General features: G+C 33.4%; 10 protein-coding genes and 2 pseudogenes across 21 annotated transcripts in view; 3 read left to right on the forward strand and 9 right to left on the reverse strand.

The window, feature by feature from the left end:
- Positions 1-41, forward strand: part of LOC132275217 (histidine-containing phosphotransfer protein 1-like) — a 2,161-nt gene extending 2,120 nt beyond the window's left edge. The window contains exon 6 of the mRNA XM_059776643.1: positions 1-41. This exon is cut by the window's left edge and continues 292 nt beyond it. The gene's annotated coding sequence lies outside the window, so the exon portion shown is untranslated.
- A 2,135-nt stretch (positions 42-2,176) lies between these two features.
- Positions 2,177-8,445, reverse strand: LOC132275216 (nucleoside hydrolase 3-like). Of its 3 annotated transcripts, none has more exons than XM_059776640.1 (13): positions 8,211-8,445; positions 7,681-7,894; positions 6,672-6,851; positions 6,364-6,474; positions 5,709-6,044; positions 5,433-5,609; positions 5,031-5,315; positions 4,742-4,864; positions 4,349-4,546; positions 3,762-4,015; positions 3,400-3,604; positions 2,886-3,191; positions 2,177-2,588 (listed from the first exon to the last, which is right to left on the reverse strand). In XM_059776640.1, exons 2-13 carry the CDS (start codon positions 7,855-7,857, stop codon positions 2,292-2,294), a joined length of 2,649 nt encoding a protein of 882 aa, XP_059632623.1. In that variant the 5' UTR covers positions 7,858-7,894; positions 8,211-8,445; the 3' UTR covers positions 2,177-2,291. The 3 variants fall into 3 exon arrangements, with proteins under 3 accessions (XP_059632623.1, XP_059632624.1, XP_059632625.1); XM_059776641.1 differs by having other exon boundaries at positions 8,170-8,445; XM_059776642.1 differs by lacking the exon at positions 8,211-8,445 and adding an exon at positions 8,071-8,172.
- Positions 8,446-14,094: 5,649 nt separating this feature from the next.
- On the reverse strand, positions 14,095-22,961 carry LOC132275218 (LEC14B homolog). 4 transcript variants are annotated; one of them, XM_059776646.1, is made up of 10 exons: positions 22,752-22,961; positions 21,883-22,293; positions 21,624-21,746; positions 20,295-20,372; positions 19,121-19,297; positions 18,299-18,376; positions 17,060-17,235; positions 16,080-16,238; positions 15,426-15,486; positions 14,095-14,484 (listed from the first exon to the last, which is right to left on the reverse strand). In XM_059776646.1, exons 2-10 carry the CDS (start codon positions 22,285-22,287, stop codon positions 14,293-14,295), a joined length of 1,449 nt encoding a protein of 482 aa, XP_059632629.1. In that variant the 5' UTR covers positions 22,288-22,293; positions 22,752-22,961; the 3' UTR covers positions 14,095-14,292. The 4 variants fall into 4 exon arrangements, with proteins under 4 accessions (XP_059632629.1, XP_059632630.1, XP_059632631.1 ...); XM_059776647.1 differs by having other exon boundaries at positions 21,624-21,743; positions 21,883-22,390; XM_059776648.1 differs by having other exon boundaries at positions 16,080-16,235; positions 21,883-22,390.
- A 2,253-nt stretch (positions 22,962-25,214) lies between these two features.
- LOC132273154 (sugar transporter ERD6-like 16) lies at positions 25,215-28,011 on the reverse strand (annotated as a pseudogene).
- Positions 28,012-29,237: 1,226 nt separating this feature from the next.
- On the reverse strand, positions 29,238-33,246 carry LOC132275220 (sugar transporter ERD6-like 16; annotated as a pseudogene).
- A 725-nt stretch (positions 33,247-33,971) lies between these two features.
- LOC132275219 (sugar transporter ERD6-like 16) lies at positions 33,972-37,954 on the reverse strand. Of its 2 annotated transcripts, none has more exons than XM_059776649.1 (18): positions 37,581-37,954; positions 37,305-37,367; positions 37,116-37,205; positions 36,959-37,018; positions 36,788-36,853; positions 36,611-36,676; positions 36,450-36,525; positions 36,280-36,344; positions 36,101-36,193; positions 35,934-36,014; positions 35,753-35,837; positions 35,624-35,670; positions 35,476-35,538; positions 35,310-35,369; positions 35,173-35,226; positions 34,959-35,018; positions 34,540-34,654; positions 33,972-34,448 (listed from the first exon to the last, which is right to left on the reverse strand). In XM_059776649.1, exons 1-18 carry the CDS (start codon positions 37,779-37,781, stop codon positions 34,333-34,335), a joined length of 1,461 nt encoding a protein of 486 aa, XP_059632632.1. In that variant the 5' UTR covers positions 37,782-37,954; the 3' UTR covers positions 33,972-34,332. The 2 variants fall into 2 exon arrangements, with proteins under 2 accessions (XP_059632632.1, XP_059632633.1); XM_059776650.1 differs by having other exon boundaries at positions 37,305-37,478; positions 37,581-37,714.
- Positions 37,955-39,668: 1,714 nt separating this feature from the next.
- Positions 39,669-43,594, reverse strand: LOC132275221 (sugar transporter ERD6-like 16). Of its 2 annotated transcripts, none has more exons than XM_059776651.1 (18): positions 43,305-43,594; positions 42,991-43,053; positions 42,813-42,902; positions 42,655-42,714; positions 42,484-42,549; positions 42,306-42,371; positions 42,145-42,220; positions 41,975-42,039; positions 41,796-41,888; positions 41,629-41,709; positions 41,449-41,533; positions 41,322-41,368; positions 41,174-41,236; positions 41,029-41,088; positions 40,845-40,898; positions 40,701-40,760; positions 40,255-40,369; positions 39,669-40,163 (listed from the first exon to the last, which is right to left on the reverse strand). In XM_059776651.1, the coding sequence occupies exons 1-18, from the start codon at positions 43,503-43,505 to the stop codon at positions 40,048-40,050; spliced, it is 1,461 nt and encodes a 486-aa protein (XP_059632634.1). In that variant the 5' UTR covers positions 43,506-43,594; the 3' UTR covers positions 39,669-40,047. The 2 variants fall into 2 exon arrangements, with proteins under 2 accessions (XP_059632634.1, XP_059632636.1); XM_059776653.1 differs by having other exon boundaries at positions 42,991-43,167; positions 43,305-43,442.
- Positions 43,595-47,763: 4,169 nt separating this feature from the next.
- On the forward strand, positions 47,764-56,246 carry LOC132275223 (serine/arginine-rich SC35-like splicing factor SCL28). The gene is made up of 7 exons (XM_059776654.1): positions 47,764-48,188; positions 48,907-48,984; positions 52,554-52,718; positions 52,882-52,940; positions 53,072-53,111; positions 54,867-55,154; positions 55,903-56,246. The coding sequence occupies exons 1-7, from the start codon at positions 47,779-47,781 to the stop codon at positions 55,910-55,912; spliced, it is 1,050 nt and encodes a 349-aa protein (XP_059632637.1). The 5' UTR covers positions 47,764-47,778; the 3' UTR covers positions 55,913-56,246.
- Positions 56,247-56,603: 357 nt separating this feature from the next.
- On the reverse strand, positions 56,604-60,666 carry LOC132275224 (NADH dehydrogenase [ubiquinone] 1 alpha subcomplex subunit 8-B-like). Of its 2 annotated transcripts, XM_059776656.1 has the most exons (3): positions 60,565-60,666; positions 60,172-60,386; positions 56,604-56,970 (listed from the first exon to the last, which is right to left on the reverse strand). In XM_059776656.1, the coding sequence occupies exons 2-3, from the start codon at positions 60,357-60,359 to the stop codon at positions 56,838-56,840; spliced, it is 321 nt and encodes a 106-aa protein (XP_059632639.1). In that variant the 5' UTR covers positions 60,360-60,386; positions 60,565-60,666; the 3' UTR covers positions 56,604-56,837. The 2 variants fall into 2 exon arrangements, with proteins under 2 accessions (XP_059632639.1, XP_059632638.1); XM_059776655.1 differs by lacking the exon at positions 60,565-60,666 and having other exon boundaries at positions 60,172-60,558.
- Positions 60,667-62,258: 1,592 nt separating this feature from the next.
- On the forward strand, positions 62,259-72,200 carry LOC132275225 (probable 1-deoxy-D-xylulose-5-phosphate synthase, chloroplastic). 4 transcript variants are annotated; one of them, XM_059776660.1, is made up of 11 exons: positions 62,259-62,768; positions 63,437-63,565; positions 63,795-63,959; positions 64,058-64,208; positions 65,091-65,362; positions 65,449-65,722; positions 66,323-66,630; positions 66,765-67,046; positions 67,151-67,435; positions 67,727-67,888; positions 72,059-72,200. In XM_059776660.1, the coding sequence occupies exons 1-10, from the start codon at positions 62,622-62,624 to the stop codon at positions 67,874-67,876; spliced, it is 2,163 nt and encodes a 720-aa protein (XP_059632643.1). In that variant the 5' UTR covers positions 62,259-62,621; the 3' UTR covers positions 67,877-67,888; positions 72,059-72,200. The 4 variants fall into 4 exon arrangements, with proteins under 4 accessions (XP_059632643.1, XP_059632642.1, XP_059632641.1 ...); XM_059776659.1 differs by lacking the exon at positions 72,059-72,200 and adding an exon at positions 69,675-69,899; XM_059776658.1 differs by lacking the exon at positions 72,059-72,200 and having other exon boundaries at positions 67,727-68,155.
- Positions 69,985-70,656, reverse strand: LOC132275226 (heavy metal-associated isoprenylated plant protein 19-like; the record flags this gene model as incomplete). Its single annotated transcript, XM_059776662.1, has 2 exons — positions 69,985-70,375; positions 70,548-70,656. Coding segments are annotated over 2 exons (375 nt in total), but the record flags the coding sequence as incomplete, so codon positions are not given.
- Positions 72,201-87,763: 15,563 nt separating the features above from the next.
- On the reverse strand, positions 87,764-118,659 carry LOC132273155 (uncharacterized). The gene is made up of 6 exons (XM_059774177.1): positions 118,461-118,659; positions 92,114-92,500; positions 91,842-91,953; positions 89,522-89,583; positions 89,199-89,258; positions 87,764-88,303 (listed from the first exon to the last, which is right to left on the reverse strand). Exons 1-6 carry the CDS (start codon positions 118,657-118,659, stop codon positions 88,248-88,250), a joined length of 876 nt encoding a protein of 291 aa, XP_059630160.1. The 3' UTR covers positions 87,764-88,247.
- Positions 118,660-144,179: the final 25,520 nt, after the last annotated feature.

Consider the following 144,179-nt stretch of genomic DNA (forward strand, 5'->3'; position numbering starts at 1 on the left):
CAGCTTTATGATTATCTGAAATTTTAGATTCGGTTGCTCTGTGACATAGAATAACTGAACAGAAAAACAATAGCTGATTAGAAAGTACACAGAAGATATCATAATTTTACTGTTGTTGGAAGGTTAAGATTGGAGACGTTCTCACACTTGTGAGTTCGAGCTTCTAAACCAAGCAATATATGTGGTAAATAATATATCAGCCACGGCTTGGATTTGACATAACTTTGTTAATTGCGAAGAATAAATTTTGTAGGTGCAAACGACATGATTCCATGAGTTGGCAGCCGGAGTTTTCAGTTGGCTCATGGCACATATATACTTAAACATGCATACAAACACGAGTGTGTGTTTGTGTGTGAAAGTTGTTGTGATAATGGAAGTAGTGTTCTTTTTTAATCAAGAGCCAGTGCTTATTAAATCTTTTAGCTCGTTGTAGTGACAGAACAAAGGAAAGCAGCCCATGTGGCCAGAATATTAGGTTGGATGTATGAGGAAGTCTTCGAATAAACAATCTTTTGGACAAACACCTATTTATACATTAAGAATGGAGAACAAATACTGATGATAACGAGACTTTAGATATGATTCCATAAGATCAATTATAATACGATGGGGGTGTTTCCTCGTGTGCTGTTGAAGAACCGAAGACATGCTGAAATTATAGCATTTAATTAAAGCACTTAAAAAAATATAGTCATGGGAACTGAATTGATCTTTTTTAAAATAACATCCAGACTTGTTGTTAAGAACTACTAAAATGATAGAATTAATTCAGGAAAAAAAAAGAAAAAAAAGATAAGTATTATCTTGGCAGCAAAATATTTTAGATCAATACCAAAAATTTAGTCATTAAAAAAATTTACTTGCTAGGGAATATATATATATATCAAACACCACAGAAGGATCGGATATAAGGAGTGCTGGAAGGGGTTGGAGCCACTATACTAAATTCCAAGATTTAACTTCTTTAGTTTTGTAACTCTAACATAGATTGGTTATATAAAAATAATCATATTAAACCATTTTATAAATCAAAGAAATATGTGGTAACTTCAATGGACATTCCATTTAATTGAAACCAGGAAAAATTTTGTTTGGGTGAAGGATTTCTGAATGTGGATTGTATATTAACTTTGGGGACTAACTACCAAAAACATAACCTAGATATGATGGTCCCAGAGTAAGATTAATATTATTTTAAGTAAAAAATAATGGCTTAGCTTGAATTGTTTGCATCATTCACGTGAGCAAATCTACTTAGGCGTCTTAAAAATCATCCCCATCACTGCTAGGCAGTGATTACATTTTAACACTGCTAAAACATCCTTCTGAAAGAAATCACAAAATTGAAGCTCTAGGGTCGTCCGGTCAATGTTTTATAGTGTGTTTAAAACTATGCGGCATGAGCAGAATCTCTAACTAAAACAATCATAATGCCTTGGTGTTCCAAACTTAAAGAAACTAGAAGGCTAGAACAAGAAATCAAAATCCAGTGAGATATCAGGATTTGTACTGGTAGACATGAACTACATAACGATTGAAAGATCTTTTCAGATCAAAATAAGCTGTGAAATATGTCGAGATATATATATATATATATATAAAGAAAACGTATTCGCATGCAGAGGCAAGGCTGATGACAATGGCGACACAACTTGTGCTTTTATTTCCATGATATTACATTTTCAGGCAGTTCCATGTAAATAAACCTGAGGAATAGTACAGGGCTACAGAGCATTAAAATTTACAACCAACTATGCTTGTTATCTACATAATTCCGTAGCAATCACATAAATCTTCAACCTGTAATTTATAATCTGCATAACAAGATAAAGAATTTGAATGGAATTAACACATTTTCTGTCCCTCGAATATAACTTGCATGTTATCTAATGTTTTAGAGAAAATCAAAAGCTCACCAAGAACTTATAGAACCCTCCTTTTAAATACAGTATTGCATTTATTGAATCATTTCCATGGGTCTTGTGACTCTTGTGAGGTTCAAGAATTGAAACTACAAGATTGGATTATACTAAGAACCACAAAGATTCAGGGCAATTTTTGCTATCATCTATAAAAATAAAAAATCAGTGGGAATTTTTTTTCTTTAATTTTCTTTTTGTCACTTTATCGAGCTGAATACATAGTCATGGTTATATCCATTTGAAACGTGGTGTACAAGTAATTTCTATTAAAAGAAATGAGCACTGTGTATCAACAACAACAACAACAACAACAAATCTATTCCTATCCTAGAAAAATCATTCTAGCCATTGTCTTCAAAGGGTGTTTCACTTTGTAATTGGTTTTGTACTCCAAATCCTCTGCTGCTCATCAAAGCTTCTAATGGCAGCAGACTGCTTTTCATCACCAAGTCGATTTGTGAAAACATCATAATATGCCATAGGGTCAAGATTTTCCAATATTTTTACTGATTTCCCTTGTTTGTTGTCAATAATAATTTGTCCATCTTCAGATTCAACCCCTGTTGCAAAAACTTTTACAGGCTTGACTTGAAAGGCCGAATTCAGAATGGAATTGTCACCCGACAATATTACAGCACCAAGGATTTCCCCCAGAAATGTATCCTGCAGTAGAGATAAACACTTAGTGGTAGCAACTAAAACAATGAAGTGCACAATTGGAAAGTACCATGAGCTAAAAGCTTTTATTATTTAGAATTTAATCAATTAAATTAGTTCTAGCAGTCGGGTTGGTGACAGTAATTGGTTTAGAAAATGGGGGAAACAACCGATTAGGGTTATGAAAGTCATCAAAACAGATTGAAACCTGTTTCAGGAATATTTGCAAATTGGATGGATTCGTGTTCATATTGGTCATGACAAAGTTTTAGGCCGACTGTCAAGCTAAATAGGATACCATACCGTATGTTGATATCTATGATGCTTTTGTTGCAAGCGGTGTAGCCTTGATAGCAAACGCCTAGCGAAAACAACTTCAGGTGTCTTCTTTGTCAGGTTCAGCCTTTCCAGAATCTTAAGAAATACACCGACTTTACGCTGTGTGGCAAGTGGAATGAGGGTGATATCTAGTTCTGAGTCGAACACTGCCTTTGCAGCCGAAGGATCAAGAAACATGTTGAATTCTGCATATTCATTTGAAGGAACAGTGAACACATTTCCTTTCTCTGTGTTATCGTAGTTGATATGCCCCCCTACTATAAATACATCCTGCATTGAGATATAAAACAGTTGGAAACATTTTGAACAAGAAATAAAGTGCTAGTCCAGTGCGCGAGGCTCCTGCCATTGTAGGGCAGCCTTGCATTCGCATGGGGAGACTGTTTCATGACATTTTGATCAAGAAATGCATACTGTAAAATATTTCTGCGACTGGTCTGAATTAGAGAGCCGTGAGGGAGTATCTAGAACCACTAACCTGAATTAGAGAGCTTGCATTTTTGTTCGAAAGAATAATCTTTGCTAAATTAGTCAAAGGTCCGTTAGTCAATATGGTAATCTTAGATCCCGGGTTGAGTGATTTTGATACAGAATCCCAGATCTCCAATGCCAATGGCTGCCTAAGTTCAGGGTGATTGGTATCTCGTGGAGCTCCAAATTTTGCAGAGTTCTCTGCTGTATACCTGGAATAAAATTCAGAGTTCAGTACAAAAATGCAGCACATAAAACAAATGTAAGAGTAAAGTTCTATCTAATTCCAATATCAAGGCACCAATTCTATCCAACCGAACATAGCATTAATGCATTTGCAATGTCAAAATCAGTAAAATGTTTGAGTACCTTCGAGGGCTTCGTGGCAAATTACGAGCAAACCCATATAGAGTATCCGAGTCCAGAAGTCCACCACCACCATGTGGGATAGCCTTGGTGTACTTGCAGTCTCCAACAGCAGAGAAAAGAGAATCGGACTGGTTCATAGGAAACACGTCTCCTAGACCAACAGGAATGTCATCACGACCCATCATATGTAGCAAATCATATATCACATCTATTGTTGCTGCATTTGCCCACCCAGTTGGACTCACTAGTATTGCCTGGATGAAAACACAAAGATGATGATGCTCAATTGGAAATATGAAAATTGGCAATAAATTGTAATATTTATTGGAAGCAACATCTAATAATTTCTCAAATTACAAGTAATTAATATTATTTCCTTTCTTTTCCTTGCTGTTTAAAAAAAAAAAAAACCCATCATCATCAAAGAACCTTAGCTCCAAAACAACATGCCTACCACAAAACCTTGTTTCTCCTAGCCAAATGTATGGAACCATGCTGATGGTGTTTGTTTCACACTATAATAATGGTTCCGAGATTTTTTTTTTTTTTTTTTTTTTTGCACTGGGGAGATGGAAGAGCATATTTACCTTGAGGTTGATGAGTTCCACAGGTAATTTAAGGAGATAAAATAGGGCCAGAAAATCTCCTGCACTCATATCCATGTCAAACACCACATCTTTCCCAAGCTTCTTTCCTTCAAAATCTGGTTTGTACAGAATTTCCTTGTAAGAAGTAAATTGTGTTGTGAAATTGAACCTTCCAGTATGCTCAGGGTGGTTTAGAACCTGTAACCATAATATATATATATATATATATATATATATATATATGAAGTACAAAATATTACTTTGGGAAGAAGTTGTCTTCTCTAAATCAATAAATGGTGCACAGAGACATATACACACACGTACGCATAAGATCAAGTAATAGGTGAAGTGTCAATATATAGTTGAAGAATAAAAGGACTTGGAAGAACTCACATCCAAGAAGCTCCTGAAGAATTCTCTGTCCAGTGAGCTGTTACTGTCACGATTGGGTTTTGCTCTCGTAGCAACAAGCACACGAACTGCTTCTGCACCAGTCACTTCCATGGTATAACCGTCCTGATTACGTGCATTGAATTAGTAGATGCAGATAAACTATGAAGTTAAATTCTGAGACAGTGGTAACAATTCAATTTTTCACTCCCTTGACAAATGAATGAAATCATAGAATTAAAAATCAACATTAATTCATATTCTAGATATCATTCTTCAATTTCATAAGTACCTTACATCTCCCTTTCCCATTCTCGGAAATGCAAAATGGATCTCGAAGTCCAGTCTGAACATGACCACTATGAACTCCATCTTTCTGTAAGTTGAACTTGGGAGTTTTAAGGCCATCAAAGAAGGGATTTGAACCATCAGAAATCCCATATGGCTCGTTTGAAGTAACTACAGTAATATTCATGTACTCCATTTCAGCAAATTCATTTTCCCCATTATACTTGTCTGAATTACGCATGATTGAAGTCGCTACACCAGATGTAAATGAGTCCCACATAAAATAACTCTGCAAAAAAAACAAGACACTTATCATCAACAAAATCACCATATTCAAATGTTAGCATAATAGTATAGTCTTCAAAGCAAATACATGGATCACCGCGGTCCATTTCTAAAGTATTACCGTATAGAATTCATCGTCAAACCATGTATCCCGAGCCATTTTCAAGGATTTGAAGCAGTACTGTGCCTCGAACGTTTTCTGACTCTGGTCAAATGCCTCGAAGAACTTCTCATTTATGGGGATTGTGTTTGTTGCATCCAAAGGAACAAGGGTAACCGGAATCCCAGAATGGATTACCTGCAGTATAAATAAACAGAATTAAGACTGTGACTGAGACACTTACTTAGGATACATTTTGAAACAACCATTGATTAGTATGCACACAAACTGAATTACCTGGTAGGCAGCAAAAGGATCTCCGAAGATATTGAACTCTGCATAGGGATTATAAGTGTAGTCTGTGAACAAATTTCCAGGGTCACCACATTGCCGAGGCTGGCAAGATGAGCTAGCATTTTGTGGGCAGCAACCGGTAGGGTTCTGTGACCTCACGCCACCACCCATGACATAAATATGCTCAACATTTTTCTTTAGATGAGGATTTTTCATAAGAAAAATGGCGAAATTCGTATGAGCTCCAATAATGAACACAGTAATTGGACCTGCAGATATCGTGTCAATCATTACTTGCTGAGCACTAGGTTGTCGGAGAGGAGTATATTTCCTGCTACCCTGATTTCATGACCAAATTAATGTGTTATGTTCATCAATACTATGACCAAAAAGGATAACAAAAAAGAGCTCTTAAAATTTTTTTTAAAAAAATTTAGAAATTTAAAATTCCAAATTTAGCAAACCAGAAACAGTCCTGAAAACCATAACTAGATGACTTTAATAAAAAATTTATAACTCTCACTTTCTAACTCAAATTTTCATGTTTCTCGGTCAAGAACATCGTGAAGGACACTATAAATAGTGGCCATTTTAATTTTATGCCAAAGCATTCGACTTGAGATTTACGGTATGGTATTGTTTGCTCATAAATTCATACCTGTGGAAGAAAGCTTCTTCGAAAGCCATAGTTGGTATCAATATCTAAACGTCCTCCAAGGCCTACAGGAATAGCTTGTCTGTATCTGCAATAACCAGCAGTACCAAGCCCCTGAATTTGGGGGAGAAAATAAAGTTAGAAATATGTTTTTTTCTAATTAAAAAAGAAATCAAAATTTTCAGTTTTTGAAATACCAAAATATTATAGTATAGAGGCCTATGTTAAAGTCCATTTTTAACCTATTGCAGAAACAAGAATCGCATTTGAAAAAAAAAAAAAAAAAAAAAAAACAGGGTATTACTCTGCACCTGTTCAATTATTGGAAGATATCCACCAACATCTGGTAGTACAGTCCCATCTTCAAGAATCCCACCCTCACCTCCCACTCCAACCGGAATGTCGTCCCGGTCCATCATGTAAAGAATGTCATAAATTTGATTAATAGCATGCCCAGCATCAGTCCATGCATTAGTGTTAATAGTTATTGCCTGCACCAAGTTAAGGTAATGCATATAAGAGTCTGAAATTATATCATCAGTGTTGTGCATATGATCAAGAGCTATCAGTTACATGTGAATGTCACTAGAGCTTGTTTCAGTAAACTATATCAAAGAAGAAAAAGAATTAGGAAGCATGATCTTCAAATATATATGTAGTATATCTAAAGTACCAAAAACAATTAAAGTTTCAAGTTTTAACAGTAAATCACATTATTTTTTTTGACTAATTTATAATAGGGTGTTTTAAGAATAAATTATTTATCACTTGTACTTAAGAAATATAATGGTCAACATCTAATTTATTTAGTATTCAAATATTAGAATTCCAAGAACAATATATATATATATATATATATATATATATATATATATATATATACACGTAGTATATTATATTATCACTTGTACTTGATAAATTTAATGGTCAACGACTGATTTATTTATAATATTTTGTGATTGAGTCATGAAAGACTAAATAGAATATTAGTTACAGCTTTAACACAGCTATCTGAAACAGAAGAGATTTTACTCAAAATCAAACTGTATCCTTATCCAACAAGAACAAGCAATATACTAATAGATTCAGCAAAGCAGAATAATATGGAAAAAATAATAATAATAAAACTTAAACATGTCAAATTTTAAATTTCATATTATGTACAAATACTGAAATTTTTCAACACAATTCAATTCGACTAATTATATGTGTGTATATATACATATATATCCATATGAAATCTATTGCAAATCCAATAGTAATTACTTTAAAACGAAAAATGGATTTAAAAAAAAAAAAAAAAAAAAAAAAGAATCGAACCTGCAAATCAAACTCTGATCGATTGAGCTTCAAGAGGTAGAGAAGGGCGAAGAAATCGTCAGTATCTACATCTGTATCCAAAAGTATCCGATGTGGTAGAGCCTCCACAGAGTATAAACTAGCTCCGACTATTGCGACTATAGATATAGCAATCCATATATATCTCTGTAACAACATTTCCTCTGTTTGGATCCAAAACTCCTGATTTTCTTCTCTGCATTAACAAATTCAATTCAAAAATCATAAATGAATCGCATTATTCCCGAAAAAATCATGATAAAAAAGCGAAGATTTGAAAATTCAACTAGTTAAATCGATCATATACATATTACATACACGTGTATTATGTATGTATAGGAATTTATCAGAAGGACGGACGTAACAACTAACATGTACTATTGAAACGCAGAGCTTGGAGTCAGAGAACATAAAGGACAACGGGTTTTGTATACAGGACAACGTGTTGTGTATACAAAATGAAAGTTTTACCGTTTAGATATATATATATATATATATATATATATACATACAGAAATGAGCGTATATTAAATGAGAACGTGATGGAGCCGTGAAAAATGCCGAGAGCTGACGGAGGAGTAGACGAAATCACGTCTTCATTACTGGCACTGGATTCTTGGAGAATGGAGAGCCTGGAGAGAGAAAGTGAGTGGAGGGAGAGAGAGGGAGAGAGATTGTAGTATTGATTAATGTAGTTGTATAACTATATAGTATAGTATATATAACCAATAATCGAAATGATGATTATTGAAATGGGAATTTGGTACTTTTGACTAGTTGGGTAGTTTATGACATATATGGTGGTGATTGTGTCACACAAGGTTACCATCTTAGGTCACCCATGAATTAAATAACTATTTTAGTCCACTACAAAGCATCATTAAATATCAAAGTTATAGATTTTTTAGTCTACTTTAAGTAGTTGTTAACAATTTTAGTCTAATTTGACTAGTTGTTAATATGACATGGATTTTTCTTCTTAAATTGATTGTGTAAAGTCATAAATGGTCATCTCTAACAACCTCCTTTTTATTCTTTTTGAAATTGTTAACTTTTGAAAATGAATTGCTCAGGTTTATCATTATAGACGTATATGTAATAAGACAAAAAATAATTATTTGGCATATACATTATGTGGTATGTGAGCCATTCAATAAATATAACATTTTACTTCGAAAAAAAAAAAAAAAAAATTACAGTTCTTATAATAAGTTATAGGGTAAAGTGCAAGAAACCCCCCTATATTTTCAGCAAAAAACACAAAACCCCCCTAAACTAAGTAATACTCCCTAAACTATTCAAAATTTGCAATTTAAGGACAAATTCTAAAATCATAGGCACCGGAGCTTACCGGAAATATTAAATTACCAAATTGGCCTTAAATCAACCGACACCGTTTGGAATGTTTATTGTCGTTTGTTAAGTAGCAATCTTAAAAAACCAATGATATGGCGACAACCCAACACCTTATCAACAAGCTTCACCTACCCTTCACCGTTTTAGCGCCAAACAACTTCCATACAGACTCCAATCTAAGAAGTTGACTCTGAAACTCAATTTGGAAACCATCGCTCATTCCATACAGAATTACACTACTAACTTTAGCACCAAACACCAACACTTGTACCAGACCCACCTATATATAAGCCACACACGCATATATATATATACATACGGTCGACTTTCCATCTGCACCTTCGATCGAGAATTTTTTTCCTAATTTTTCAAATTTGCCAATTTGTTTCCTCAATTGCCTCCAAAATTTCTCTCTTAGGCAATCTTAACCGCCGCCGGCGCAATATTGCCTCCCCTCGGCAATCTTCATCGCCGCTGGGGCGATATTGCCTCCCATCGGCAATCTTCATCGCTGCCGGGGCGATATTGCCTCCCATCGGCAATCTTCATCGCTGCCGGCGCAATATCGCCTCCCTTCGGCAATCTCCATCGCTGCCGGCGCAATATTGCCTCCCTTCTGCAATCTTCATCGCTGTCGGCGCAATATCGCCTCCCCTCACCACCAGTCAACGGAGGGAACTTTTCATAACCCGCCGTCACAATATATATATATATATATATATATATATATATATATATATATAGTTGAACAGAAGCCATGGATCTTGTATACTGTTGATTTGTTAGTTCCAATAAAATAATGTTAAGCCATTTCAATGCATACTTGGTTTTGGAAAACAAAGAGAACCCAAATAAAAGGGATTTTACAAACTTAATTGTGGAGAAGGAGTAGTTCAGATTGAGGTTTGTTTGTTTGTTGCGCGAATGGTACAAGTGCGGTGATTGATTTATCAAATAACTTCAGGCACCAGTGGTGAAGAAGATGAACGTGACCGGCGTGACTTGTCTTGTTGTGGTAATTGAAAGATGGAGTACATGTAGTTGGAGTTGGAGGGTCTCTTTCTTCCATTGGAGTTTTGACGCACTCTATCTGATCATTTTTTTTTTTCTTCAGAAGGTAACTCTATCTGATCATTTTGTGTGTCGCTTCAGTTGGGGTTGCAAGGTGAGACCTCCACAGGGATGGCAATGGCGATTTGTGAATTTGGGGTTTCGTTAATTATCCCATAAGTAATAAGGGTAGTACCGGCATTTTGAAATTATAACCTAATTTACATGATAATCAGATGACGGAACCGTGTCATTTGGGGTTTTTTTGCAAAAATTAAAATAGTTTAGGGAGTTTTCTTTTAAAATAAAAGTTCAAGGGGGTTTTTTGCAAGAGAGAGTAAAGATCAGGGAGGTTTTTTGCACTTTACCCTAAGTTATAATATGGTTGAGAGTTACGATGGAATCGTTGCAGTGAAAATGTAAGAGACAGAGAGGGTGGGGTGAAAAAGGTTGTTTTGGTCCTTTTGAACAATGATACGAGGAAAGCGACATTGTGTTTGTCGGCAATCCTTTGAAATTTCCCATTGGATGCCAATACTCCACATGCAACGCTTATTCATTATTTCTCGTTATTTTATTTGATTTGATGTATGATTCCGATTCCATCTCACCTTTGTGTGGACCACCCCTATTCACTGTGTGCTTTTGACTGCTCGTGTCATACCCACGTGGACAATTCATTCCCACCAAAAAGCATACTGTACTAAATTGGTATTACAGTTTTGTGATTTGCACAGATACTTTATTTAATTTATGGATTCAAATCACTCATTTCCAAATAATGATTAGGAAAAATACAATAAAAATAGAGCTTAGGAAGATTATGTTGGTAAATGAGACAGAGATTGAGACACACTATTTCTTCGCTTCGTGTATTTAAAAAAATGGAATGTCCAACAACTCTGGTCTTTAATGTACTTATATTTTGTGTCCATAAAAAAAAATCTTTTTAAATTATTTGACGGACTCACTAAAATTATTTATTATTTAAATAAATAGTAAATGAGACGGCAATTGAGACACGCTATTTCTTGCTTCATGTATTTAAAGAAATGGAATGTCACCGACTCTTGTTCTTTAATGTACTACTTATATCCAAGTATTTGTGTCCATATAAAGTTGCTAATTTATTGGACTAATAAATAGTTAGAAAATAGTTCTTGCACCGAATAGTTATAGTAAATTATTAGACCTACTTTTTTAATTGGTCAATTATGTAACAAATAATGAATGAAGTCCTCTCTTTAGTTGTATTTGGTATAAATAGTCAATAATTCCCTCTGTCCCAAAATAAGTATCATATTTTTTTTTTGTCTATCCTAAAATAATAGTTCACTCTTCTTTTTCAAACAATATATTTTATATATTTCTATATAGTTTAAATATTCAAATTTGAATATTCAAAACTTAAAAGAACAAATTAGTAATTTGTCAGGCAGACAATGCATGTCTCATGTATCCCCTTAAAAATTAATACTTTCCATAAGCGACACTTAAAATTATTCACAATTCGCTGCAAGTATTCTATATGAGTATCACTTACAAGTATTCGATGTAAGTATCACTATTCTAAATAATTTTAATGAGATTTTAACAAGTCGGTCAATTCATTTAAAAATATTTTTTTAATTTTAAATGTCGGTGAATCACAATTACGATGCCACCTCAAAAAATGCTAATCTATTTGACTGAAATCTAGTGAGTTAGTCGATTAATTTTTTAAAAAAAATTAAAAATTAATTTTAAATGTCGGTGAACTACAATTAAGATGCCACAAAAAAAATTAATTTTAAATGTCGGTGAACTACAATTAAGATGCCACCTCATAGAATTCATTCAAAGTATATAAAACAGTTCTTTGACTAATAATGGCTAACATCGAGTTGCAATTTTGTCATAACTTGAGGACCATTGTAGAATTAATTTCTTTATATCTATGTATGTGTGTATATATGCGTGTGTTTATATCTATGTATGTGTGTATATATGCGTGTGTGGATACAATGCATATGAGTCAAGCATGCAATGTACCCACTCATAAATGGGAAAGCCTTAAATTTGAATATTCAAGTTGTACACAAAGTCTACTACTAGAAAATGGGGAATGAAGCCACAACTTTGTCAAATTGATGAATAGTTGACTCTAACCATTTGCTTATTCACGCAATTGATTTTGGTGAATTCACGTGTTGTTCAATTAGAAGTGACAATTTTAATCTAATAATAACACTCAGAAGATAACTGCATGTTTTGTTGACTTTCAAACTATTCAAATCTGGCTTTTGCTAATAGCCCTTTAAGGAAGAGAATCATATTAGAGAATTAATTTACATTGTAAGAAACTAGTGTTGGGTGTCCACAGCATGTTAAAGATCTTATTCCCCCACCATTGATTTGTTTATAGGCTTTATAAATGGAGATTAGGGCCCACTTCATTTGTGTTTGTGTGTGTGTGTGATGGTGGAGAATGAAGGTTGAAAGAAGATTAAACACATTAGATAAACAGAAAGTTAAAAAAGGAGATAAAGGTAAAGCCAAAGGGATTAGAAGATTTTAGAAAGCAAAATGTTGTGTGTCTGGTTGGGAACCAAAAGGTGCTTTACTTTCTACCACTAACACAAATGCTTAATCTTAGTCAAACCTCAATTTTTTTTCTCCATTATAAGGTGATTTGGACAAGCTAATCCTTGCAACCAAACACTCAGAAAGCAACCCAACACCAACTACCAAACACTCAGAAAGCAACCCAACACCAACTAAATATTAACCGAAATCTTATTATATTGACCAGTCACTATTTCTTGAAATCATCTAAACTTATTTTTATGAAAATTGTAGTCATCATCCATGCTTTATTTTTTTTATATGAATAGGGTCCACCAAATATATATATATAGCAAAATCGTAACTAAATTGAAGACAAAGATGACGGGAAAGCAAACATATCAAGTCCAATCAATTTGATTACACATTCTCCAATTTAGTGCCTAAGACAAGTAAATAATGGGCTAAATGCACCAATCAGAGATTCAGAATATAGTCAAAAGGGTCTAAGCAAACATATTAAAGAAAAATAGAGGTTTGTACTTTCTTATCCTTAAATAATTCAATTTTAAATGCAAATATACATTGCGGGTCCCGATATCACCCACTGTTAAGAGACAAGTTTGATTCATATTTCAATCCACATATGCCCATCGTGCTTGTGGAGGCCCAACCTATCCGTTGCACGAATACAGAGTGTGGTGGTGGTATTGGACATTTAAAAACGTACATACACACATGACCTAGTTACGACGGGTGTCAAAATTCAAAAGAACAGAATTTAATGTAATTTAAAACATATTACGAGTTAATTAAAAAATTAATATAATTCTTTTTTTAAAAAATAATAAACAATCAATGCAAGAGACATTGATGTGAAATGGGAACTCCCGGTTCCTTCATCCGACGACCACCGATGCCACCTGATTGACACTGTCCCGACCACCACCAAAGCACACCGGGATAGTTGCTACAACTGATATTGGGAAGTTTGGGTTTCCTTGGGCCTTTTTAACTTGGGTTGTCTCTATACTTGGGCTATCCCTTTACGGGTTTGTCTGAGCATGGGCTCTGCAGATTTTTGACCGTAATGGGTTTGTACATTTTACCGCTTCAATATAAACTTTACACACTGCAAAATATATATATATTTAAACTTTACACTTACCTAGTTACCTTTCAAAACAAAATAATAATAATTGCACAAAATTTTCTGAATTATATCATTTTTGTGAAAAAGGGTATTTTGGGTATAATAAAGGGTAGTTCCATCAAAGAGCACACCGGTAAATAGCCTATTCGGACTAGTATTTTCATGTGATTGAACTCAATATTTTTGAGCAAGTATTGTTGATGCCAACCACATTGGGGAAAATCTCAACACATGCAAAGAAAGTCAACACTCACAATGGGATGGATAATGGAAGTGAATACTAAGACGAGCCATATGAAACCTCCACGTCCAGAAAATTTTATTGCAGATAATTTACAGCAATATTTTCACTTCGAAAAGGAAAATGGCAATAACTACAAAATATTAAGTACAATTTAGATATCGTCTCTGAAAGATATAAGAAACATGATGTGAGTGCAATATATTAATCAAAATACCAGAAATAATTCGGATGTGAGAAGATGATCCATTCACCAGAATTGTCTTCTCCGCCTTCTAATTCGCTTTGCGGGAATTGGTGTTTCAGCATTACCGGGAAATTCCCATTTCGCGATAACACCATCCCAGGCAGAGCTGACGATCATGGGGTAATAAGGATGCCAACTGCAATCTCTTACAGTATCATCATGGTAGTTGAGTCTTGCAACTTGTTCTCCGGTCACCTACAAAGATCATCAAGGCATCCACTAAACACAATGTAACAAGAAGGGCAAAATGATAACGTAACAGCATCTATCGCCAATCTTTGCATTCACTGAAAACCAAAGGCCAGACAAACCACCAAAATTTTAAATTTTCAAATCTAACTGAAGCCTCAAAAGAAAGAAGAAAAAAAAAACGAACAATAAAAATCTGGCTGAATTGGCATTTGCTTATTTCCATAAACCTTGTTGAAATCATGGTATGTCCATTGACATGTTATAAAAACCGGACTGGACCAGCTAGTTCAACCGGTACACTTTGTCCAGTCTCCGGTACACCAAAATCATTTCTTCTACAAAATCGTGCTCTTTTTACTCTAATTTATTAATTTATTTATTTATTTTTTATTTTTTTTAACTAGGCAGATTAATTAACCACAAGCAGATGGGTTTGCGGCACTACCCTACTTCTACTGTATGATTACAAAACTTATCCACCTCATTTCCTTGATTCCTTTCCCATTACTTAAATTCAGTAATCATAGCTTTCTTCTTCATCCCTCTCTCTTTTCAGGTGTCCTGCTTTTTCTTTTTCTTTTTCTTGATTAAGGATAATTATTACTTGGCATTAGCTCTTAATAAGCTCTTAATATCCTACAACCTATTTCATCACGATTCACCAATAATGTATAGCAATCTCTCTATAATATATATATATGTATGCAATTATATGATTAGGATAAGTGGATCTTTCCTCACTAGATGGAAAGATAAAATGTGTGATACCCACACGGACCACACATCGCTTGTCCCATACATATGAAAAGGATATGCAGAAAGGATATGATTTTTGCAGTTCCCCACCCTAATGTTAGGTATAGCCTATAACAAGATGTCTCAAAGCAACTCCAACAAAAAAGAAAAAAAAATAACTGGGTGCAGTGAAAATCTTGAATACGTACCAGATCATATATATATACAGAAGAATCACTAGATCCAGTGTAGATGTAACTTTGACCAGTGCTGCAAACAAAACAGGATACGAAATTAAATACTTTAATTTGAATTGTTTTTAGCACTTGGTTAATCTTTTTGATAATTCAGTAAAACCACTGAAAAATCAAAAGAATATCTAAGAAATATTATTGAGCAACCAATGTGCAACCAAACTTTGACAACAAGAGAGGGGTGGTTCCATCCAGTTGAACCAGCAGAATAGGCCAACTAGATCAAAACAATTTTCAACTGAAAACTATTAGAAAATAATTTATTTATTGAAAATTAATCAGTTTCAATAACACCTGGTTTGACAAAGTAACTCCAAATTGTCAGGTTTTAAGCTCAACTTTTCGTTCAAGCATACCACACTAATTCATTGTAAAGGTTGTGAACTGAGTCAATTGCTTGACCAGCCTCCGTTATCTAAACTAGGTGCACTAGTCATAAGCTAAAGGTTGATTGAAGCAACACCAATCACTTCAAGAATTTGCAAGCAAAACAACTTTTTAAGTAAAATATAATACACTACTACTAGAAGATAAAAGAAGGCCATTATTTAATGCCGGTCCCACCTACACTACTACTAAAAGTTACTGTATCTTCCATTCATAAATTACCTATGTGCTGGGGAAAAGTAACAGCGTATGAGGGTGCGCAAGACTTCATGGCCTCGATAGGTAGCCAATGATTGATCTTGTGGATGTCTCAAATCTTTTGCATGATATGGGTAATCCATCCATCTGTAGTCCCATTCTTTATTTCTAGGTGTTGGACTGCTGCATCAAAGAAAATCCAATCAGCATAGAAATTTATAAGACAATATTTTGACAGACACACCATATCAAGTTGCTATGTCCAAGTTCAGAATAACTGCAAAAATTGTCTGTCCAAACCCCTTTTTTTTTTTTTTAGGTTTATCAGGGTAGGTAAGATTACAAAAATTTCTTCCCCAACCTGAATGCCAACTGCCAAGGGTTCACATAACTTGCACCAGCGAGTCAAGAAACAAGTTTGGCCCTCTCAGGGACTTGCTTAAGAATAGGAAAGAGGAACCTCATGTAAATATCATCAAATAAGATTTGATCCTATTCATGGAGATTCCATATGCATTCATTTCCTCATTGACACAATCCATGACACTATCGGAGTGAAACAGGGGATCTAAACAAGAATAGAGGCTAGACTATATTAGTACAAACCACACTTCCTTGGCTTTGCCCATTTTTCAGATTACAGCAGGTATGCCACTCGATCCTCCTCCCATTACCGTTTCTGTGGTTCTCCCACCCTTACTTCCAGATACACATATATCCCCTCATTCCAATTTCTCACCAATTTCGGTGGATATTCCCGGCTTAGAAACCTTCAACCATAACCTTACCCTGCCTTTGCCGCAAAGCTTTCTCAATGGTTTTGCACACCCACCCCTCAAAAATCCACGTTCACTGACCAACCACCAGTTCAAACACTAGTCTAGAAATCAATTTTGAAAGGAACAAAAAAAAAAAAAAAAAGAGAGAGAGAGAGAGAGAGAGAGAGAGAATAGTATAATATGAAGGAAAAATAAATATATAAAAGGCAATGGAAGTAGACGTGCCAAGTGACATTAGAGGACATTTTTCGAATATCCCAAAGTTTGATAGCTTGATCTTTTCCATTTGAGATAAAATAACGGCCATCTCCACGACTGTCGATGAATGTAATGCCCTCTAGATGTCCCACCAGGGCACCAGCAGCTTGTCCTTTTGCAGCAAAGCAACGCCTGTCCCACACCTGAAGGATAACAGATTAGAATTAGCAAACAAACCCTCGTCATATAGGCAAATATTGCAAAACTACAGCAATGTTAATGTCAAACCAGACCAAACATTTCCATTTCCTGAATTTCCCTGACAAAATAAACTGTAGGTAAGGTACAGAATAACTTTCAAACCACATGTTAAAGACCCAATGTCAAGACTTCCCCAAAGTCCCAAAAGTTTTCATAGGAAATTTTAACGAGATTCCTTTTCAAAAGAATTTATTAACCATCTTAGGATTTTATTTATTATTATTTTATTTATTGTTGTAAGGACCGTCTTAGGTTGATTACACCAAAAGAATGATCTATGTACCTAGAATTCAGCAGATGCATGACAAATCGTGGAATCAGAATAAATTTTGCACTGCAGATTGATATATCACTCCTAAACTAGAGTTTTGTCCTTCCCAAATGTTAGATATCTGAGAACTATTTGGATGACACAGCACATTTGGACTAAAAGGCTAGCCCAGTGCATGAGTCTCCCACCATTGCGGTCTGGGGAGGGAAAATGTATGCAGCCTTATTGTCCAGTTGTCCACATGCATAGAGGTTGTTTCCCGTTTCGAACCCGTGACCTCCAAGTCACAATGGAACAACATTACCGTTGCGCCAAGGCCCGCCCTCACACACCACATTTGGACTACACTTGTAGTAATACCCAAGAGTTTTTCGTCACTCAAGAATCTAGGAGTCTGTAAACTGGTTGAATGAAACTTTGCCATGGACCACACTTGGATCCTAAGAAACCTGCTCGTCTACACAGCTCATGCTTATGAGGTTGTATTGAGTGACTTACTGACCTGGTGGCGTGAAATAAAATCATTACATGAAAAAAAAAAAAGGCCTGTTTGATTGAGTCCTTTGAAAATGCTTCTCTGGAGACAGTTAAAAGGAACCCAATTTCAGATAACACTCCTTTCAGAATTCAGACTTGAAAACTATATTCAGAAAATTGAACCAAACATGCCCAAAGTCACCTGAATTTCATATCTACATGACCTGAACTCAACCAAGGCGAAGGATTGTATTTACCTTACAAAGGTTATCATCACTCCCCGAATATATGAGATTGCCACTTTCATCAGCAAAGCATACAGTGTTAACATCAGACTGCCATAAAAATCATAAATGAAATTTTAGCATATCCTAACATCTGTGTAACTGTCAAAGGGGAAGCCACCACAAAAGGGAAATGCTAGAATAACAATAAAGTAACCAACATATTAAAATGATTTCCATCAAAGAGACTGAAACATGCACAGTTATGTATCAAATATATTCAGAAATATAGAATGCAGCAGTACATTTCTATAGGTAAGGACCGGAAAGTTTACAGCAGGGTTAAAGAAGAACAAGATAGATCAAAGAGCTTGTATCAACTCACGAGTTGCAACAGAATGTAAAAATAAAAAAATAAAAATAAAAATTGGGGAATTTGGAGTAAAAATTGAATAAGCAAATTATTAATCTGCAGAGCACCGACTTTGGAGTAGGTGAACCCACACCAACCATCCCCCACCCCCCTCTCTCTTCCTTTCTTCTCCAGGAAGCTTGGTGGGAAGGTCGATCTATTTCAAATATTTTAAGAGACGAAGTCATATCAATATGGTTCAATTCTACATAAAAACACGCATTGAGCAATAAAACTTTAACTGAACAAAGTCTGAATCCCAACCATTAACTTTTATCAAGGGAAGGTAAATATAATCCAGATATAGTCAACTTAATTCTAGAGGAAGATATACCAGCTTTCATGAACCAAGATAATTTTCAAAATCCATAAGGCTTCCTATTCATAACTTTGGGCACGAAACACTAATTAGAAATGTATAATAAGAAAACAAAACATAATACCGAGTGTGCTCGAATACGAAGGGTAGGCTTATTTGCTTCAAGATCATAAACATATATTGAATTATCACTACAAGCAGCTACAAGCTCTTGCCCATCAGTTGAAAATTTTACAGAAAAGATCCCAAAAGAGTAGTTGCCATCATCATAATCAGAAAAAACCAGACCGTCGTGAATTTCCTGCGTAATAGGAATTCCAGTGAGAAACAATGTATTATATTGAAATAAATGCAAGATTTATGGGGTGCAGTTGTGAGAAATAAAAGTAGCTTATGATCCCTCTCTCTCTCAAAAAAGATAAGTCCACAGTAAAATGAAAAGGATGGTCCAACATGGGTTTTAGTCATGGTCCAGATGTGAATTTGGTCAGTCCTAGCATCCAATGAGTCTCTCCAGGGAGTCCTTGCATCAAGTAAACCTGCTCAGGAACCTAACTGCCATATCTGAGGGCTCCCAGTGCTCTAAGTGTCCATTCCAATTATGGACCTCTCATATCAAAGTCCAGCACACTCGATAAAACTTTTCCATAATATTAATATTGTGTGTTTGATATTTATTAAGGAAAAGATACTAAAGATGTAAAGTTACGTCACCCTAACTTTATAATGTTCTTCATAGTAGAAAAAAGTGTTTCTGCCATTTAGGGAAAAAAAAGTGCTTGGGCATATGCTACTGTAGAAACTCTACTCTTTAGCTGGTCCGTCCAAAGTGGACTCTAAAAGAGTGCATGACAATTGATCGGCAGAAGGACAAATATAGTACAGTAAGTATCGTCCAATCAACTGGTTTATTTTTTTAACAGATCTCCCAAGTGAGATCTAGTGATCTACCAAATGGTACTATCCTGCAACAAGCACAAATTAAATGTGCACCATGTACACAATCAAAATCTGTGCACACTAGACTCTACCATAACCACTACATCGGATTTATTCATTTTAAATTACAATTTGCCAACATTGTTTTCTTAGTTAAAATCAATAATCATCAGCTACTTCCAAAGATAACAAGAATCAGGCATATGGTCCACTAAGGGAACGTCGGTATAATAAATAACAACAAACCTGGTATAATTAAGCATATAAGAAGCATAAGTTACTCACTTTGGCATGCCATATCTATCGTTTATGTTGTTTCTCCCACAAAAATTAATGTCAACAAAACTTGCAATGCATACCGTAATGTTTGCAAGAGATTCTGTTGCAGCAGATCCAACATCAACAATATAGGCAACAGGTGTCATACTGGCATAAACCTGCAATCGTTACATTTAGAATTTAACAATAACGACCAAACATTAGGTTGAATAATGATCTCAATAGTAAATCATCAAACAATCAAGTAATAGTAAACAAAGTAGACGAAAATCACACGCTAAAGATACAGTGAGAAGAAAAAAGATTAAGAGGAGGTAGGAGAAGAACAATAAGAATATGTATTGTTTGTGTCTCTTCTACATACAGAAGCATCATAAAATTAAGTTAATAACGTTCAAAATATTATTGATCAAACAACCAAGTGACAGTAGTAAACTAAGCAAAAGCACATGCCAAAAATGCAATGAAGACAAAGGAGGAGGAGGAGGAGGAGAAAAGATGACATATTCACTTGTTCGTGTTTGTGAGCCAGAGTGTCTGCATAGAAGCATTAAATAAATATCAACAACCAAGAGTTCATGATGAGAAATGGGCTAAATGATGCATGGGGTTAACTACGAAGTTTTTCATTAATTAGCATGAAGTGAAGATAAAAGAATCATACTAACAGTAACAGAAGTCATGTAAATCAAATGCTTTTCTAATAAATCTAATACAACTATAGATGATTTTTTTTTTTTTTTTTTGGATAAGTACAACTATAGATGAATTTTAAACCTCATTCCTCCCAGCTCCATCTCTCCATCTCCCTCGTCCTCTCCTCTCCCACGTTTCAAAACTATATGAGGGACCACAAGATTTTTTAAATATTGAGCACTTAATTAGAACCAGAATATATAAATGATGATGAAGTATGCTGGATGTTTAAGTGGAGGTGTTCAACTAACTCATACTCAAATCTTAAAATCATTTTTTGGTATCGATATGATAGTCTTTGACTTAATATGATGATCTTTTCTTTAATGTTGTTTGATTGAATTCCTGCTATTTTCATTTCATGTTTAATTTCAAAACCAAATGGCTGAAACAGCACCTTTAGATGCTGCAGCCTTATTTTTTACATAATTTATACAAGCCACATTTTCTCTTTACAATCATATATTGAGTATCAATGAATTACAGGACACAGTTTTCACTACAGGGCACATATAATTTGTTATCAATTGAAGCAGGTTTGAAGTCATAAAACAAGTGTGATCACCAATTTGGATAAAAACAACAGAAGGCAGCTATCAATCCAATTACACACAAACTTCAGACATATTGCAATAGAAATTATGATAATTGATTCAATATTCACATCATGATGGAATACCTATGTGCATGCTTGTTTAACTGCACAAACTTACAAGAAAACGCTGGTCTGGAGAAAGTGATGTATCAGTAATAGTCCATCGCAAGCTTTTGGCTTGAATATCTTTCTGAACTTTCCATCCATTATCCACGTTATATACCTTAATACGACTTTCCTGCTTATGAGACCATGACAAACCACAAAATAAAATTAAAATTGCAAACATTTCAATTAAATCAATTAATCCAAGTGAACAAAAGTTCCATAAACAAAAGATTATCTAAAACTTTTATTTCACTTCAATCAATAGCTACCTGAAATCCTGCTACAAAAAGAGAACCATCAGCAGAAAACTGCGAAACATAAGCACAGCTATTCATCTGATCAACCCTTGAAGGACCATTGACGGGCAAATATCGGCTTAGAAGGTGACAACTATCTGCAGATGAAAATCTGCCCCTCCCCGAATAGTTACCTTCCCGACCGGCCAACATTTTCACTGGGGAAACAAGTGATCTCAACTCGCTGGTTCGCACCCTACTCAAACGTTCATGGGGTACTGAGCTAAGCTTTGTGAGTTGAGCAATTTCGTGATCAAGATAATTTGATGGCTCCTTTGTCTCTTGATTCGAACTTGATCCTTGGGAGGCACTCTCATTATCGAAAGTGTTTGTATTTTTCCCTAACCTAGCCACCGCAGAAACTAATCTTTGCAACATCCCTGACTATATAAACACTTAAATTAACAACCCTAGCAAGCATATGCTAATCAATTGAGTTTTCAAAGCCATTCATCCAGCAAACAGCATGTCTCGACTTCAACTGAACCAGTAATGAATAGAAACGGCGTTAACAATTAGACTCACAAAGTCAAAAGTCACAATCTTGACAAAGAGTTAGGTACAAAATGAGTTGAGATTGCAAAATAGATTACCCCCTAAACAAGCAGAGACATATACACGCGCACACGCAAGTACATCATCAGCACATACACATACACATACACATACACATACACATACACATGTATAGATATACATAATCTAACCGATTACTCATCAAAGTTTAGAAATTATACACAATTGTTAAAATTATCACACCAATGAATTAAAAGAAAAACGCAAAGAACAAAACTTGGAGCGAATTGAAGTAATTCAAGATTGGAGAGTAATCAACATTTCACCTCTGTCGCGAGTGACAATTTTTAAGCCCTTGCAGTGCGACAGAAAAATTGAATTTCCTCGGAGGTAAAAGGAAAAGAAAATTAACGAACTCGTTTTCTCGAGAAAGTAGATGCACGAAAATTTTAGATAGTTTTCTCGGGAAGCTAGTCAGCACCTATATTTTACATGTTTCATCTTCTTCATACTTGCCGAAGACATCAAGCTGAGCGACAAAATTGTTCGTTGATAAATAAATGAAGGGTAGATGGTGTGGATCACGCGCAATTGTTTGTTTTGAATAAAAGAGTTCGTAAATGGAAGGTACGGCGTGCGGATCACGCGCATTTTTTCTTTATTTGTTTTAGTGAATTTGGGAACAGTGAAATTGGAGGTTGACAAATTTTGACACAAACCCCTAATTCCCGAATTGATTCATTCATTTATTTAATCGTAGTATTACGATTGAGGGGTTAACTCGTGTATCATAATCATAGGTATGACATGTGTAATCTGTTACTTATTTAAATCCAATTAATAGGAATAGTAGAGTCACGATTATAACATGTGTAATCTATTATATGTTTAGACTCAATTAATATAGATTTTTGAGTCATTTCAACATAAATCTTGAATGTCTTGTGATTTTTACTCAGAGGTGTTTGATATTTTTCGAAAGTGTGTCTACTAGTATGGTGTGTGTGAGGGTTCTTGGCAATTAAAAAATAATTGGAGGTATTTTTTTTTCTTTCCCGAAAATTCAAGTAAATGCATATAAATAGGGTAAAGTGCAAAAAAAAATTCATGAACTATTGCCATATTGCAAATAATCCCCATAAATTAAAGATTGGCCCCCTAAACTATTAATTTGTTGCAATAAAGGACAAACCTATCACAAAATATTATTTTACCCTTTCTTATGAAAATTTTTTTATTATATTTTCTCTTATTCAAAAATTAATTATACCATTTACCTTAATTTTATAATTAGTATCAATTTATCATAAAAATGAAAAATAATAAATAGATTAGTAGCTACCATTTTCTAAAATGATTAACTTATTATAATAAAACTTATTATACTCACCTTAAGAAAAATTAGTGTAAAAAATACCTTCTTTATCAAACAATATTCATGAAAATTTAATAAATTATGTAAATAAAAAATATCTTCTTTTTTATGCAATATTAATAAATTACATAAATAAAAAATATCTTCTTTTTTATGCAATATATTCATGAAAAAAAAATAAGAAATTACTTAAATTAATTCAAATTTTCTACTTAAGATTTTTATTTAAATAATTAATTTCAAAACTAAAGGGAAAACTATGCAAATTTAATGGAGAATATTTCATCAAAGTAGTATGAATTTTTTTCATAATTTAGAAATCTTGCAGAAGTTAGCAATGAAATATGTTTTATTAATCTCAAAATATTGGTCATAACAACTGAACTGATGCTTTTTGGTCATATCCCAAGCAAGAACATAGGCATGGTGTCAATAGATATGTGACACACCACTCCATTTCTTGTATTTCCTAAAGAGAAATCAGTTTCAGTTGGTTACATAACTAACAAGATTGGTTCAAGCTCACATGATTGCATCAGAAAATCTGGTTCAGATATTTTCTATGGAAAATTCTCTTGGAAAATCGGATGGAAAATCAAAGCCTTAAACATGTTCCACGATAAATCTTCTTGTAAATGGCCTTGGATCTTCTTTGCTAATTGAATAGTGGATACATTATGTAAAATCAAATCATAAATTTTAATTGTCTTTCAAGATATAATCCGGGTCTACGTCATAGCTCTCTTCGTTTCTACCAGTTGATGGATGCCTGAATTTCTTCCAATGTTTTTCCCTTGGTTTCAGGTACTATGTTTGCCACGAATACTACACAGAGCAAGCAAAAGCCAGAGTACACTGAAAATGTACCTGAGAAAAATAAAAAATAAAAAATAAAAAATAAAAAATAAAAAGCCCAAATCATGTGGAATCAGTTGTGAAACAATCCAAAGTTTCCAAACCTATCATTTCAATTGTATGTAATGAGGTTCAAAATTGTCCTAACCACTACAACTCCAGCTCATAAGAAAGTTGAAGGTGTAGGAAACTGCCCAAGCACCCAACCAGCATACCAGCTACCAGCACCACCAAACTCCCTGCTGCTCCCTTCACATGTAAAGGGAAGATCTGCCAAGGGAATAAATTTATTGAAATTCAGTAACTTTCTCACCTCTTTGTTTGGTTTCCAAGAAAATAAAGAGAAAGAAAGAGAAAAGTTCAATGCTATTGTCAGTTTTACAAGCATTAACATATGCTATATTTGACTTAGATGGAAGATGCAAAATTCTATCCAAGATTCAGATTTTGGCTGTGGTCGAAAGCTGGGAATGGAATGCGGTGTTTGTTTAGCATGTTTCTTAATCAAGCCATGGAAAATGTTGGATACATAGTCAAATGGTACAAAGAAGTACTTGGAAATGAGGAATTTATAGGTTATTCAAATACCTCAGACATTATCACCCAACGAACTGATCCCATTCCAATAGAGAATGATGCTATATAAATCTGGTCCAACTCAAAAAAAAAAAAAATATATTATATATATATCAATTAGATACACAAAAAGATTTATGAAAAATCTGGATCATATAAATATTTTCACAAGGTGAATTGTAAAGGAATTACCATTACTCCAGAAATAGCCAACAATGGGACCCATCCAAGCAATAGATTTTGATCCTGATTCACCAAAAAAAAACATGGAACAAGATCAAATTTTAATGAAATAGGAACAGAACTTTAACATTATTGTGGACACAATTGTACTTTTTGGTGACGTACCTTGAGAAAGAAAGAAATTCCAGTAAGGAAGCAGCCCAAAAATGTCCCAGTTGCAGACACCTTCAATTGCAAAACCATTTTAATTAGCCTTCAAAAGCTTATCTCTTGCTGATTGATTTTATACTAATAGAAAGTGAAATTGCTAATAACAACTACTAATCACTCACCATAAGAAGAGGTCTTCTTCCAGATTTGTCCATTAATATTACTCCAATTAAAGTTACTGGACCCTACATACAATGAATATGATGAGTTTAGGCATAATATTTGACCAATTGATCTTTAGAAGTCAGTGAAAAAATTTGAGAATACCTGAATTAAAGCATAAGCTATTGTTCCAATTTCGCCAGAAGATAGTCCTACCATTTAAATATTACAGTATTTATTAGTGCTACTGTTCGACATCAAAGGGTTGCAGTATAAAGCATTTTGAGTTTTGGAATTACCAGCTGCTACAAAGGTTTCGCTTACATAGAAACCTATTCCATTAATCCCACCAAATTGTTGGAACACCATTAGTCCAACGCCAATCTAAACACAATCAACATGTTGGAAACTGTCGGAGCTGAGCAACCACTTGGAAACAATGATCATAATTTTTTTTAGCATGTAGAGAAAGTTCCTTACAATCACTGATCGTATGTATCTGCTGTCGAACAAATCCAGTATTCTAGCTTTAGGAAGACTTTGAAGAGTCTCAATATAAGCCTGTCAAGAAACAAAAATAGTAAGTTCCACACTTGAGCTGCAAGGAATGTTCAAATAGATGATTTGTTTAGAGAAGTGGTATACTTGGATTTCAGCAGATTCACGCAAAACATCTGCATCTTTGCCACGAAGTCTGCTTAGTGCAATCTCAGATTCTTTTGACTAGGCCTACCTTTGCCTGCAATTTTCAATTTTAGTTTCATTTCTCACCAGTTTTCTCATTCAAAACCATAATTGTGAAAGGTTAATTTTTCCTTCACTCACCCGCCATCTGGGAGACTCTGGAATAAAGAACAGCCCCACAAGCAAGACAATGCACGGAACAAGTCCTTCAATTCAAAGCAATTAGTCAGTTTCTACAAGTCCTTTTTTGGGTGTTAAATGTCACCAAGAATTATAAACTGCAATATTACAATTTACCAGTCAAAGCTAGTGTTCACCACGTTATCATTGTTCCAATCAAGAATGCGACCAATGAGTCACTAACAATCATGAGCTGCAGATCAGAAAGGAGATGTCAATGATCAAATCCTTTGAATCTAAATTACATTAAAATCAAGCAATATGACTCTCCTACCTGATTTATTGTTGTGAGTCCTCCCCGGAGATTCTTTGTTGCTATTTCAGCTATAAATATTGGGATCTGTTCATACAATTAAATCATTATTTTGTTAGATCATTGATAGTGCCAGAAAACATAAATTTCAAGCCTTGTTAAGTTGTTTATAAACAGTTCAGTTGTTAAATATTTACCACACAAGAGAACATGCCAATGCCATAGCCTGTGAAAAATCTTCCCATGTCAAGTGAGAATGTTCCCTATATAAGAATCATGTTACAAAGAAAAATAACCTGGTGATTAAAATTTTAAATTTTTACCAAGTTTTAAAGGAAAAAAAAATGTGCATGGTAGTATATACCATGGAGAATTAGACTGCAAGCCATCCTATGATGCAGGAACCAGCCGACATTCTCATTGCCTGCTTCCATCAACACACCAAGGAAAGTTCAACTATCCGAAATCAGCTGAGCTTAGCTATGAATTTACAAGAATTTTACGCATTACACAGTACCCCTTTTCGACCAAGGAAGTCTGCAATTCGCCCACTTGTTATAGCACCAATCATCGCGCCAATTGTTAGTATGGAACCAAACATGGAGTACTGCAAAGTGATAGAAAATTAGTTCCAATTTGTATGATATAGTGTTGCTCCTAATGGAGGAAAAGAAATTGAAAAAACAGACAAACCTCAGCTAGTGACAAATTCAGGTCTTCCCTTATAGCAGATTGGGTGGGTGCTGAGAAGCCCACCTGCAAAAAAATTAACTTAAGCTAAAGATTTTTTTTTCTTTCTTTTTGCCTTTGTTTTTGTTTTTGCTTTTGTGTTTTGTGTATGGTGCTCCTGACCAAGAAGAAGGAAAAAGAAAAAGAAAAAAAAGAAGAAGAAACCTGTTAATTAAAATTGTTTCTTGAACCAAAAATTTGTTTATACTAAAAATAAAAAAAAAATGGCATCTTGATCCATACTTACACAGGTTCCAAATTCAAAAGAGCCACAGACTGCAACAAATGTACTAAACAAAACCATGCCAATTGAGCCACTTTCATCTCTCTCATTGGCCTCAACATCTTCATACTCTGCAATTTTCTTATGCTCTATGAATGGCTTTTCCAAATCTTCAAGCTTACTCTCACCATTTTCAATGTCTTTACATTGATCCATCCTCATATTTATCTATATAAACTCTAAGTAGTACAGAAGAGAAAGAAAGAGGGATGGACTAAAAAGTGTTCAAAGTTGATATGAACATGAAAATACTGAGTTTGTCTTGAATTATATGTATACATGTGACAATGCTAGATATTTAAATGCCTTTGTCTCATATTAATGATTGGGTTAATAAGATATTCTAGAAAGCTGAGAACTATAAAATTTGATATTGGAATACATGTGAAATGAAGCTGTATCTGACGTGTGAACTTATCAGCCCATGCTATCATATGGAAATTTAGAAAATGGTCCAAACAATAAATATGTGATCATATTTAAATAATACCCCTTGGATTAACAAATGAACCCTTTTTTACTTTTATATATTGGTGCTTTGCTGGCTTTTAGGCGGACTTATGATAAAGAATATATAAAAGGATGATGAGACTAATGTCTCATTATTAAATAATTAATATTTGAGTAGGGGCAAAGATATTCTGTTGGATGTTCTTCATAAATGACAGGAATCCGATGTGGCTATGGCAATCATTCAATGAAGAGTAATGACACGACAATCCATCGATTATTTTTTTTTTTTTTGATTCAAATTAATAGATTTCAACAAGACTCTTGTCAGCAAAGAAGAAGAACAGACTCTCTCTCTTTTTTAAGTGTTTAGCTCAACTCAATAGTTGCCACATCAGTCATTCATCAACAATTATATGATTTTCTTTCCAGGAATGTCAAGCAGTCATAGAAATTCCAGTGATCCCCCAACTTTTATGGTGACTTTGGTCAAATTCAAGAATTAATTGCTTATACATTTGAAATTTAAAAAGGTTTAACTTTAATGAATTTTTGAGCATGCTTGCAATGAAAAATCGAACTCAATCATGGATTGGAAGTTGGAACTCACCTCCCTTCTTCTTTGCTGCGGTCATTTCTGTTTTAGTGAATTTGGAATGGTAGAGTATCCAGTATACAAACCTCCTTAGTGTAATTGGAGGGTTTTTTTTTTTTTTTTTTCAGAAGTTCAAGCAAACACACACATACCCACACCTACAACTGTAAATTTGGTGTAAAAGAAGGGTTACTTCATGTACCAAACGCGTTGTAACCAAAAGAAGATATTGAGTATAAATTAAAATTAAAACTAGCACTCAAAAGTAGAAATACAATTCCTAAACAAATGGTTAAAATCTAGTCAACCATATCATAAAGAGGTAGGAACAGAAATCTTGGAGAAGTTAGAAATGAAATAGGCTTTGTTAATAGCAAGAACATAGGAGTGTAACTCCACTCAATTTCTGATAACTCAGTTTCAGTTGGTTACATAACCAAAATGATTATTTCAAACTCAGATTGAAGATTTATTCCCAACTGTCTTGTGAAGCCAAGGAAATTCTCTGTTATATTTGTTCCACCATAACTCTTCTTGTACTGGCCTTAGATTTTCATTTCAAATGGAATACTGGATAGATTATGTAAAAAAAATTAATTCTTTCTTTGATAGAACGAGTCAACTTCATATATCTCTCCGTGTCTACGAGTTGATGGACGTTTGAATTTCTTCCAATGTTTTTCCCTTAGTTTCGGGTACTATTTTTGCCACGAATAGTACACAAAGCGCGCAAAATCCAGAGTATATTGAAAATGTACCTGAAAAAGGACCAAAAATGTGGAATCAGTTGTGAAACAATCCAAACCTATCATTTCAATTATATGTACTAAAGTTCAAAATTGTACTGACCAGTAGAACTCCAGCTCATAAGAAAGTTGAAGGTGTAGGAGACTCCCCAAGCACCCAACCAGTTTACTAGCACCAACAAACTCCCTGCAGCTCCCTTCACATGTAAAGGGAAGATCTACCAGGGGAAGAAATGAAATGAAGTTCAATAACTTTCTCAGCTCTTCGTTTGGTTTCCAAGAAACGAAAGAGAAAGAAAGATAAAACTTCAATGCTACTGTCATAATTGACTTAGATTGAAGATGCAAAATTCTATCAAGTATTCAGATTTCGGTACAGGATGAAAACTAGAAATGGAATGCAATGTTTGTTTAACATGCTTCTTAACCATGTCATGGAAAATGTTAGATCCATTGTGAAATGGTACAGAGAAGTAATTAGAAATGAACCGATGAATTTTTTTTTTTTTAAGGAATTTAAAGGTTATTCAAATACCTCAGACATTATCACCCAAGGTACTGCTCCCATTCCAATAGAGAATGATGCTATATAAATCTGGTCCAAGTCACAGAAAAAAAAAAAAAAAAACAAACAAACAAACAATAAGATGCACATAAAGATTTTTGAAAATTCTGGATCATATAAAAATTTTCACAAGGTGAATTGTAAAATTACCAGCACTCCAGAAACAGCCAAAAAGGGGACCCATCCGATAAATAAATTTTGATCCTGAATCACAAAAAATTGAACAAGATCAGATTTAATGCAATAGAAGCATTACTGTGGAAACAATTGTACTTTTGGCGATATACCTTGAGAAAGAAAGAAATTCCAGTAAGGAAGCAGCCTAGAAATGTCCCAGTTGCAGACACCTTCAAATGCAAAACCATTTTAATTATAGCCTTCAAAAGATTAGTTTTATAATAAAAGGTGAAAGTGCTAAAAACAACTACTAGTCACTCACCATAAGGAGAGGTCTTCTTCCAGATTTGTCCATTAATATTGCTCCAACTAGAGTTATTGGAACCTATACATAATGAATAGAGATGAGTTTAGGCATATAATGTTTCACTAATTGATCTTCAGAGGTCAGTGAAAGAATTTGAGAATACCTGAATCAAAGCATAAGCTACTGTTCAAATTTTGCCAGAAGATAGCCCTACCATTTACATAATATTTGTTAGTTATAAAGTCCAACATCAAAGGCTCACAGTATAAGCATCTGTGTTTTGGATTTACCAGCTGCAACAAAGGTTTCGCTTACATAGAAACCTATTCCATTAATCCCTCCAAATTGTTGGAACACCATTAGTCCGACGCCAATCTAAACACAATCAACAAGTCCAAAACTGTAAGAGCTGAGCAACCAATTGAAACTAACGATCAGATTTTTTTTTTAACATGTTGAGAAAGTTGCTTACGATCATGGATCGTATGTACTTGCTGTTAAACAAATCCAGTATTCTAGATTTAGGAAGGCTTTGAAGAGTCTCAATATAAGCCTGTCAAGAAACAGAAATAGTAAGTTTTCCACACTTCTGCTTTAAGGAATTTTCAAATAGATGATTTGTTAAGAAAAATGGTATACTTGGATTTCAGCAGATTCACGAGAAACGTCTGCATCTTTACCACGCAGCCTGTGTAGTGCAATCTCAGATTCTTTCACAAGACCTACCTTTGCCTGCAATTTTCAATTTTAGTTTCATTTCTCACCAGTTTTCTCACTGAAACCATAATTGTGAAAGCTTGATTTTTTCTTCACTCACCAGCCATCTGGGAGACTCTGGAATAAAGAACAGCCCCACAAGCAAAACAATGCACGGAACAAGTCCTTCAATTCAAAGCAATTAGTCAGTTTTTATGTGTGTCCCAATTTTTTTTCTAAACTTGTACCACATCTCATCATAGAATTATAAACTGCAGAATTATAATTTACCAGTCAGAGCTAGTGTTCGCCACGTTATCATTGTTCCAATCAAGAATGCAACCGATGAGCCACAAACAATCATGAGCTGCAGAACCAAAGAGGAGGAAATGTCATTGATCAAGTCCTTTGAATCTGAACTACATAAAAATCAAGCAATATGACTCTCCTACCTGATTTATTGTAGTGAGTCCTCCCCGGAGATTCTTTGGTGCTATTTCAGCTATAAATATTGGGATCTATTATTCAATTAAATCAATAGTTTGTTAGATCATGGGATAGTGCCAGAAAACATAAATTTCAAACCTTGTTAAGTTAGTCGTATAATGCTAAGTTGTTAAAATATTTACCACATAAGAGAAGATGCCAATGCCATAGCCTGTGAAAAATCTTCCAATATCAAGTGGCAATGTTCCCTATATAAGTATCATGATACAAAGAAAAATAACAATGGGTGATTAATTTTTTTTATATTTACCAAGTTCTAAAGAATAAAAAAAAAATGTGCGTATAGTATATACCATGGAGAAGTAGACTGCTAGCCATCCTGTAATGCAGAAACCAGCTGACATTCTCATTGCCTGATTCCATCAACACACCAAACAAAGTTTAATTATCCGAAGCCAGCTGAGCTTAGCTTTGAATTAACAAGAATTTTAAGTACTACACAGCACACACGCCTTTTCGACCAAGGAAGTCTGCAATTCGTCCACTTGTTATAGCACCAATCATCGCGCCAATTGTTAGTATGGAACCGAACATGGAGTACTGCAAGGTGATAGAAAATTAGTTCCAATTTGTATGATACCCCGCGTTGCTCCTAGTCCTACTGACCGAAAAGGAATTAAAAAAAATAAACCGACAAACCTCAGCTAGTGTCAAACTCAGGTCTTCCCTTATAGCAGATTGAGTGGGTGCTGAGAAGCCCACCTGCAAAAAAAGCTAACTTAGGCTAAAGATTTTTTTTTTCTTTTCTCTTTTTTGCTTTTGCTTTTGCATTTGTTTTCGTTTTTGTGTTCGTGTGTTTTCATTTTTGGTGTTCCTGATCAAAAAAAAAAAAAAAAAAAAAAAAAAGAAGAAGAAGAAACTTGTTAATTAAGTGTTTCTTGAACCAAAAATTGGTTTATACTGAAAAAAGACATTTTGATATATACTTACACAGGTTCCAAATTCAAAAGAGCCACAGACTGCGACAAATGTACTAAGCAAAAGCATGCCAATTGAGCCACTTTCATGATCTCTCTCATTGGCCTCAACATCTTCATACTCTGCAATTTTCTTATGCACTATGAATGGCTTTTCCAAATCTTCAAACTTGCTTTCACCATTTTCAATGTCTTTACATTGATTCATGGCCATATTTATCGACCTGTTTACCAATCTAAGTGAAAATATGTATATATATACAGAAGAGAAAAAAGAAAAAAGAAAAGAAAAAGGGATGGACTAGAAAGTGTTCAAAGCTGGTATGAATATGAGAATGCTGAGTCTGTGTGGAGATATATATATAAATACACGTGACAATGCTAGATATTTAAGTACCTTTGTCTCATATTAATGATTGGGTATTAAGATATTCTATAAAGATTGATATTGGAATACATGTGAAATGAAGCTGTACCTGACGTGTGATCTAATCAGCCCATGCTATCATATGGATATATGGTCTGTATGTACAGAAATATGTTGAAGGTGAAATTTAGAAATGGTCAAAAACAATAAACATGTGGTCCTATTTAAATAATACCATTGGATTAACAAATGAACCCTTTTTCACTTCTATATATTGGTGCTTTGCTGGCTCTTAGGTGGACTAATGATAAAGAATATATAAAAGGATGATGAGACTAATGTCTCATTATTAAATATTGATATTTGATAAAGGGCAAAGATATGCTGTTGGATGTTCTTCATAAATGACTGGAATCCGATGTGGCTATGGCAATCATTCAATGAAGAGTAATGACACGACAATCCATCGATTATTTATTTATTTTTTGGATCCAAATGAGTAGATTTCAATAAGGACTCTTGTCAGCAAAGAATAAGAACAGACTCTATCTCTTTTTTAAGTGTTTAATGAATTTTTGAGCATGCTTGCAATGAAAAATCGAACTCAATCATGGAATTGGAACTTACCTCCCTTCTTCTTTGCTGCTGTCATTTTTGTTTTACTGAATTTGGGATAGTGGAGTATCCAAAATAGTATATGAACCTCCTCCATATAATTGGAGGTTTTTTTTTTTGTTTTTTTCTTTGAAAGTTAAAGCAAAAGCACACATATCCACACATAGAACTGTAAATTTTGTAAAATTTACTCAACCTCATCATAAAGAGGTAGGAACAGAAATCTTGCAGAAGTTAGAAATGAAATAGGTTTTATTAATCTCAAAATATTGGTCACAACTGGTGCTATTTGGTCATATCCCAAGCAAGAACATAGGAATGTAACTCCACTCAATTTCTCATATTTTCCATACACAGAACTCAGTTTCAGTTGGTTACATAACCAAAATGATTATTTCAAACTCAGATTGAAGATGTATTCCCAACTTTCTTGTGACGCCAAGGAAATTCTCTGTTATACACCATCAAAGCCTTAAATTTGTTCCTCCATAACTCTTCTTGTAATGGCCTTGGAATTTCATTTCAAATGGAATACTGGATAGATTATGTAAAAAAAAAAAAAAAAACCATGTCTACTTCATATATCTCTCCGTGTCTACGAGTTGATGGATGTCTGAATTTCTTCCAATGTTTTTCCCTTGGTTTCGGGTACTATTTTTGCCACGAATAGTACACAGAGTGCGCAGAATCCAGAGTATATTGAAAATGTACCTGAAAAAGGCCCAAAAATGTGGAATCAGTTGTGAAACAATCCAAACCTATCATTTCAATTTTATGTACTAAAGTTCAAAATTGTACTAACCAGTAGGACTCCAGCTCATAAGAAAGTTGAAGGTGTAGGAGACTGCCCAAGCACCCAACCAGTTTACTAGCACCACCAAACTCCCTGCTGCTCCCTTCACATGTAAAGGGAAGATCTACCAGGGGAAGAAATGAAATGAAGTTCAATAACTTTCTCAGCTCTTCGTTTGGTTTCCAAGAAAGAGAGAGAAAGATAAAACTTCAATGCTACTGTCATAATTAACTTAGATTGAAGATGCAAAATTCTATCCAAGATTCAGATTTTGGTCGAGGACGAAAACTAGGAATGGAATGCGATGTTTGTTTAACATGCTTCTTAACCATGTCATGGAAAATGTTAGATATATTGTGAAATGGTACTTAGAAATGAACCGATGCAATTTTTTTTTTTTTTTAAGAAGTTAAAGATTATTCAAATACCTCAGACATTATCACCCAAGGTACTGCTCCCATTCCAATAGAGAATGATGCCATATAAATCTGGTCCAATTCAGACAGAGTGAGAGAGAGAGAGAGAAAAAAAAAAAAAAAAAAAAAAAAACCAACAACAACAACAATAAGATGCACATAAAGATCTATGAAAATTCTGGATCGGATCATATAAAAATTTTCACAAGGTGAATTGTAGAATTACCAGTACTCCAGAAACAGCCACAAAGGGGACCCATCTGATAAATAAATTTTGATCCTGATTCACAAAAAATTGAACAAGATCAGATTTAATGCAATAGAAACATTATTGTGGAAACAATTGTACTTTTGGTGATATACCTTGAGAAAGAAAGAAATTCCAGTTAGGAAGCAGCCTAGAAATGTCCCAGTTGCAGACACCTTCAAATGCAAAACAATTTTAATTATAGCCTTCAAAAACTTATCCCTTGCTGATTAGTTTTATAATAAAAGGTGAAAGTGCTAATAACAACTACTAATCACTCACCATAAGAAGAGGTCTTCTTCCAGATTTGTCCATTAATATCGCTCCAATTAAAGTTATTGGAACCTATACATAATGAATATAGGTGAGTTTAGGCATATAATGTTTCACTAATTCATCTTTAGAGGTCAGTGAAAGAATTTGAGAATACCTGAATCAAAGCAATAGCTACTGTTCCAATTTTGCCAGAAGATAGCCCTACCATTTACATAATATTTGTTAGTGATAAAGTTCAACATCAAAGGGTTGCAGTATAAAGCATTTTGAGTTTTGGAATTACCAGCTGCTACAAAGGTTTCGCTTACATAGAAACCTATTCCATTAATCCCACCAAATTGTTGGAACACCATTAGTCCGACGCCAATCTAAACATAATCAACATGTTGAAAACTGTCGGAGCTGAGCAACCACTTGGAAACAATGATCATAATTTTTTTTAGCATGTAGAGAAAGTTCCTTACAATCACTGATCGTATGTGTCTGCTGTCAAACAAATCCAGTATTCTAGCTTTAGGAAGACTTTGAAGAGTCTCAATATAAACCTGTCAAGAAACAAAAATAGTAAGTTTTCCACACTTGAGCTGCAAGGAATGTTCAAATAGATGATTTGTTAAGAGAAGTGGTATACTTGGATTTCAGCAGATTCCCGCGAAACATCTGCATCTTTGCCACGAAGTCTGCTTAGTGCAATCTCAGATTCTTTCACGAGGCCTACCTTTGCCTGCAATTTTCAATTTTAGTTTCATTTCTCACCAGTTCTCTCATTCAAAACCATAATTGTGAAAGCTTGATTTTTCCTTCACTCACCAGCCATCTGGGAGACTCTGGAATAAAGAACAGCCCCACAAGCAAGACAATGCACGGAACAAGTCCTTCAATTCAAAGCAATTAGTCAGTTTTTATGTGTGTCCCAATTTTTTTTCTAAACTTGTACCACATCTCATCATAGAATTATAAACTGCAAAATTATAATTTACCAGTCAGAGCTAGTGTTCGCCATGTTATCATTGTTCCAATCAAGAATGCAAACGATGAGCCACAAACAATCATGAGCTGCAGAACCGAAAAAGAGGAAATGTCATTGATCAAGTCCTTTGAATCTGAATTACATAAAAATCAAGCAATATGACTCTCCTACCTGATTTATTGTAGTGAGTCCTCCCCGGAGATTCTTTGGTGCTATTTCAGCTATAAATATTGGGATCTATTATTCAATTAAATCAATAGTTTGTTAGATCATGGGATAGTGCCAGAAAACATAAATTTCAAACCTTGTTAAGTTAGTCGTATAATGCTAAGTTGTTAAAATATTTACCACATAAGAGAAGATGCCAATGCCATAGCCTGTGAAAAATCTTCCAATATCAAGTGGCAATGTTCCCTATATAAGTATCATGATACAAAGAAAAATAACAATGGGTGATTAATTTTTTTTATATTTACCAAGTTCTAAAGAATAAAAAAAAAATGTGCGTATAGTATATACCATGGAGAAGTAGACTGCTAGCCATCCTGTAATGCAGAAACCAGCTGACATTCTCATTGCCTGATTCCATCAACACACCAAACAAAGTTTAATTATCCGAAACCAGCTGAGCTTAGCTTTGAATTAACAAGAATTTTAAGTACTACACAGCACACACCCCTTTTCGACCAAGGAAGTCTGCAATTCGTCCACTTGTTATAGCACCAATCATCGCGCCAATTGTTAGTATGGAACCGAACATGGAGTACTGCAAGGTGATAGAAAATTAGTTCCAATTTGTATGATACCCCGCGTTGCTCCTAGTCCTACTGACCGAAAAGGAATTAAAAAAAATAAACCGACAAACCTCAGCTAGTGTCAAACTCAGGTCTTCCCTCATAGCAGATTGAGTGGGTGCTGAGAAGCCCACCTGCAAAAAAAGCTGACTTAGGCTAAAGATTTATTTTTTCTTTCCCTTTTTTGCTTTTGCGTTTGCATTTGTTTTCGTTTTTGTGTTCGTGTGTTTTCATTTTTGGTGTTCCTGACCAAGAAGAAGGAAAAAGAAAGAAGAAACTTGTTAATTAAGTGTTTCTTGAACCAAAAATTGGTTTATACTGAAAAAGACATTTTGATATATACTTACACAGGTTCCAAATTCAAAAGAGCCACATACTGCAACAAATGTACTAAGCAAAAGCATGCCAATTGAGCCACTTTCATCATCTCTCTCATTGGCCTTAACATCTTCATACTCTGCAATTTTCTTATGCACTAAGAATGGCTTTTCCAAATCTTCAAGCTTGCTTTCACCATTTTCAATGTCTTTACATTGATTCATGGCCATATTTTTCGACCTGTTTACCAATCTAAGTACAAAAAAAAAAAAAATACAGGAGAGAAGAAAAAAAAAAAAAAAAAAAGGTATGGACTGGAATGTGTTCAAAGTTGATATGAATATGAGAATGCTGAGCCTGTGTGGAGTTATAAATACATGTCACAATGCTAGATATTTAAGTACCTTTGTCTCATATTAATGATTGGGTATTAAGATATTCTATAAAGATTGATATTGGAATACATGTGAAATGAAGCTGTATCTGACGTGTGTTCTAATCAGCCTATCATATGGATATATGGTCGGTACGTACAGAAATCTGTTGAATGTGAAATTTAGAAATGGTCAAACAGAATAAACATGTGGTCCTATTTAAATAATGGTAACAGATCCTCTCCAAAGAAAGCTCTCTCCAAGTATTAATCTTAGGATTACTAAAGCGTCACATCCGCTTTTCCATTCAACTTTCATGTTAGGGAGTAGTTTCCTTCCTATAATTGAATTCTTCTCTCAAAACTAGTCAATTATTCTATCAATCTCGAATAACATGGATCTTTGGAAATTGGAGATATTTTAAGGGTTTATGTAGAAATCTCAAATTTGAGCAATACTAATTTTTCTAGAATTTGTGATTAGAAATATATGTTTGATTAATCTTGCAAATCTTCAATTGTAATACTAAAAATTGTTGATGGTAGAGAAAATCGAAAAAGAAAGTTTCAGAGGTAAGAAAGTTATTTTAAGGGTTTATGTAGAAATCTCAAATTTGGGCAATACTAATTTTTTTTAGAATTTGTGAATAGAAATATATGTTTGATTAATCTTACAAATCTTCAATTGTAAAAATCAAAGATTGTTTTTTATTAAAAAAAAAAAAAAAAAGATTGTTGATGGTAGAGAAAATCGAAAAAGAAAGTTTCAGGTAAGAAGTTATTTTAAAGGTTTAGGTAGAAATCTCAACTTTGGATAATACTAATTTTTCTAGAATTTGTGAATAGAAATATATGTTTAATGAATCTTGCAAATCTTCAATTGTAATAATCAAAGATTGTTGATGGTAGAGAAAATCGAAAAAGAAAGTTTGAGAACGGTAAGAAATTGTTTGAGTGAATTCAATAATCAAATAAGTTATTAATGTGGCCCATTAGTAGTGTAAGGATTAATACATGTAGATGCTTAAAGAGAACTTTCCTTGGTGAGGATCCGTACCCTTAAATAATACCATTGGATTAACAAATGAATCCTTTTAAGGAATTACATATTAAAGTTACAAAACAAGAACACACAATTTTTATTTGGTACACCTAAAAATTAGGCCTATGCTTAAAGGTTGCAAAAATTTCACTATTACGGCACAAGACACAACGAGTTTAAAATGAATAATATAATAAGTGCGAAAAATACCAAAATACTATTCCAAAAATTCGAGTTTGAGTAACCTTACCTTAAGTAGGAGACGACTCCCGCCAACTTACCGCAATGTTGAATTTTGGCGTACAATATTTTTGAAGCTCCACACTACCATGACCTTTTTCACTTTTATATATATATGGTGCTTTGTCTTAGTTGGACTGATGATAAAGAATACTAAAAGGATGATGAGATCATGAGACTAATATTTTATTATTAAATACTGTTATTTAATTAAGGAAATGACTCGAATTCATCTTCGCTATGGCAATCGATGACACAACCTTTTTTTTTTTTTGCCACAACCCGCACAGTTGAAATATGGCTCTTAGGTGGACTAATGATAAAGAATATATAAAAGGATGATGAGACTAATGTTTCATTATAAAATATTGATATTTGACTAAGGGCAAACGCACACACATGCCTACACATACAACTGTTAAATTTGGTGTAAAGAAAGGGCTACTTCATGTACCAAACGCATTGTACCCAAAAGAAGATATTGAGTATAAATTAAAATTAAAACTAGCATTCAAAAGTAAAAATATAATTCCGAAATAAGATCTAGTCAACCCTATCACAAAGAGGGAAGAACAGGAATCTTGCAGAAGTTAGCAATGAAATGGGCTTTATTAAGCTCAAAATATTGGTCACAGCTGGTTCTTTTTGGTCATATCCCAAGCAAGAACATAGGAATGCAACTCCACTCAATTTCTCATATTTTCCATACACAGAACTTGTTCCTATCTCTTCTTGTAATGGCCTTGGATTTTCATTTCAAATGGAATACTGGATAGATTATGTAAAAAAAATTAGTTCTTTCTTTGATATAATAGAGTCTACTTCATATATCTCTCCGTGTCTACGAGTTGATGGATGTCTGAATTTCTTCCAATGTCTTTCCCTTGGTTTCGGGTACTATTTTTGCCACGAATAGTACACAGAGCGCGCAAAATCCAGAGTATATTGAAAATGTACCTGAAAAAGGCCCAAAAATGTGGAATCAGTTGTGAAACAATCCAAACCTATCATTTCAATTTTATGTACTAAAGTTCAAAATTGTACTAACCAGTAGGACTCCAGCTCATAAGAAAGTTGAAGGTGTAGGAGACTGCCCAAGCACCCAACCAGTTTACTAGCACCACCAAACTCCCTGCTGCTCCCTTCACATGTAAAGGGAAGATCTGCCAGGGGAAGAAATGAAATGAAGTTCAATAACTTTCTCAGCTCTTCGTTTGGTTTCCAAGAAACGAAAGAGAAAGAAAGATAAAACTTCAATGCTACTGTCATAATTGACTTAGATGGAAGATGCAAAATTCTATCCAAGATTCAGGTTTTGGTCAAGGACGAAAACTAGAAATGGAATGCAATGTTTGTTTAACATGCTGCTTAACCATGTCATGGAAAATGTTAGATCCATTGTGAAATGGTACAAAGGAGTACTATAGAAATGAATAGATGAAAAAAAGAAAAAAAGAAAAAAAGAATTGAGGAATTAAAAGGTTATTCAAATACCTCAGACATTATCACCCAAGGAACTGCTCCCATTCCAATAGAGAATGATGCTATATAAATCTGGTAAAAAAAAAGATGCACATAAAGATTTTTGAAAATTCAGGATCATATAAAAAAAATTCACAAGGTGAATTGTAGAATTACCAGTACTCCAGAAACAGCCAAAAAGGGGACCCATCCCAGAAATAAAATTTGATCCTGATTCACAAAAAAATTGAACAAGATCGGATTTAATGCAATAGAAACAAATTTTTTTTTTTTTTGGGTAAGTAAAATAGAAACAAACTTCAACATTATTGTGGAAACAATTGTACTTTTGGTGATATACCTTGAAAAAGAAAGAAATTCCAGTTAGGAAGCAGCCTAGAAATGTCCCAGTTGCAGACACCTTCAAATGCAAAACCATTTTAATTAGAGCCTTCAAAAGCTTATCTCTTGCTGATTAGTGCTAATAACAACTACTAATCACTCACCATAAGAAGAGGTCTTCTTCCAGATTTGTCCATTAATATTGCTCCAACTAGAGTTATTGGAACCTATACATAATGAATACAGATGAGTTTAGGCATATAATGTTTCACTAATTGATCTTCAGAGGTCAGTGAAAGAATTTGAGAATACCTGAATCAAAGCATAAGCTACTGTTCCAATTTTGCCGGAAGATAGCCCTACCATTTACATAATATTTGTTAGTTATAAAGTTCAATATCAAAGGCTCACAGTATAAGTACATGTGTTTTGGATTTACCAGCTGCAACAAAGGTTTCGCTTACATAGAAACCTATTCCATTAATCCCTCCAAATTGTTGGAACACCATTAGTCCGACGCCAATCTAAACACAATCAACAAGTCCAAAACTGTAAGAGCTGAGCAATCAGTTGAAACTAATGATCAGAAATTTTTTAACATGTTGAGAAAGTTGCTTACGATCATGGATCGTATGTATTTGCTGTTAAACAAATCCAGCATTCTAGCTTTAGGAAGGCTTTGAAGAGTCTCAATATAAGCCTGTCAAGAAACAGAAATAGTAAGTTTTCCACACTTCTGCTTTAAGGAATTTTCAAATAGATGATTTGTTAAGAAAAATGGTATACTTGGATTTCAGCAGATTCACGAGAAACGTCTGCATCTTTACCACGCAGCCTGTGTAGTGCAATCTCGGATTCTTTCACAAGGCCTACCTTTGCCTGCAATTTTCAATTTTAGTTTCATTTCTCACCTTTTTTCTCATTCAAAACCATAATTGTGAAAGCTTGATTTTTTCTTCACTCACCAGCCATCTGGGAGACTCTGGAATAAAGAACAGCCCCACAAGCAAGACAATGCACGGAACAAGTCCTTCAATTCAAAGCAATTAGTCAGTTTTTATGTGTGTCCCAATTTTTTTTCTAAACTTGTACCACATCTCACCATAAAATTATTAACTGCAAAATTATAATTTACCAGTCAGAGCTAGTGTTCGCCACGTTATCATTGTTCCAATCAAGAATGCAACCGATGAGCCACAAACAATCATGAGCTGCAGAACCGAAAAGGAGGAAATGTCATTGATCAAGTCCTTTGAATCTGAACTACATAAAAATCAAGCAATATGACTCTCCTACCTGATTTATTGTAGTGAGTCCTCCCCGGAGATTCTTTGGTGCTATTTCAGCTATAAATATTGGGATCTATTTATTCAATTAAATCAATAGCTTGTTAGATCATGGGATAGTGCCAGAAAACATAAATTTCAAACCTTGTTAAGTTAGTTGTAAAATGCTCAGTTGTTAAAATATTTACCACATAAGAGAAGATGCCAATGCCATAGCCTGTGAAAAATCTTCCAATATCAAGTGCCAATGTTCCCTATATAAGTATCATGATACAAAGAAAAATAACAATGGGTGATTAATTTTTTATATATTTACCAAGTTCTAAAGAATAAAAAAAAAATGTGCGTATAGTATATACCATGGAGAAGTAGACTGCTAGCCATCCTGTAATGCAGAAACCAGCTGACATTCTCATTGCCTGATTCCATCAACACACCAAACAAAGTTAAATTATCCGAAACCAGTGAGAGCTTAGCTATGAATTTACAAGAATTTTAAGTACTACACAGTACACACCCCTTTTCGACCAAGGAAGTCTGCAATTCGTCCACTTGTTATAGCACCAATCATCGCGCCAATTGTTAGTATGGAACCAAACATGGAGTACTGCAAGGTGATAGAAAATTAGTTCCAATTTGTATGATACCCCGCATTGCTCCTAATGAAGGAAAAGGAATTAAAAAAACATACAAACCTCTCCTAGTGTCAAACTCAGGTCTTCCCTTATGGCAGATTGAGTGGGTGCTGAGAAGCCCACCTGCAAAAAAAGCGAACTTAGGCTAAAGATTTTTTTTTTTTTCTTTCCCTTTTTTGCTTTTGCTTTTGCATTTGTTTCCGTTTTTGTGTTCGTGTGTTTTCATTTTTGGTGTTCCTGATCAAGAAGAAGGAAAAAAAAAAAAATGAAAAAGAAGAAGAAGAAGAAGAAACTTGTTAATTAAGTGTTTCTTGAACCAAAAATTGGTTTATACTGAAAAAAAAAAAAAAAAAGACATGTTGATAAAGACTTACACAGGTTCCAAATTCAAAAGAGCCACAGACTGCAACAAATGTGCTTAGCAAAACCATGCCAATCGAGCCACTTTCATGATCTCTCTCATTGGCCTCAACATCCTCATACTCTGCAATTTTCTTATGCACTAAGAATGGCTTTTCCAAATCTTCAAGCTTGCTTTCACCATTTTGAATGTCTTTACATTGATTCATGGCCATATTTATCGACCTGTTTACCAATCCAAGTACAAATATATATATATATACACACAGAAGAGAAAAAAAAAGGGATGGACTAGAAAGTGTTCAAAGCTGGTATGAATATGAGAATGCCGAGTCTGCGTGGAGATATATATATATATATACGTGTGACAATGCTAGATATTTAAGTACCTTTGTCTCATATTAATGATTGGGTATTAAGATATTTTATAAAGATTGATATTGGAATACATGTGGAATGAAGCTGTACCTGACGTGTGATCTAATCAGCCCATGCTATCATATTGATATATAGTCTGTATCTGTGTGTACAGAAATTTGTTGAACGTGAAATTTATAAATGGTCAAAAACAATAAACATGTGGTCCTATTTAAATAATCCCATTGGATTAACAAATGAATCGTTTTAAGGAATTACATATTAAAGTCATACAACAAGAACACAAAATTTTTACTTGGTACACCTAAAAATTAAGCCTATGTTTAAAAGTCGTAGAAATTTCACTATTACAGCACAAGACACAACGAGTTCAAAATGAATAACATAACAAGTGTAAAAAATATCAAAATATCCCTCCAAAGATTTGTATGCAAAGTTTTTTGAGTTCTTCTATCATCGCTGTTTGTTCAGTAATAATGAAATAATAACATTATCTTCTTACCGATCGACTGTACATCAAGACGACTCCCACTAATCTGTGTTGAATTTTGAAATACAATATTTTTGAAGCTCCACACTACCCACCCCTTTTTCACTTTTATTATATAAGTTGTGCTTTGGTGGCTCTTAGTTGGACTAATGATAAAGAAAACATAAAAGGATGACGAGACTAATGTTTTATTATTAAATATTGTTATTTAATTATGGGAAAAGATATTATGTTGGATGTTCTTCATAATTGTCTATCTTCGGCTATCATTCAATGAAGAGTGATACAATTTCGTTTTTCGGTTTTTTTTTTTTTTTTTTTTTTTTTTTTTTTTTTTTTTTTTTTTGCCACAACCCTACACAGTTGAAATATGACTTTCTGAAAAAAAAAATTGAAATAAAGAATTTGGATCTCTCACTTGTGCAATTTTAGGCCTATGGCGCTTCGGTGTATCTAAATCATTAATGCAACAGTCACATTACAAATTTAAATTTATACTACAACAATTTTAAATTAACAACATAACAAATATGTAAAAATATTAATATCTTGATTAATGGGATTGCAATATTACAATACAATACAATAGTACATGAATGTTGCATTTTGGATATAAATATTTTTACATCCTTGTTGGTCCAAATTAAGTGAAGAGGAGTATTTTTGCCAAAACTATATAAATTATGTAGCATGCTCTTTGGGAAGAGGACAAGATCAAAGTGCAGACAAACAAATCGTGTAGTCTTTAATTAGATATTAATTACCAACATACATACATATATATATATATATATATATAATTTCTTTTGTTAAGAGAGGGCTGGTTTAGGCTGACTATATTTTTTCTTTTCTTTTCTTTTTTTTTTTTGCTCATATTTAATTTTGTAATACATATATTTATTTTAGTGAGCTCGTGAGTTCACTAAACTGATAATAGGCCATCATTTGATGAAGAAGAGTCTTAGAATAAACATATTACCATGATTATAGACAGCCTAACTTGGCCAGTCCCTCTCTAAATGGCCAACCATTACCTCTCCAGTGCAGCTAGGGTTAGGCTGCTATTTTTATGTGGCCAGTCTTTCCATTTCTTAAATCATTTTTGATAATTTTGACAAGACATGCAACAACTCTTTATTTATTTATTTATTTATTTTATCTAATAATTAACATAAACAATTTAATCAAAACAGGGGATTGAAAAAGAAAGAAAAAGATTTCCGAGGCTATATCTAAAGCATGTAAGCTCTCCAAAAATCACACTGAAGTTTCAACATAATCCATTGCGAATCTAATTTTGCATTATTATTAAGAAAATAAACTTTTAACCAATTTTTTAACTCAACTCAAGGTGAATAGTTAAAGAGTTCTTATTCCTTTGATGCTATAAATGGGACCAAAGATGATCCAACACAATAACTCGTCCAATTAAACAAATTGATTAAAAAATAGATATAAATAACATTATTCTTATTATTATTTTTTTGTTAGAGAATACAACTTTCAATTCAATCTTCTAACAAGTTGTGGATGTGGGTTCCACAACCCAGTAATCATGTTTTGTTTTTTTCTCATTAAACTTTAGACTATAATGATAAAATTTAAATAGGTACAAATAGTTGAAATTTTATAATTATAATGATAAAATTTGTCATAAAAGGGTAAAATTAGAAAACCACATTTCTCTCTCTCTTTCTCTTGTCTATAATAAGTTCATTATTCACCCACCTTCAATGATTTTCTTTAAATTTGTCTACACTCTCACCTAATCACTTTGAACTCTTTTGTGGTATACCTGCCATGTGAGGCCTCTACCTTATCCTTGACCACAACCATTGAAATTACATACTGATTATGTTTTATTTGAAGCGATTAATTTGAATAATTAATTAGTCCAACATTTGAAATAATGATATCATTGTATGCCCATTAAGACACTCAAAGCTAATTATACAATTGATTGTGACCATTTCAGATGAGTCCAAAAATCTGAGTTGGAACCAGGTGATCAAATTTGCAACTCTGATATGTTGTATTTTACCAGTCGACGGCATTTATGATGGTAGTCATGTGATTTATTTTTAATCAGATAATATTTACGTGATCTTTTGTAAGGATATTCTATTCCGACGGCTGATGCATTCTATTTTGACTGCTGATGTCAACCTATATTATATAAACAGTCTTTTTTTTTTTTTTTTAATTATCCAGTGAAGTTATATATATATATATATATATATATATATATATATTCTTAAATAGTATTCACACACATATTTTCACTAACGTTGAGGCTCGGATCCCTAACCTTTTTATGAGAAGTAAGGACCTAATATCGATGACCTATTAATATAGTGATGAAGTTATATAATTTCTTACCAAATCAAAAATGATATATTTATTACTATATCTGATTGGGTAATTAAAATATAAGTGATTTATTATTGACACATATCAATGGCGAAAATTATGTACATTCTCCCGCGAGTACCTAAGCATTTTCCTTTCTAATTTATATGCTAGAAACATAGTGTGATTCATTATAACTAGCTAATTGGACTAATTAAAAATTAAAACTAACATTAAAAACATTATTGGTTCCATTGAGGGCCTTTAAATATTCACTTGGAACCAACAGGCATGTGGTCTAGCGGTATAAGAATCCTACTTTTTAAAAAGAGATCAGGAGTTCGAATCTCAATAGAGACAGTATGTGTGAGTCTCGACTGAAAAAAAAAAAAAAAAAAAAAAAAAAAAAAAAATTCACTTGAACTGAGTACACATGAATCTAGGGATGTCATAATTGTACTATACTAAATAACTCAATCCAAACACAACCCGTCTAATATTCGTGTTAGGAACCCTAATCCGACCTATTTATTAAACGGGTTATACGTATAACCTGTTTAATGACCTAATTATTAAAATAAAAAATTATATTAGTTAAATTATTAATAACACTCAACTAAATAATAAATACCAAGAAAATATAAGTTACAATCTAGCCAAATTACTAAATAATCTCCCGTCTACAATGAAATAAATTATAAAATATAAGTTTAGATAATTATTTTGAAACTTAAACATAAATTTATTTACAACACGTATGCTTAAACGAGTTACGTGGATTAAACCACCTCAATTCAAACACGACACGATTAATTAAACAAGTTAATCGTGTCGATCCGTTTACAACCCAAACCCGTTTAAGATCAACCTAAATACGTTTAACTTGTGTTGTGTTCGAGTCGTGTTTACAGGTCATGTTAAAATAGTTTTGTTATAATATAAATGAAACACCTGATATAGAGATTTTTATTTTTATTCTTTTAACCATTTCGAGACATAATACTTTGAAAATACAACATGGTATGCTAATGTGTTACATTCTTGATATAATAGTATTATGAGTATTACATTATTTATGAAGTAGCGTTACAAACGTTACATTTTTATTTATTTATTTTTATTTTTTCATTTTGATGTAACATATTTTTACAATGTGAAATGTTGTATTAAAACGATGCGATCTTGATCCTCTTTGATGGGAACTTGATCCTCCCATATAAATTGGGCCTTTTTATATGGACTTGATCATCTCTTGTGAATTGGGCCGTCTAATGGCACAATTCATTTTGATGCCTGAAAGCAAGAAGAGGGCATGGCAAATTCGTCGCCGTAACTATGTTATATCTATAATTGCGAAATTGCCCTTGTCTTATAAAGGGTACCACTACCACTCGGCGCATGAACCATCCGCAGAGGGGCTTTTAGGATTAGGGTTTATCTGGTCTCAGGGTTTTCAATTTCCCCTTGAAATCAAAGTAGAGAGAGATAGAGAGAGAGAGGAGAGAGGTGTTGGAATGGGGAGGTACAGAAGCCGAAGCAGAAGCTACAGCCCTAGGCGTGGCAGAAGCCCACCTCGACGCAAGCAATACGATGAGCCACCTCGCGATACCAGGTCTCGCAGAGACAGACGATCCCCTGCTCCTTCTGGTCTGCTCGTTCGCAACATCTCTCTCGACGCAAGGTCTCTTCATTTCTTCTTGTTCTGGTTCTTGTTCTTCTTGTCGTCTTTTTATTTCCTTTTCGACTAGGTTTGTTTCACTAATCTTTGTTTGATTCGTAAAATTTATTGTATTATTTTTGTTGTTATGCTCTCCATTTTATTCATGTCATTTGCAGCAACAAATTTATTGGACTTCCTCTAATTAGCTGTAGTTTTATTGTGTTTTTGGATAATTATTTCCGAAAATACCCAAAACAATTGTGAGGAGTTCCCGACTTTATTTCAATTATGGAATGGCTTATATTTCTTTGTTTATTTACATTCGTTGATCTTCTTACTTGTGAATGATTTTCACCCTTTTGTTCACGCAACTCCATGTTCCAAATTATTTGAATTCGATATAATGTCAACATGATCATTATTTGTGGGATGATCTTCTTGAATTATTGTCATTCGTTATTTTTATTTTATTGTATAGTTTTTTAAGTATATTTTTAAAGGTCATAGTCTCTATAAATTGAGTGGGCTGAAATGTTGGGTATTTGAACTGTATGCCAGAAAACAAATTTTTTAAAAGAAAAGAAATTTGTTAATTACTTTTTAGTGGAAATGCTCTGAGATGGGATTGTCATCTTTCTGTTTCCTAATTATGTCAAATACTTGTTACTGTAAACCTTGTCAACGTTTTTGTGTTTTTGCAGTGTTTAAAGGACTAATGGTTCTATTTGATGCTGTGCAGACCAGAAGATCTTAGAAATCCGTTTGAGCGATTTGGTCCCATAAAAGATGTGTATCTACCTAAGGATTACTACACCGGGTATGCTTATTTCTAGTATTAAACGTCCATATGTTGGTGTTGTATTTTTATGGCTCTGGAGATTGGAGTCCTAAACTCCTTAAGAACAATACTTGCATTTTGAAGTCATGCCTTCCCTAAGATTTGCACATACAAGAGCCTAGGATTGAAAACATTGATCTAAATGGGTTTATGGCCATTGAAAATCTTAGACCCTTGAGTTAAATTGAATTATTAATAGAAATCGAACTTGCATTATAATATATAGGAAATTATGAGGGGCACCCACCCCCTGGGAGGAACTGGGAAGGGGGGAAGTTTTTGGTGATTGATTGCGACACTGTGAAAGTTGAATTTGCAAGCAAGAAGGATCATTTGCAAGAAATTACACATGCTTTACTCTTTTTAAACTCGAATAGTTTAGGAAATTACATGTTTATCTATCACAAGGAGCTGATTTTACTTCCTATTTTGTCATTCAGTGTGAAACTTTTTAGAAAGCAACTATTGAATAGTATCATGATACCAGATGGGCTGGGGAGAATTATTGAAGTAGACTTATTTTTTTTTTTTGATAAGTAAGATTTTATTAAAAACGCTCAAAAAAAGGGAGTGAAGCCCAAAACACAAAAGGAACAAAAGGGCCAAAGGGCTCCTTAGACCTTCAGATAGGCCAAAAAAACAATAATTTCCTCCATAGATCTATAATTTCTCCCTGAAACCCAACAAAAAAGAGTAGAAATAATAGAGAACTTAAGCATAGAAACAGGCTTCTTTTTTTCGTCAAAATATCTCCTATTTCTCTCAAGCCAAATACACCATCAAATACAAAGCGGTGTAGCCCTCCAAGCATCCCTATTGCCAGCCTTAACAGAGATGCCTCTCCAAGCCTCAATCAACCCTCTAGAGGAAAAAGGCATGGCCCAATGTACTCCAAATAAACGAAGCATCAAATCCCAACAATCTCTGGCCATGCTGCAATGTAAAAGGAGGTGATCAACAGTCTCCTCATTACACAAACACATGTAACAGTGATTAATCACCACCTGATTCCTCCTCCTCAGATTATCCTGGGTTAAAATCTTACCCAGAACAGAGGTCCAAGCAAAAAAGGTGACCTTGCGGGGAGCCTTGGACCGCCAAATAGACTTCCAAGGGAAGGGATCTCCATGACCAACCGAAAGACATCTGAAAAAGGACCTAACCTCAAAACGGCCATGTGAGGTAGGAATCCAGAACCACCAATCCGATCCCCCAAAAGAAATCACCTGGCTATACAACAGATCCAGAAAACGAGAAACATCCTCGATCTCCCAATCTTGAAAATGTCTCCTGAACTGAACATCCCAAGACAGTCTCTCGTTATCAAAATGATAACAGTCAACAACCATGGCTTGTCAATGAGAAGCAATCCTGTAAAGCCGAGGGAACGCGAGAGCAAGAGGGAGATCCCCAGACCAGAGATCCATCCAAAAACTGATCCTCCTTCCATCTTTAATACAAAAACGAACATGCTTGCAGAAATCATCCCAACCCCTCCGAATGAAATACCAAACTCCCACCCCCCTTAGACCACGCAACTCCAGGGAGCACCACCCACCACGACTTTCCCTAAATTTGCTAGCAAAAAAATTTGGACCATTTCTCGATTTGTGCGTGTCATCCTTGCGCAGGGGCCATTATTTCATGGCAGTTAATGGTAAATATTTCATTGTGCAAATGTCCTGATAGCTTGCTAGTTTGATGTATTATCTATTTCACTTTATTGAACTTTACATGATTTAATTCTGGTGTCTGTTTGCTAGCAAATATAAGATTTAGAGGGGAATATTTGGCATTATTAGTTTTGAATATGGGTACTGGTCTGAAAATGGCTTGAATCATTAGTTGGGTCGGTTGAAATAATAAATTTATGCAATAGATCCGGAACATTTTTAAATAAAACCACGAATATGAATAAGAAAAAAAGTATACCATCCATTGGTATGTTTTCATTTAGTATTCTAACATCATTCAAGGGGTACCCAAATGAAGTGCTTGATTGTTCAATTATTAGAAACTTGCAATTCTTGTCTTTTATTAACTCCATGCGTGTTTCTCAATTGAACACAATTTTATGATGTGTAGAATGTTTTGAACAACCCACAAAACCCAACTAGAAGAAAGTGTTATTTCTTAATTATCTGCGGGAAATGTACAATACTTTGTTAAACTAATTTTGATGCTATAGCTTTTTATTAGATCATGGCCATCATTTTATTTATTTATTTTTATTTTTTATCTATGCTTTAAGCTACTTTCTCTTTGCCCTGCCTCTTGTCCTTTTAACGCCCTCATTTTTGGCTGGGTTTTGTCGGTTAATGTTGTCATTGAGCCTTTTCTTTTTCTTTTCCTTTTTTTTGGGGGTGGGGGGTGATGGGGAAGATTTAAGAACAAAAAAATGTGGTTATCATTTAAAACGAACCAAGTTACTCGTGATCGACTTAGTTGAGGTTCGTTTGAGATGTCATTAGATCAACGAGTCAAACTTGTATCACATTTGGAGATTGACTAAAATTGTTGATCGTGGCCTCAACTTTGGTTTGTGATCCCACTAGACAAAGCAATTGAGGATCGCAAGAACCTAAACAGAAATGGAGAGCGGGGACTAGAGGGAAAATTTTGGTGGACTGTTTCCTCGATGGCCACAAAAGGTTTTGCAAACAAGTACTTCTATTACATGTGGCATCAACTCATGGAAATAACCTGCCACCTCAGGTAGCTAATGAGTAGAAGACTAGAAGTGTGGTGCATATATAGAGGGATGAACTCCTTAATTTTTCCCTCTAGTTCCGTTGTAGGACAAAAAGGCATGGGCATACATATAATACCACTGTATTGTTTACTGTTCTAGAGCTCAGTTAAGTCTCTTTGTCATCATCATCCTCTCCTTGATCCCATTTGAATGGGGTTGCTCAAGTTAGCAGGTATAAATGGGTTTGCATGGGATAGGATGCCTCAAAACAGACCTACCCTGAGCCTGAGCTCAATTTTGGTCGGCCAGATCCCATACTAGTCGATACACTGTTACCATCATCCCATGCCCGTCCCAAAAGGCAGGGTGTGTTACCAGATTTATTAGATAGATCACCATCATTATTTGCTGTACATAATACTATCATAGAATCTTCAATTGGTGCAGCCTTGGTTTTGTGTTTTCATTTGGCTTATCGGTATTATCTTCTTTTTCATTAAAAAATGATCCCTATAAGTTGTGATTTTTAGATCTTGATTACTAATGGTGTACCAGAGAACTTCATGTCTATGTAACAATGAGAATCAGGTTACATGCTGCACTGAACCAAAATTAAATACAATTTATGATTCTTCCACATGTGGTACTTCGAATTTTCTTGAGATTGCATTGGTGTTACCATACCGTAGTAAATGTTATTGTTGATACGCTCAGCTCTATGGTTTTCTTAATGAAGTGAATTTTGTTGTGAAGATAGATGACAGGGATGAATTATCTTACCTTTTTACTGTCTTATTTAAATAGTCAACACATTTGGAGTTCCATGGCTTAAGATAGTTCTTATTTGATTTTTTAGGGAACCGCGAGGCTTTGGGTTTGTGAAGTTCCGTTATCCAGAAGATGCAGCTGAAGCAAAGGAACAATTGAACTATACAGTTATTGGTGGACGTGAGATAAGAATTGTTTTTGCCGAGGAAAACAGAAAAACTCCTCACGAAATGCGTAGACATGCACGCACAAGGTTAATAGCATTTAATTTGTTGTTATTTTGCACTTTTGGCAAATCCTTTTCTACATCTTTTTCCCTTACCTTTTATTTTAATTTAATAATTTATTTTCTGTTTGAGAATTCTTTTAATTCCTTAAGCTGCGGATAATTGTTTCTGTTTCCTTTTTATGTATAGTGACCAGGGAAGCTATAGGAGGCGAACTCCACTGAGGTCCCCAAGACGCCGTTATCACTGTCAGTTCTTTTTTTTACACCTATAACTTAATTCATTCATTTGACATTTCTAACAAAATTTTATTTGTGTGTCGGGCTATGTGCTACTAATTTACCCTGCTAAATTATTGTAATATTTTCTATGACTGCAGCTTCCTCACGCACACCTTCTCCAGCAAGGAGTGAGTTAAGGTCTGGTTTCGTAACTGTGAAACAGTTTTAGTTGCCTTGCATGGTTTGGGATTATTGTAACTTTCATTTTGTATCCTTTGGAACCATACACATTCTATATGGACTTGGCTAGTTCAATATTCAGTTATAAGTTGTGTCTCTCTAAATTAAAATTTAGATCCTGTTTTAAGTATTAGCCACTTGTCCATTACCAAAAGCACTTGGAGAAACCATTGAAGCTTTTCAGTTTTCAGCACTTAACGGGTTATTGATGTTGAAAGGCTTCACGAACTTGGGTTTCTGAAGGTTTTGGAATTAGCTTGATTTTCAAAGTGACATGTTGTTTACAGCCAGTGGATCGGAGAAAGAATTAGGGTTAATTAGTGGTAGATATGGTCTGTTTTTTAGTTGTTTCATTTAATGTATCTTTCTATAATATTCAGGTTGTCTCTTTTTTTTCTTTATTCTTCTCTCCTCCTGTGTCTCTGTTCGTGTATGTGTATTTCTGTGATTCTTACCTTCTTTCATTTGCAGTTGTTATTTTAAGTTATTTTAAACAGTGAACCTTTTTTCCAATCTTGATTTATAATATTAGGATAACAAGACTCTATCTTGGATTGGTGACACCAAAATTTAGTTAGAACTCCTATTAGTAGCTCTAAGTGTTTTTTTCTTTTTAATATGGGTTTATACCGTTTTCCCACAATTCCCTTGCTCCTATTTTTGTAAGGTCCATAAAAATCCAAGCATCATACCTAGAGGACACGTGGGGCTCGAACCGCTCACCTCCTCTTTGGGGAGGAGAGGTCACCTCCTGGGCCAATGACCCGGTTCTCTGTTGCTGTGATTTTTCCTGTGCACAAATGTTGTTCTCTTAATTTTATTATTACATGTTCGAGTGGATTTGAATGACATTTGCTGGTGGCCTTGTTCATGCAGATTCTAAGTGAAAAAGAGAGACTTAAAGAATTCAGGGTTAAGAAAGACAAAGAGAAAAGAGATCATAAAGTCACAGACTGCTTGCTTTCCTTTTCATCAAAGCCTCTTCAGAAGTTGCATTATTAATTTCACCTTCATCAACTTTAACCTAAATTGCATGGGCTTTCCTATTTTATGCCTTTGACTTGTAGAGCTCCTATCCTCTAATGAAAACAACTAAGTATATATGGTGCGTGAAATGATTGCAATCACACGAGAACTTCATTTTTCTTTCTTAAGTTAAATGTAAATTTGATATCTTGATGTTGCATACTATCCAGTTAAAGAAAGAATTTAGAGCTAATAGTTGCCAAAGAAAGAATCAACTTCAAAGAAGGCAAGCCATTCAAAGTTTTTACCAGTAGAAGTATGATGAAATTCTCCAAGAAAAGATAGTATCTGGTTTTAAAAGTCGTGGCATGGAGAGCTGTGAAGTTTTCAGATGCTGATCAACCAACACATCATTATAAAGCCTTAAACAGTGTTTGGATCTAAGTTTCATATTTTTATGCGGAAACTCTGAAAGATGCAGGTAAAAGACATTTTTTCCCCTAGTAAAGGTCATATTTCAATCACTTGAATTTACGAGTGAGGGTGTAATTAAAAATTTTACAAAACACAGGATTATATATTTTCATGACTGTTGAAATTGGTTTGGTGGAGTATATAAAGTCTGATCAAGATTATCTTTGTGAATTAGATATTCTTTTATTTTGTATTCATATATTGTTGCTCTATGTCTGCACACTTGAAATTCAAAGTTATTCATGTGTTTGCTTTTCTTATTCACTGGGACAGGGAACGCAGATCAAGGGATGATTATTACTCTCCAAGACATTCTAGATCTTATTCCAGATCAATTTCTCCACAGGATGAAAGAAATTATAAGTTGAACCAAAGGTCCCCAAGGCGGTCGAGGTCTGTTTCGCGGTCCCTTTCTCCACGTGATGAGAGAAGTTACAGGTCTAACTACAGGTCACCAAGTCCGGGAGAGAATGGTCGGAGTCAGCATGACAAGAGAGATTATGAACCCAACAGGTCGCAGAGTCAGGGAGTAAACACTCTCCTAAGATCTCGATCCTACAGGTATGCACTGTTTTCATTTTTTAATTTTAATTCAATGAGAATAATTCTAAACAGCTTCTCTCGACCCAAAGTAAGGCCTAGATTATCTTTACTGATGTCCCCAAAAAAAAATAATAATAATAATCTCTTTACTGAGACCTTGATTTTACATCGTGTGGCAGTTTAGAAATTATAATCCTTGTTCTAAAGGTCCTGCTGCATATGGTTTTGAAAGGCTTTTGGGGCAAACACAAAAGATATGTGGCTTAAGCAAAATACATGCAGACTGAATATTAACGAGTCCTATGCTTCAGGGCCATCATCAGGCTTCTCTGTCTGAATTTCCGAGGATTTTAGCAACAAATTGCACCAATAATAATAAGTTTTGAGTTTATGACATTAGTTTTCTATTTTGTTTGACATCTTATGAATTTACCTATGTTTTTATTTTCGCTATTCTTTTTATTTTCTTAATCTCCAAAATTCTCTAATTTTATATGGTGATATTTATTACTAGTACTTATTCCTTGTGATTTGAGGTTTATGCCTTCACCTTGGGGCAAATTCCTTTTACCTTCAAAACTACCAGTCTTTAGACTGAAAAAATGAAAAAGTAAGAGGTTCCATCAAGGTGGTATCATGGGAATCACCATCCTTGGGTAGCATCTCACTGCTCGATAGGTGGAACTTATTTTGGCTTGCCCTTTTTCTATTCTTCATCCGTTGAATAGAGCTTCTTATCCAGTTTATTAATTGTTTTTTCTTGCAGTCCTCGCTGATGGTTGTTCAAGCTATGTTGCTGCCCTTTGGCGCTGTTCATGTGATGTTGCTATCCTATGGGTCTGGTTGTGGTTCCTTTACAAAGCTTAAAGCTAGACAAACTGTATATTTTGATATTTTCAAAAAGATGTTTGGGTTATATACTGTTTATAAGGAATTTAATCAAGTTTCCATTGTTTTTTAGGAACATCCTAATTGGAGTTTTAACATTTTTTCATTTGCTGAGACCGGAAGCACGATTGTGGGGACAAACTGAGCACTATAAATTGAGACATGATTTTGCTGTATTTCACTCCATTCCTCAATTTGAATTGAGCCCCAGTTTTATTTCAATTTTTTTTAATTGCGTAGAATTGGCATGACTAGAGAATAACTCCCATTGATAATGCAGTAAATACCATTAAATAAATATCTCCAACAGAAAGGATTTGCTATACAAAATAATTAAATAAATGACCCACAGCTAAAGAAAGCCATCAGTTCTTTTGGCTGTTTTCATGCTAAAGAAATTTACACAAGCTTAATTCGGTCTCCAAGTAGTATTGCTAATGGGTCCCCTTGTATAGCAAAACCACGCTAGTATTACTTTTTTATAAAATGGTAGCTTACCTTCACCAAAGGTCGAGTTCCAACGCGAGGGTGAGTTTTTTTTGTAAAAAAATTTCCATACACCATGATATCTATTGCATATACCAAACAAATGCACCAACATGGAAGCAGAATTTATCAATAATTCTGATACGAACAGAGGTAGCATTGTCTTGCCGCTAAAAAGCATCTCTCAACAACAATTTCTACCATACCGAAGATGGCATTCGAAAACCAGGAGACGCTACAATTTGACATGCACGCAACAGTAGAAACTGCTCATTGCATACTGGCGTAAATTATTAAGGGCATGAGATTTCTGGTATCATTTGCCAATCACTCCAAAGGGCATGCTTTCTCAAACTCTGCTTGCTCTTTGCGACACAAGTCAAACTCATTTGTATAATAGTACATACAACCGGCGTAAGCATCCATCTCTTTTGTGCACCTCTGGTGCAGATCTTTCAGCCTGCAGAGCCAAGTATCATGCAATTTAGGAACACTTTCGGACATCATGTACTTTTTTGTAAGTACATCATTATTTTTCTGTAATAACAAACTTTGCAAATTTCTTATCATTTAATCACCCAGAGAAGTTCAAAATTATTACAAGAAAAGCCAAAGTTTAACTTCTGTCCATGGAGAGAGAGAGAGAGAGAGAGAGATGATGTCTTTAGGAGAGGCAACAAAGAAAGGTATGCTCAATGAGGTATGAACCCTCTCTGACTTCATAAATGGACGCCCCCATTACCACCCGTTCTTAGTTCCTTGCCCCAACACTGCACATGTCTTCTGTTTCTCACTCTCTTCCCATAAATACCTCTCTACCGAGTCAACACTTCCCCACCATTTCTCTCTCTCTCTCTCTCTCACGCGCACACACACAGATACCACAAGTTCTCTAAAAATCAATTGTATGTCATAATGGGAGGCAAATTTTGATAAAAAGAAATACTTATTATATATATATATATATATATATATATAATAAAAAGAAATCAGTGCAATTAATAGCTACCTGGTTCGTTATGCATGGAAAGGAATTAAACTCTCTGCTGCCTCAACCAAACCAGGAGAATGTCTAATCCTTTTTGAATCTATCACTTAGAGATTTAGGGTATAGGGTTATGTCAAATGCGCACTTTGACCTTTTAGGCGTCTGAATCAAGAGTGTAACAACTAACACCTATATTTTTCCTTAAGCTGAACCCCAAAACTTGATGAGAATAAAGCTTCAACTTGATTTAACTAACAAGAAGGCCTAGATTGAGAGAGAATTAGGTTTATATTCAATGGAAAATGCAATCAATTGGTCTTGGATTACTTAGGCTTTGTTCCATATTGAAATTCAAGCCAAATTCACTAAGGCTTTAATTGAGTAAACTTATCGCAAATTGGTGACAAAAATCATCATCGGGAAGGAAAAGAGCTAGTAAAATACTGTAAATCTTCCATCTGAAGGAAAATAGCGGGTCTAATTCCAAAATTGTAGCCTTGAAGAGCCAACGGATCAAAATCCAAGAACTGTTATTCATGTACCAATACAAAGATCAGAAGTAAAAATGATAGTGTTAACAATGGGTTTTTCATCATATTGGCTATAATTGCGTTATCTTTGACGACCAATTTTCTTTTCAAGTTTTCCCTTTCTTCATTATATTGATGTATTTATAAATCAAATACTAAGATGTTACATTAAAAAATGGACAAAACATCAAAACAACAAGTCTTAATAACAGTCAGCAATCAGCATGGTAAATAATTGAAGCCTTTCATAATTCTGCAGCTACACAACATTTATTTTAAGACTTGTCCTATTTACTACTTTATTTTTAAGGTAGACAACCTTCAATTTAGTGTCATGATCAAAGTAAAAAAAAAAAAGCTCAGTAACAATATAATCGCATGAATGAAAAAAATTAATGTGAATGATTTTCTAATAAATGGGAGACGGGGTTGTCACACAATGATACAGTTTAATCCGAAAGAATCAAAATTTGTTTCAAATGAACAATAAACAAGGCAAGAATAATGAAAAGAAGCTCAGCTCACCAAAAATGTCAGTCTCATCTGCTGATGAATCAAGTAATAAGTCGTACAAACACGATACATTGACCATTTGTACAACTGAGTCTATATCAGTTTTGTTTTCATTATAAGAAATTCGAGTCCCTCTCAATTCAGAACCGGAAATCACCCTAACTTATTCAGGAACTAAATTGCTAGCATTTTGAAGTACTTATTTTGTTTTTCAGAGCAAATTTTACTCCATCTCTCTCTTAAAGTAAAGTACTCACAAAATGGAAATCAAACAGTACTAAGAAATGTTGAGATGCTGTTTTATGATTAATCTTTTGGATACCAAGTAAGAAATTAATAATCCAGCAAAGATAAAATACTTCAGGAACGAAGCCTAACTTCTTTGTGATAAATTACAAACTCAGATGGGAGTCCTTTCAAAAACAAGGTCAAGTGGTAACTTGGCCACATTTGGCTGGTATGCTAAATTAATTCCCAGGCATTGTTTCATTCTGAATTGCAATAAGGGAAAGGTTGATTACTCAAGATATGCTCCTCAAATATGGTTCTATTAGAACCAGTAGTTCTGTATATTGCAGACTTTGATTGAAGATCACAACCATCAAATTTCCAGCTGCAAATTAATAAATCGGGTAAAGATGCTAGTAACCCTGAGGACTGGTTTATTATGGCCTCGCAGTTCTCAGCAAGGTACTAAATCCAATGCAAAATAAATATAAAAGGTAAAGCTTTAGTGCTTTGCAGAATTTCTTATGTCAACTATTGCTAGAAGACACTATTTACCAGATTCGGAAGGAGAGAAACAGTATGATATTAAAATATTCCTATCAACCATCTCCCTGAGATTACTTCTATTGTTCAGCACAGATTCGCTTCTCTGCAGTGTGGTAAGACATCTCAATCAAATAAACGGATCAAATAGTAAAGGAATCTACCCGGCTATAATTCTTTGTTCCTGGATGCTTTAGAAACTGCAGTCTAATATTGTAATGTGGGCTAGCTTTTGAGTTGCACTGCTATTTCCTTAGACGAGTCTACTGATCCTAATCTGGAAACATTGCCATTTGGTGGTATGTATGTATAAATTCTAGGTCTATACTGTTTTTCACTTTTTTGCTAAGGGGATGCCTTTTTTTACTTATAAGATGCATGATAATGCTTTGCAGTGTGTTAATTGAATGAGGAGATATTGCAAACTCAAATTGTCAAACATAACAAATAAGTAGATAAATAAAATAAGGAAAACAAGGCTTCAACTTTCCAGAATTATTGCAATGCCATTTCAGAAAAAAAAAAAAAACACACACACATACACACAAAAAAAATCAGCTTTACATATAGTCAACTCAACCATTGTCAGACCAAGAAATTCATCATCTTTACACTAAACCTGGACAAATTTCAACCTGAAAAACTGAATTTAACTCACACGCTACCTTAACTAAAAGCAAAATCAAATTCAGAGAATAAAAACCCTAAATTCCTAATGCCATTGAGATAAATATCTCATGAATTAAAAAACCTGCACAATGTTCAACCTGAAAAACTGAATTCAATTCATTTAAAACCTAAATTTCTACCACTAGTGAGCTGCATTAATGTCTCGTGAAGAATAAAAAGCAATACTTACAAGCTAAGAACGCAGCTAGTGACTTGGCGGCCTTTGTCGAGGCATTTCTCAGGGTTAGGATCGTCTTTCTTGCATTTGAGGAACGCCAAGTTTTCGTTTCTGCATTTCGTCGCTATGTGCTTCGACACCGCCATCAATACCGCCGATGTGGGGATCGGATCTCCTTCGGGGCTCACAGTGCTCGCCATTTCCAAGTCTGATGGATCCAATAGCCTCTGATCAATCCAAAATAAGAAATGAAAATTTCAGTGAACAATTGGAATCTGTTTGGTTGCTGAGAAAATACAAGGAAAAAAAATGAAAATTGGGACTCTTTAAGCTGGGCAATTCCTGGTTACTCAAGGTTTCTCGGCAACCACACAGAAAAGTAGCAGTGGTTAGTCATCTCAGTACCTTTTTTCCTCTCAGTTGCTTTGGTTATTTCTCAAACTAGAGTTTAGCTAGGGCTCTTGATTGGAGTCTACTGAGCAGAGAAACGGTCAACGCTAACGTGCGCAGGGTGAACACGATACACTAGTATACCCATACCAACCAATTACCCAATGCAATGTAATAATTATGCGAATGTAACAACGATGTAAATGTATTAAATTCTACATTATGCGAATGTAACAACGATGTAAATGTATTAAATTCTTGATTTAATAATATTATAATATATAGTAATATATTTTATAAATGTTGGATATTTAGTATGAATGTGTTAAAATTTTATTTTAATAATATTATAATATGATGTAACACGATGTTGTATTTTTAATATAAATGTATTCCATAATTTTATAAAAGATGAGTAGATATAATTTCCTTCTGAGTAATACTTATTACATATCCTTTTGTTAATGAAAGAAAATGAAAAAGAGTGAAAATCTTTGTACTTTTTCCATTAAATTGCTGGGAGTCAAAACTTGAAATTTTTAACATTGGAATATTCATTTTTTGAAAATAAAAATACAATAGAAAAATAATGAGACACTTTCTTCCATAGTCATTTCATTTATATTATAATCTATCCCTTCTTTATAATTAACTTTTTTCCCTATCATAAATAATTTTTTACAATTAACTTTTTTTCCCTATCATAGGATAATTGACGGGTTTAGAGTTGGGAGCCAACCTTTAACATTGCCCTTTTCGTTTAGCAAATTAACTCACATTTTAGCCGAGAACCCCTCATCATCACTTAAATGACAAAAGGGGAGCTCCTTTTCCATTATCATCTCTGTTTAGCAAAACAACTCACATTTTTATCCAAAATTATTTAGCATAGAACCCTTCTTCCTCACGGGTCTTGTTTAAATTTCCCCCACACCCGTCCCCTCACTTTGTAAATCCATCCTTGTATTCTAGTAGTGTCGCTCAACTAGTTGTTACCATGACACTACAATCAATAGGACTTAACTTTTAGTTAATCCAATTCTTAATCCAGAGTAGGTAGGTTTTGGTATTTTTAAACCAAACCGTCCCTAGTATACTACCGTCCTATACCGGTGTATATTATCCAATCATCCAGCAGTTGATAAAACATATACTTAAGGTAAATATCAACTAAATCCATACTTCCAACAATTGCTACTAATAGTGTTAATGAAAGCATCAAAACAGAATTACAATATATTCATAAACATACTCAATTTGTAGTGTTTCATAACATCCGGTGCAAAGCTAAGTTTAAATCTTTGTAGCATTCAACATCCAGCAGTTGGTATTACAATCAATTAAGGTAAACATCAACCAAGTTCATGGACAAATTCACCGATGAGTCTATCATCAATTCATTCCACATTTGAGTTTGGATAGTATGCGTCTAGGACTCAAAAATATTTTGGTAAGACGTAGGGTGCTAAATTGAGCACGATGTGAACACAGCCACGGTAGCAAAAAGGGTCAATCTTTCAAAAAAAAAAAAAAAAAAAAAAAAAAGGGTCAATCAAAGCACTAGGAAATTGGAATGGAAAGGGACACACATTATCTATCAATTTAGCATACATATTGCTATCCGTTTGTGATTTCTCATGACGTGGCCCAATCAGAAAACGCCTACCCAGAAAATCCAATAACGCTGGTTCTGTACAGACCGACCATAAATGCACCAGCAAAAGCACAAGTCCTCTCAAGAGTCCACCAAATTGGTCACTCAATAATGCCCATTATCTCCACACTCATCGCCTTGCATCTCTCTCTCTCTTTTCTCTCTCTCTCTCTATATATATTTGTATATGTATGTGTGAATGTTATTACAAGTCTAAGGCCACCAAAAACAGTCTTTTACTGGCAATTGAAGTGGGAAAACAGGCCTCTCCTTCTCTCTAGAAGTCCTTTTTTTATTTTTCTATCTCTAAAGCAAGGATTTTAAAGTTGATTGAAGGATTTGTGGGTTATTTTTCTTTGAATCTGTTATCAATCGAGCGGGTTGTGAAGTTCACTCTACAGTTGTAGACATATCTGTGATGGCGCTCTCTACATTTTCATTTCCTGGGCATTTTAACCGGGCAGTAACTTCAGATAATCAAAAGCACAGTTCAATCTCTCCTCATGTGTTCTGGGGAACAGATCTGCTTTGTCAATTCCATCAGAAGCACAATCAGGTTTGGATTGTACGTATCTTTAAAAACACGACACTCTTTTAAAGCTTACCCATTTTGCTGCTTGTAAGAACTGAATTTTTTTTGGGGTCAATTTATCCTTCATTTGTTGAGATTTTGAGTAATTTTTTCTTCTTTGTTCTTACAAGAAGCTCAATCAGAATCAAATGGGTTTTTGTCAATTTTCCCTTTTTTTTGTTTTTTTGTTTGGAGATTGAGTCATGTTATGTATATCTTGAGGAAGGAGGTTTTTTTCGTCAATTCATCCTTCCGTTGTTGAGTTTGTTTGTTTGTTTTTTTTGTTTTTTCAAGAAGCTCAATCAGGTTTTGAATATCAATATGTCAACTGGGTTTTGGTCAATTTTCCTTTTCTTTTTCTTTTTTTCGAGTTTTATTTTTTTTTTATTTGTTTGTTTTGTAGTTGTTCTTGCAAAAAGCTCAATCAGGTTTGGAATATCAATATGCCAACTGATTCTCGGTCAATTATTTATTTTTATTTTGGAGATTGAGTCGTGTTATATCGAGGAAGGATCCAAGTACATAAATGATGTATTTATGTGTGTGTTTGTGTATGTATGCTTATGTATTTATTCATGTGGTGCTGATTTTATTTTTAATTGTCAGTTCAAGATAAAAATAATTAAAATAGACTCTTGTTTTTGTACTGATTTGGTGCACAGGTCAAGAAAAGGCCTGGTGGGGTTTGGGCATCACTGTCAGAGAGAGGGCAGTATTACTCACAAAGACCAGCCACTCCTCTCTTGGACACTATCAACTATCCAATTCACATGAAAAATCTGTCTGTGAAGGTATATAACTATCCAAAGCAAATTTATACAAGTTTATTTTATTTACCCAAAAAAAAAGAGAATAATTTATACAAGTTATATACTTAAATAATGAATGATGAAAACTCTGTCTGTCAAGGTACATGACCATTGAAAGCATATTTATACATTTATATAGTTAAATAATGGATACCTATATAATATATATCTGCATATGGAACCTTTAATTTAGTGCCAACCTTTGATGCAGGAATTGCAACAACTTGCAGATGAGTTACGTTCTGATGTCATCTTCAATGTCTCGAAGACTGGGGGTCACCTTGGTTCGAGCCTTGGCGTTGTGGAGCTCACGGTGGCTCTTCATTACGTCTTCAATTGTCCTCAAGACAGGATACTTTGGGATGTTGGTCATCAGGTGACAGTCTTTTCTTTATATTCTCCTTACTAGCAAAAACAAGGAATACTATAAGCAGAGTTGTCCTTAATTTGATGATACCAATATATATTGGGCAGTCATACCCACACAAGATATTGACTGGGAGAAGAGATAAAATGCACACAATGAGACAGACAAATGGGCTGTCAGGATTCACTAAGCGCTCGGAGAGTGAGTATGATTGCTTTGGCACGGGTCATAGTTCAACCAGTATCTCAGCAGGCTTAGGTAATTTGCTGTTTTACCATAGATTAATATTGATTTGAAATTAGATTTATAATACTAAATAAGTTAGACTTATTTGTCATCTCCAATATTCTAAACTCTTAGCTATTAATTACTCAGCTTAAGATCTTTTTTAGTGCTGTAGAATAGCATATCTTCCAAATTCAAAATGCTTCCCACTACCATTCTTTTTTCTTTCTCCCTGAGAAAAGAAAAGCTTGATACTTTGTTGATAACAAATTTTTGACTTTTGTCCAAGGAATAGTGTTTATGTTTTATATTCCAGTACATAGTTGTTAAAGGTGTGCCTAGGCTCCAAAAAAGCCCTAGGCTGTCAACCCTCAGGCTCGTGCCTTTTATTTTTTTAATGATTTCTTCTTATCAATTTTCTTTTATTTTTATAAAATGACATGACTACTAAAGTAGAATGTTTTATATCATATCCCGATCATATTTAATGGATAATATTTTTCAATGTTATAAAATATTTGACAAAATCCATTATTTATGGTTCACTACTTCCATTAATTACATTTAGGGCTTGATTATGAATTTTTATGATAATATTATGATCACACACGTGCCGTATTTCGATTGGACTCACGCCATGCAGAGGTAAGGCTATGTACATCTAATCCTCCCCAAACACCCCAAACCTCATAATGGTAGGAGCCTCATGCACTGGGCTAGCCCTTCTTCTTTTTTTAATGCTTTGTTTATTTTATATTATGCCATGTCTGTCCTTCAATGGTATTTCACATTAACATCACTATTATGACGATTCTCCTTTTTTTTCTGAAATATATTTTTTTTCTTTATCCAAGTTAAGAGCCCATGTTGAATTCATCTTCTAAGTTTTCTCTGTGCTATGTGTTCAATGGACAGGGATGGCAGTAGGAAGGGATCTCAAAGGAAGAAAAAACCATGTAGTGTCTGTTATAGGTGATGGTGCCATGACAGCAGGTCAAGCTTATGAAGCAATGAACAATGCGGGGTACCTTGATTCCGACATGATTGTTATTCTTAATGACAACAAACAGGTCTCTTTACCCACTGCTACTTTAGATGGGCCCATACCACCTGTGGGAGCTCTGAGCAGTGCTCTAAGTAGATTGCAATCAAACAGACCTCTCAGGGAACTAAGAGAAGTTGCAAAGGTTAGTAGTCCTTCACTAGAGTAAGAACAGGGAAGCCACTTTGATCCTAAAACCATTTTAAATTGAGGCACTTGAGATTGTTTCAGGGAGTTACCAAACAAATTGGTGGGCCTATGCATGAATTGGCTGCCAAAGTTGATGAATATGCTCGTGGGATGATCAGTGGTTCTGGATCAACGCTGTTCGAGGAACTTGGACTCTACTATATTGGTCCCGTTGATGGTCACAACATAAATGATCTTATTGCCATTCTCAAGGAGGTTAAGAGCACCAAAACAACCGGTCCTGTCCTGATTCATGTAGTCACTGAGAAAGGCCGTGGATATCCATATGCAGAGAAAGCTGCAGACAAGTACCATGGTAAATATGGAATGTTAGAAAATGAATTACGATTAATATTTTTCCTTTCCTTTTTTCTTTTTCTTGTATAAAGTTCTATATTTCCCAAATCGTGTAATAAGATAATTTTAATGCATGTTATAAATGAAAAGAATTATTAAACAAATATCTAATCAATCATAAATAATAGTCAAACCATGTAATGCCTTCATTTACATGACAAATGAAGGTTCAATAATTTATTTCTTGTGATCTAACATTGAAAGTCATGGCACTAACTGGAAGTACATGTTTCCTTTTGAACATGAATGTACCCTTGGATGATGTTATGATATTTTTTCAGTACAGGTATGTCTAAAATTAATTTTGCTTAAACAATTTCAAGGACGATCAAAATGGAACTTATTTTATGTATTGTGAATTATATGCATCTTATCAAGTATGATATGTTTATTGCCAGACACATCCAATTTGGTGCACGTATTAGAAATACATATCGACATACCTCTAAAACCTACAAAATTTTGTGTTTTATATCATGAAATGTGAGATACTAACAACTATGATCTTTTGTGAGAAATAGAGTGAAGTAGTTAATTATGCTTTGATTTTGTTTTTCAGGAGTGGCCAAGTTTGATCCTGCAACTGGAAAGCAATTCAAAGCCAGTGCTAAAACTCAATCTTACACAACTTACTTTGCCGAGGCTTTGATTGCAGAAGCAGAAGCAGACAAAGATGTAGTTGCCATCCATGCTGCGATGGGTGGTGGAACAGGCTTAAATCTTTTCCTTCGCCGCTTTCCTACTCGATGTTTTGATGTTGGGATAGCAGAACAGCATGCTGTTACTTTTGCTGCAGGACTGGCCTGTGAAGGCTTAAAACCCTTCTGTGCAATATACTCATCATTCATGCAAAGGGCTTATGACCAGGCAAACCAACTGCATTTTCCACCTATTTTTAATTTAGCAGATATAGATAGAATATTTTAATACCATATTAGTATAAAATCATGTTAAACTGTAGCTGGATTCTCTTATGAACATGATGTTGGTTTATACTGCAGGTAGTACATGATGTGGATTTGCAGAAGCTTCCAGTGAGATTTGCAATGGACAGAGCTGGTCTTGTTGGAGCAGATGGTCCAACACATTGTGGATCTTTCGATGTCACTTTTATGGCATGCCTCCCAAACATGGTAGTGATGGCTCCTTCCGATGAGGCGGAGCTTTTTCACATGGTTGCAACTGCTGCTGCCATAGATGACAGGCCCAGTTGTTTCCGGTACCCGAGAGGAAATGGGGTGGGTGTACAGCTGCCACCAGGAAACAAAGGCATTCCTCTTGAGGTATGGTTCAACTGACCCTCCACTTTCCATTCCCCTGGTTAAAGAAAATCATAAAAAGTTTGAACAAAATTTGACTTAGTATATGGTTTGAAACATTGCAACAGGTTGGAAAAGGCCGGATATTAATTGAAGGGGAAAGAGTGGCACTCTTGGGCTACGGAGCAGCAGTTCAGAGCTGTCTGGCTGCAGCCTCCTTGGTGGAATCCCATGGTTTACAATTAACAGTTGCAGATGCGCGCTTCTGCAAACCATTGGATCATGCTCTTATTCGCAGCCTAGCAAAATCACATGAGGTTTTGGTTACAGTAGAAGAAGGATCAATTGGGGGATTTGGTTCTCATGTTGCTCAGTTCATGGCCCTTGATGGTCTTCTTGATGGAACAACAAAGGTATGAATTAAATTAAGCTTTTAATTTATGGCTTGTTATGGTTGGTACACCAAGTTTGAGATTGCTTCAATTTCTATGTTGACTTGAAATTGGTAAGACTTTAAAATGGAATGTTCTTGAGGTGTTAAAACTTGCTCTGAATGACGTGTACCTAAAATGCAAGGTGATCATATACTTGAGTGTGTTTGAGGAATCGATGATCTATTATTTATTTATTTTCTTGTGTTATTGCAACAAAGCTAACACTCTGCTTCAGAATACTTATTTTGTGTGCTTGAAAATCCTTTGCAGTGGAGACCAGTGGTTCTTCCTGATCAGTACATTGACCATGGATCACCGGCTGACCAAATTGCCCAAGCCGGTCTTACACCAGCTCATATTGCAGCAACTATATTCAATATACTTGGACAAACAAGAGAAGCTCTTGAGATCATGTCATAGAAAAGATGCCAGGTTTTCATCTCTCTCTACATTGTACAAATATGTTAACTGAAAGAATTTACTCTTTCCTTGTGTAAAAAAGTATTGTTGATATTAACCCAGTGTAGTTAAATAACTTAAATCCGAGGTATCAACCCGCAGCACCAATTTGCTGAAAGATACTGAGGATCTCTTGCTGCTTAAACATGTGAAAGAATTACATAGAATCTTTGTAACTGTTAGCTGGTCAAATCATTCTTAAGGTTAAATATATTGGCAATCAAATTCTGCTTTTCTTTAGTTTGACATTAATTGATGATTATACTAACACAGCTTTATATAACATAAACATTCAGTTGATTAAACAGAAAAGATGTCTGGAATTTTCAATTTTTTTGAGTTAAAACAAATTAAAATGAAGAAAGTGGAAACCTTCCAATTTAGTGGCAAGAATTGTCTGGTCTGAATGTGAATTTTACCGGCGTAATTAGGTGGTGCTTGACTACAGGATCGGCCCAAATCATATAAAGCATCAGATGCATTGGTGCAAAATCAATTGGACTTGTATCTATATGGATTGAAGGAATTGAAATGTAGATGAAGGAAAGAAAAATGGATGCAAGAAATCATTTAGACACAAAGTTCAAAGGGTACAATAGCAAAGATCTTTACATGATACATAATGCAATAAAATTCTTGTTGATGGATCCTTCTACAATGAGAAACTTGGATTAGGACTATAAATATATAGATTTGTGCCAAAGTTTCTACTTTTTTGTTGTCTTTTACATGGAAAATACTTGATGAGAAATGGTTTTCCTTCTACATGTGGGTTAGGTTATTTCCTACCTCTTATCTCCTTTTAAACACCCTATAAGGCCACAACTAGATATTGAAAGCCAATTTAAATCTTAAAAAACTTTCCACAACTACAGTTCATACCTAATTATCATACTGACTTTCTTTAATAATGACTTCTACATCAACAACAGTTCCACACACAGAGGAAAACTCTAATTTAGATTAGAGAAATATATATCCTGGCACGAAACGTACACGCCAAAACGTGCCCTTTTCACCACTTGAACCCTTGACTTTCAATTTTGGTCCATATCAATTTAAAGTCTATGAATGCAATCTTATTCTGATTGGGCAGAGTTGAGACTTGAGAGACCTCCAATTATAGAGAAAGACCATATGATGGAATTTTCTTGCAAAGAAACATAAATCATGTGGATTACTCACCCAAATTTACCTAAAAAAAACCATGGGGATTAAAAGGAGGCATATTTATGGTGTGTGGGTGGAGATTATGACAGAATCAAAAAGACACATTTAATATATCATATATGATATCATAAAAAAATGTATGTTCTCTAATTATATAAATTATGTGGCTTAAAAGGAGGCATACTGAATAGGGCCTCACATATTATATACATTTGAATTTTATTGATAGGTTTGAATGGTTAGAATTGAAGTTTATTGATAGAAAAGCTATCAAATCAAATAAAATTTGGTTATGCACCTAACAGCAATGGCCACCCATTGTATGCTATTTATTGATAAAAAGGCTATCAGTCTCTGCTTATTTGCCTACACATAATTGGATCATCTTTAGTTAGAAGATAGTGTCCAACCAACACTACTAAATCCTCATACATGATGCTTATTAGTTACTCTCTTTTTGAAGTGATAAACACCTCATCAAACAACCTCCAATATCAATATGTTCTGTTTTTGTATCTTTCACAAGCTGTATATATATAAACTAAGTTGCAGAATCTTTTTTAACGGGTGTCACTCTCACATTTTGTAGGCGCTCTGACTCAAATTCTCATTATTTATGACTTAATTTTGCTACTCTCACACTCCCGCTCTCGGATTCACTCTCGCCCCCGCTTTATGTAACTTAAGTATATAAACACCATTTTTTTCTTAGTTGTAGGAAATTGTAAATTAATATTAACCGAGGGTACTATTTCTCCGGCAATCCAGAGTACTTCGATACATTAAAATGGTTTCCTCTCTATGCAAGAACAAAATCCATGCATTTCTGAAAAGAAATTCAATTTCTATCTGCATATTAATGTGCCAAATCCTAAATGGTGACATTCATAACCAAGTAATTGTGTTTGTATAAATTTGATAATTCGATCAGTTGCATGAATGTATTCAATTAATCTGCTTTCTATTACAATCAATTAACGTAGGACATTCAAAAATTGAACTTTGGCCTAGAGAAATTTGTTGCCTACATAATGGAACATGCGTTTGCATTCTCGTCACTAAACATGGTATACAGTACTTCACTGTCCCCCCAACAATCGATTAGCAATGGATCTGTGGCCAATGATAAATCCTTCTCCTTGCCCTCACCTTTTGATTCATTTTTATCGCCCACAATTTCCACTCTCTTCCCCGTCTTCTTCTTCAGTTTCTTCACAAACTTCTGTGGATTTATCCGACCCGTCACTACCACCTTGTGTTTCTTCATTTCAGTCGTAAACTTCTCCACCCCTTCATTTCATGATCATGAAATTAAAATTAATAGTATATGACAAACAAAATGCATGAATCAATTTTCTATTTATTTTTTATTTTTATTTTTTTGATCCATGCATATAGTATATAGTAATATATATATATATATAGTCTATATATATATAATATAGAGAGAGAGAAGGGGAACCTTTTATTTTGGAGATGGCTTTGGCAACCGTTCTTTCACATGCATTACAATGCATTGAAACTCTAAATTCCACCACCACAGCCTGTAAATAGTGACATGAGATGTAATTTTAATTATATGACGTAGTGAAAATCTTGGAAAAAGGCAAAATGAGAATCATATATATGAACATATATATATATATATATATCTCACTTTTTCTTCTTTATTTTTCTTCTTATTTGTCTTCGCTTCTTTATTTTTCTTCTTGTCTGCCATTGAAACTTGTAAAAACCAACGGCAATCTATTGAGATGCATTAAAAGACGCTTCAGAAGATTGGAGGGGTATTTTGGTAATTTCGACAAAGTTGGTTAAATCGAACGATGAATAAAACCACTACAAAACTACTATTTGAAAAGAGGTTAAATTCCACAATTGCCCCCTCACTGTCAAGAGCCAATGATAGTACATTAGAAATTAGCCGTATTCAAATTTTCGGTCAAACATATAACCACTTTTGTTTACCCTCTCGATAATAATGACAAAAATACTCATCCAGTGTATATAAGTTGCACTACAAACACATGCCTATAATGAATAAATCCTAAATCATTTTTTTTACTGAATTGTGTTTGAACCAAAATTGGACATTTTTCGATCTAAAATATTTTTTTTAAATATATTTTTAAGTAAAATAATTTTTATTTTTAAAAATATAAGTAAAAGAATCTATACATGTAAAATAATTTACAAAAACATGTGTCCATGGAGATTGAGGTTTTCAGGACAATCGCCGCTGTCCATGGTGATTCTGGATTTGTCGGGAAATTTTAAGAGTCGGAAACAGGTGATTGTACGAACGAGACTTCCCGTGGTGCGAAAAAAGCCGATCTGCGTCGTTCAGCAATTGGATTCAGAGATAGGGCAAACCTCCTCCACAAGTTTGATTTCATCCGTAACCAAATCCACCTCATCACAAGTTCGATTTCATCCTCAACCCTACCGCCACAACAACTCCACCACATCCATACACAAATTTGCCCCTTAGGAATGGATTTCAGATCTATTCCTTGTATTCTGGGCTTGGCTCTCTGACCGGCTCTGACCGATAATTACATATATGCGTGTATGCATCCTTCTCTGTGTGAAATTGATTGCTTTGGTTTTTTTTTTTTTTCTTTGGAAGTGTTGATGGCTGTACAGAGAGAAAGTGGGTGAGGGGTGTCGGGATGAGTTATCATGTTCTCATTAGTGCCTAAGATTACATCTTCCACATCATATACTATCAAGTGTACAAGTGCCAAAACTATGTCCTTTAAATAAGGGAAAAATTGTCTTTTGCATTTTTTTGATCAATCTAATTGCCGGATTATCCTTAACTGCAATAAATTAATTGTTCAGGGAATTTTTACATTTTACCATTATATATATATATAGGGATTTTTTTTTTTTTTTGGGGTCGAATTATGGAATAAATTATTTATACCTTTTTTTTTATGTATCCTTCTCATTTATGTATCTTTCATGCAGTATGTGCTGGGGGATTTCAATATTAAAATTTAAGAAGAACAAGCCCAATGCACTGAAGCTCGAATTTGGTTGATTTGCAACCTTAAATATACCTAGTTGTAAATTTTTATATTATTTAATTAATCTATTTTTATGGTTCAAATATTGTTATTCTTATTATTATTATTATTATTTTTGGATTTTTTTGAAAATATAAAATTTTTAAAAGACTATACAATAGGTTAACTTAACTTTGCCATTCAGCTTTTAGATGTAGGACAAAGCTTTCCATTTGGCAACTATCTTATCTTTTAAAACTTTGCCAAACTAAATATATCAATATGCAAATGAAAACATGCTTTAATCTTCGGAATAAGAGGTAAATGTATTAATATCGAAGCTAAAAGCTAATACACCTACTCAGTTCTACTTCTACCCTCACTTTGAGCATATGTGTTGACTAGAATTGAAAACTCCATCCCTTATATAACCATCTATTTCATATTGATGATTTAGTTATGTTACAATTAATGACTAAGATTTACTATTTAGAATTTTCTATCTAACTATATAGATATTTATAATATTTACAAAACTCTATACGCATCTATAATATTCTTTAATATACAAATTCTTACAAATTCTCTAATATTTTATAATCCTTCATCTCTCCACGATATTTCACAATTTTCTACACCAATTCCTCTTCAACACTTGCGCATTGTCAACCTACCTACAAATTGCCTACACGTGACACTAATAAAGTTTTTTTTTTTTTTTATAGGTAAAGGTGACACTAATAAAGTTGATTTGACACTTTCTTTTGTTTTTAATTTGCTCAACATATGCTCTATTGGCTACCAGCCTTACCAGGCATGATGGAACATCGAATATCGTTATTACAATGATAAAATATCTAAGTCAATGGATCAGTTGTGGACTTGTGGTTTGGTCTGATCATCTAAGTCCAAGAGGTAAGTACCATTTCACTTATGCTATAGTCGTGGTATGGAATTTGAAAATTTTTAGTTAACGGTTTAAACTATATATATATTTTTTTTTAATTCTATTTCAATAGCCTTAACAAAAATACTCATATCTAATCTATATATCTACACAGATCTTGCCATTTTCTCTCCCTATTGCAATTAGCACAAAAACACCCTTAAAATTTTGATTCTTTGATTATAAATAATTAATTATTATTATACATAAATTAAAATTTGAAAATTATATATATTTAATATCACTATTAAATTTATAATAAATTTACTAGCTTTAAAATTAAATATATACATAATGCACACATTGATACATTATTTACTGCCTCTTAAAATCATATATATTTAATATCAAATTTGGCATTACTACCACTGCCTCTCCAAACAGGACTTGTTTGAAAATAATTTTCTTTTCTTTGTTGGGTTACAATAAATGAGTAAATCTACCAATCTTTCTTTACCCATAGATCTCCCGAGTCTAAATGAAGGTGGATTTAATCTCATATTTCCGATACCACAATTTCTTGTAAGTTGTTAAACATGGCATGAAGGTTGTTAGACTATAAATTTTGTCATAGCAAACGTTGATTATTTGACTTTCGAACAACTTTAGATATCATCAATTTTATTTATGTTTTTTGAGATATTAGTTGCAAAAATTCATTGTAAATTCACTTTGAGTTTTAACTAATGAAACCACATAAATTTGTAAATAATAATAATTTTTTTTATAGATTAGAGTTTCCTCAAGTTTCATTTAATTTTATAAAGTGACACTATTTCATTATAGACCTAAAATTCAATTTGTTTAATATCACTATTGAAATCCAAGTGCAAGAAAAGTTAATGAACCATGTAATTCATGGAGGAGGGTTTTTTCATTGTATCAAAAAAAAATTAATTTTTCCAAAATTCATGATTAATATGTTAATCAATTGCAAGGTAAATAATTAAATGGTGTAAGTCTTGTTTTGAAACTCTATAATTCAAAGACCCAACTAGCACAGTTGAACTCTAACACAATTTACTTTATAAATATTAGGTAGCATAAAATAGAGACGACTAAGTAAAGAGAGTTGAAATCCTAATGTGCCTAGTATTTAGGGTTGACAATTTAAGTCCACTAAATTAAATTATTTGGGCATTCAAATTTAAGCAAGTGGGTCAATAATAGATAAAAAGTAAGTATTCATTCAATTCAAGAATTAATGATAGATTAAAAGTGATATCCAACTTAGTCCGCTCAAACAAAACTCTCTTTTCTCCATACTCAATAATATTCTCTCTTTTTTAGGTTTTTCTTTCTTTCTTCTCTTCTGTTCCCCCTTTTTCTCTCTCCTTCGTTATTTTTATCTTCCCTCTCTTCTGTTTCTTCTCTCTTTTTATTTTTCATTTTTTTCGCTTTTTTCTCTCTCCTCAACATTCACCCTCTTCCCATTCTCTCTCTTCTCTCATTTCTTCCCTTTTTTCTCCCTTACATTATCTCTCTCCTCTTTGTATTTTTTTTCATAAATTGCATTGATATCCTCTAAGGTTTCGATGAATGTCACTCAAATGCGAGTCAACAATTTTTTTAACAATGACACCCTCTATGATTTCAAATGCCATATTTGCCCTAATTATATAATTCCATTAATTTATAAAATATCAGTCCTGTTAATTAACAAAACTACACTCGTCATTAAGCCTCTTTCTCTACCCTAATCTTTAACCTTTTGTTTTTTCTTTTTCTTTTTTGGTATAACTCTCTCCCTCACTCCTTCTTTGAAAATAAATGACCAAAAATTAATTAAAACTATTTTTTCTAAATATATATATATAATTAATATGATTGAATAAGTTATATAGTGACTTTTTCTAAAATAAAAAAATTGTAAGGCTTTAAATAATAAAAAAAAAACAATATAAGAAGAATTTTTTTTTTTTTTTTTTTTTTTTCACAATCAAAATAACTTGGACAATTTATGTCTACAAATATTTTGATCATCGAGTTGGGTGTGGGTTAACTCTATCCTATTTTTTCGGCTCTCTATGGAAAGAAATTATTAAATGATCTTGATCTATTTAATACTTGATAGACTAATTTAATAAAAACCCGATCATGAAACTTTATAATTTATAATTTCACCTCTCTCTTAGAGTTTTTTTTTTTTTTTTTTGGCTCTCTCCTATCTGTTTCTCTCTCTTATTAAATAAATCTCCCTCAAATTTTTTTTTTTTTCTCCATATTATCATATCGTTCCTTGAATCTATATTTTACTGGATAAAAAAATATGGGATCAAATCACCACCAACTAATTAATTTTTTCATATATTACCGGTCAAAGCTCCTTTACATATATAAGTGACTTTTTCGAAAGGAAAAATAAATAAATAAATTGCTCTGCATCAGCAACAGTATCTTCGTCAACCCATTGTTCTCTCTCACACACACAGTTCACAGTAGTACTACCTATATATATATGAGTGAGTATATATATATATATATATATATATATATCTTTTTTAGTATAGTCACATTTTTTTTTTTTTTTTCATTTGAATTGTATCATTTCTTTAATGCATAACTGTATCATGGTTGTCAAAATTACGATTCTAAATAGTAAATTTTGTGTCCTCCGACACAGCTTGTTTGGCATGGTTTGTACCAGTTCCCGACAAGCATTAAGAAATTCTATTCTCCTGTTCTTTAAACTTTTGTGCTAACTTAATTTCCACCCTACTTAACCTCCGATTCTCCAACACTGGGTAGAAAATTATGGCAATGGAATTACGGAATAGATTTTTTCTTGTTGTCGACGTGAAGTTTTTGGGGTTATCTCATGTTTAGTGAGATTATTTGGGTGAAAGTGGATATGGATGTGAATTTTGCGAAAAGATATACGACTCTTAAGTCCTTTTCACACAATTTTTTTTTTTTTTTAAGTTTTTTTATTTTATTTTTTTATGTTTGAAACAATCCAATTGTTTAATCTAATTGGGTAGCAATTATGCTTGAAGTTGTCATTATATTTTTCCTGTGTCGGAAATTAATTCTCTTATATAGAAGTTTCTGTTTTGTTTTGTTCTTTAGTTTTTTTTATTTCTATAATTCCCATTATGACTTTTATGCAATTTTGCATAAATTACTTGTTATCTAATACTCCTTCCATCCCACATTAACAGTCCATTATCATATTTTTTACTGACCCATTTTAGTTGTCACATTTCAAATATCAATACACAACTTTTTATTACATTCTTAATTTACCCCTAAAAGAAAGTAGACTCCATTTTTCATATTATTACTTTTGAAACTCAAAAATAGGTGGACACGTTAAAAATTAATACTCTATTTTTTAGGTAAGGGCAAACTTAGAAAGGTATTTTTTGTCAATCCAATAAAATATAATAAAAATCGTTGCCTTAAAAAGCATGAAATGAAAAATGACTATTATTAAGGTAACAGAGATAGTATCAATGTTCACTTTGTTGATACACTCTCTCTCTCTCTCTCTCTCTCTCTCTTTCACACACACACACAGACGCACACAGACAAGTACTCGTACTTTGCCTCCATGCTAGGGAAAATTGCCTGCCAACGATGTGTGCTATCATTTGGTTTCCTTTTATGGATTTTAGTTTTTGTCTAAATTAATTTTATTTACAAATCCTCTATTATGTCTAATGTAGTTTTTTCTACTCAGCATTAAGTAAATGTTTCTTTTCCAATTTTGTCATAATTTTTTAATGGTAAAAGTACATCATCTAATTGTCATAAATTGATACTTGATAAATCTTACCCCTAAATATGCACCCCGTATCAGAGTCCGAGTAACACATGGAGGCAATCCTCAAATGGTAGTATATCAGAACCAATGCCCAACCGAAAGTATTCAGACTTGAGGCATGCAGGTGTGTCGGCATCTCGAACAAGGAGTTCATATTTTCAGCTTTTGTAAATTTTCGTTTCAAATACATTTTCTGTTATATTCTTTAGGAACAGAATTGGATTTGGAAGGAGATGATTTTACCCTCTTAAAGCCAAAATATTCTTTATATTTTGTATCTGGATATATTACATTTTATTGTTTTAAGATGCCTTTTATACTGGTTATTGAAGAATTATTTTAATGGGAAAGAAAATTGATTAATGAGAACCTGTTGAGAGGTTAACCTGTAACCTCTCAAATTTGACACTTATTTATTTATTTATTTTATTTTTAAAGATGTATCAAAACCATCTTTTAGAATAATAATTAGTGGTACGTGACTTGTTATGGATGATGGTCAATGGGCAAGAAATTGGGGTGACTCCACCTGTTCAACAATGATAACCATAATCTCAAATATGGATTAAGTTAAAACTTCACGGGCCTTGTTTTATCTCCCTCAGTTTTGGCTGTAAATTAAGGGCCTCGATTATTGAAGATTCTGGTCTATTATTTCTAAAGTCACCTGTTCAATTTCTTCAAATAGGCACTGGATATAAGTGTATTCTGTCTACATGAAATTAGCAATCCATGCGACTGTGTAAGAGGAGTCGGGAATGTAGGTACACAAAACAGCCAGAAGGGGTGGGTGACGTCGGGGCAGTGTAGTAATGTCATGGTGGCAGTGGTAAGGTGTCTCCAGTATCATATCCAAGTTTTTTTGTAATGGCGGTCCAAGTGATAATCTTGATGTTAATGTTTGCCCATCTTTGATAATATCTCAGTAGTTCTCTTTGGGAACTCCACAGCTCAAAAGTGTATTCATCATTGTTGGAAGAGGGAAAACACAGTTCCTTTCAACCTTTGATAATCTTGATGTTGATCGTAGCATACCCTCAATGTCTCAGTATGCAATAATATGATTTACGGAAAAACAAAAATACCTCATGAGATTCATATCCTAAAAATGCACATGCAAGATTTAATATTATAACAGAATAGAATTATAGAAAAAATCAATCGAAAGAAAAAATAAAAATAAAAAAACCTTGGTAAAAATTGGAGAAGTGGTTACAGTTTACAGAGACAAAAGACTAAGAGTTCAGCTAGGGAAAAATGAAAATCTAGAACAAGAAGGTAAGAAACTAGGAGTCAAGCAACAAGCATTTTCAAGTTTTAAGTGAATTGTCTTAAAAAAAAAAAAAAAAAAAATCTAAGCCCATAATAAATGGGCGTGCAAAATTTGAGGCCCTAGACAAATCGCCTTGGGCAAGGCCCAGCCCTGGTAGCAATAATATCTCAGTCGTTCCTTTCAACTTTGAATACCATTTTATCAAGAGGGTAACCGGTATCATTACAAATTGGGGGCTCAAACATCTTGAACCCATCTTGCCAAAATCTCCCATCAAATTAATAAAATGTCGATTCAACATCAAAAATAAGATAAATAAAAGGGCATAAACCCTACTTCTCTACTGCTCGTCGTCGGTGGGCTTCACCACCTTCACCGGCTCAACCTTCCTGACCGACTTCACTGTAGTTGCCTCCACCTTCAGCTCGGCCGTCACGAAATAGCTCCGTGGAAGTATGGTCGCTGTGGCTTGGAATCTTCAAAACTCGGGCCATTACTACGCAAGAGTATATTAGCCTGCGGCTCCATACAGCGTCGTACAACCTAGCCCGTTCACGCTGGACGCCCGAAGATTTTCTTCTCCGGTGAGCTTTTCCGTTAGCTTCACATATCCTTGCCAAAACAGCACCGTATATTTATTGAGATGGTCTAAATCACGAATGACTCCGTTTTTGAATGAGAAACCTTTATCATTCTCTCCTAAGTTTTTCCATTAGCTTTTATTTTTGCCAACTCCACCCAATCCCATCAACTCTATTCTTTCATAAAAGAAACCTACATCATTAGAACAAAATAGGAAAAGTTTTAAATACGTTAATAAACTTATAAAATATATATTCTGAAATTAAAAACTAAACTTTGAAAGTCTTTAATTCCCATTACTAAAGTGTTCTCGAGTATCACATCATAACATTATTATTTTATATATATGTATGACAAAAACAAAAACAAAAAATTAATATATAAAACAAGAATGTATAAACAAAACTAACACAGCTTAAAATGCTAATTAAATTTAAAAAAAAAAGTAAGTTTGTTACCTGATGACTGAGGAGACATGTTTCTTGAGTCTTCTTCTTGTTAAATGTTAACGCCTGATGCTATCCCTAAAAATAAAAAAAACATACTCAAGTTGTGAAAAAGAGGCTTCACAGTCTCATTCATAACAATTAAAACACCACCATCTAAGTATCATGTATCAACCCAACCTAATCCAACTATGCTTTCAGTCAAAATGTTAAACACCAATCCGTAAAAAAAGGTGTGATTAGCACACACATATTATAAGTAGGTCTTACATTAAATTAATCTAACAACAAAGTACAATGCATCAGTTTAGGAATAATCTTCCAAAATTAAAAAATCAAAATCATGATATTTTGCATTCTAATAACAAACGAAAATCAAAAACCAAAATTTAAAAATAAAAATATGGCAGAAAGATTGAATATATCCTTCGAACATTACACATTACACAGATTGTATTTCTACATGAAACAAAACAAGGATTTCTCAATGGGGTGGGCTAAATCAAAATATATCAACCAAAATCTACTGTTGTTTAATTCAATTTTAGTTAACTAACAATGTTACTTTAGACCATTTGACTGATTAAGGCATAGAAAATCCTATTTGGGTAATTAATAAAAAAAATTACCTATTTATTTCTGAATAATTCACCACTCAGTACCATATCTCTTATTTTGACCAATTTACAAATCCTATTTGAGAATCTACTAGTGGAAGCAGAGTGTGAGGTAGTTCATGGCAAGCCCCTTCCTACACTAGGGAATTCACTCAAAAGCATGCTTTTTGAAAGTATTTTAATTTTTCAAGAAGTAACTTCAGAGATTTACCCTATATTAACTACTTTTGCTTGTCAAAGTTCTTGTTATGGTTTTTTTTTTTTAGTTCTGAAAAGATTTCATCTTCAAAAAACTTGGCATATTGATAAAAAAAAATGTTTCAGATTCAATCTTTGCCGATTTCTAATCCAATTCGGATTTTTTTTTTTTGTCTTTTTTCATGCCCAGATTCAAATTTTCTTGTAGACATAATAAAATTAAAAAATTAAAAAAAATTAAAAGATTTGTATTGCTGAAATAAAATGTAGATTACGGTGATTACCTCAAAATTAAATACAATGATTACCTCAAAATGCAATGCAAATTTTGGTACTTTATATTGTAAGGAAAAAAGAATTAAAAAGATCATAAAAAATTTCACCAAATAGGATTTTAGTTTGCAAAACAAGAATTACAGACCTTGATTGGTTGATTTAGAAAAAAAATTAAAACAAAACCCATACATACAAGTTAGCAGTTGCAGAAAGGGAGGGGGGCAAGCTTGAGAGTTGAGAGACAGCGGGCAGCGGCTGAATCTTGTGAAATTTTTGTGTGAATTAAATATAAATATATCTAGCATTGTCTTATTATATATTTTTATTATATGTAAATTGTAAATTTGTAATAGGTAAGAATTTGTCACTTTCTAAAAATCCAACTAAACAAGTTTTTCTTGGAGAAAAAAAATGATTGCTTAAATTAATAAATATTAAAAACACAAGTAGAATATTTAAAGATGAATGATTCATAAAAAAAATAAAAATAAAACCCTTCAAAATGGATTATGGTGTTCAAAAAATTGATATGTTTTATTTATTTATTTAATTTGGACAACATACTTTCTATTTATTCAAACAAATTAATTGAATAAGTTATTAAACATTATTGCATGGCAATTAGTGCAATTTCAATTGTAAATTAACATTTTTTTTCTTAATATTCGAAATTTTTGCAAATGCAATTGTAAATTCAGAATTTTTTTTCGCTTCTTTGTCAAATTATGTGATGCCAATGTCAATCCCTCTTCAATTTATTACTTTATCATTTCATGTTGAATTTTAATTTACTTAATTTATTTTTATATTTCATAATAATTATGAAAGTTGGTATTCAAAAATGTTGTACTTGTCTTGTAATTGATGTTTAAATACAGTATTATATACGAAAGTTGTAGCTTGCTATTTTGGTATGTTTCAGAAGTAAGTTAACCAAATTCTGATGGTCAATAAAGGTCATTAGGACAGAATCTTATTATTATTATTTTTTGTATTAAAATTATTTCAATGGTTAATTTGTATTATATTGTAGGTCAATTGATTTATTTTAAGGTGTGAACGCATGCAAAAGGGATGGATATTAATTAACTGCTACAATATACTGAGTAGTAATTTATGGTAACAAACTTTACTCCATGTAAGTTTTGCACCTGTGGATTTCATTTCAGGATCTGACCAAAGGAAAGACCTGAAATTTTTGTTGAGTTCATTGATCACAGCTTTGGGTAGAATGAAGATACTTGCCCAATAAACTTGTGTATATGAGTGGAACACCTAAGTATTGGACTGGGAGGGATCCAATCCCAATTCCTATCATGGCTGTAATTGTAGCTTCAGTGTGTGGGTCAGTTCCAAAGAAGTAGACATTGCTTTTGGATAGATTGACGTCTAAACCAGACATACAACAGAAGTGATCAAGAGCAAATTTCAACACTGAAACTGAAGTGATATCTCCATGACAAAACAGAAAGAGGTCATCAGCATAGGAGAGATGTGTGATCTTCAGTGCACCACATTTCCAATGGAATTTGAATGTGTGAGCTCTCCTTACATATTCATTAATGATGGATGACAGAGTATTCATGACAATAACAAATAGAAAGGGAGAGATGGGGTCACCTTGTCTCAATCCCCTCCTACCTTTGAAAAACCCTTAGAACTCTCCATTGAGAGCAATGGTGAAAGAGGGTGAGGTAAAGCAAGCCTGTAATAGAGAAATGAACTTAGTTGGGAAGTTAAGGAGGTTGAGACAGCTTAGGATAAAATCCCATTTGACTGAATCAAATGCTTTCTTAAGATCTATCTTGATAGCACACTTGGCAGTGGAAGACTCAATGTGGTACCCTCTTAGTAGTTCATGAGCTAGGAGTATGGGATCTGTAATCTTCCTCCCATTAATGAAGGCTGATTGTGCCATATCAATGATGTATGGTAGAGAGAGCTACAACTTGGATGCCAGAATTTTAGATATGCATTTATAGATGGAGTTGCAGCAAGATATTGGTCTGTAGTCATGGATGGAAGTTGGATTTTGGCATTTTGGAACTAATGCAATGTAAGTATTGTTTGCTTCAGACAACATCTTGCTATTCCTGAAGAATTCAGCAACAGCCTTGGTAACAGTGTTCCCCACAATTCCCCAAGCTTTTTGGACAATCAACTTCCCTCATCCTTGCTCTTGGAGTTGGAGGATGATTTTGCAACACAGGCACATTGCTAGACAGCTTCTCAAGCACAAGATTGGCAATGGCTCTGGGACCTCATTTTGGTTTGACAACTGGTCCTAGGTGGACCTCTTTGCAATCGTTTTCCATTAACAATCCTTACTGATGCAGGTTTCAATGAATCAATCACAGTCGACACTTTCATTCAAAACTCATCTTGGTCATTTCCTACAAGCTTTTCCTCTGCCATTCCCGAGTTATTACTTCAGCCCTCGCCATGTTCTTCAAGAAGTGATGCCAAGATTTGGTTGGCATCTCCAAATGGAAAGTTCAATTTCAAGCACACATCATTGTTCCTCACAGAGCACTCGCAATTAGTCCATTGGCATAACCTAGTTTGGATTTCTCCTACAATCCCTAGGATGAAATTCAACCTATGGTTAGCTGTGCAATCCAGGTTACCCACTCTTGATAGCAGATCAATGTCCAACCACATCAACCTTTGTGCTCTATGTCAATCACACTCGGAATCACACCAGCATTTGTTCCTCACATGTAGTTTTGTGTCTCCTACCTGACGATTCATCAAAATCAGGTGTAACTTATTCACTGCAATCACTAACTGGGAGGATCTTATTCAATTGATTTCTACGCAATGGAAAAAGAACTCCCCAGCAAATCTTCATCGCAAATTATGCCTCTCATCCATGGTTTATCACACCTGGGAGGAAAGAATTTTTAGAGGTAAGAGATCATCTCAAAGAATGGTGCTTGCTCGAATCTCAGCAACTATCACTGCAACGCTCAAATTGGGTTTCTTACACGACTGTGCTGCTTCGAGGAAGATTCTCTCAGATTGGAATCTCTCCCCTGCTTGCTGCCGTCCTCCTCCGAGGCCGTCGGACTGATAATTTCTCCGATGATCATTATCTTTGCTAGGGCTACTAACCGGATTGTTCCCTAATACCCTCAATTAACGGCCAAACAATCCGTTAATTACGGTTATTAGGTTGAAGCTGGGCCTCTCCCTTGTTGGGTCTATTTCTTTGGCTTTTGTTCTCATCTTTTGGTTGTAATTATCCCCTTTACTTAATAAATTTGCTTAATTTTCCAAAAAAAAAAAGTAATTTATGGTGACCCAAAATTGAATATGGAGCTTGTATTTGAAATATAAAATGTTATAACAGTAAATTCGTTACTTTTATTTTTTCACTTTAACTTTTAAAATTGATGGGTACATCAATTGCCATAATAGTGCAACTTCTGTAATCAAACATTATCCTGGTTCTGCATGGCTAATCCCCCATTCGGAAAAATCAGTTATTTTCACGTGTTGTGGGACCACCTACCACAGACCTTTCCCTCTCATTTTTCATCTCTTTCTCCATCTACTTTCTCTCTCTTAAATGTTTTTGTTGTCCCTGTCATCTGTATATATTGTTGACCAATCAGCTTTTAGACTGTACATGTCTAGCTAGACGTAGAGTTGTAAACTAAAAAACAAAAAACAAAAATTTTCCAAACATTTTCTTTTCTTTTCTTTTTTAATTTTTAAAATGGGCAAATTTCTGTAAACCTGATACTTTAAAAAACTGATCATAAAACCCTAACTGGTTTTAAAAATTCCCAACAATATAATAACGTTATTATTTTACCCCAATTTTATCAATTGGGGCTGTTAACCCAGCGCGTGGTTAACAATTGCTTTGATAATTTGACTTTTGTGATGAAAATACCCTGTTGTCACATGTGCCAAACAAGTGATGTGTATTTAAATATATTATGCCGAAAATACCCCCAAGCCTTTAATAGTAAAAACCCACCAAAGTTACTTCACATTTTACTCATCTTCTCTCCCTCCTCCATGCGCGTTGCAGGAAGCCTTAGAAGGCTGCCCGAGCCGCCATGTTTCCTCCATTATAGGAAGCAGGGGAAGTGATTTTGAAGCTTGAAGGTTAATTGTAGAAGGAGAAAAATGATATCTTCGGGGATAAATTTGGTGATGATAGTGATTGGATTCGATGTGAGTCCGATGTTCATTGTATTCGTCTGCACCAGGCTCATTTGTGCTCAGATTCAATTGAGTGCATTCAGACATTCCTTTCCTATGGCCTCTAGATCTGATCTGAGCATAGTAAGCTCTTGTTTACTTTTGATTTATCAATAAATTTGAGATTCTTTATGAATTATTGAACCATTTTCTCCTTCTTTATCTGGGTGTGTTTTTTTTGAGTTAATATTAATCTAGGCATGTTCATTTGGTGCGGACTGAACCAGAGGGAGGAACAGGTCACCGGTGATGGTGCGTGACTGGTTCGGCCGTAAGGCGGCAGGATTTGAACCGGGATTAGGCAGAGAGGACAGGTCACCGGCGACTATGGCAGATTCCGGCGAGTTTAACAGCAAGATGATAACAAAAACGGCAGTCTTCAAGGAGCGGCGGTGAAAACGCACCGAGGCTAGTGACCAGGGATTGGCCCGCCGGTGATGGCAACAACGTCAATGGAAGCGGAGCAGAGAGATAAAGGACCGGTGACAGTAAGAACGATAACAAATTTTATTATTTATTTTTTATATATTTTTTTTGTTACGGCATATTATCAGAAGCAACAGGTCCCGAATCTCAACAATAGAGAGCAAATCTATAGCCGATGGGGAGAATAGAGATAGGAGAAAATACAGTGCCTATAAATCTTATTATTATTTTTTTGTTTTTTGTTATAAGATTCAGAAATCAAAAGGGTGCTAACCTTAGGTCACGCATCAAAGCTATTTGGCTTCTTTCCTAAAGATCAAGAAATTAACTCGACGACAAATGCTCTAGCTTTCCCATTAGCCTTAGGTATCATCTCTAATGGAGGAAAACAACAACAGTAACAACATCATGAGAATGATGAAGACGATGATGAATCAGAAATCAGAAGTACAAGAAACAGTAGTCACGAGCAGAGAGTCTCCATCGAGCTCGATCTCCTCCCTCTCGCTCCAGTTCCCTGTCACGGATGGCCGCCGCCTTTTGATACTGGTAAAACACATAGTGTGGTGTATTGTGTGTGTTATATATGTATGTATGTATTTGGCTTGTGGGTTGATTTGATCGATTTTGATGTGGTGGTTGTTAAAATAGGAAGTTTGGAAGGGGTTTCATCCGGAAATACGGGTTTTCCGGCGACTGCGATGGCGGAGGAAGTGGCGGCGCCAACTTCTCCCAGCAGTGGAGCGTCGTCGTTTCAGATAGATCATTGTGTCTACAGAGGCGGCGGAAATATTAGTGGGAACAAGAGAGATGAAGCTCCAAAAAAAAAAAAACGACTGTGTTTTGATGTCCAACTCAGTCCTTTTGTTCTAAAGGATAATATTGTAATTTTAAAAATATAATTTTTTAGTTTTTTAAATAAAAGAAAATATAATAAGGCTAATTTAATCATTTTACATGCCCTTAATGTTGTTGGAAGTTTTTAAAACTAGTTAAGATTTTATGATCCTGTTTTTTTAAGGCTCGAGGGTTTACAAAAATTTGCTCTTTTAAAATTATATATATATATATATATATATTTATTTTTTAACTTTAAAAAATAGAAATTCCCCTCATTTCCTTTCAAAATTGATGCGTACATCATTTGCCCTGCTAGTGCAATTTCAGTAATCAAATATTACACTGTCTCTGCAATGCTAACCCAAGACTAGGAGAAATCAATTACTTTCACGTGTTGTGGGACCCGCCTACCGCATAGCTTTCCCTCTCATTTTTCATCTGTCTCTCATCCTCCCGCGTCAGTTCAAATAGCAGCATTGACTGCCATCTACTTTCTCTCTCTCAGATGCTTTTGCTCTTGTCCTCAACCTAACTACTCAAGTCTCTGATCATCTGTACAAATTTGGGCCAATCTTTTCGGACAATTTTGATTTGGGCCATTCTTTGGACTTTTTTCCTGTAAATTTTAGTTTGTTCGGTATTATGGGCACCTGGCCCATAATACTTCCTGTAGCAATTCAACTTGAAGTTCTCGGTATATTTTGCCTGAGTTGGAAATCAACTCTCCTAGATTGGAAATTCTGTCTTCTTTGTTATTAGATTTTCATAATTCCCACTCTGACGAGAATGCAGTTTTGCAGAAATTATTTTCAGTCTAAAAAAATTAAAATTGAGTTGGATCAATTCCATGTAGGGTGGATTCCATGACCCACTTTGCATAGGCTGTCTCTGCCGGTGGTGATGGAGTATTCCATTGATTGAAGAGCTTATACAGTATGGGGACTTTAAGGAAGACGAGGCTAAGATAGAGGAGTGCTTAATAAAACAATGTCATCAGCCAAAAAGAATTTTGAACTAATGGTCTGTTCTGTTTGCAGGTTGATGGGGACTTTGTGAAGATATTTCCGTGAGTTACACATGTTTGAAGTCTGCAAAAGAGGCTCACCATGAAATGTTGAATTGGTTGTTTGTTAAGTTATTAGATTATATAAATACCCTTTTTATGCTCCTGTATAAACGGATGTTAGTATGCTACACTAATTATAGCAAGTAACAGTTAGATGTTAGCATGTTACACTAATTATTGTAACAGTATGTTGATGTGTAGTACCTTTAAATTATGGGGCTCAATTGTTCAAGACTTGCTATATTATTCCTAAATTCACCTGTATTGAAATTTGGGAACTCCAGCTCAGAAGGGTAATCATTATTGGAAAATCTTAAGACTGCTCCTGCCTCTGAAGATCGAGGGCAGAGTTTGAGTTCCTTGATCGTAGTCGTTCCTTTCAACCTTGAATACCATTTTCAAGAATGTAATTAGTTTCACAACAGATTGGGGCTCAAAGATCCCATTTGAAACCAAAAATTGTTTGTAATATTATTATTTCAATCATATTGTTTTTCTTGTAATATTTTACTCTGCATTAAGAAATAAGCTTAAAAAGAAATAAAATGATCGTGTGGGATGCTTATCCGCACATCGGAATCATAAGAGACTTGGTATATAGAATGAATGTAAGGTAACAAGTAACAAAGTGTCTAGGCCAGGGGGCTAAGTTCATATTGGGCTAACTATTCTGGGGCTTAACTAGTGTGACGGACGGCTATTGGTTGAGCCCAACCCCAAACACGCACTATGGGTTTATATATATAAATAGGTCCCGAAATTATGTAGATCCTTGGGTTACGGGTGTTTTTGTTGAGCACGTCGTTTGTTTGCCTCTGGGCTTGTGGGCCTTTGGCCCTTTTGTTCTCGGGCCTTCTCTATTTTTTTTTTTTACTTCTTTAAAAAATTGATTTACCTGTTAGCCAAGTGCAGCAACGCTTTTGGGTGACAAATATATTAATCAGGTAATGACTCATGACAATACTCAATGAAATCTGATAATTAATATTTACATCAATAAGTCAGTCTACATATATATAGATATCTAACATTCCATAGACACACTAAACATTCCATTAAACTCATAATCAACCATTGAAACTCCATTTAAGCCACTGTTACACTATTTGATGGGTGGCACATAAACAAAACAGTAATCCATAGTTCATTTGATTAGCATTTTTCAGACAACATTCAATAAATATATTGGAAGAGATAGAGAGAACGGAGCAGTCTCTGAATCATACTAGTGAATTCATACATTGGCATATTTTCATTGTTTCATTCATTTGAAGACCACCACCAACCACCACCACCCAGTACTTGCACCTTATTTGCCGGATCAAGGGTTTGGATGCCCCTTATCTGCCGCCGCCGCCTCCTCGGCCTTGGCCTCCTCCTCCTTGGCCTTGGCCGCCGCCGCCTCTAGCGTGGCCACCTCCTTGTGAACCAGTAGGTTCGGGACAGACCCGAGATCTGTGCCGCTCCATTTCCTTGGCCATCTCATTGTTCAAGAGCTTTTCAGACGCCCCTGAAGCAATGATTCTTTCCAAAGATCCAGGTATGTGCCACTCCCCCTGCACGTGTGTGTGTGTGAGAGATATACATAGTATCATATTAGATTACTAAAGTAAGTTACAAATATATAATATTAATTATTGACTCTGTCTCTTAACTTTAAGTGCATCAAAGCTTTCCATTTCATTGTTGTACACTTCCTAGATCCGATGCATGAAACAAGCAAAAAGCTCACAACCCTATCGTTGGTTCACAGTTGTCGTATACTTTTGTGCCCCTAACTATATATCTTTCTCTCTGCAAGTCCATATCTATACAAGTCTCCCATGCCAATATTAGTCAAGACGCTCAGAAAGCTTATTTTGTCCTAAGTTGGGTAATTCTTATTGGTGGACTCTCTCTTCTTTGCTGTTTCAGTTTCAACATTTCAAAAGCTCTGTCAATGCTCAAACTGATAAAGTTAAATTAAAATGGTAGTCTTCTTTTTTCTTTTTCACAGATAAAATTAGATTTTAGAGAGATGAAAAAGAAGAAAGCCCAAGTAGATGAATCGTATTACACACCATTGTTTCAGAATTTCATGAACTGAAAAATCGTGTGTGAAGTGACCAAAGATTCTTGTAACTAAAAGAATAGACACTATGCTCAATAGTATGTCTTCAACTCTAAATTTCCTTCAATTCTAAGTATTATGTGTTTTTACTTAATTTGATTGCATCAACATCATCAGTCATTATCACTAGAGTCAACGTTGACATCAACATTCTTATAACGTTGACATCAACATTCTCATCTAGAATTGTCATCTAGAATCACGTAATCCTCTTGCATAGATATACATTTGATTAAGATAAAATGAAAAGAGACTTCATATCATAATTGGTCATTTTAAAACCAACATCACTGCTAAGGGAATTTATATAATTCAATTAGCTAGGCAAAAAAAAAACATACCTATTTTCTTTTTGCCGACTCCACCCATTCCCATCAACTCTCTTCCTTCAGAAAAGAGACCTACATTATTAGGACAAAAGAGGAAAAGTTTTAAAAGCGTTAATAAACTTGTAAAACATATATTCTGAAATTAAAAACTAAACTTTTAAGTCTTTAATTCCCATTAATAAATTGTTCGAGCATCACATCATAACAATATTATAAAAATGTATGTAGAAACAAGAACAAAAATAAAAAATTAGTATGTAAAACATGAATAAATAATTGTAACCAGTAGCAAAAAAATGCCAATTAAAATTTTTTAAAAAAAAGTAATTTGTTACCTGATGACTGAGGAGGCATGTTTCTTGAACCTTGTTCTAAATGTTTAGGCCCAATACTAACCCTAAAAATAAGAAAACACTCAAGTTGTGAGGAAGAGGTTTCACAATCTCACTCGTAACAATTAAAACATCACCATCTAAATACTATATATATCATGTATCAACCAAACTAAGCTTTCGGTCAAAATGTTGGACACCTATCCGTAGAAAGAGGTGTGATTACGGATAAGTGTGATTAGCACATATTATACTCAACTCTTATGTTAAATTAATCCAATAACCTGTGTTACCTGGACTCGCCGGCGACGGCCAGTGTCCGTGTCGACACGACACGACACGGACACCGACATGGGATATGTGTCCAACCCTCTGTTCTTCAACCGGACACGGCTGATGACGAAAATAAACAAAAGGATGTGTAACTCGATGCTTGTGAAGGATTAGGGATTTTTTTCGTGTTTTATTTAATAGATCTGCAGTTATACGAAGCTTCCTGGTTCAACAATGGCGCTATGATTCGAATCGGTGGTCTAAAGGTTGAAGACGACTTCTTGTTTGTGAAATCGCATGCGCTGACTTTGCAAGTACCTACCTGAGCATGGTTTCACGCAATTGTTAATACCCAGCCTTTAATGGCCAGGATGATGCCACCTATTTACCTATTTATTTGGATCTGAAAAGATAGAGACAATAATGGGCTTTTTAATAAAAGTAAAAAATTCAATGCCTTAAAGCTGGAAAGCAATACCTACAGCTGTGTGTGGTATACAGCTGTTCCTTACCTTTATTACGAGTTATGACTGATATACATATTGTTTATATTGTTGAGTTGGGCTTCCTTGTTAATTGTGCTTTGACTTGTACAGGCCCAAAGGTCAAGACTAAGATGACAATTAAAAGGCATCTTAGCCCCAGCCCAAACTTGCCCAAAAGGAGCCCTTAAAATTTCTGATTACAGGTTCCCATCAAATAGTAACACGGGAATGCATATCCATGACTATGGCCATGCCACCAATCAAATGAGGCAAACAAATGGTAGTAATAATTATAAAATGTTTATAAAAAATTACAATTGATATATTTATTTTTTTAGTTTTATGATTGATGTCTCAAACATAAAAAATATTCCATTTTTTTTTTTAACTTTCCAAAGTGTCCAAGTACCCGTGTCCAATATTTGGACACTTTTGAGCCGTGCCCACGTATCTTGTAAATTGATAGATTGACGAATCCGACCCCTAGACAAGCACCCGTGTCCGACACCCGTACCCGAGTCCGGGTAACATAGCCAATAACAAAGTACAATCCGTCGGTTTAGGAATAATTTTCAAAATTAACAAATCAATATCATGATATTCTGCATTCTAATAACAAAAGAAAATCAAAAACCAAAATTTGAAAATAAAAATATGACAGAAAGATTAAATATATCCTTTGTGCATTACACAAATTGTATTTCTATGTGAAACAAAACATTCAGGATTTCTCAATGGGGTGGGCTAAATCAAAATATATCAACCAAAATTAACTATTGTTTAATTCAATTTTAGTTAACTAACAATGTTTCTTTAGACAATTGACTGATTAAGGCATAGAAAATCCTATTAGGGTAATTAATAAAAAAAATTACCAATTTATTTCTGAACAATTCACCACTCATTACCCTATCTCTTCTTTTGACCAATTTACTAATCCTATTTGAGAATCTACTAGTGGAAGCAGAGTGTGAGGTAGTACAATTCACCACTCATTACACTATGGAATTCATTCAAAAGCATGCTTTTTGTAAGTATTTTAATTTTCAAGAAGTAACTTTAGAGCTTTACCCTATATTAAGTACTTTTGCCTGTCAAAGTTCTTGTTATGTTTTTTTTTTTTTAGTTCTGAAAAGATTTCCATCTTCAAAAAGCTTGGCATGTTGATAAAAATTGTTTCAGATTCAATCTCTGCTGATTTCTAATCCAATTCAGATTCTTTTTTTTTTTTTTCTTTTTTCATGACCAGATTCAAATTTTCTTGTAGACATAAGTGACTAAAAAAATAGAAATAGAAGTTATAGAAATAAAATTTAAAAAATAAAAAAAAATAAAAAAAAACATTGCTGAAAGAAAATGTAGATTACGGTGATTTCCTCAAAATGCAATGCAATGATTAACCCAAAATGCAATGCAAATTTTGTTACTTTATATTGTAAAATATATATATATATATAAAATATCATTAAAAATTTTGACCAAATAGGATTTAGTTTGCAAAACAAGAATTACAGACCTTGATTAGTTGATTTAGAAAAAAAAATTAAAACAAAACCCATGCATACAAGTTAGCAGTTGCAGAGAGAGGGAGGGGGGCAAGCTTGAGAGTTGAGAGACAGCGGGCCGGCAACTGAAGCTTGCGAACGGCGAACCCGAACTGGATTCGGGCGATGGAAACTGAAAGATATGGGTTTTCTATATAAAAATTTATCCATGTGTAAATATGGAAGGCAAAATAATAACAGAGATAGAGAGGGACAAGAAAGATGCAGAGAGGGTAACAAATAAAAATAAATAAAAGGGGATTTCTAAATAACCAAAAATCTGCACTACCTACCGATGTGTGGGACGGAAGGACGGCAGGACAGCAAACGATGACGGCAGACGACGTCGATGACAGAGGACGACGTCACGGCGGAATACCGATGTCGATGATGGAGTACGGCGGGACAGCATACATTGACGAGGACGACGGGACAACAGCGGGCGATGAAAACTGAAATATATGGGTTTTGATTTTTTGAACAATCTGAAATGATATGCCGATATGGGTTTTCAACTTTTGATTCTTGCAGACAGATAGATAAACTGAAATATATGGGTTTTGAACTTCTGATTCTTGTAGATTTTGTAGTTTGCAGTAGCAGAGAGAGAGAGAGAAAGTTCAGAGTCGAGATCGAGAATAGAGATGGAGGCGATTGGGGAGGCTGAAATGATAAGTAGCCTAGGGTAAATTGGGGACCAAAAAGACAATATTAGCCCTGCAAGAAAAATATATTTATCTTTTAAAATATAAAAAGGTATAATGAAGGCCAAAGATAGGAGGCTGCTGTATGAGGATAGAATGGGCCTTGGGACACACATGGAGGTATGGAAGGAATCCTTGATCCAAGTCGGAGTGTCAGAAAAGCTCTTACCTTCTATGAAGTAGGCCGTGTGGAGAAGAGAGTAGAGAGTAAAGAAAGAAATTGCTTGATATACAAAACCTAGATTTGTTTGGGGAGTATCTTTCACTCATTTCATAAATAAATTAAATAATAATACAAATAATTTTGTTATAAGAACTCTTGCCCGATCTCAAAAAATCTTTCTACATAAATATATAATGTATTCAGTTTGTGTATATATATATATATGGTTCAATTTTTTTATAATTACTACTTTTTTTCTTTTTCTTTTTTATTTTTTTTAAGCAACATATTTTTTGCTACGAAATTTTATTTAATTATTTATTTAAAAACCTTAAATTATTAAATCTTTCGTTTATACTATTACTAAATAATAAAATTTGTAATTATAAGTTTATTTAAGAATTTTAAGTAACTATGACGAAGTAAGTGCATATTTTTTTTCTTAATTTTGTTCTTTGTATTATTAAATTTACAAAATTTATGATTATTGTTGACTAATCATATTATTATATTTAATAGTTTTTAGAAAATACCATATGGAGGCAAGGGAAAGAAAGAAAATTAATAATTAATCTCTGACTCGTGAGTTGAAGCATTATTTATATACATATTCTCACAATTTAGCTCTATGTAGTATGTAGGCTAATGTCATCCATTAAATTATTGGCCATCATAAATGCATAGATTATAATCCACGCCACTACCCTTTTGGAGACACAAAAAATTAATAATGAGTCAGTTCTGACTCTGAGTTAAAGTATTATTTATATATATATGGGAAAAGTATAAAAAATTCCCCTGAATTATGATAAAATCTGCAACTAACTCCATAAACTACCAAAAATACAAGAAATCTCCCAAACTATACACTTTTGTTGCAGTTTACCCCATCCGGGGAATTGCCGGCCAAATATAACCGTTAAAAACCCCATGTGCTGTCACATGATGCAAGTTATAAGTTTATATGACCATAAGACCCTTATGAATGTGAAAGGACAATAATGCCCTTTTTGTTACCCTCACACCCAAACATGCACCTCATAACAAACCATGTACTTGAAGAGACAAATGGATTGCAACTAATCGCCATAGTGAGCAAAATCCTTGAGGACGAGGGTTGGGGTTGGTGGGTGTGAAGGAGTAGTGAGGAGAGAAAGTGATGGTGGCATGAGAGAATCAATTTCGGACATTCAGGTGATGATTTAATGGTCCGCATAATTGAATGGTGGTTGTGGTTGAGCTTGGCTGCGTGATTTTCTCGAGAAAATGTCTGCTGAGAACAGGGGTTGGAGCGATGTCACGTTCTGGTACTAAATTGAAGTGATTTTGGGGGTGATTTCTTATGATTTGAAGGAATCAAAGGGATGGTTTCTTTGATTTCTTATGTTTGTATACCAATGATTGGAAAAATTCTCATGAAAACCTGGTTAATCAGAGAGAGGGGAAGAAACACAGATACATTTATAGATGTGTATATATATACCAAATTGTCCAATACACGAGCAAGATATATAATATATAGGCACAGAGATAGGAGATGCAGACTTAGTCCAAGACACGAATATATATATATATATATATATATATACACACAGAGAGTGAGAGAGATATAACCCTAAAACACAACCACAACCACAACCCCAATTATCATTGGCACCAACACGTTTTATCCTAATTGCGGGAACTGCTATGCTTGACTAAAGCTCGCAGAAAATGGGTTTACATAAACTGAACAGGAGCACACCAAAAGTGGTTCACCTGAACACCGATTTCAAAAATCCCACCTTGATCATGACTGTATCGAGCATGAAAAGGTACACAGCCCGTGACATGTAATAGTAAAGACGTAGAGGTTGTTGGGGTTCATGAACATAACGTATATATGTGTGTGTTTGTGCGTGTATACATGCGTGAGTTAGCGGCGATGGTTGTGGCGGGAGGGGAGTGGTGGCAGTGGTTTTGATCATGTGAGGTTACGAATTTTTTAATTTTTGGGGAATGCCGTGGTTGATGAAGGTGGCGTAGGGTGGTGACAGTGGGTTTGTGGGTGTGGTTTGATGGTGTGTGTGTTGGGAAACGTGCTAGTTTTAAAAACTTTTTGAGGGATTTTGATTCATAGATCTTGATTCATTACATAGAGATAAGTTTTATGCAAAAATAAAAATAAAATATGATGTATCATTCAATTAACAGATTGAATACTTACATCAAAGGTCTGAGTAAACCTTTAAAACTTTCCTCTAAAGTGAATGTTCTCACTTATTGTAGATCCCTTAGCAAGATACCTTCTTCTTTGATCTCCATCTTCTTGGTAATTGTTTTGCCTTTAGGAATCACTCATAAGCCTCCATGAATGACCTTGGAAAACTAGGCTTGTGGGAGCCTCCATTAGATGAGAACATAAACCCTAATTTTCTAGAGAGAGAAAATAAATTCCTTTTTCCTTCTCATTAAAGATCACACCCTAAAATATACATAAACCATGTATATTTATAGGCAACATAAAAATAAAGAAAAGGAAACAACAAATCCTACTCCATCTCTAATTCATATGTCTCAAATCTAATATGATTCCAATATCAAGTTGGGCTATGAGTGAGAATCCATTGGGCCTATTATTTTATTGGCTACAATGAATTAATAATTGGCCCGGTCCATGGACCCAATTAAATTAATTCATAAATTAATTTCTACTCCACTAAAAGAAACTAATTGAACTCCAATTAAATAATAAATAACCTCTAAGTCAATGTTGCACTTTGACCCCTCTATGCATAATTAGTTATCGGATAAATAATGCCATCAATCCGACTACTTAATTAATATATTTATTTTGGTACCTTTGATTATTTCTTGCTTGATCACAATAAAATATTTGTTTGACAAAAAAAATAATTTAAATAAATAAATATATAATAAATCATTTTGTCTAAAAACACACGAAGGCCTTCGAATTTACTTTGTGATCAACCATAATCAATACAAAATAAATACAAGTAGCAATGATGCAAATATTGAAAATATAACCCTCTAACTATTAATTACATAACTACCCAAAGTGTCGGTCTAAGGATCCCGAAGAATCCGCCGAACAAATCAAAGTAATTATTAATTAATAAAAGAGTCTATACTTTTCTCATGCTTAAGAGTCAAATGCCATGACGATGATAAGGAGTAATTGTATACAACGGCTCTCGCAATATATCTCAACCTAACGCGGATCCAGTTCAAGTCTTAATTAATTATGAGTCCATCCATAATTACCGACTATGAACAATTTATAATTACTATTTATATATCATGCATTGATTGCCATCACATACATATATATAAATATTTCTTGTAATTACATGGACACTATCAATTTCATAGTGAATCGAAACATAATACATTGAATTCACCAATTGTATAAAACATAAATATTTCAGAAACTTCAGGAACATATGTTAATTAATCCAAACAGAAATTTGCTATGCCAGGGCATATAAATCCCAACAGCTCCCACTTGCCCTCATAGCCAATTCAAATTGCACCTAACTCCAATGTTATCCAGATGATGATCAAAATTATTGATCAACGACACCTTTGATAATGGATCAACAAAGTTGTGTTCCAATGCAATGTTCTAACTACAAGTACATTTTCTTGCCGGACAATATCATGTAGAACATGATACTTCCTATCAGTGTATTTTGTTCATCTATGGAACCTTGGGTCATTGGTTTGGACTACTTCTGCACTATTGTCGCAATATAGCTCGATAGGCAGGCTAGTATGCTCCACAACCTCTAAATCAGTGAGATCAAACCAATAGGCTTATATTGCCACCTTTAAGGCTGCAATATATTCCACCTGCAGGTTTGAGTCAACAGTTGAAATCTGCTTGACAATCTACCAACTGATTTCCCTTCCATTAAGTGAACATACACTAAGTCATGAACCTCATAGTATCTACTTCTGATTGAAAATCAGAACTAGCATACCTGACTAGGACCATATCATTACATCCATAAATAAGTATGATATTCTTGGTCCTTCTTAGGTACTTAATGATATTTTTCACAACAGACCAGTTATCAAGTCCAGTATTGGACTGATCTCTACTGACTATCCCTACTTTGTAGCGGATGTCCTGTTTGGTATAGACCATGGCATATATGAGACTCTTATATGCCGAAGCATATTGTTCCAGTCTCATTTGCTCAATCTCCTTTGATAGTCTTGAAAAACTACTTACTAGAGAGAGCAATCCATATCAATAAAGCAAGAACTCATTCTTCGAGTTATGCATACCAAACCTGGTCAAAACTTTATCAATGTAGGATTATTAAGATAAGCCTATTTTCCTTTTAACTTGATCTTGCAAAAGCTTGATCCTAGGAATATAGCTTACATCTTAAAAATCCTTCATTTAAAAGTAATTGAACAACTACCTTTTTATTGATGACAAAACTTCCACGTCATTATAAATGAGTAGGATGTCATCAATATATAGAATTAAGAAAAATAATGACATTCCCTTGTACACTCATGATTTATTCACTAAGAAATCTTCTGGTATCTTTTTGTAGATTAACTTGTCTTCCATAGGTATCACCCTACTAGAAAGTTCTACAAGATCCCAGAATTTATTAGAATACATAGATTCCAACTCTGATTTCATAGTAACTCGCCAAAACGATCTGTATCCATATCGGTTCACGCTTCCGTGTAGCTTACTGGGTCCAACTCATGTTTAACAGGGATGTCCATAATGGTCTCACCTAAAAACATGATTCTGTCGAATTGGATGATAATCCTCCCACTACATCAATGTACCGATGCAAGAATCTGTGTAGTAGATGATGCTAACGCATCAATAGGGAATTCATATATTATTCTCAATCTCTATAATAAGTGTGTTCACATGTGGTACATCTGGTACTCATACCAAATTCTCTAACATTATTCTACTAGGTATGTGATTCATAATATGATTCTCCTTTAGATAAACAGTGAGTGAAAACAATCAACTTTTATCTTTGAGATCATAAAATAATCCATCCTAGTGACATTTAGAGTAGCTATCAAATCTAGCATGCCTATGATCTGCTTCCAACTTACTTGTCCATATCAAGCGCACATGTGCAAGACTACCCCATATGTGCATATGATTCAAACTAATATTTAGTAAAAAAATACAGCTCAACGGTATCCTTGAGACAGACTAAGATGGAATGCAGTTCATAATGCGCATCGATGTCATTAACGCTAAACTCTTAAATGAAAGAGATAATGTAGCATAGTTGATCATAGATCTAACTATGTTAAGTGAAATTCTGTTATTCCTATTTGACACCTAAATACATTTAGCATCAATTGCGGAAAACTGGTACATAATACCCTCATTGACCATATAGTCTTTGCACTATCCCAAGAAATACTCATATCCTCGATCAGATCGAAGTGTCTAGATAAGTTTACCTAATATGTGTTCCACATCAGTCTTAACCTTCTCAGAAAATACCAAGAGTTTAAGACTTGTGTTGCATCAGATAAACTTATCTAAAACGTGAGTAATCTTGCTTGGATGTTCATAAGACCACACGTGTCAGTGTGTACCGACTCCAATTGTCCTTTATGTCTATTTCATCTGGCTGATTAAGCCCTAAGAGTTATATATCCTTCAAAACAGGGTTCACAAGTTTGATTTAGGCTCCCCTGCCTCACTAGGTAATTAACCTTCTTTGACCAATCTTTGAATCTTATTTTGATTGATAACAACCCAAAAATAGACATTAAAAATACAATGAGTCAGGAATAATAATTTTTCTCTTAACATTCAATCTAGAAGATGCAACATTAATTTCTACATCCTGCAAATCTTAAGAGTTTGTGATTATAGTATATTAACCATCTTTCAATGCACCAGAAACAATCGCATATCTATTCAATTTTATAAAACCAGTTTTACAAAATAACAACACAGTTTTTATAAACCAAAAGTGAAACAAGAATGAGATTGTGTTTCACTTCTGTGCATAAAGATAGTTCTCTAATACTAATATCCTCATACTCTCTAATTTCAGATGTAATACTCCCACTGACTTAACTACAACCTTGGCATCAGGTCAAAAGATAAATATATATCCATATCATTAAGACTTCTGGATTCCAGAAATCCTTACAATAAATTGCAAACATGTTTAGTGGCTCCAGAATCTATCCATCAGGAATTAATAGACACAACCACATAACATGGCTCAATGATTAAATATATATTTTCCTACGCCACGTCATTGCTTAAACAGTTCGTCCTTTAGTGTTTTAGTTAGCGACAAAAGAAACAGTTTTTTTCGCCCTCAACATACACTGCCTTATTCCCTTTAACCTTTTTGAATACCCATGTTTTGTGCTAGTCTAGTCCTATTATCATCCTTCTTCTGTGCTTTGCCCTTCCACTTGGGCCTAGAAGAAGATGGTATAGACTAGGTTAGATTGATAGGAACGCCCATACTCTTGATTATCCCTTCATCTGTTACCAATTCTATAAGAATATCAGCGAGTGTGAACTCAAACTGATTCCTTATTTAGTTCTCTCTAAAAGAGTCGAACGAGTTTAGTAATAAGGCAATAATCATGTCAACTTGAAACTTACCACCCAAGTCAGCTCTATTGATCTCTAGCTAATTTTTAAATAATAAACAATCATTTTCCAAAATTCGATTTCATACTGGAGTTCCTTAGACTATCTTGATGGTGTTCAAGTCTGACATAGTACGTAGGCATACGCCCTATCTAATCTCACCAAAACATCATATTGACATTTAACATGATGCTTAAAGAAAATAAAATAATGTAAATGTTAGCTTTGGAGCGTATTCGAGATAAACTCTAGAATATTGCACCAAGTCATCTCATTTGCCTTATTTCACTTATTCAAAGCATTAATGTTCTCTTGGGTATCTTAAAGTAAAAGGATTAGGTTTAGGAGTAGTAAATACGTTTGTACCCTTACGTTGTGAATAAAATATCTAAATTCCTTTCCCAGTCAATATTAATGAGGTCCAGTTACATTGAATATGTAAGCAAGCAGATAAACTGGATTAGACATAATTAAATTAAATATAAATGCATTCATACAATATGCAAGGTGAACTGTCATGCATATTTAAAATTAAAATGAGCTTGTTAACCACATAATACAATAAATCTCAATCGAATAAGAGATCATTATCATTATTGGTGAACAATCCCTTTTAATTAATGCGGATCCCTCAACTCTGTAGCGTAATAAATCAACCAATCAATATGTCAATAACGTATCCTGTTGGAGGAGTTCATTATTACTATTATTGAGATTCATTTGCTATTAGGCGAGCACTTCCATTAAAATAATAATATGTGGGTCCCTTAACCACTGCATGAAAAATCGAATAACCAATACGCCAATAATTTATTCGGTTAGCGAAGTTCATTATTGCTATTGGTAGGCAAATCCCATCATTTCCATATCTCTTAAGACAATGTCTTGTTTATCTATATGAAATGATTTCCGATTATGTTTAGCCTTTCTAAAATCACCTAGTATAGACCACTTCGTTTGGGAGCTAACACTATTGATTTTAGATTGAGTATATAACGTTATTAATGCTCTAATGAAAAATAAAATATTAAATATCTTGTCACTATAATCTAGACTCTTTAAATCATGCGTAGGGCCTTATTTTTAAAGATCTAATTACAATGAACATTTAATATTATTATTTTTATGAGATAACCATTCTTGTAATATTAAGACTCTTCAAATCATGCGTGGGGCCTTATTTTTGAAGATCTAATTACAATGGTATTAATAACGAAGGCCATGGGGCAATGTAAAAAAATCCCCGCTCCCAATCAATTTTTTAATCATTCATAATTAGGGTTTTCATTTTATTCATTTACATGATATAATGCATGCAAAACGTCTTGATTTTAATCCAATTAAATTTAGAAAATATTTGGACTTTAAACGATTCACTAATATTTAATTTGAAGCACACTTAAAAAAAAATAATTTTTAAAAAAATAATTTACAAAAAATAATTTTGCATTTCCCAATAAGTGCCCTCAAATTAACTAGTAATCAGATCCAATTAATTTTCATAACTTAATTAATATAAATCAAGTCATTTAAATAAATATCATGGATCCAATGCATGAATAATAATTAATTAACAATTATATATTCCATGCATTTCATACATTGCATAAATAAATAAATAACAGATAAAACAAATAAAACGGCCAATGGAATCAGCTTTTAACATTTAACTACTCTAAATATCGCGGGAAGATCATCCATCGGCTTGCAAACACTCACATAAGGCTGGTACGCACCAGGAGAAGCAAAACACCGCTTGGAACGCGCCTGGAGGGCCCCACACGCGCTCACACGCGCCTGGGGCATGCTGCAGGTGAAGGCACGCGCCCCCACGCCCTGGCACGCGAGTGGGGCGCGTGGGACGCGCCTCCACGCGCCTGCACGCGCGTGGGGCCATACAACCTTGGCTGGCGCGTGCAATGCACGCGCCAGCATATACCACCTCCTGGCACGTGTTCCTCACGCGCCAGGCTCACCTCCTATGCACCACATCTGATTCCAGCCTCCTCCGACGCCTCTTCTCGCCGCCGGCGATGCTCCGGCCACCGGAAAAACGCCGAAAAATTCCAGAAAAATCAGAAAAATTCCCAGAAAATTAAATTAAGCCTCAAAAAATTCCAGAAAAATTCCAAAAAATTCGAAAAAATTCCAGAAAATTACTGAAGCATAATTTAACCCTTTTGGACCTTCTTGAAGCTTCATAGCATCATTTGATGAATATTACATGACTTTAAAAATATTTACAACTTGAAATACAATGGGAAAAATAAATTACATCATTGAACTTTCAAACGGCTAAATCAAAGCCTTAATTACATTCATCCAAAGATAAAATTACATTCAATATTCCTATAAGCTTCATCCATGGCCCAACCATACATCATCATTCATTCACAATTATCCATACATCATCATGTATCAATATATATCAATATATTAAATCATACATCAACATACATCAATAAAAATATATATGAATATAATTTTGGATCCATGAATGATGAATTTTGATAAAAACATGATCTCTAGTAATGAATCAAACCATGCTCTGATACCACTGTTGGGAAACGTGCTAGTTTTAAAAACTTTTTGAGGAATTTTGATTCATAGATCTTGATTCATCACATAGAGACAAGTTTTATGCAAAAAAAAATAAAATATGATGTATCATTCAATTAACAGATTGAATACTTACATCAAAGGTCTGAGTAAACCTTTAAAACTTTCCTCTAAAGTGAATGTTCTCACTTATTGTAAATCCCTTAGCAAGATGCCTTCTTCTTGGATCTCCATCTTCTTGGTAATTGTTTTGCCTTTAGGAATCACTCATAAGCCTCCATGAATGACCTTGGAAAACTAGGCTTGTGGGAGCCTCCATTAGATGAGAACATAAACCCTAATTTTCTAGAGAGAGAAAATAAATTCCTTTTTCCTTCTCATTAAATATCACACCCTAAAATATACATAAACCATGTATATTTATAGGCAACATAAGAATAAAGAAAAGGAAACAACAAATCCTTCTCCATCTCTAATTCATATGTCTCAAATCTAATATGATTCCAATATCAAGTTGGGCTATGAGTGAGAATCCATTGGGCCTATTATTTTATTGGCTACAATGAATTAATAATTGGCCCGGTCCATGGACCCAATTAAATTAATTCATAAATTAATTTCTACTCCACTAAAAGAAACTAATTGAACTCCAATTAAATAATAAATAACCTCTAAGTCAATGTTGCACTTTGACCCCTCTATGCATAATTAGTTATCGGATAAATAATGCCATCAATCCGACTACTTAATTAATATATTTATTTTGGTACCTTTGATTATTTCTTGCTTGATCACAATAAAACATTTGTTTGACAAAAATAATAATTTAAATAAATAAATATATAATAAATCATTTTGTCTAAAAACACACGAAGGCCTTCGAATTTACTTTGTGATCAACCATAATCAATACAAAATAAATACAAGTAGCAATGATGCAAATATTGAAAATATAACTCTCTAACTATTAATTACATAACTACCCAAAGTGTCGGTCTAAGGATCCCGAAGAATCCGCCGAACAAATCAAAGTAATTATTAATTAATAAAAGAGTCTATACTTTTCTCATGCTTAAGAGTCAAATGCCATGACGATGATAAGGAGTAATTGCATATAACGGCTCTCGCAATATATCTCAACCTAACGCGGATCCAGTTCAAGTCTTAATTAATTATGAGTCCATCCATAATTACCGACTATGAACAATTTATAATTACTATTTATATATCATGCATTGATTGCCATCACATACATATATATAAATATTTCTTGTAATTACATGGACACTATCAATTTCATAGTGAATCGAAACATAATACATTGAATTCACCAATTGTATAAAACATAAATATTTCAGAAACTTCAGGAACATATGTTAATTAATCCAAACAAGAATTTGCTATGCCAGGGCATATAAATCCCAACAGTGTGATGGTGGGAGTTCTTGTTGGCGATGCCGCTCACGATTGAGAGAGATGGTTCAGTCGATCCAGAGAGATAATGGGTTTTCGGCGCATGATTCTTGAGTCCATCACAGTCCTTGAAGCTTCCTATTGTGTTGTCCTTGCCATCCATTCAGTCCACATCTCGCCGGGCAGTATTTCACCGGTTCAGTCCCGCCGAGCTCACCACTGGATTTCTTCCTCACGGTCGAGCCCATCTTCATCCTTGCCGAGCCGAGCACAGCCTGGCAAAGGCCGTCTCATCCACCTCTGTTGGGTATATCTACAAATTGGAAACAGAAAAACAGAGACATCAATTGGGGAGGCATAAATAATGACATCCCAGCTTCTGAGTTTGTGTGTGTGTATATATATATAAGAATTTAAGATCATAAGGAAATGATCTGGGTTTGAATTTTTTTTTTTTTTTTGGGTTAAAGTCTGTGAATGGGATCATGTGTGGTCTATGAATGAGGGGCAGGGGGAACCACGAGGCGGCGAAGATATGGCGCAATTCCGGCGATGAGGTTGCTCGGCATCAAGATCCGTCCACTCTGAAATTGACCACTCAGTGGTCTAGTAGGGGAAGGGTTTGGCAACAATGAGGATGGTAGTGGTAGGTGGAGAACCAGGGTGTTGATGGTTCCAAAATTGAGGAAGGAGGTAATGAACAAAGCTGCGTTTGGGTTCGATAATGAATAGTGTTTTCTCTCTCTCTTTCTCTCTGTGCAAAAAAATGAGGACCCAAATTAAAGAGAGGATGGTTAATTGAGGGTAATGATGTCTTTTGGCTTTTCCGGCCCCTTATTGTTAGTTCAAGGGGTTAAATGCAATAATTTGTTAGTTCAAGGGAGATTTTTTGTAATTCAAAGGGATTAGTTGCAACACCCAATAATTGAGGGAAGTTTTTTTGAACTTTTCCCTATATATATTTTCACAATTTAGCTCTATATAGACTAATGTCTTCCATTAAATTATTGACAATCATAAATGCATAGATTATTTAAATCCACACTGCTACCCTTTTGGAGACACATGTCAAATTCAGATTCTAAAATATATATATATATATATATAATATAATATTATATATTTATTTTGAGAACTAATAATACTATATATTAATGCATATATATATTTTAAATATATTTATATAATATTATATATTAGGAAAAAAATGCTCAGCTTTAAAGTACTATGCCCAACCATTTAAAGCTGCAACCTGCATTGACGCACATTCTCTCTCTCTCTAGAAACCCCGTTCTCTTTGCTTACGCTCTATCCTTTTTCTCTCTCATTGCTTTCAATCTCCCATTTCTCTCTCTTTTTTTAGTGTATTAAAATAATAATAAAAAGGCTACTGTTACGACAAAAGTTCAATTTCGTTTTTTTTTTTTTTTTTTTTTTTTTTTAACCTTAACAAAAAAATCAGTTATACGTCATCTACAAAAATTCAGTTGAAATGAATTAGAGCCCAGCGGCTTTGGAGTACAATGCCCCGCAACATAGCAACCCATTTGTAAAGAAACAAATCCAGCGAAAAATATACCCTTGAATCAAATATATATTTATACTATTATTAAATGTGTAAAGTGTTTAAGTATTTATTTATTAATATCAAAAATATTTATTAATTATCTATTTTTAATTAATTAATATAAAAAGAATTTTTATATTAAAAAAAAACTCTATAAAAGTATAAAAATTACCTAATAAAATTCAAATTACTTAATAAATCTATATTATTATTAAAATAGTTTCTATAAAACGCTAACACAAAATATAAAAAAATAATTACCTAATAAAATTTAAATTACCTAATAAATCTATACTATTATTAAAAGAGTTTTTATAAAACTATAAATAAATAAATAAATATACTCTCTCTATATAAGCCTTTTTTAACATTACTCTAATTACATCAGTTTTGTGTTTTTGCCAAGGTATGTATCACTCCTACCCCTATTGGTAGAGTAACTCATTATCTATGTCTTGATCATACATTATTTTATTATTATTTTTCCACACAATTCACAATTCATGCTTTTTAGTCATGCTTATTTTACCTAGTACTCTCTCTCTATATATATATATAAATGGAGGCGATATTCGCACTTCACTTTTTAACATTTACATTACAATTTTAAAATGAAATGGCAATTCTAACCCTTACTTTACAAATAAATAATTATTACTTTTAAATTGACAAAACTATCCTTTTAGATTTCTCATCCTTATCTCTAATCTTTATTAATTCGGGTCTTTTTGACAAGACAAAAAATAATTGAGTAATTTTTTTTTTTTTAAGGACCAAAAAATAAAAATTTATGTTGAATAAATTGCCTTTTTTGACTGGATCAAAAAAATAAAAAAAGTAACTATTAAAAAAAATTCTCTCTTTTGAAATGAAAAAAAAAAAAAACATATGTATTGAAGAAATTATCTTTTTTGTCAAAATTCCCAAAAAAAAAAAAAAAAAAAAAATGTCAGAAAAATAAGAGGATTAAAAATATATATATTTATATTGAATAAATTATCTCTTTTGATAAGACCCCAAAAAATATTAGGAAGCTATTTTTATCTAATAAATTATTTCTTTTGACATGACTTATGAAAATTACCCAAAAAAAAAAATTACCTCTCTTGACTGAAAAAAAGTTAACTTTGTTGAATAAATATCCTTTTAGATTGTACCAAAAAAAGTCATTATGGAATAAATTATCTCTTTTGACCGTCAGAAATAAAATTATTAACCTGGAATAAATTATCTTCTTTGAGAGGACCTCCTGGAATAAATTATCTTCTTTGAGAGGACCTCCGAAATAAACAAATAGAAAGGAAAAAGAATAGTAAATAAAGTGAAGAAGGTAAACTAAAAAAAATAAAAAATAAAAAATAAAAAGTTAAAGTTGCATAAAGGGTAGTTATGACATTATAAATTAAGGGATAGTGTATTAATGAATTCAAGGACTTTTTAGTAATTTATTTTAAAAGAAAAAAAATAAATGGAGTGCAATTGGAGAAAAGTGAAGTGCGAATATAGCCTCCTATATATATATATATATATATATATATAAAGTTAAAAGGGTAAGCTTACCTATGTCTTGCTTATGCATTGTTTTATTATTAATCTTATGTCTTGCTAATGGGTGAAAACTAATATTCTGGAAATTTTAGAAATCACGAAATCAACAAACTAAGTTCACTATACTTAAAACTAATATTCTTTGTCTAGAAAGATCGCTCGTTCTTCCTTTTTACACGAATTTTTAATTATCGTTCCTTCTTCTGACTATTGCAGAAAGGCACACGTCAAATCTTTACTCTCTCACCAGGTCTCCTTCTCTCACGATGTATCGTGCTATCTTTTTATAAAAAAATAACGATAAAGATATAGGGAGTCAGGTGAGGTATTATAGTGATTTATTTTTTAATTTAAATTTAAATTACTTATCAACTGATTATATCTCAAATTTCATTTAAATTCAAACGAAGATATCTATTAATTTATATCAATACTTATATATAGATATATATTTACACGGGTATTACACTCTATGAAATAATAAAATAAAATAAAATAAAAAAGATTTTAACAAATTAAATAATTGTGAAACAAATTGTTATTGCTTGGAAGCCAGATTAATTATGTTGAACTTATCAGAACTTTAGAATTAGGGGTGAGAACTGGGCAGATTAGAGGTACAATTGAAGCTTAATCTGACATATGTAAAATGTTTAATTCTAACCTAATCTCAACCTAACCTTCAAACTTGATTAGGTTGAATTTGGACTTACAATCCAGGTTAAAATTTCGAATTAGAATTTAAGTTACCACACTACCCTATCATGTACCATATTAACTTAATGAAACTTGTATATTACTTTCTCATTCTTTATGTTTTTAGAATGCACATCATCTATCGTTAGAATAACCAAACATGCCCTAAAATATATAGTACATCATCTATTATTGAACATAACATGCCCTAAAATATATAGTACATCATAATATTATGCACATCATCTACCATTGAAGATATATATATGAGAAATGATAGGTCTTCCGATTTCAATTACCGACTCATCCTCTGAATACAACGTGGTTGGATCATATTAAAACTCTTAAAACAAAATCCCGTAAATATCTCTTTCTTTCGACTCATTCTCAATCACGTTATATTCGGAGAATGAGTCGCCAATTGAGGTCTATAATATTTAAAATAAAAAATAAATTTATAATTCGGGTTCGGTAGAATAGCCATATTTTTGGAGTTTTGAAAACCCTTGTAGTTGCACCCTTTGAATGGGTCAGAACTCAGACCTTGACTTGAACCCAGGGCAGCTCCACTCCATTTGCACCGACCTTTTTTCAAGGGAAATATCCACCGTGAAAGAATATAAAAAATATATAGAACATCTAAAATTCTATGATTAATTTTTTATTTTCACACAACTGAAAATTTCAAATTTATTGGTACTCAATTTTTTTAAAACAGTTAATATAAGTCACCCTTTCAGTTATTTGAAAACAATTTATTTAAAAAAAAAAAAACTTCAAGTAACCAAAAAAAAACAATTTATTAAGGAGATCATTTTGTATGGTTTCTTCAAGTTTCATATTAAGCAATTTTAAATTTCATATTAAACACTCCTTTTAAATTTCATATTTTGATTTAAAAAATGTAACCAAAATTTCTTTATACTTACAAATGTACGTAACTATTATCTATTTACCCAATCATCTCTACGAAAATGGAAAAGAACAACAACTAAGTGGACTATTAGTCAATTTAGATGAAAATTAAAAAATAAAGGAATAAGGTCTTTTTAACCTCTCAATGTTCTCATAGAATCAACAAGAATTTGATAAGGAATTAAATCTGTCTTTAAGTTTTACAAACTGAAATTAAGATATTTATTATTTGGGTTGAGAAAATTGATAAGGTAATTAAATATGTCATCTTTAAGTTTTAGAAATTTCATATTTTAATTTAAATTTTTTTAAAATGTTTAGAAATTACAAAAAAAAAAAAAAAAAAAAAAAAATCCAGATAGAGAAAACGTTTGATTTTTTTTTTTTATTTTTAAAAAGAAAAAAAAAACCAAAGAGAGAGGAGTTGTAACTTGTAACTTAGACAAATATTTTTCGTGGTTCTTCAACATTTTGTTTTTGACAAAAGTAACTTACACTGGCTCGCAAATGCATGATTAGGATGACCCAGTCATTCCAGCTATTATATGCCCTGAATTCTTCAACATAAGATTTAAGAAAATATGCCTTCTATTTGATAAGCCAAGTCCACAAAGTAGCCTTTATTGCTCAAACATTGCCATGGATCAGGTTGGGTTTATCTTAATTAAATCAGGGGTAATGATATAAATATTGAATCCATTTTTGTGGCAATACAACTAAATAGAGTTCAATATATATTCAGCAATTTGAATTTTTCTTGAGATGATTCAATTGGAGCAACACATTTTTGATATTTTTATTGTCTTAAAGAATTTTCAAAATTAGAAAAGAAAAATAATTATAAAGAAGTCAAAGACAGTTCGTTTTTATCTCAATTCTTATAATAAATAGTTAAAAAAATAAAATTAAAGTTATTTATTTAAATAATGAATGATTACGAATGCATATTCAATAAAAATGTCTCAATTTCAAATTATTTACACATACTATCAATTCATTTACAATAATTTCAAATTATTAATAAAGACTACCAATTGATTTAGGTTTTTATTTTTATTTTTTATAGTCCTTGGTTTTCATTTACAACTTTAGCTACATTGTACATAAATGCCTTTCATGAAATTGTGATGATATTTAATATAACGTAATATTAGGTAATATTATTATTTATAAGGGTAATTGTGATGATATTAAGTAATATTATTTATCCTTCCATTTATACACATTTTATTCTTATCCAAATACGATATAAGTTGCACCCGTAACATTCACCTCAACCATGCACCGTACTAATATTTTATTATTATTTGGGATTCCAATTTTTGAAGTTGCGTGTGTAGCTAAACAACTTTAGAAAAGATGGCACCAGCTTTCAGTTTTTCATACGTAGTTCTTTCTAATGGTCTTCCTGCAAAAAGCTGCTACTTACTTTTTGCAGGGTATCTCTTAATTGCATTTAGCAGACAAACCGTGTAGGAGCTGTCTCCACGTATTCTCTCACTCTCTCCATTAAATATTTTATATTAAATATTTTGAGAACTTTTTATTTTTATAGACATTTTATATTATCATTGATTATTATTATTTTTGTTTGTAATAAACAATTTTATTGTTTGAACAGTTACAAGCTTTGCGTTTCTCACATTTTCATTTTTGAAGAGTTACATCACTTAAATTCTTCATTTAATTTAAAACTTTTTTATTTTTATTATATACACATTTTATACTATCATTTATTATTATTTTTGTTTTTAATAAATAATTTTATTATTTGAATAGTTACAACTTTTGAGTTTTCTACGTCTCTATTTTTTTATTTTACACACATTTTATATTATCGTTTATTATTATTTTTGCTTTTAATAAACAATTTTATTGTTTGAATAGTTACAACCTTTGAATTTCTCCATTTTTTAAGAGTACACCACTTAAATTCTCCATTTAATTTAAAACCTTTTTATTTTTATTATAAACAACATTTTATACTATCATTTATTGTTATTTTTGCTTTTAATAAACAATTTTACTGTTTGAATACGGAGTAGTTACAACTTTTGAGTTTTTCACATCTCTATTTTTTATTATATGCACATTTTATACTGTCATTTATTATTATTTTTATTTTTAATAAACAATTTTATTATTTGAATAGTTACAACTATTGAATTTCCCCCGTCTCCATTTTTTAAGACTTACACCACTTAAATTATGCTTTTAATTTTTGTTGTAACTACTATTAAAATTATATAGACTTTTTATTTCTTATATTATATACGTTTTATACAATTTTAAATTTTTGTTGTTTTTTATATAAATGGCTAAATGCCGAGGATGAAGCCATGTTTTTTTTTTTTTTTTATCTTTATTTAGAGTGTGGTTCAGTGGTTGAGTGAGTGACGAGAAAGAGAGGAAAATAAGGGGTGCCAAGAATTGATAAAAGAGAGATGGACGTTGGGCATTTGGAGCCAAGAATTAAAATTTACGATTGCAGTTGGGATCAGTACGATACATCTTACCAATTCTTTGATATTCTTTGTTTATATCATTCTTTGCCGGTATGATTTGATAATCTATAAATTTTCTATTTTAATTGTTGACTGACTACTATCTTTAAGCAGTGTTCAAGTTAGTGTAGAATTTGAAATTTGTAACTTATGTAGCCACTATTCAAATAGAGGAAGATCTTGATGGATTCATAATCCTAACATGGTAAATGTTCATGAGGTAAATGTTCATGAGGTTGTCGTGGATGAACTGCATAGAATAGAAGAAGATGATTATGAAGAGTACAAGCGAAAGGAAGAGAGCTTCATGAGCTTTGTTGTGGCATCAAGGCCGAGTCAGTTCCTAATTTACACGATATATTCTGTTGTATGGTGCTCTCTGACTATTCATGTGTCAAAAAAATCATCTATTGAAAATTTTAATTCGTTTGAGTACACTAATATTTAAAAATTTTGAAATTTGATTAGTGTATACTGATTTTTTAAAATTGAATTACCAAATTATTCGCGTTTACCGTTTCATTTTTCAAAGTTCTTTCAAAATTTATGCAATATAAGTGAAATTTTGTGCATGTTGTTTGTAGATTTTGAAATGTAATGATACATAATGACAATGCATGCATAATATTTTTGGTTTATCCAGATTTTAGTTCAATTTAATAAAAGTAATTGCAAGTACAATATGATACGGGGTAGTTTTATTTTTTTCAATCTTATACTTGAGTTATAAGAATTTATATCGTAAATAGCTGATTCTGATTCATATTTCTTTTTAATATCTTCAATCAAGTAGAGGAAAATTTCAAGACAAGAATGATCAGGAAAGCCAACTTTAAAGTAGTTTTCATAGAAAAAGTTATTTTTTCTATGTCAAGTTATCAGTCAACTGTCATACAAAGAATAATATAGTGGTATAATTTAAATTAAACAAAAAAAAAAAAAAATAGTTGTTGACACTTGCCAATATCTTACAATAACTTTTTGGGGAAAAAAATATATGTACATATATATATATATATATGTATATATTTTAGTTAAATATATCTCTTACAATAAAGTTTGATATAGTTATTTTGTATCATATATCAAACTTTATTGTAAGAGATATATTTAACTAAAATATATACATATATATATATATATATATATATATATATATATATATCTTACAATAAAGTTTGATATGGTTATTTTGCATCATATATAGTAATATGGTTAATAGGAATCTTTCCAATTTTTATTTGTTCTTAAAATTTTAATCACCAATTTTGATTTATAAACTAAATTCTTTAAATTTAAAATTTTTACTTCTTCTAATCAAGATTTATCAATAAAAATTTAATCATTGGTCTCAAAGGGTATAAAGCCAATGCTGGATTGTTAAGAAAACAAACTATTGCTCGAAAAGTTTAGAGTAATTATAATATCAACTTTTCAAATGTGGTAATCCTTATGTCAAGTTGCACATTTTTATGAAGTGAATATTTATTTATAATTTATAGAGTGAATTGGTTTTTTTCCAGATAAATAGCTTTAATTCTAATTCCCACGTTGAATAGTACATGTATGACGGTTGTGTTTACTATGATGCATGTCTTAGAAAGGTAATTTGTGCAAACATCAATTAGATATCTTAGAATGTGATGATTGCTCATAAAAATTCATTGAGGTATATCATCGTATTTGCCTAAGAGGTGAAACTTCAATTGGGATGTTTACGTGTCTTTTTGACTTATTTGCTTATTATATACATCAAATTCATGTCTTGATTGCCCAAAAATATCTCACATAGTGTTGGAATGGCCATTAAGGGCCTGTTTGGTTTGTGTAGTGTAGTGTTCTGTGTTGTTACCTATAATGCTATGTGATACCCCTCAAATCCGAGACACGGGTTGATTAGGGCCAGGTCCAAACCCGCGGGATATCAAACAATTAATATGTAACCGAACACAGAACACAAAATAAAATAAGAAATAAAATAATAAGCTGAAAGAATCTAGAAATAAAATCCTTTATAATTAAATACTTAAAACCTGATAATCCAAAACTCCATAAGTTTACAACTCGGGAATCTATCCATTGGACCCCTTATTAAAATTCTCCAAAAGATACTTAAATAATAATAAAAATAAAATCCAAAACTAACATAGAGAAGATTCCTACATAATCGGAGGAATGAATAGTTGTATCTGCTTTGCACGTCCAAACTCTAACCCTGAAACTGACGAGCACCTGAAAAATAAAGAAGTGGGTCAGGCCCACATGCAAGTCTTGATCTACTACAATCCAAACAGTAATCCGATACGCAAATACATCCTAGGAAGACTCAACAATATCTAGAATAGTCCATATATGTATATAGTACACACTATAGGACGCTCACTAGTCCAAAAAGGATTGTCTTAACCTGAATAGAGATACCATGCAAATCGCACATACTGTGGTCATGTGTATCTAGACCTACCAGGGAACAACACCTCTGTCCAGCTATCCATCCTAGGCGATATACGCACCCTAACCATGGTCATGAGACTCAAGCTCATACCATGACACCATATAATATATATATATAGTCCGTACTCCTCCTAATACAAAATACCATCCATCTGTGTAGTGGTCTGATATATGTATAACCAACCCATCTTGAAACCAAAATAGGTCATTCAATTTTCAATTGATATAACATAAGTAGGTGATGGACTTAACCTATATGATTAATCCATACCTTAATCCATGTTAGATAGGACTTAGTATTTAATCTAGTCCATATCTAGTATGTCACCGTCCCATACCGGTACATACCATCCTCCAGTTAATACGGTTGATAATACAGTATTAAATTGTCATCAACCAATCCCAGAGCAAACACAAATACAGTTTAACATATATATAACCAATTTATGCATCCAATATAAGAATTTGAATCCCAATTACAGTCCATTAATATGGCAAAGTAAAACTATACACTTAACTCCTCCGAACAGTGTCATAATAAATACAATTGATAACAGATTTAATCATCAGTTAATCCCCACTAAGCATGCATATTATTAAACAACAGTATGCTTATAACACAGCTACAAAACATGATTTATAATTCCAAGACATGCAGAGAAACCAACTTACTAAAACAATGAGCAATTACCAATTTATGTTTAACCTTACTCCATACAGGTTTACTTTGAAACCTAGGCTAATTCCATCCCAAATTCCTGGATATAAGCTTGCTTCTCAATTCATATATAAGTCTTAAGCAATGTATTACATCATTCAGTAGCCTTGAAACAGTTTCAGAAACTCAGTCTTAGCCAAACAGTCCATTCAAACTCAATATGCGCAAAAACAAAAGAGAGAGAAGGCTCTGAAACTTGGAGAGCCTTCTCCATTAAAGGGGAGCCGGCTCCCCACCCTTGGGAGCCGGCTCTAGGCTGTTGAGAGCCGGCTCTAGCTTTGTGGGAGGCGGCTCCCTCCTTTTGGGAGCCGTCTCTCACACCCTTAAGAGCCGTTTCCTTTGTACTGCTTTTCTTCTCCGACCCCGGTGGTTTCCAGACACTGAATACAGTTTTAATACATGTATTAAGGTTCCATCCTCATCCCAGATTGATCATAAGGCAGAATTATACAACTTAGAATTGAATTAAACATTAACTTTTAAAGCAACGATAACAAGATTCAATACTGAACTGTTAAAACAATTGAAACCGGATATATTCAATGCTTCAATATTCTGATTAAACATGTTTAAAAGATGTAATTACAACTCAGTTTAATCCCTGGAGTCTTCCTAAGCGTGCACAGAACACAAATTAAAGGGATAGAGAAGAACAGAGACTTGCCTTAAGTTTCAAAGTTGAAACACTGAATTCACGTCTCTGAGTTTTAGTTTTCCTTGTTCTGCCTTCCTAAGCCCTCTCTGTAAATTACTCACTCTCTGTTTCTCTGCCCTCACAACCCTCTGTATCACTGTATACGTGACTATGGTGAATAGGGTTTACAAAAACCCTTAGCAGACGTAAACATATATATTTATAGGCTTAAGTTGAAACCCTAACCTTAATCCTAAACCACCTACAGGACGGTTCAGAATAAAACACGATGAAATTAACAAAACCCTAATAATTTAAAACAGTTAAATTGCCTCTAAAATAATTAAACCAATTACAAATAAATCAATTAAAAAAAACAACAAAATTAAATAAAACAATTTAAACAATATTAACAATTAAACAGGTAATAAAATCAGTCACAAAAATGCAGCACGTAATGTAAGCTAAATAAATATAAGAATTCAACAATTTAATAAATCAAAGAAAACAAGTAAACCAAAGAATTAATTCAAATAATACAAATAAGTCAAGTACGTCAAATAATTCAAAAACAATTAAACAATTAAAAAGTCAATTAAAACATAAATTGAAAAATTAAATACCAAGACTATCCTTTTGAAATTAGGGGTATTACATGCTACAATACCCATTTTCAGAACACAATACGTTTGGACCGGGCTGTGTTGGTCCCAACAGTTGTAGAACATTTTGTAAAAAAGGTCCAAATCTTGGAATACTAAATTGGTGTTTTTGCTTGTTCCGAGTTTGCATAAGGCCCAACATTACTGTAGCGATGTCGACAAACTCCCGTCATCTGCCATCTCCGTGCTCATCTCGCCGAACTCACCGCTGCCAGACATCACAGCCCCGAACTCAGTTTCGGTGCTGCCATCATCATTGTAATACCCCTAGTTTTCAAAAGGATAAGATTGGAATTTAAATTTTGTTCTATGTGAAATTTTAATTTGATTTTATGGCTATGTGCTTATGTGTCAAATTGTTTAAATTGAGTAGTGGTTATTGTAATTATTTATTTTAATTAAATGAATTGTTTTCTTTAATTATGGTTATGTGAATTAAGTAATTATTTGATTTTATTTTTATTTCCGTTAATTGAATTAAATTAGTTTTTAATTGTTTAAGTGCTTTGTTAGTTTAGTTAAATAAGTTAATTAGGTTTAAATTATTAGTGTTTTAATTGTAATATTAAACATGGATTCTAGTCTTATATCTCACGACGACTAGAATTAAGTTTTATCGTGGAATAGGATTTGGTTTAGGATTTCTTGGTGTGTGTGTGTGTGTATATATATATATATATTGTTATATTCTCAAAAGGGTTTAGAACCTTATACACGTATAGTAGATAGAGAGAAAAGACAGAGAGTTTAAGGGAGGCATTGAGAGAAGGGGATGAAGGTTTTGGCACAAGGGATTTGGGCTGGACCAAGGATGATGATTGAGGGCTGTTCGAGTGTTAGAACCAGAGCAAGAGAGTCCTCGACGGCCGTCGAGATCGCCGGAAAAACTTAAAAAGACGGCGACATGGTTTTGATCCAAAACTGTAGAGGCAAGTTCTATTCTATCTCTATCTCTTTGTCCTGGGTTCTGTGCATCCTTAGATGGTCTCTAGGATCTTAATCGGATTTTAACTGAATATTACATGCTTATTGAGTGCTATATTGATTGTCTGTATGCTTTTACATTCATGGGTATTGTTTCTGCAAGTTGAAAATTATACTCCATTACTGAAACGTAGTTTAATCGGCAAGGGTTTTTATGGTTTTCTTTGATACAAACTGGAGGGATTTAATAACTGGGATATCACTGGATGTATATTAGAGTCTTAGGGTTGGTATATTCAAGGAACAGAGGAGGTGGAAGCAGCCGGAGACGAAGCAGAAGGCTGTGAAAGTCGTAGGTTGCAGAAGGCTCTCAAAGGAGGAGAGCCAGCTCCCTTTGTGGGAGAGCCGGCTCTCCCTTAGCTGGAGACGGCTTAATGGTTAACAAGAGCCTGCTCTTGGTTTTTTTTAGAGCAGGCTCACTTGTGTGTATGCATTCTGAAATTCTTTGTGCACTGTTTGGAGAAGTTTTATTTTTCAGAAGGGTTTGGAAGTTTACAAGGGTTTCTAAATATGGTTTTCATGAAGCTTTAAATCCTCATATGGCATAAATTATATCTGCAGACGTAATGGATGCAATGGTAGGAAAGTAAACAATGAAGCATGCTTTGTGGTTTTGGGTGTTACAGCGTGTATTACAGAAGCTTAAAAAAAACTTAGAGAAGTCTCTTGAAAACTTAGAGAAGGCTCTCCCTTAGTTGGAGACGTCTCTAGGTAGCTTAGAGCCTTCTCCAGTTTTTTTTAGAGAAGGCTCTCTTCAATAGTACACTTGTTTTGAAATTTTTCTACAAACTGTTGGTACTTTGGAGCATGGGATTACTTCTGTTGATTATGGGGTTTCACAAAAGGATTAGAAGATTGGTTTTGGATGTTGTTAAATCTTTATATTGAGTAAGGTTGACCTCTAAGTGAATGGAATTAACAGTGCGCTATTTTAACAACTGTGCGTATGGTTAACGACTGGAAGGAGATTTATTGTCTAGTTTAATTTGACAATTTAAGGTGCTATATCATGATTCCAAATTAAGTTTTAAATACACGGTGAAGTCTTTTAATTAACAAATTGGACTTGGGGCATAGTTTATGGCTCCGTATTAAAGGATAAAACAGAATAGGAGTATAGAACTTAGTACGCTGTTACTAGATGGAAATAACTAAATTGCTTAAATTAATTTAGCAATTCTTTGGACTATAACATGATTATAAAACTTATTTAAATGCATGATAGAGTTGTTGATTTATTAAAATTGATCTATGCATGCTCTGGATGTTAGTTGTTGAATTATTAAATCGTTTCCTGCAACTATATGGTTAAATGCTTGGATTTAAATTGCTGAAACTTTAAACATTTTTCTGCAATGATATGGATATTTGGTTTTGGACTGTAAATTACTTACTTATTATTTATATGTCATAATTTACATGGATATGGAGGATTGTATGCACCGGTATGGGACGGTGACATACTAGGTATGATTTATCTCAAAACGCTAATTCATACCTTATGGATTTTAATTGGTGTACAGTTTTACCTGTTATATCAATTATGTGGGTTTTATGGATTGTATGCACCGATATGGGACGGTGGCATACTAGAGACAGACTGATTCAAAATACTCAGTCCTACCTATTTTGGAATAAGCATACAAATTATAAAAATATAATTCTCCTTATATTTAAGTCTGTGCGGTTGAATAAGCTAAACGACTTATTGGATCTCTTATATAAGTCTGTACAGTTGAATAAGCTGAACGATTTATTAGATTTCCTATGGATGGATATGAATGGATTTTAAATATATTTTTATGGTACCGCGATATGAGCTTGAGTCTCAGGATAGTTGGTTAGGGTACGTATATGCAGTAGGATGCGTAGCCAGCTATGTTGGTTGAGGTATACCCTGTTAGGCTTAGGTAGTCATGCCCATTCAGGTGCGTATTGCATGTTACCTTCTATTCAGGTTGAGACTCTCAGCATAGTTTAGTGAGAGTCCTGTAGTGTGGATATATATTTATCTATTACGGACTATATAGATATGGTTGAGACATCTAGGATGTATCTGCGTATTGGGTTTCTATTTGGATTGTAGTTAGGATAGAACTTATTTGTGAGCTTGACCCACTATTATTTTTTAGGTAACAGATGGTTCCAGGTCTTAGATCTTGTTCGTGCTGAGCAGAGACGGCTTCTCATTCTTCCGACGACGTAGGAGTTTCTTTGGGATTTAGCATTGAAGTTCTTTAGTTGTTGATTTCAGTGTTGGAGTTTATTAGGGGTCCACCAGATGGATTCCCGAGTTGTATTAGAAATGGAGAATTTGGATGTATCAGAATAATTCTTTATTAATAAAATTTTATTCTGAGATTTCAGTATTTGGGTTATCATTCTAGTTTATTTTCAGCAATTTATTTATTCTTGTTTTCTTAATTGTATTCTGTATTCGTTTATTGCTAATTGGTTTGATATCCTCAGGTAATCGGGCGTGGGCCTGGCCAACCCGCATCCAAAAATCCGGGGGTTTCACAATCATCCTCACGGTAAGCCATCTCCCTCTTCGCCGGCGCCGAACCAATCGTCTCCACTGGATCCTCACAGCCCGTGACCGGATCTATCTCATAGCCGCATCTGTCTCGTCGGCCATCTTCATCCTCACACCCGGATCTGTCTCGCCGGCCTCCAACAGCCGCCACCTCCATCTCCAAGCTTGCCGCTGGATCTGTCTCGACCCAATTGAAAAAAAAAAAAAAAAAAATTAGTACTATTGTTCCTATAAGCCCATGTACTACTCTTCATTTTCCTATCAGCCCAGCCCAATCCATAGTATTTCTATAAATAAAATGAGTTATAATATTTACAAAGGTCAAATATTAAATATGAGCAAACCCACGAACCATAGACATGCCCAATCACAAAATAAACCATAATAAAATATAATAGGGTCAGCCCAGTAAATCAAATGCATTGTCAGTTTATGGAAGAAGACCTAAACTCTTTGTGTGTAAAACACTAAGGCATAGGTGGATGGATATCATGGATTATTATTGTTAATCCAATGAAATATTGAATTTTATTTTTATATATAAAAAAAAGGGCTTTGTTAATGACTTGATAATTTCTTGTTAAATTGGGTAATTTACTATATAATGGATTAATATCTAGTCAGGGGCAAAACACATAGGTCTTACTTTCTAATGTGAATTTATTGATATGAAACATATATATCTTGCATTCTTGTAGTTTATTTTAATACTTGTATGAAGCAAACTTCAATAGATTCTTGACTGTGAAAATACGTTAGAGATTGGAAGTGTAAATGTGTTGTAAGGTTGTAAATTATTGGGTTTAATTGAATAATTGATGCATAATAATTATGTATTTAGAGTATGGATGACATACTAAGTAATTAGGATTTAATTATTTTTAACCCTCCCTACTTTGCAATCTTGGCCCCGCCCCTGTCTCGACCCTCCAACAAACCATCTTCACCTTCACCTCCCTGGCGACAAAGTCATCACCCATCTCACTTTCTCTCTCTAAACCAATTCTCTTTCTCTCTCTATATAGCTCTGTCCGCAACCCTCACTCATTCTCTCTCTCTCTAAATATATATATATCCATATATATGCACCTCATATTGTTATTTTCTGCCGACGGACCTCTCAAATCTCTCTCTATAAATATATATATTCACACAATTGTTCCTATCAACATGTGTGTTATATATTGCATATGTCTGTCAGTTTGTTCTTGTTGGAGAAAGAAAAGAGAGAAGTGAGCATCTGTAATTAAATTTATTTTATTCATCCAAAAATAATAATAATAATTTCTATTCCAAAATTCTCACTCCAAAATTTCGTCGCCAAACATGTTTTATTCTTATTTCATAACATTACACTACAAAATATTTATTCAGTTTTAGATTAGAGCATTACATTACATTACATTACACCACACTTCCCAAACATGGCCTAAGTGATCTATAAGACACTATGACTTTTTTCCCACTTTATTGGATAATCTAATATATGTTACCATGAGGCTATGTTTGGGGTTAACCATTAAGTGTGAGTTTGGGCTGCTTTGCCTTTATAGTTTTATCTCAAGTCTTTTATTCAAGTCCCTCTTTGCCCATTTATGGGTATGTGCAATTATTAATATACCTTTAAAAAAATGAAAATAAATAAAAACAACAACAACAACAAACACACACCCGAACTTTTGACTGGAATACAGTGATTTACATACTAGAAGAGGAAAAATATATGAGGCAAACATAAAAAAATGCAAAATGCTTTCAAATGTATTATTTTATATTTATATTCATTATTATTTAGAAACAAAATTAAGTTTTTTTTTTCTTTTCTTAAATACATATTATTTAGAATTAAAAATTAATAAAATGCATGTTCATTTGTTCAAGTTCATGATCCATTTCTGAGTGTGAGATACAACTGGAGAAGCATACAAAATAATTTTCTATGACTAAAAATGATTGTTTGATGATTATTCAATTGCGTGCATCACATGTGAATTATACTAGTAAATAAAAAAAGCCAGAGAGAGAGAAAATGTTTGGAAATTAACAAAAAAAGAAAAAGAAAATAGGGCAGAGAGAGAGGAGTTGTAACTTGACAAAAAACTTTCGTGGTTCTTCACCATTTTGTTTTTGGCAAAAGTAACTTGCCATCAGATGTCCTGAATTCTTCAACATAAGGTTTAAAATGATATGCCCGATTTGATAGGAAAAGTCCACAAAACAACCTTTATTGCTCAGACATTGACATGAATCAGGTTGGGTTCATCTTAATTAAATCAGGGGCAATGATATAAATATTGAATTCATTTTTGTGGCAATACAACTAAATAGAGTTCAATCTATATTCAGCAATTTGAATTTTTCTTGAGATGGTTCAATTGGAGCAACACATTTTTGACACTTTTATTGTCTTAAATATTTTTCAAAATTAAGAAAAGAAAAAATATTTTACACAAGTCAAAAACAATTTGTTTTATCTCAATTCTTATAATAAATAATTAAAAAATAAAATTAAAGTAATGTTATTTAAATAATGTATGATTACGAATGCATATTCAATAAAAATATCTCAATTTCAAACTATTTACACAGACTATCAATTCATTTACAATAATTTCAAACTATTTACAAAGACTATCAATTCATTTACGTTTTTTATTTTTATTTTTGATAGTCCTTGCTCTTCCTTTACAACTTTAACCATATGGTATATAAATGCCTTTCATAAAATGGTGATGATATTTAGTGTAACTGTGTTTGCTTAGTTATTTCAAGCTGAGTAATACTGTAATGCTCTCTTTGTCCTACTTTAATTGTCCATAATAACATTATTTATTCACTCATATATATATATATATACATTTTAACCTCATCCAAATACAATATAAGTTTAACATTTACCTCAACCAGACACCGTACTAATATTTTATTATTATTCGGGATTCCAATTTTTGAAAGTTGCGTATGTAGCTAAACAACTTTAGAAATAGAGAGAAAAGATGGCACCAGCTTTTAGTTTTTCATACTTTCTACTGGTCTTCCTGCAAAAAGCTGAGCAGGGTATCTCTTAATTGCATTAGCGGACAAACCGTAGGCGGTCTCTACATTTCTCTCACTCTCTGCTCCAACCCAACGCAAGGAAGTGCTCGGGACAAAACTGCCCGGCGATGAGGCTTGTGATATGCCGTCAGCGATGCGTGACGAAGTAAGGAGGAACCGTGGATTGGTTGTCTCAACAGCAAGGAACGGAACTAGGCCTGGCGTTGGATCATATATATATATATATATATATATATAGATACCCGTCGATTTTGTATGCATATAACAGTCCTTAGGGTCATTTGTCTCTTTCTAAAACTTTGCCCTCTCACGTGTGTTGTGACTACCTTTACTATTAAATTTTAATGGATTCTTTTGACTTAAATTTTAAACTAGATTATTCTTAATAAATTATATTTTATGATTACAGAGTACAATTTATATATATAATTCTCCTTCTTCCATCAGTTTTCAACATCTTCGTATCTATTTATTTTTCGAACACAGGTCAAGTAGATGAAAACAAAGATAAATACTAAATGGTACATCAATGAAAATATAAATCATTAATAGAAAGATCACTCTATAAAATTAAGGACATATATATGAGACCCTAGAATGAAGAGTTCATACTCTTTTTATCTTTATTGTTAATTGATTCTTTTGACTTAAATTTAAAACTAGATTATTCTTAATAAACTATATTTTATGATTACAGAGTACAATTTATATATCTAATTCTCCTTGTTTGGGCATTACATCAACTTTCAACATCTTCGTATCTATTTATTTTTCGAACACAGCAGGTCAAGTAGATGAAAACAGAGATAAATACTAAATGGAACATAACTAGAAAAGATTAACGACTAATCAATGGAAAAAGAAACCATTTATACATCAAGCATGAATAATGAAGAATAATCTAGTGTCTAATGTCTCCGCTAATAGCAACACGCAAATACTAAACCATAAAGCATAAAAATAAAACCCAAGCACAGCAAAGGAGTATCATCCTAAACAGAAATAAACTAGAAACATAAAATAGAGATAGAGAGCGGCAAGAAAGATGCAATATAATGTCTCCAATGGCAGCAAAACAAAAGTAATTTTAAATATCAAACAAGTACAATAGCCCCTTGGTTGGATCAAGGATGAACAATCATAGGACTGCCATTTCTTGAGTTGACCGGAAAGGGTAAAGTTGCCTCCAGCCCAGCTAGTCTGGCCATCTCAGCCTCGAATTGCTTTTCCGGGACTCCAGTCAACGTCATGCATTCCATCATCAGCTGACGATAAGCCCCGCGGCCCTTCACGGCATCATACATCACCATTCTTTCCTTCTCTTTCATATTTTTCTCGGCCACTCCGAGTTTATCGTATCCGTTCAGCTTGTCAGCTATACGTGCACATACAGCACGACCTCCCTCCAAAGCATAATATGCAATGGCGACCTTCGCAGCGACGGTCCAAAAGCCATTCATAATGAAGTAACCAACAGCTGAAAGAAAAAGAAGATAAGAGGAAACAGATATGCAGTGCAAAAACGAGAAGCAATTATGGACATACTTTGTCTGATATATATGATGTACAAACCCTGAAGTTTTCGTGATGGGATTGGAGGGCTATTATCGTTTTTGACAACACTACCTACTGTAACATGCTAATAACTTGACACGTGTTAATAACCCTTTTCAATGGGGACTTATTCCTGCAAACATGTTTCTTGGTTCTCATTCTTCGTAAATACCATTTTGTCCACCACTGTTCTTAACAATTTCTCCAGCATCTTCCACGGTAACAATTGAAAACTTTTGGTACAGAAAAGAAAAAACATAAGGAGAGACAACCAACACTACACGGTTAAAACCCTAAACAATCAAAGGGAGGAGAGCCGGCTCCCTTTGTGGGAGAGCCAGCTCTCCCTTAAGGAGTATACTTATGTACACATTATATATAAGGAATCAAATATATACATTTTGGCATAAAATGCTATAAGTGGCATTTCAAGCCAACCTTTACAAGAATTAAAACCTTCAAGTTTACAATCATCAAAGCAATGATAAATATCACAAACCAAATCTTCGTACCTGAACAAAACCCCCAGTAACTTCGGGGTGAGTAAACAAGTTTACTCGTACAGAATGAGCATGCATAGACTTGATTTCTTTAGAGATTTTTACATTAACTTGAAATAATACAAAAGAGTCATGCCACCTAACGTCTATGTCAAAAGTGAGACTTAGGGATCATCTAAAGCTACACTAACAATTGAAATGAATTACGACATACAAGTATACATGCTTAAGTATACTAAACAATGTCAAAGCATGTTATACGACATTCAAGCATACATTTTCAAAAATACTAATCCATATGAAAACAAGTTATGCAACGTCCAAGCATATCTACTCAAGTATACATTTAATATGGAAAACTCGTTAATCAAGTACACAAATACAAGTATACTAAACTAATAGGATTTCGCATGTGACAAGCATACATAACACAAGTACACTAAATGAAATTTAAACTCATGGAGCAAATATACAAGTTCAAGTATACTAAATAGAATTCAAATATCCAAGTAAGCATTAATTCTCAAGCTATAAGTAATCAATGATTAACAACTTGAAATTAAATGCGAAATCAAATAGTGGAAAGATTAGGACATGCGGTCTCTAGACCAAGCAGGTATTTTCTGTAATACTCCTAATTTTAAAAAGATAGTTTCAGTATTTATTTATTTGTTTTAATTGTATTGTTAATTATTTAATTGATTATTTGACTAATTACTTATGTGTTTAATTGAATTAGGTATTTCTTGATTATTTGATTATATATCTTTGTATTATTTGTATTTGTCTATGTGTTAATTGTTTAATTAGATTATGTGCTTAAATGGTGTTTTGATTAATTGTAAATTAAATGTTTTATTTTCTTTTATTATTTTATTTTATTTTTCTTTTATGGTTATGGTTAGTAGTAATGGGCCAACCAATTGGGTCCCATGGATTACTTGGATAGGAGGTTGGATGTGTATGGATTATTACCCATAGATAGTTGTGTATGTATATATATAGATATATATTATATACATATATAAAAAGGAAAGTAATTTATTAATTACTTTTATGGTAATTTTGGTAGTAATATTTAATCTGATATATATGTTTTATATTTAAATAATAAAAATATACATAGATTTGATACGTGTTATGTTTTAAGTTACTTTATAATATTATGGTAACTTAAGTATTATTGGATAATCCATTAATAAATAATGGAATGTGTATAATTTATTTATTTAATAAACATATACATAAATTATATACGTAACATATTTTACTTACCTTTTTAATATATATAAAAGGAAAGTAATTTATTAATTATTTTTATGGTAACTTGGGTAGTAATATTTAATCTGATGTATATGTTTTATATTTAAATAATAAAAATATACATAAATTTGATACGTGCTATGTTTTAAGTTACATTATAAAATTATGGTAACTTAAGTATTATTGGATAATCCATTAATAAATAATGGGATGTGTATAATTTATTTATTTAATAAAGATATACATAAATTATATACTTAACATATTTTACTTACCTTTTTTAATATTTTAATATTTATTTTTTTAAGTTGACTTGGATTGGGAAAAGGGTTAGGGTTATTTTATTTAGCCTATAAATATATAGCTATAGGTTGTAAAAGGGGGTGAGAAATATCCACGTGATATATTCTAGAGATAGAAAGAGTTAGAGAGGGAAGGAGGAAAAGGAAGGAAGGAGGAGAAAAACCCTATAGAGAGAAGATCAAGGAAGAAGAAGTTAAACTTTCGATCCGAAAGTTTAAGGCAAGTTCTTCTTCTATCTATTTCCCTTTGATTCGTGTTTCTATGCATGCCTAGGAAATTCCAGGATTTATTAAACACATAAAATTAAATAATTATGCATGTTTAATTGGATTAGAACATAGGTTTTATGAAATTGGTTCATATCTGTTCTTGTGTTATGAATTGATAAATGCATGATTTTGATTTGATTTCAGGTGTGAATTTTTATATGTTTACATTATGTATTTTTTCATATCTGTGGAATGATGGAACGTAGAAACATGCCTAGGATTCCTGAACATTAAATAGGAACTAGGTTTGGGTTTAAATAAATTTAAATAGACTCAATCATAATGATACTTGCTATTTGAATGTTTTAAACAAGCGAATGAATTTAATCTTTTAATATGTTCTAGCAATTGAGATTAAATGTGTATGATGAATTGGATATGGAAAATGCTTATTTGACGGTATAATAAAATATCATCATATGTATAAAATTCAGTTTTTGTAGGACATATGATATAGGAAGCTTAAATAAATAATAAGTCATTCGTATTTTGTGATAACTTGATATCATATTATCATAGTTATTTCTGGATTGTTTGATGTATTTCCTTAATCGTTACATTAATTGTTGGATTGTGTGGTTTAATGCACCGGTATGGGACGGTGGCATTCTAGGGACGGATTAACTTATCAGTTAAGTCCTACCTATTTTATATAAGGGAATGGATTAACTAAAATGTTAAGTCCTACTTATATTCAAGTCAGGTCAGCTGAACAAGTTGAATAACTTATGGAGGATTAATTTATTATATAAAGGAATCAATTAACTAAAATGTTAAGTCCTACTTATTTTCAAGTCAGGTCAACTGAACAAGTTGAATGACTTATGAAGGATTAATTTATACTGAATAGGATGGTTACTAGATTATATATATATAAGTATGGTGCCATGATATGAGCTAGAGTCTCAGGATCAGTGGTTAGGGTGCGTATATCGCCAGGGATGTGTAGCTAGATATAGTGTAGTTGTGTACCCTGGTAGGTCTAGGTACTCATGTCCACTATATGTGCGTTTTGCATGTTGCCTACTATTCAGGTTGAGACAACCCTATAGTCTAGTGAGGTTCCTTTAGTGTGTATATATATATATACGGACTACTAGTTACTGTTGGATTGACTAGGATGTATACGTGTATCGGATCTCTGCTTGGATTGTAGTAGAGTAGAACTTGTTTGTGGGCCTGACCCACCATTATTTTTCAGGTGTTTGTCAGGAGTAGAGGTTGTTCGTGCTGAGCGGGGATCAGTCTATCTTATTCTTCCGATGCTACATAGGAGTTCCTTTATGATTCAGTTTCCTGATTTAGACAGTTATTGCTGTCATTTGTTTAGTTTGGATTTTCTAGGGGTCCACACAGTATGGATTCCCGAGTTGTATTTTGGAGGATCAGTTGTATCAGAAGAGTTTATTACTTAATGGAAATATATTCTGAAGTTTATTATTAGATTATCATTTTAGTTTCTTGTCAGTATTTTATTTATTCTTCTTTAGTCTTTTGTACTCTGTGTTCGTTTATTATCAATTTGTTTTGATATCCTCGGGTATTCGGGCGTGGGCCTGGCCAACCCGCATTCGGAAATCCGGGGGTATCATATTTTCGGATAATTACGACCCACAAGGTACACCTAGTGCGCATTTATGACTTAGAAGACTCTTATCTCCGTACTAGAGCCAAACCCTAGCCATCACATAAATTATGTCCTCACAAGCTTTCCAAAACTTATATAAAATCAAATGCAAGTTACCACATTCCATGCACAAGTAAGGTTGAATCCACACAATTCGTGTCATAGAATTCAAGTCTAAATAACATATGACAAGTCATGTCCTCAATATGCAATTTATACAGTAAGCAAGAAAATTTTACAACAATTGAGTCACGTTACCATCCTAAGCCACAAATACTAAATAAGCTTCAATTTAGTAACTAACTTCCAAGGTAAACAATTGTAATATTCTAATAAGTTATATACCTACACAAGATATATTTAAGCAAGCTATTCAAGACAATGATATCACATATCATGCTAAATCAAATTACCATCTTTAAAGACCACAAGTACTAATTCTACAACAAGTTAGTAACATGCTCACAAGGTAATTAAACATATTACATTTCAAGAGACTATCAACCTAACATGAAAAGTCTCTAAATTTCAAATCAATTCAAAATAACCTCAAATTAATATATATTAAACAACATAGCATACTCATTACATATATCAAATCAAAAAAGCAAAATTAGCAAGACATCATCATGTGGATTTTAATTAATTTAAATTAATTAAATCTCTAGATTTCAAAAATTATTCAAATGATCCCAAATAAATATATAACAAGGATTAAGTGATAGCTATGTCATATATTAAGTCAAAAATGGAATACAAACAAGGTACAATTAACTAGAATTTAAATCAAATTAAATTCATTAAATCTCTAGATTTGAAAACTCATTCAAATGGCTCCAAATAATCATATAACAAAGATCAAGTCAAGGCCATGTCATATATCAAGTCAAAAAATGGGATATATGCAAGCTATGATACATCATTAATTTCTCAAATTGATATTAAACATGCATACAACTTGTATTTCACTACAAAAGCAATTAAAACTACTTAGAAAATAAACTATAACACCCCCTACCTCACAAGAGGATTGTTCTTCTTGAATCCAAGGCTAACAAGCACAAAATGGTAAACCCTTCTATGGTTATGAAGAGGAGAGTGAGAGGAACAAAAAGTATTCCCATAGTTAAGCTTGGAAATCAATGGAAGGCTCTCAAAAATCAAAGTCAAAGCTTAAGGCTCTAAGCTTCATCCATGGAGGCTAAGGTTCTAATGTGAAGGATAATATAAAGGGAAAATTACAATGACCTCCTTTGAGGTTTGGACTAATTACAACTAAACCTAAGGTTTGCTATTTTGTTACAGTGTGACCCCCTGAGATTTTTTCCATTTTGCAATGACCTCCCCTCCGTACAAAAAATAATATTTTTTATCAAAAAATTAGTTTGAAGTGACTAAAATGCCCACCAACAACGTAAAAAGACTCTATTACCCTTGTAATGTAAACAAATGACAACAAAATTCATGTTAAGTGGACCAAACTACCCTTAAACCATTCTCTCTTTCTCTCCGTTCGAACCCACCTCCACTTCTTCACTGCCACTATCACTTCTGCTAAATCCATATGCAACACCCAAATCAAATAATGTGTTTTGTGTGCAAAATTCACACACACACACACACACACACACAAACGCATACATATAAAATACATATATGGTTATAAATTCATACATACATATATATTTAAAGATCAAACCAGTTCGATCCGAACCAGTCACGGCAGTTTGTCATCGCTGCTGAGCTTCCGAACCAGTCACGGCAGTCCGTCATCGTGCCCAGATCTTTGTTCGCCGTGAATTTGTCACCACCGCCTGCCGTCCATTACGGCCGAAACATCTAAGCCGCCGCAGCTGAGCCGTCTTCATCCTTGCCGGTCCGTCACCACCGCTGCACCACCCACTTAAGGAATTTGTGGTGGCACGGTTGTAAAGCCCTCATCGATCCATCACCACCATCACCGATTGTAATCGAAACCCTATACCACCACAATCGCGACACCGATTGCAGAGCCCTAATCAAACCCACCACCACTGTAGTGTCTTAATCGAACCCACCACCACCATCACCTATTCATTCCGATTTCTTCTTCGTCACTTGAGTTCGCCTAAATCAATGGAGTTTCAGTTCGCATGATCTTCTTCGTCACGGTTTGGGTTGAGCTCTATTTTCTTCTTTGTTTCGTTGGAATCAATGGAGTGTCTAACCCTTGCCCTTGGTCGATTAGCTTGCCTTCAATTCGGTCTAACCTAGATGCTTACATTCAAAGCATTATTGTATAATACGGAACTGCCGGCTGAGGAGATAGGCTTGAGATTGAATATTGGAAATGGGTTTCAATTTTGAAGAAGCAAAAGAGGAGGAGATGGTGCTTGGTGGTGGTGGTATATATATATATTTACAATTTTACACGCATATAACCCATATGTCACTTGCTATACAAACCCACTTTGGCGGTTATGGTGGCACTGTGGGTGGTAATGGTGGTGGAAGAAGTGGGCTTGGTAGTGTTATTGGTGGAGGCGAGAGAGAAAAAGAAGAAGAGGATAAATGTTATTGGGTAAAAAGGGTAATTTGTTATTTCTAAGTATTTTAATTTTTTAATAATATAATAATGAGGGTAGATAAGTAAATTTACTGCAAAATCTGACATTGGGGGGTCTTTGCAACAAAATGGCAAATCTTGGGTTTAGTTGCAATTAGTCCAAACCTCAGGGGAGGTCATTGTAGTTTGCCCTAATATAAAATGTGAGGGAGATGAAATGTGAGTGGAGGAATTAGAAGTCTTCCACTCACTAGGTGAACTAACATCATGGTTAACACACACACACATGCAAGACCATATTTGAAGCTTACATTTGTTACAAATCAATGGCTCATTCCTAGGCTTAATCTTAAGCCTACACTTGTCAACCATCCAAGCTAACAAGTGCACCAATCCTAGGCCAACAAGTGGGTAAATCTCCACCCTCCACATGTCATCATCTAAGGTATCAAAGTGTCTCCACACAAATGTCAACAAGTGGACCAATGTGAGTGTGTGCAATACCCCTAATTTTAAAAGGATAGTCTCGGCAGTTATTTATTATTTTTATTGTATTTTTGGGTGATTATTTGGTTTAATTATTTTATTATTTTGATTTAGTTGGTTACCTGTGTGACATGTGTTTATTTTATTTATTAATTTGATTTAATATGTTTTTGGTAACTGTTTATATAATTTTATTTATTTATTTAGTTGTGTTTATTTAATTGTTTAATCAATTTTATTTTAATGGGAATTTAAATTTAAGGGAATTTAGTTTTCTGTTCTTTACGTGAATTTAGGGTTGCAATTTACATAGGTGGCCGACGTAGGTATTTATCTTAGGTCGGTTTATGGGCCGAGACGGGCTCTGGCTTTAAGGTTACATGGATTAGGGTTTAATCACTAAGCCTATAAGTATGTGTGTCACGGTGGTTTAGGGTTTGGAAATAATTAAACGTAATTTCTGTAAAAACAACAGAGACCGTGGGATACAGAGGGAGAATAGAGAGAGATAGGAGAGGAAGGATAGGTGGAAGCAAGGTAGAAGGAACGTGGGTTTGTGGAATAGCAGTGGGGAATTGAATGGGCAATACAGAACTGGGAATTTAGAGTTTCAAGTCTGAAACTCAAAGGCAAGTTCTTATCTTCCTCCTTCCCTTTGATTTGTGTTCTGTGCACCTGGACATCTCTAGGAGATTAATTGGCCTTAAACTAAACCATGCACGTTTTATATATGTTTTACTTGATCATTTTATCTGTGAAATTTATTTACAAAACAATTATAGCACGTATGTTTTCTTGACTCTGTTTTGGCGTAACGTCTCACTGATTTGAATCTTACTGAAATCAACCGAGGTCTGATTGAATACTAGATGTAATTTAAGACTTCAAATTTAAAATTAGAGGAAGAACAGAGGGGTTGGGATAAAACTGATGTCGCAATTTAGTTTCAGTATCGTTCTTCAACTATGCTAGTTTAAATGGCTTGATTAGACTCTGTAGTTGTTTGCAAAACTATTGTAAACAATCTTGGGGAATGCTTCTAGACTAAATTAAGAGTCCTAAGATTAGTTTTAGAGACCAACAGGGTGGTTGGATTTGATCAGAGAAGGAGCGGACGGATTGAAACGAAGCAACGGGGACAGAGGCTCTCAAATGAGGTGAGAGCCGGCTCCATAGAAGTGGGAGCCGGCTCCCACAACAAAGTAAAGCCGGCTCTAAGAAGTCCTAGAGCTGGCTCTAGGCTGGAAAAGAGCCTGCTCCAAATTGTGGAGCAGGCTTCCTTGTTATTTTTGGTTTATTTTAAGTTTTTAAATTTTTCTACGTACTATGTTCACTGTTTGGGCAATCTGGGTTATTAATCAGTTTTAAAATTTTAGTTAGGTGTTGAATAATAATTTTAACTTGTAACTAAGGTCTTGAATTGTATAAATTTACCCCTTAGTTTAAATGGAATTAACAGTACGCTATTTGACAACTTTGCGTGCAGTTAACGGCTGGAAGGAAATTTGTTGATTAATTTTAATCTGATGGTTTAGGGTGCTATAAAATGATTTTAAATTTATTTTTAGATGCACGATGAAGTCTTTTAAAGTAATATATTGGACTGGTGGCATAGAGGGGGGCTCTGTGCTAAAGGATACAACACAATATAAGTATATGACTTAGTGTTCTGTTACCGGATGGAAGAAACTAGATCGCTTAGTTTAATTTAACGATTTATTGGACTATAATATTATTATAGAACTAATTTTAAATACATGATAGGGTCATTGTTTTATTAAATTTGAACTATGCATGTGTTGGATGTTAATTGATAGAATAGTTTATTCTTCGATGCAATTACATGGATTATTACTGGATTTTATTTGCTAGATTGTTAAGATTCCTTCTGCAAGTATTGGATGGTGGTTTTTGGTCTGTAAATTATTGAACTGTTATGTATGTTGTAATTTACATGGATATGGAGGATTGTATGTACCGGTATGGGACGGTGACATACTAGGGACGGTTTAGCTCAAAACGCATAAACCTAACCTAATGGATTAATGGAATGGATTGAAAGATATCGAATCCTAGTTGTGGCTAAGTCAGATCAGCTGTAACCAAGTTGGATGACTTTCTGGATTAACGGATGGTAGTTAAGTCATATCCACTGAATAAGTTGAGTGACTAACTAGTTGGTTTATTATAGGTCAGTTTAATAAATAGTTGAACTGCTTACCCTGGATTTGGACGGACTTTATATATATGTTTATGGTACCACGAGTTGAGCTTGAGTCTCAGACTTGTTGGTTAGGGTGCGTATATGCAGTGGATGCGTAGCTGGTTATAATAGGTTGAGGTGTACCCTGTTAGGTTTAGGTACTCATGTCCACCTTTGGGTGTGTATTCGCATGTTGCCTTCTATTCAGGTTGAGACCCCTATTATAGACTAGTGAATGTCCCTTAGTGTGGATATATTTATACGTATGGACTAGATAGATATTGTGAGGTGTCTACGGTGTATCTGCGTATTGGGTAATTGTATGGATTGCAGTTAGATTAGAACTTGCTCGTGGGTCTGACCCACTCCTTTATTATTCTTTTCAGGTCCAGGACGATTCCAGCCTTAGAGCTTGATCGTGCTTGTCGAGGACAGTCTCACCTTCATCTGATTACGTAGGACTTCTCTCGATATTTCTAGCATTATCTATTTTCAGTTTTCAGTTTCAGTTGAACTTTTGGTTAGGGGTCCATCAGTGGATTCCCAAGTTGTAACCTTGAAGTTTTAGAGGATTGGAGTTTCACTTTTCAGTTGTACATGGAGGATTTTATAATTAATGTTTCTTTCAGTTTTATTCTATCTTTTTTGTTCTTTTTGTCATCTGTGTTCGTTTTAAAATACTTTAATTGTTTGATATTCCCTCGGGTTAAAACCTGGGCCTGATCAACCCATGTCTCGGATCCGAGGGGTATCTCATGTGACACTTGTCACATTTTTCAAAAATTGCAAAAAGGTCCTTTTTGAAAATATCTTCCAAATTAAATTACAAAATAGTCCTTAAGACGAAAAATAATTACTTTAAGTAATTACACAAGTAACCCCAAAACAAAAAGTTTACAAAGAAAGTGTTCATCCACACCCCTAAGGAAGAAAGTGAACAAATGACATGCATTTCTAGGAAAGTAAAAATACATATGGCATGGAATTAAAATGTTGTGGATGCATGCAAAATCGGAATCAAATTCGAACATGAAAAGTGAGGTTATGCCAACAAAGTGACAAACGGGAAAAAGACGAAAAGTGAATAGTGTCACAAAAGTGAAAATGTGAAAATGACTCAGTTTTCAAACGAAGTTGTCAATCCAAGGAAAAGAGTCTCGAAAACCATTCTCGAGCACTCAATATGACACTAAGTGACGAGAAACCGAATTCAGAAGGGAAAAGATCAACGGAAAAAAAATTATCCGTAAAAATCTGATAAAAAAGAAAGGAAGGAAAATGATCGGGTCATTACAATGGTAGCTAAAGCACGGTACCTTCGCAAGGCTTTCATGGTCACTAAAACTCCGTTAGATCGCTGTTCACCCGATCTGTGAAGCTATCTATATTTTTGGTGTTTGGTCCTCAGCTGGGTATAGAGATAAAGCTTGCACCGAGTGAATTGGTTCAATCGGTTCATGGGAGAGCATCAATGCCTGTATATATTTGCTATTGAATGATTTCGAGCCTCATTAATTTGCAATTGAACCTAATTGAATTCATATGCGAATTTTGATTTTGATCTGTTATAACTATGTGTGTGTGTATAATATTATAAATTAGAGAAATGAAAAAAGAGAGAGGGTGGGAAGGAGCCACAATATCTGTGGTCGGCGGGCCTCATTAATTTGCAATTGACTGTAAAAATCAAAATGTTTTGATGTAGATATGTTATAATTGTGTGTGTGTGTGTGTGTGTGTGTGTGTGTGTGTGGGTGTGTGTATAATATTTTAAATTAGAGAAAGGACAAAAAGGAGAGAGAGTGGGAAGGAGCACAGTGGCGGTGGTCCCTGTGGAAGAAGACAATCACATTGAGGAGGTCGCTGCCACCTCTACCAGAGCTTCGTGGACCCGGAAATGCTGAAAACGATTTGTTCTCTAATGGGTTTTGATTCAACTCAGAGCGAACCCACTTCAAAGCTTAGTTCTGAGCTCTCACCTACGTTCATGGAGAGAACAAGTTCGGCACCGATGCAGACATATATATATGTGTGTGTGTGTGTGTGTATATATATATATATATATAATTTGGTACACGCCGTACACACGTCGTACACGGCGTTTTGTATGTGATACACACATATATATGTGTGTGTGTGTGTGTGTGTATAAATATATATATATATATATATATATATATATATATAATTTGGTAAATTTACAAAAAAAGAAAAGAAAAAGGGTATTTTAGTCTTTTAATATAATTCTTTAAACTAAATAGTTGTTTTGACAAAATTTAAAGTTATTTAAGTCATTTTACATTGTGTCTGGTTTTGAATGAAAAACGGAGCAAAACTTTATAATGTGAGTGATAGTTATTTTCAAAAGATATTTGAGAGTAAAAATTAGCCAAACCTAAAAGGGTGTCACTGAAATTAATCCTAATTTTTATAATCTCTCGTCTAACAAAATAACTTCAAATTGTCCACTTAATAACCTCAACTTTGGTATACCAAAAAACTAGTTGGGAGTAATTCATTGTAAAGGTTTAAACTTTTTGATTCAGCCTTCTTCTTAAGGGCCCGTTTGGGAAGTGTTGTGTGGTGTAGTATAATGCTCTAACCTAGAACAGAACAAGTGTTCTATGATGCAGTGTTCTGAAATGAGAACAAAACATGTTTGGCGACGAAAATTTGTGCTGAGAATTTTGATACAGAAATATGGTAGAACATGTTTGGCAGGTATTTTGTTCCAAAAAATATAAAAACAAAACATGTTTGTCAGAGTGAAAGTGTAACCAAAAAAATAGTTGGGTTGTTTGGTAAATAATGTTTTTAAATAATGTGTTCATCATTATATTTTTTATAACTTTATTGAATATAAAGTTAAAATTAATTACAATATAATTTTGTTTTTCAATTGGTATAACTTTTAATATATATATATATGGTTAAAAGTTTATCTTAGTTTATTTTAAAAACCAATAAAATAAATTCTAAATTGTAAAACCTATTAATATTGCATATTGTTTTGACAGTTGTGGACTACATTGTTTCAATATGGAACTGAAATAAAGTTTCAACATATTATACATTTCATGAATTTTAATATGTTACATAAATGAGTTTCAAAAATATTACAGCATTTGTCAACAGGCACAATAAAAATTCATAAAATAAAATTAAACTAATATATTACATCATTTATCAACAACCACAATAATCAACAACAACAACATGGGCAATAACATAAATAATATAGTTATAGTAAGACGACAACAACAACTATAGATAATGTAGTTTATCATGAAAGTTGTGCTTGCATAAGAGCAACTACATAATTTTAAATTTATAGATTGTAATGAAAACTCGCATGAAATAGACTTATGTGTAGACGTGCGAACTATTCACACAAAATAAACCTCAGTCTATTATTTATAGTCCAAAGATTCTCTACATGAAAACAACTTATGTGTAGATTTGACTATTCACTATTGAGGTATGGTCAATACTAGCACTATAATATATCTTTCATTCATAAATTACTTAGGTTGGAATAAATAACAAGAAACAGGTTATGGTCAATTTTAATGATTTAAATTGGTTGGCATCACAATAAATTATATGAATGGAGGACTCAATGAATAAAATTATATGTTATATAAAAAATGTTACATGACTACATTTGATTGGCTATGATTATATAATTTCGGAACATATAATAATGACTCTTAAATAATGTATAATTATTGCACTTATTGTAACCAATCTAAAAAGAAAATATTTACTTAAAAAACAATTTTAAACGTAATATCTCTTTACGGACCTTACGATTATAAATTACGAACCTTACGGTTATAACTTATAAGTTATATCGTTAAGAATAATTTTTGTTTTTTTTTACCCCCAATTAGGTTGACAAGTTTTAAGAATTGTTCTTCTATAGTTCTCTAAAAAAAAGAGAGTATATTAAGGTTCTTATATAGTTGTCTAAAAGAATATAGTATATTAAGGTAAAATTCAACTGCCAAATTTTCATGATCCGTATGGTTTTGTAACTAACCAAGTTTATCATTTATCATTTTTTCTTTTTTAAAATAAAAGACCCAACTCAACAGGTTTATAATGGAGAAAGCTCAGAAAGAAATTATTGCTTAAATTAATATATAATAAAAAATGAGTAGAAGATATTCAAAGATGAGTGATTCATAAATAAATAAAACACTTCAAAATGCATTATCATGTTCAAAATTTTGATATGTTCATTTAACTTGGAGAACATACTTTCTATTTATTTAATTAATTAATTGAACAAGTTTTTGAAACTTAGTGCACGGGAAGTATATACTTATTATTTTCAACTTGCAAATTCAATTGTAAATTGAAAACTTTTTATTAATATAAAATAGTTACAGGGCTTATTATACTCTTTTGTATTGCATATGTTTTAATGTATTCGTATATCTTTAATGAGAAATGATTGTCACAGTAAATCGTCAGACCTATTCGTTTTAATTTGTTTATAATAAGGAAGTGAGATTCTCCATTTATTTGTAATGTGTATAAATAATCAATAAAAAAAATTAAGTTAGATAATTCACTGTAATAAATTGGTGCAAGTATCACTACTCATTTTTAATTTAACCAAATTTTAAATTGCATATTCCAGTTGAACGAACACGATAGGCTAAGTAGATCAAAACAAATCTTCATTAAAAAACTATAAGAAAATATTTTATATAATTATCTTCTAGCTCCCTAAAAATAATTTTATATATTTTAAATTCTTAAAACAATTTTTCAAGTAAAAAAATTCTACTTTTTTACACTAATTAACTGTTATCTTAGCTTCCAATATTTGATTTGGGCAAACTTCAAACCAAATCATGTTAAAAATATATACTTACTGGAACGAAGGGTAAATAAGTAATTATGAAACTGTTGGAAACGGGACCATTAAAAACATAAATTTTTGATGAGATTTGGAATAAATTCCGCTAAGAATTTTTTGTGGATCTCTAGACGAGCGTGTTTCTCTCCGCAAGGAGATGAACGTGGTATATTTACTTTCTTAAATCCGTTTCCGGGTGAATGAGAAATTAGTTCCAAAGTATGGTATTTTGATAAGCTTAAATGGGTATGCAAAATGTGGAAAGCGTTTGTCCCACATGGAAAAAATGTTAAAATCAATTGAAATTTAAATAAGACAAATTTGGGCTTGGGCTTAGGTTTGGGCTTGGGCCTAATTGTAAAGTCCAGATTATTCTTTTTTGGAATTTTGGATTGGGCCTAATTTTGGGCTGGGCTTATTTTAATGGGTTTCACAAATGGGTGAGTTTTTTGGGTGGTTGGTTTTTTGAACTAAAAAAAAAACTTCTTTTTAGTTTTTCTAAAAGGTTACACCTTTTAAATTAAAAAACCATATTTTAGTTTTTCTAAAGGGTTATACCTTTTAAATTAAAAAAACCACTTTTTAGTTTTTTTTTAAAGGGTTACACCTTTTTTCGAACCATCATAACCCATGGTTGCACCCACTCGAAAAGGCACATTACAACCTATTGGAATGGATGTATCTATTGGTGAACAGACACCATGTGAACCATTGCAACCTATTGGAATAGATGTGTCTAGTGGTGAACAGACACTATGTGAACCATTGCAACCTATTGCAATGGTTGTGTCCAATAATTAAGAGATACACCCAATCCGAAAGGCATTTCTGTTTCTATAAATACCCCCCTTTAGATCATTTGCAAATGGTTTATTTTCATTTTCTTCTTTTTCCCTCTCTAGACTTGAACCCAACCCAAGTGGGTTCAAACCATAGGTTAAGTGGTCCGAACCACTTAGACCCTAATCCAATTTTATCGAGCCATATTAAGATTAGTCCGAACAAATGGTTCGGATTGCACCAAATTCAGTATTTATATAGTATAGATGCATTTTTAAGTCAGAGAGAGTATTATACGGAGGAGGTTCGCCGTATCCACGAGTTTGTAGTGCTGCTATTGGTGGATGTAGACCGTTGTATCCTGGGAGATAGACGTCACTGAGTCCGTTAGCACCATAGCGAGGCGAATCTGTCTTAAGGGCATAGTATTCAATACTAGCCTCGGTCCAGGTTCTTTATTTATTATTTATTAATTTATTACTTTATTTTTCATATTTAATTAAATATATATTTGCATATTTAATTAATCATTTCTTAGCATATTGTTAATTATCTCATAACATATTAGTATAAGGGTTGTTATATCTTAAATGTCACATGAAACATATATTTTAACCAACGATCTTAAGACAGATTAATTCCTTGCGTAGATTTTATTATATGCTTCTATTTAAGATATAAATAAGTAGAGATTATACTAATAATTGAGATATAATAAAATAATGTTATATACATTATTATATGATAATATGCTAAATATTGATGTATTCAATATTATGTGAAATTGAAGCATGTTATATAAATAGATTATTGAATTATTCAATATTGGTTGAATTATTTAATTTTGTAATATGATATTATGAAGTATATGACATTACCTTAAACATGTACCAACAAGAGGTGGAAAAAGGTACTTCGTTACTTTTATCAATTGTTGCACAAGATACCGTTATGTGTATTTGCCACAAAGCAAAAATGAAACCTTAGAAATGTGACATCATATGAATTATGGAAAGGTTAAAAACCTTTCTATAAATTCTTAAAAGTGTGGGGGTGTCTATTTAAGGTTGTAGATCCTACTCCTATGAAAGGTTAGAGTGGACCTAAAATGTGACAACCTTGTAGGTGAGTGTGTCGTGGACGGGTGCAAGAGGTACTAACAGGCTACCACACTAGGCGAGCTACAAGTGCACAGTCCCCACACATAATACCTTTGATAGGTTATGCTCATAACAGTATTCCATATCATTTCCTTGTGCATAAATTACAATGAAAATAAAGATGAGCTTAGAGGTAATAAGAAGGTTAGAACGTCTAAATCATTTATTCCTGATTTTCTAGCATGTTTATTGGAGAATAAGCCACAAAGCTTTAAGGAAGCAAATTCTTCTCTTGATTATTATTATTTCTTATATTAATTATGTGATATAATTAATCATGTGATATAATATGAAACTATATTGTTATGCAAGTTTAATATAATTTTTATAAATGTTTACTTTCATTTAATACTATAATATTGAACTATGTAGTTGAATTACTTAATGTGTATTGTAATTCAAATTTACAACATAATTTATTTAATATGTGATAGTATTGAATTTTGTATGAATGGACTAGTCTAACTATGTCAACTCTTCTAATAGTCAAAGGAAAACGATCTATACTAGTGTTTAAGACACGTATAGCTATAAATGGGCTGAATCAGAAATTTTTTTCCAATAACTCAAAAGAATTTAATGGAAAATGTTATGGATACACTAAGCAAGTACACCTAGACAAGCTAAATCAAGCTAGTTAGCTTTAATATACAATTTAGCTAAAAGCTAAAATGTTATTGAGTTGCAAACTAGTTAGCTTAGGTATAAGCTAAAATGATTAATGAGGTGCACAGAACCTAAGAGGAAGATGAAAAACTGTCAATTGGTTCTAGCTCTTAACTTGATAGTAAAAAAACACAAGGGTGATGAGTAGCCATTTTAGTCATAAGCTATTTGAGTTATACATCATATCTGCTCATGTAAGAGTGAATAATACTACTTGTAAAGTAGTAGTTTTTTAAGAATATTTTTCAAAACAACTTACTCTACTACCAAAGTAAACTATTTAGATAAGTGTGAACTAAAGTTATGAGCTACTACAATTGATAGTTAAATAAACTTAACTTCAAGCTAGCAATTGTATCCAAAACTTAAATAATATGACAATTATTTTCTTAAATGATTGAGTTACGTGATATGTGACACATGAAAGGTTATGATATGTTAATATGACTGACTTAACATGAACATAAATATGAATAACTCAATTCATAAATACAAGAGATGTGGAAGCAAATATTAATTAGAGCCCATTGTAATTAATATCTCTAGCATTAATTCATAGTAACATCTCTGACATATTATAAGAATAAACTAGAAATAAAGTTAATACATATGCATTAGAGACTGGTATACATGCTTGTTGAGAAGCGAATATAGAACCTTGAAAAGGTAGATGAGGTGAAATATTTAATATTTGATATTTCAAGAGTTGGAAAACCATAAAAATATATTATATATAAAATTTCAAGATTATCCCAAAGCTATGGGGGGATACTGTCCATAGATGAAATTTGCTCTGAGTTACTTCACCAGATAAGAAATAATTATAAATGTAGGGTTCTTAATCCTAAGAGATTTTGGATAGAACCAAAAATCATTTATAGTATTATAACAATAGTGCATGTTGTTTCCTATGAGGAAAATATTATGGAACAACTAGAAGAGTTCTTTTTCCAATGGAATAGCTGAGTTATTTGTTCTAGTTAAAGAGTAAAGTGTGCAAGCTTATAAGTCCTTGAGTGGATTAAAGCTAGTACCAAGATAATGACATAAACGTGATGTATAAGTCATTGTATGCCTTACAAAAATTAATGATATACTAATTAGTATATCTGATATGAAAGATTTAACATCTGATAACATAGTATATTCTCAATAGAGTGAGATTGAGATGATACTAGTTATGATAACAAAAGCCTAACTAACTTTTGTAGATGTAAATCTCAAATATAAATACCAGTCAAAGTATATAATTGGCTAAGATTGCAAGGCATCTTAATAACTGTGTTTAATTACATATTTTCAATACAGGATCAGATCACTGAAAAATAATAAATTGGGTAGTTGAGATACACCCTAAATCCAATATTACTTAGATTGAGGTATCTAACTAAATTGGAGGTGTAACAGTGATGCAATCTAGATATGGGATATTAAAGACTTCAAATTCAAGAGTGGATATGTCTTTTATATTAAAAGTGTAGTTGTATATTCTTAATATAACTCAAAGTTAGAAACTTTGAATAAATCAAATAGGAAAGTCAATAGACTTCACCTATAAGACATTTCAAAGTAAGTCTACACCTGTGCCAATAAAGAAAATAATTTTAGGGCACAAAGTATACAGTTGTTCTCACCTGGATAAATCTCTGCAGAGTGTAATATTTCTAAACACAACCTTGTGGCCACATATAAAATTAAGGGTTGTACTAGAGAGCAATTATACAGATCATCGAGGGGAATGGGATTAAAAGCCGAAAGCTAACGAGTCACCTTAATGGAAACCCAACCTAGTTGACTAGAGATCCCAAGATCTAGGTTCAAAGGGACAACAAAAATTTTGAGTGACTCACCAGAAGCACTGGGAAGATATAAATCTTCTGCCCATTTCTATGATTAGATAGTGTTACCTACAGCGAGAATTAGGATAAGCTACGCTTTTAATGACTCTTATACCTTGAAAATTTAAGTGGGGTATGATAGGATACTCTTAATAAGAAATCACCTATATGAGTGTGAAGTAGGATGTAATACCCCTAATTTTAAAAGGCTATTCCTGGGATTTAATTTATGGCTTATTTGCATTTTATTTGCTTATTTGCGTAATAGTTTTAAGGTTTATTTTGTTTAATTAGTCATGTTACTTAATTAATTGCTTAATGATGCATTTTATTTGCTTATTTGCGTAATAGTTTTAAGGTTTATTTGTTTAATTAGTCATGTTACTTAATTAATTGCTTAATGATTTATTTATTTATTTAATTGTCTTTTTATTTATTTAGTTTTGAATTTGTTGATTAAGTGTGACTTTATTTGTTTTTATTTATTTAGTGGTGGTTTGTGAATTAATTAATTCGTTATTAAATTGTATTTTCTTTTTCTATTTTTCGTTAATTGAATTAATTATTAAATGGTATTTTATTTTTTCTATTTTTCGTTAATTGAAATTAGGGTTTTGTTTTTTTTTCTTGAGCCGACAGTGAGTATAACCTAGGTTTTTATGGGCCGAGTTATACATGGATTAGGGTTTAATCACTAAGCTTATAAGTATGTGTGTCACGGTGGTTTAGGGTTTTAGAATAATTAAACGTAATTTCTGTAAAAAAAAAAAAACCAGAGACCGTGGGATACAGAGGGAGAATAGAGAGAGATAGGAGATGAAGGATTGGTGGGAGCAAGGTAGAAGGAACGTGGGTTTGTGGAACAGCAGTGGGGACTTGAACGGGCAATACAGAAACTGGGAATTTAGAGTTTCAAGTCTGAAACTCAAAGGCAAGTTATTTTCCTTCTTTTTCCCTTTGCTTGTGTTCTATACACCTAGGTGGTCTCTAGGATTTAATTAAGAATTAACTGGGTTTCATATGTATATTTGATGGTATATCGATGTTCTGTATGTGTGGAAATTTATCTAGTTACAGTTTGTGCGTGTCTGTGATTTATTTGTTTCTTGAAGCATGAAAATCTTATAAATCTGTATCCTCTATTTTTGTATGTAATTGCTATAAACACATCTTGAGAATGATACTGGACTTAGATGGAACTCTTAGGATTAATTTAAAACCAACTGGACAGGTTGTGAATGGCCGGAAACACTGCAGAAAGTTACAAAAGGAACAGAGGTTGAAGGAGGCTCGAGGAGGAGGAGAGAGCCGGCTCTGGAATGCAGAGAGCCGGCTCCCCCATCAAAGAGCCGTCTCTAGGAGAGGTAGAGCCAGCTCTAGGCTGCTAGAGCCTGCTCCCAAAATTTGGAGCAGGCTCCCTCTTCCATTTTGCACACTGATATGTTTTTTTTTTGTTTTTTTACGAACTGTGTGTTAATATTTGGAGCATGAAAATTATTCTGTTTAATCTGGGGTTGTACAGGGTGATTAGGAAGATGGTTTTGGGCATTACTAAGACTTGAAATTAATTAGAATTCAGTTCTAATTACTTGGAACAAACAGTAACAATTTAGTGAAACTATGTATACGGTTAACGGATGAAAGGTGGATTAATTGCTTAATTAAATTTCAGCAATATAATGGGATGTAGGATGGTTATAAAACCTGTTTTAAATGCATGGTAGGATTCTCTGTGTATTTATGTTGATCTATTCATGCAATGGGATGTTAATTGTCGAATTATTAAACTTTTTCTGCAACTACTTGGATTACCGTTGGAATTTAATTGTTAGAATATTAATCAACGTCTCTGCGATTATTTGGATGTTAGTTTGAACTAAAATTTACCATCTGTATATTTATTTTGCTCTATACATGCTTTGGGATGCTAATTTTTGAAATGGTAAATTCTTTCTACAAATACATGGATTAGTGTTGGATTTAAATTGCTAGATCTACAAAACCTTTTATGCAATTATTTGGATATTAGTTTGGACTGTAAATTATTCAGTTATGAATTAAACGCTGTAATTTACATGGATATGGAGGATTGTATGCACCGGTATGGGACGGTGACATACTAGGGATGGTTTAGCTTAAAAACGCTAACCTAACCTACCGGATGGAAAGAATGGATTATAAATTATTGAATCCATCACTGTGCTTAAGTCAAATCAACTGACTAGGTTGAATGACTCCTTGGATTAATTGGTTGTGGTTAAGTCACTTCAACTGAATAAGTTGAGTGCTTATCTAGACGGTATTTTGTATGTCTCTTCATTGAATAGGTGAATGACATACTATGGTTTCGGATGGACTTTAGATATATGATTATGATACCACGATATGAGCGTGAGTCTCAGAGTCGTTGGTTAGGGTGCGTATATGCAGTGGATGCGTAGTTGGATTTAGTAGGTAGGTGTACCCTATTAGGTCTAGGTACTCATGCCCACCATTGGGTGCGTTTTCGCATGTTGCCTTCTATTCAGGTTGAGACCTCTACTATAGTCCAGTGAA

The sequence above is a fragment of the Cornus florida genome, unplaced genomic scaffold, assembly GCF_030987335.1.
Source record: "Cornus florida cultivar Cherokee Brave unplaced genomic scaffold, ASM3098733v1 CherokeeBrave_3.0.0_Hap2_Chr09, whole genome shotgun sequence".
Classification (NCBI taxonomy): domain Eukaryota; kingdom Viridiplantae; phylum Streptophyta; class Magnoliopsida; order Cornales; family Cornaceae; genus Cornus; species Cornus florida.

Excerpts from the sequence above, each read along its gene's own strand:
- LOC132275216 (XM_059776640.1), bottom strand. The coding sequence starts at position 7,857 with ATGTTGTTACAGAGATATATATGGATTGCTATATCTATAGTCGCAATA. Across the intron at positions 4,865-5,030 it reads ATGGGAAAGGGAGATGTAAG|GACGGTTATACCATGGAAGT; the intron begins GTACTTATGAAA and ends GCACGTAATCAG. Across the intron at positions 3,605-3,761 it reads TTGCCACGAAGCCCTCGAAG|GTATACAGCAGAGAACTCTG; the intron begins GTACTCAAACAT and ends ATTTTATTCCAG.
- LOC132275218 (XM_059776646.1), bottom strand. The coding sequence starts at position 22,287 with ATGTTGCAAAGATTAGTTTCTGCGGTGGCTAGGTTAGGGAAAAATACA. Across the intron at positions 20,373-21,623 it reads CTCCAGACCAGCGTTTTCTT|GTTTATGCCAGTATGACACC; the intron begins GTAAGTTTGTGC and ends TAACGATTGCAG. Across the intron at positions 14,485-15,425 it reads CTGTATATATATATGATCTG|GTGACCGGAGAACAAGTTGC; the intron begins GTACGTATTCAA and ends TGATCTTTGTAG.
- LOC132275219 (XM_059776649.1), bottom strand. The coding sequence starts at position 37,781 with ATGGCCATGAATCAATGTAAAGACATTGAAAATGGTGAAAGCAAGCTT. Across the intron at positions 36,194-36,279 it reads CAGAGTCTCCCAGATGGCTG|GCAAAGGTAGGCCTCGTGAA; the intron begins GTGAGTGAAGGA and ends TGAAAATTGCAG. Across the intron at positions 35,838-35,933 it reads GACACATACGATCAGTGATT|ATTGGCGTCGGACTAATGGT; the intron begins GTAAGGAACTTT and ends GATTATGTTTAG.
- LOC132275221 (XM_059776651.1), bottom strand. The coding sequence starts at position 43,505 with ATGGCCATGAATCAATGTAAAGACATTCAAAATGGTGAAAGCAAGCTT. Across the intron at positions 41,089-41,173 it reads GAAGAAGACCTCTTCTTATG|GTGTCTGCAACTGGGACATT; the intron begins GTGAGTGATTAG and ends TTGCATTTGAAG. Across the intron at positions 40,164-40,254 it reads TATGAGCTGGAGTCCTACTG|GTACATTTTCAATATACTCT; the intron begins GTTAGTACAATT and ends GGCCTTTTTCAG.
- LOC132275223 (XM_059776654.1), top strand. The coding sequence starts at position 47,779 with ATGGCACAATTCATTTTGATGCCTGAAAGCAAGAAGAGGGCATGGCAA. Across the intron at positions 52,719-52,881 it reads CGTAGACATGCACGCACAAG|TGACCAGGGAAGCTATAGGA; the intron begins GTTAATAGCATT and ends TTTTATGTATAG. Across the intron at positions 52,941-53,071 it reads CCCAAGACGCCGTTATCACT|CTTCCTCACGCACACCTTCT; the intron begins GTCAGTTCTTTT and ends CTATGACTGCAG.
- LOC132275224 (XM_059776656.1), bottom strand. The coding sequence starts at position 60,359 with ATGGCGAGCACTGTGAGCCCCGAAGGAGATCCGATCCCCACATCGGCG. Across the intron at positions 56,971-60,171 it reads ACTAGCTGCGTTCTTAGCTT|GCTGAAAGATCTGCACCAGA; the intron begins GTAAGTATTGCT and ends TTGGCTCTGCAG.
- LOC132275225 (XM_059776660.1), top strand. The coding sequence starts at position 62,622 with ATGGCGCTCTCTACATTTTCATTTCCTGGGCATTTTAACCGGGCAGTA. Across the intron at positions 64,209-65,090 it reads CAGTATCTCAGCAGGCTTAG|GGATGGCAGTAGGAAGGGAT; the intron begins GTAATTTGCTGT and ends TTCAATGGACAG. Across the intron at positions 67,436-67,726 it reads TTCTTGATGGAACAACAAAG|TGGAGACCAGTGGTTCTTCC; the intron begins GTATGAATTAAA and ends AATCCTTTGCAG.
- LOC132273155 (XM_059774177.1), bottom strand. The coding sequence starts at position 118,659 with ATGGAGGTGGCGGCTGTTGGAGGCCGGCGAGACAGATCCGGGTGTGAG. Across the intron at positions 91,954-92,113 it reads TCCTTCCGTCCCACACATCG|TTTCCATCGCCCGAATCCAG; the intron begins GTAGGTAGTGCA and ends CATATCTTTCAG. Across the intron at positions 89,584-91,841 it reads CTCTCTGCAACTGCTAACTT|GGTTAGTATTGGGCCTAAAC; the intron begins GTATGCATGGGT and ends TCTTATTTTTAG.